This window comes from Leuresthes tenuis, unplaced genomic scaffold (assembly GCF_036924035.1).
Source record: "Leuresthes tenuis unplaced genomic scaffold, fLeuTen1.0.hap1 SCAF_8, whole genome shotgun sequence".
In the NCBI taxonomy this organism is placed as follows: domain Eukaryota; kingdom Metazoa; phylum Chordata; class Actinopteri; order Atheriniformes; family Atherinopsidae; genus Leuresthes; species Leuresthes tenuis.
The window spans coordinates 9,344,076-9,488,254 of record NW_027325362.1 but is presented as its reverse complement, the minus strand read 5'-3'; the positions used below and the strand labels follow the sequence as shown (position 1 = coordinate 9,488,254).

Here is a 144,179-nt window from a genome sequence, read left to right as displayed (position 1 = left end):
TGCTAAGAAAAAGAATCTGCAGATACAACATGATGCAACAGTTTACCCGATGAATTTAATGTTCATTAATAAAATGCTGAGCAGTGACATTTATTCAGTGGGATTCTGTGAGCCCAGCTGCTGCTGTTCTGCCTGACTGAGAGGTGAAGCTGTGGATTTGCATGGTTATTTTATATACTTTGGAGGCTGACATGGTTAAATATATGGTGCTATGGATGAGTCCAGCTGTAGTGATATAGCTGTAGTAAGCAGTGTTCCTTTGACAGATGTATTATCAACTCTGATGGGCCTCCAATATGTAGGAATCATGTTTTTTTATGTGTCAATTTCTCTCTTTTCCAAGTCACTTGGTTTGTTAAACTTTGGTGGATCTATTTTGGTTTACATACACAGTGTTTATGCATGCACAGGAAAAATCCTGCGTTTGACTTTGATCAAAATAAGACACTAACCCTAACCCTAAGCCGAGCTAGCCCACTGGCTCTTAATACTACGACCTCTGAGCTCACATTGTAATACAGTGAAAACTGCGATTGGGCAGTTTGAACAATGCAAATTTCAAAATTTTTTTCAGTTCACCAGTCATCCAAGGGCTGATGCCACTGAGGACTGATGCCATTGTCGTAACCCCTTCCCCCAAAAATGATAACACTTAAGTTTGAAGTTTTTTTTAAAAAAAATCAGTGTGGGATGACCCCTCCGGAGTTAATTCAGGGCCTGGTTGATTCCAAAAAAGCTGGGGCATCCATCCATTTTCTATACCTGCACAATCCAGTTCAGGGTCGTGGGGAGGCTGGAGCTGCCATTGGGCGAGGGGCAGGGTACACCCTGGACAGGTCACCAGTTCATCACAAACAACCATGCACTCTCATACTCACTCCTGTGGTCAATTTACAATCACCAATGAAACTAAAAATGCATGCTTTGGACAGTGGGAGAAAGCCAGTGTGCCCAGAGAGAACCCATGCATGCACAGGGAGAACATGCAAACTCCACGGAGTGAGGCCCTGGCTGGGATTCAAACCAGGAACCCTCTTGCTGTCAGGCGATAGTGTTAAAACTGAATGAGATTATTTGTAAACCTCAAAAACAACTGTTCTATTGACATTAGAACAAATAAAACATAAAATGTTGAAAGCGGGACATTCTTCTAGTTCATAAATAAAATCGTCTCATCTTGAATTTGATGGCAGGAACACATCTCAGAAAAGTTGGTACGGGGCAACAAAAAGCAAGAAAAACAGGCATCAGGTCAGTCACATATTTTGATATAAAAAGAGCACAAATTGTGGAGCATTTTCAGAATAATGTTCCTCAATGTAAAGACATTGAATATTGCATTAAAAACAGGCTTGATTCTGTCTGGCTCAAAACTTATAAGAAATCATTGTGATGCAAAGAAGAAGCCACGTGTGAACATGATCCAGAAACACTACTGTCTTCTCTGGACCAAAGCTCAGTTAAAATGGAACACTGGTTTGTGGTCAGATAAATCAAAATTTGAGATTACGCCTGGAAATCATGGATTGTCTTCCAGAATAAAGAGGTCATCAGCATTCACTTCAAAAGCTTGCATCTCTGATGGTATGGGGGTGCATTATTGCTTAAGGAACTGGCAACGTGTACATATAGAAAGGCTCCATTAATGCTGAGAAGAATATACATATATTAGAGTCGCATATGCTCCAATCGAGGCTTTTTTTTTTCAGGAAAAGCCTTTAACTTGATGTCATTGTCTTTTGGGAATATTAGACATTTTAAGCAGATTATTGTCTCTGCAAAAACAAGAATTTATGGATGATATAAGGGTTCCATACAGAGGTGAATGCTTTAAGATGCTAATTCAAAGACATAACCCTAAATATCTGCACACAGGTTTGAGGAAAATCATTGTGGCTATTTTCTGTTTAAATAATTAGTAAGGGAGGTCGATTTTCTAACCACAGGCATGACAAAGTAAAAGTGTGTTTTTCCTTCACAACAGACATTGGTGGGAAGCTACAAGGTGTGTGTGTGTGTGCGGTTGTGTGTGTATGTGTGTGTTCAGGGGGGTTATGAGAAGCAGTGAACAGGATGGAAAGGATCTTCAAAGTCTGGGGAAGAGGTCCCTTGCCCCCTACTGCAGCCTTGTTCACATGAGAATCAATCTGGTGCCAGTGTTTGATGTGAACCGCTGATAAAAGAAACTAAACAAAGAATGCCAGCGGGGAGATATGGAAAGATGGGGCACAAACAGACAGAGAGATTAATGGGATATGCAGTTAAAAAATGTTGAGGTATGACAAAGTGCAAGAGGGCAGCATTTACTGCAGCTGGAGATGGATGTGTCAAAGGAGGCGGGAAAAAAGACACTTCACTAGGGAAGAAACAAGTAGGGTGTCCAAAAATAAAGAAACAAACTGACTGACAAATACATAAGCAGGATGACGAAGTGTCAGATGGACACAACCCATCACTCAAGCAGACATAAGAGGGCAGAAGGAGGTTCAAAGCCAGCATGGTGGACACCGGTGCAGCGTCTCCTCACATAGTCTCCCTGTGACGCCAGGAACTAAAATTATCATCACAAAGCAAACTGCATTATCATCATCACCATCACTATTATCATGAAAAAATCATATTGAGTTTGGAGCAAAGCTTTCAGACGGACAGCTTTCTTTAAAGGATTCATCCCTGTGGAATGCAATGGTTTCGTCTCATTTACAGAAAACACACACAAAAAAGAAAATAATGAGAAAAATCAGAAATTTTAAAATTATCATGATTCACAACAGAAAATCATTATATAACGATCAGAAACTTGAGTTCTGCACAGCCAGAGACGAGAAGCCCCCCCCCCCCCTCCTTTGCTTCTGAGTCATCCGATTGTCATGCTCCTCATGGAACAGTGTAGGAATGTTGTTTTATTTGTACTAAGTTGAACAAAAAAGTCAGAGTGCTGTTATCATGGGCCATATGGGACAATGAGAGGCGGAGAGAGCATCTTTTGGGTCTTTTCTTGTTTTTATTTAAGTTGAAACAGGCTCTGACATTGTTGTTCTTTCTGCTAATTAAGCTGTTAGGGAGAGGGGCTGGTCTGACAGGGCCCTGCTTGGCAGGGAGGCAAAGGTTCAATGGGCCGGAGCTGAACAGGAGACATTTATGGGATGCCTTAAGCCATTGTTTCCCCCATCGAGGATCTTTTCAGGCCGGCTGCCTCTGTCTCGGTGACCTGTACAATGAGAAGAATGCCACTTCGAGATCCCAGAGTCAACCACAAAGAGCAGCCCCGTAGAATGAGGATTTCACGGCACTGGGCCGAATCCGGACGCTGCCAAGATTCCAGGGATAGTTCTCACTTCTTCGGAGCTGCTCTGTTCCTGTGGGTGTGTGTGTGTTTGTACAGAGGTGGAAGAAAATTTTGGACGTGGATGTTTTAAATAAAGCCAGTGACACAGGTAAGTTCAAGTAAACCCTAATATTTTAAAAGCATACCTTTCTAGCAAATATTCCACAACAAAAATCAGGCTGAGCTTTAATCAGTTCTCTAAGTTTGTTCAGCAGCAGTTGTTCGAGCCACCTGCTCTTGTTACAGACGCTGCGGCCCAACCTTGCAGATTAAACAGGTAGATTAAGGCAAAGCTCTGGGCAGCTTGCAGAACATCCCGTTATACAGGCTACAAGCACCCCTTCTGTGAATGTGTGTGTCTGTGCATGCCCTGGTCCATCTGATGCTCATCCAAGCATCTCTGTGTTTACTTGGACTTCGAAGCAGATCATTCCTCTCTCGCAGAGTCACGGAGCTCTGCTTGCTGGCCTGAAGATGAAACTGTGATATACTTCGTTGTCTTAGAAAACTTCAAATTGTGGTTTTCTAGCGACTTAAAACAAATCATTTCTGTGTCAACACCACCTGCTCCTGCCTTATCTGCTTGCCAGTTTTGCTCCTTTAGCAACTGCCATGTGTTGTTGTAATGTAACTCTATTTACCACAAAGTGTTGAACAGCACTTTCAGACGAGTCTGTGCCTCGCACAACAAAGCGGCCCAATTATAGAGCCATTTATGTGTTTGTCAGGGGCTTCAAATGGGCACTGGTTTCTCAGGGTAGCCATATTGGCGAGGTCAGGCGCAGCATCTAAAAAGGCAGCTTTATTACAGAGCAACCCATCCCTCGCTTAGATGAATGCCCAAGAAGAAAAAAAATGACAAAAAAAGGAAGAAATAAAAAATGACAACTTTGTTCTTTACAACAGTTTGGCTCAGCCTGTCTGTCTGGCTGCTCTGCGGAGCGCAGCAGCATGTGTTTCAGGGATTGTTCTGGAAGAGGGAGAGCAGAAACAGCAGGGAGCAGAAGACAAACAGGCAATTCGTGACTCATTAAACACTGCAACGGTGGCCAGCACTGTGGAGGGGTGTGAGGACCCGCGTTCCAACCGGGCGATAAACCCCCCTGTACCAGCTGGAGCAGGCATCTGTCAGCCGCACGCTGCACCACGCCACGCCACCGATTATAAGCAACAAGCCATATCTTAGTGACCGGCCGCCACCATTTTCAAACACCCTACACTTACATAACTAGCCTGATTGGCTCACATGGGACCTTCAGCTCCACCGCCAGACTTCGTGTTGGAAAGTTGTTGCAGTCCGTGCCTTGGAAAGTGGCAAAGCAAGTCTTTCTTACTGCAGTGTCAGAGGTCAGCGCACGTCTTTTTTTTTTTGTGTGAGTTGCAGGTTGGCAGTTTGGTTTGGAAGTCCATCTGCTAACAGTAGCCCACAACACCAAACAAAGAAATGACACTGGGGCAGGAAGAAAAAGCTATTTCAGCCCACACAGCTGAAATGTAAGGTAGATGTTTTTTTGTGTCCTGTTTGTACCTGTAAATCTGTCCATCTATCTTCAAATGGCATTAAGCAATCTTTAGCATAATATGAACAGGCTGTGTGATGTGTGACAATAAAAGAGTGCCAGTTCCAACAAGTCATCCAACTGAAACAAGCATACATGTCATATGGTCATACCCGGAAACACCACCCATAATGGTGTAGTGTAAAGTAGTGCATGCTGCAGGAGGGGAAATGATTCATATGAGCATGTTCACATCAGCACTTATGTGATTCTCGAGTCTTTTATATAACAACCCACTAAGTGCTCATAAAGCGGAAGGAGGGGGGTGGATGGCGTGTCTACAGGAAACGTTTTTAACCTTGCACTTTTGTGTCCTGTGAGATCGAGACTAACACATGACATCTCTAAAAGTACTTTACTAAAACACTTTTCTTTTAGTTTAAACAATTACATTACTTTGTTACGGTCACAAAACGAACGTGTTTCATGTCAGAACCATAACCTTTGGGAACACCATTTTTGTTCTTTACAGTTTTTGTCCAATTAGGTTTCAAGAATCAGTCTCCAGCTACACTTTATTCTCCAAAAGTGGTCCCCTCTGACTCTGAGAAAGATCAAAATGGTGGTGACAAAACAAAAAAGTTTAAAAATGGCCACTTCTTAAATAGATTTCTTAAACTGTACACAGTTTACTTGTATAAAATGGTTTGGTCTCTACGGATAATTTGTCCCTTCATGATGACTCTACATGGAGTGAATATCTATATAACTCACCTACTAAAACTGTATTAATACTTAAAGTAATAGTCATGCATTGCCTTGAACGGGGACGCTTTGAGAAGCAGGTGAGATCCCAGTGGTAAAAGCATAGTGTCCTTTGTCATAGACTGTATAAACAGATTGCCCTGGCTGCCATGATTTCAGCTGTCAGTTTGCTGGCTGAAGCCAAATGTTATCCATTTTGGCTGTTGCAATCACGTTCTTTTGAAACAACAATGTATGAGCGAGTGGTAGATATGACTGAGAGCATTAGGGCACTTCCACATTGACTTCAGTTTTGACATTGGAACCTGCTTCCATCTCTTCATAGTCTTTGTCCTTTCCACATCACTTCTGCCCACAAGAAAACAAGATGGCAACAGCCAAATGCTGAAATCAAAGCTTCAAAACATTACTCCACCATATGTCCACCTCTTATATACAGTCTGTGATTTTAAGCCATGATCTCTTTCAAAACCTTACCAAGTATTGTTGCATCTAATTAAACAACAAGTTCAAATGAAACTCAAAATTGAAACAAACTAAGTGGAATACTAATGATTTCACACATGGCTCAAACTTAAGCCTTTTGAGTGACAGATCTGTGAGTTATTGCTTCAAACTAACCTCTCAAAACAAACTTTGTGCTCTTTTTCAAACTGGAAATGCTTCTGTCATTGCAGAAATACATTTATAGAGGAGAGTGGGGTAAGATAAGCCATTTTTTTACTTATGTGGATTAAGATTAGAGAAAATGTGGCAAAAGCATCTAACCAGATTTCAGGATGTTTCCTATCATGTTTCCTATCTGTTTATTTAAATAATCAGATTTATTCAATGACAAAGACAAATATGGCCTCTAATAAAAAAAGTGTCCCCTATGTTAAATTTGCCCCAGGTCAGGAGGACCTTTGCACCATCGTAGGACTAACTGACCATCAAACTGAAAATCAAATTAAACCTGCCTATGTCATTAAAAAACTAACCACATTTCTTGTTTTAATGATAGCTTATAAGAAAACTTAACAAAAACTGGAAGACTGTAGAATAAATTTAAATAAGTAGAATGAATAAATTAGTGTTACTTAAACTAATTGACATTTTAATTGTCCATCCATCCATTTTCTATACCTGCTTAATCCAACTGTCGGGTCGCGGGGGGGCTGGAGCCTATTCCTGCGGTCATTGGGCGAGAGGCAGGGTGCACCATGGACAGGTCACATCTTAATCAATTAGTCTAAAATCGGTTTTAAAAAATGCCCAAATTAGCATTGGTGTGATACAGTATATGTCAAATTCAAAACCAGTCCCTGAAATATGAATCATGGCTCCCTCCTTGCAGTTCCTCCAAACTCAAACCTGGCTCAGTTTACCCCACAGCATTTGAGTTCCTCCAAACACAAACCTGGCTCAGTTTACCCCACAGCATTTGAGTTCCTCCAAACTCAAACCTGGCTCAGTTTACCCCACAGCATTTGAGTTCCTCCAAACTCAAACCTGGCTCAGTTTACCCCACAGCATTTGAGTTCCTCCAGACTCAAACCTGGCTCAGTTTACCCCACAGCATTTGAGTTCCTCCTAACTCAAACCTGGCTCAGTTTACCCCACAGCATTTGAGTTCCTCCAAACACAAACCTGGCTCAGTTTACCCCACAGCATTTGAGTTCCTCCAAACTCAAACCTGGCTCAGTTTACCCCACAGCATTTGAGTTCCTCCAAACACAAACCTGGCTCAGTTTACCCCACAGCATTTGAGTTCCTCCAGACTCAAACCTGGCTCAGTTTAACCCACAGCATTTGGTCGCTTTTTCCCCAGCTGGTATGTTGAAAAAAGAAAACAAACTATGTTAACTCTTTAGCTAAACTGTGAGCATGATTTCCTCCCCTGGCAAATTACCAACATGCAACATAATTATTTTAGTCTTTGATATAGAGACATTGATGTGTCATCCATTACATCTGATTTTTACATTTTTAACTGACAAGCAAAACAGTTTTTGAAGTAAATTGGTGCTTATCTCTTTTCCCATGTGCTTCCTCTTTTTACAGTCTGGCAGAAATTATTGGTGCCTTCAAAATGAATGGTCACTTGACAATAAAAAGTGTATGGTTGCCAAGATACAGCAGGTGGCTCATCTTACCCCACTTTCATCACCTCTGCAGGGCATATAATCATCTCTCAGCTTGTTGTTTTAATTTTAGGGCCCCAAAAAAATCTAAACCTGATTCAGTTTCATTGTCCTCAGATATTAATCCTCTCTACAGTGCCTATCCACCACCAAACAGGAGAAAAAGTTAGAGGCTAACTGATGAACATATGGCACATTTAGCTGCTAAAGAGCCAAACTTTCCCTCAGGAGCTCATGAAGAAGCCGAACGAGAGGGAGAAGAAATACTTTGCCTACATTTATCAGGTGGCGCTGATCGTTTAATAATGAGAAATTCCCGCCTCCTGTGAGTTGTTAACACAGAAACCAAGTGCACAAGCTTAAATATTCACATGGCAGAGAGCTTGAAAACTACAATTCCCTTTAAGTTTCTCTAAGAACTATCAATTGCCCCATCTGTCATAGTAAGAAGGAAGAAAAAGGAGAGAATATTAACAAAAAGGAATACTAAACCACAGAGACATTGTAACTCAACCATACCTTATGACACTATGAACGCAAGGTAATCAAAATCTTCCATTGCCTGGAAAAGCTCAACATCAGCACAACTTTGCAATGAGGTAAAGTTTGCTCCCAATAGAATCTAATGAGTTGCTAACTGCCCAATTAAACGCTGAGAGCAGATAAAAGCATGAAATATAGATAAGATGGAAACGCAGGCTGTACCCCCACGGTCCTCACAGAGGAAGATTGTGATGTCTCCTAAAAGCGTCAACCAGCACAGCAACTAAACTGCGCCTCCTCCTACTCTCAGCTATGAATGTTTAATAAGAAAGTAAAGCTAAACAAGTCATGAAAAATACTGAATCACCCTCCAATGGAGCAATGTTTAACAGAAAAAAGTCTGACTTTGAGAGAAAAGCCATGGCGCTCTCCGGGACTGAGGGAGTGGGGATGTAAAGGCGCTCATGGTGTGACAGAAGGGGCGTCTCCTCACCAGTGGTAGCCGGGGCTGTAATTCTGACTTCAGCTGTCTTTACGACCCCCTCTCCTCATTTCTCTGGAATATGAAAACATCAGCATATGGCTGCTGACAGCACCGAGGCTAAGGAGTCAATTTCCCCTAAGTAACATTGGGACAGGGGTGACATTCGCTTTGATACTGCCCCCCTGGCTCAGAAAGAAGACAGAGGACAGACAGAAACAGAGACTGAGACAGAGAGGAGACAGATGGTAAACTGCACAAGGACACAAGGAATCAGAGGAAAAGACAGTGAGGCTGGGACAGTTTGCCTGTCATTTTTCTGCAGCAGCAGGTCTGTCTCAGTGTGTTCATTGTGCAGTTCACGGAGTTTCATGCGGCTACCAGGAACAGAAAATCTGTCCATCAGCTGCCAAAGGTTCCAGCTCTGCTCAGCTCCTCTGAGCGCTCTTAAAAACCTGCTGTTTCACACCCATGAATTACACTATTTATGGCCTTGGGTAAAATGGGCAGTTTCTGGGCATGTGTGTGTCTCTGTTTCTGTGTGAATGTGAGTGTGCCGTGTGGCAGATGGGAAGCAATATGGCACACCTCTGCCCAGACAGATGTGGCACAGCACATCACAGCGAGCCAGGAGAGGGATCAGAAAGCTCAGGAACATCTGGACCTGTGGCAACCTTCACCCTCAGCCAACAAGCTATCTTTACCTAGGTGCTAAGGACCGGGCAGGAGAGGAGGGAGAGAGGAAAACCGACTCGTCATCAGTCCCTGAGATCCCTTACAGCGCGTCTTTATCTCCAACGGCATCTTGACTGACAGATGAAGAATCCCACCTCCCTCAGCGAGGGCTGTCAATCACTGCTCCATGGAGTGCATCACTGAGGCTTGTCCCAACATGGGCCGGTCATGGCCTGCTGCACAGGAGCATATTCCCACCATTCAGGGAGCAGCCAGGCTGGGACAGACTGGGACTTCCATGAGGGCCAGCCAGGGGAGGGTGTGAAAAGGCCACAAGAGAGGCTGATAAAGGGAAAACATTGAGTGGAATCCTGCTTATACTTGGCAAAAATGCAGTGAGAGGTAATATTACGCTACTATCTCTGTTTGTTTTATTTTGTTTATGAGGCTTAACTATAGAAAAAGATAATTCTTCATTTTTTAAGAGCTGAGATATTTCATGTTCCGGATGTATTGCATTTATATTTTAGGTATGATTTTAGAAATATCTTGTCATATTATCATACCTCAGTCTTCATTCTTGGATACACACGTGATGTGTGCACATTACACATAAAACAAGAACATGCACACTGACCAGCATGCACGGCACCATGTTTTTGTATTTTGGTTAACTCAAGGTTAATGTTTGAGGTTTTGAGCAAAATAATGACTTTTAGGTGGATTTCCATTAGATTTATGCATGAAAATACATCAATGAAAAGTAGACACTTAGGTGATCCTACAGATCATATGGAATAACATTCACATCATCATAAACTGTAAAATCTAAACTGAGACACTGAAGATGATAAACATAATGCTGGCTTAACATCAGCATGTTTTGCTCAAGGCAACACTGGCGTAACTACAGCTGCACAGAGCTGGAAAATCTTAAATTTTATTCTTGAATGTGAAACCATGTTATCTGACAGCTGAGTTTGGATTCCATCATTTCTAATCCTTTTAACTCATGTGAACAGGCTGTGCTTGAGGATAAATTTCACAATCATGACATAATAAATTTAGTCTCAATGACAGTTTTTTTTATTGAGAGCTATAACAATGGCTTGATGAAAAATGGAGAAGGGAATCATCAGTCTAAAGCTACAACTGGATGCCGTGGGCACTATGATCAGCTTCAAAGCCATTCATCTCTATGTGTTGCACAACAGATCTGCACTGTGTGTCAACTTGGGCGCAGGTTTCTGTGACCTCATGTCGATGAGTCCAATTGGAAGAAATAACAACAAATCTAAGACAGCCCAAGACAGATCGCCAGACATTTTGTGGAGTGATTGTCTGCTTAAAGTTGGTTCTCATTTTTGTGAGTCTCAGTGTGACTCTCCTCAACAGGTAGTCAAATTGCTTCTTACTCAGCCTGAAGTAACTTGATGCATTTACTGCAGGTGCAGCGCCTAAATGGCCTCAAACTCTTCAAACTCCTGTCTTGCCCTGAGGAGATTATGAACTCACACTCTTTTAGCCCCTACTCCTTTCCTCCTCATCATCAGTTAAAGTAATGCCAGGGCTTTAACAGATACACCTTACATCCACATCTGTAGCTCAAGAAACTGTCTACTTCCTTGACACCTTCCTTGCAACTGACAGTGAACATTTATGCAGTTTGCACATGTGCTCCACTCTCTCTTGCTATGGCTTTACCCTCAAAAAGAACGCAAACACTTAATTGCATTAGAATTCTAAGGAACTTGTTGAGGAAGTTAGTGGTGGGATAAATGAGGAGCAAACAAAGTTTTACAGCTGATCTAGATAACTTTCTTTAAAATGACTGAAAAATTTACCTTAGCTTATGCTTTCAGGTTCTGATTGACAGGTTCTCCTTTAAACATTGACCTTTCCCAGGACAAGCTCTGGAGTATGGGCACATCTGAAACCGCTGGCTTCATGAACAGATGTTCCAGGAAAACAGAGCTTTATACTAAAACAGTAAGAGGCAACTGATACACAACAACAACGGGATAATTATCATTGGAAAATCTCAAGATGTCTCCGGTTTGGGTTGTTCTGTTATAAAAAAGTTCTCTCACTGAAATTATCATCTATTTGCGCTGAACAAAATGTAACATGCACACTGCTTCTTCTTTGTTGGCTTGCTTTGGATGGATTTTTCCATGAATATGTCAGGTAGGAGAGCTAAAAAGGTAAAACTGGTTTTAATATTTCACTGGCTTGACTTGAATATAATCTATAGGCTGTATAGAATAGGTGAATGTTGTCACTCTCTGACAAATATGAAGGCTGCTTGACGTTGGCTTCATGACATCTTATTAAAAAAGGATCAATTCTCTCATGACATACAAAGTCATTCAAATGTTCCTACTAGTAATTCCATTGTCAGATTCACCAGCTCTGATCCATAGTGAAATATTAATTTAAAACTCTTTTACAGAATCAAGGTCCAAAAATAAAAAATAAAAAACACTACTTTAAACACACACAAAAACACATCTTAAAAAAATATGTATAAATCCGTCACCCAGACACTGATGAAGCATATACATTTATGCATTAAATTTCTTAAACCAGATTTAAAAGTGCTGGCTCCTGTAGCCACAGACATTTAACTTGCACTGGATCATCTTCGTGTATTTGATAAGCATTGTTACAGGCCACTTGAAGTCTCTACAGAGTCGCTTTCTTATATTTTTACTAAAAGCATGCGGTATAAGGTGGTGCACAATATGCCCAAAACAAAAACATCTTCACTGCAGGAGAATGTTTGTTTGTCCACACATCATGTGGCACGCCTATGGATATCCTCATCATCTGTCATTTGTTCTGTTTTAAAATGTCTGTGATATCTAGCTCTGTTGCAGACCCTAAGGATGTTACCAGATAATTTAAACCTGGGAATCGGTTCTACAAATCATGACACGCTTGCGAGCTTTGAGGAAAGCATTATTGTGTTTCAAATATCCCTCTCCGCTCTCTTGTCCAACGACGGTCACCTTCACCTCCCCACAGACAAAGATGGCGACAGACAAATGTCAAACACAAGGGTATAAAACAGCAGGTCACGAGCCAATGGTTATGTCCACTTTTTGCATCTTGTTGACCAAAGCATACTCTTAATCTTCATTCTTTGGAAAGTGTAGTTTAATGACTCCAAAAATGTTCAAATGTTTGGGAAATCTTCTGGATCTGAAACCAGTTCAAAGATTTGAAAACAAGAGTATGAAGTAAATTCTTTTTGACAATAACCTTCCCTTCTGCCAAGGCTATGATGTGTCGTTTCACTGACGATATTCGGCACAAGCTACAGTAAATCATAATAACACAGTGGAGCAGCCACTGAAGCCCAATTAAACAATCAGAGAACAATTTCACAGTAGAGCAGTCAACAGGTAATTAGCTGACTTTCCTGAGTGAGGCTGCAGCAAGCAGCTGAATTTTAGTTTATGCAAACATGCAGATCACAGACACGGGACAGCGGCGTGAGATGGCGAGCGAAGTCAAAGCTGTCTGTTTGTTTGCTTGTTTTCTGCTTGCCGTCTGCTTGTTTACGCATGCAAACAAATTCGGTCATACCGTTTCCTGGCTAATGAAACAAACTGCTACGGGAATAAAAACAGACGTTTGGTGGGCAGAGGTCATTAGAATAATATATTATCTATATTTATATCTATGTCTATAGCTATAGAGAGAGATATCAGGCAACAGCCTGATGCCTTTTCAAGTTCTGATCCAAATTTGATAACAACACCACAAAATAAGTGAATAATCTATGCAGGGTTTTTCTGAAAGTATATCCAGATGTTTGCAGCGAGAAGATTCCTACCTAAAGAACATTTTGTAACCATCACACTAGTGGGGTAAAAGCTAATCGATTAAGTAATCAAGCAATGAAAATTAAATATTAAAATTTTTCTGTCACCTGTGCCTGTATCAGTTTTGAATAAATGGATCAGACTGTACTCTGATGAAAAGTCATTTCCTTTCAGCTGTTTTTTGTAGACATGGAATCTCCTATTAGCATAATCGATGTGTCAGCCCAAAATTAAGGGCACAAGCTCCATTTTAGTATCAGAACTGTCTACATGCAAATTGTACTTACAACCAAATACCTGAAAGATTCGGCGCAATTTATTTATTTATTTATTTTTTGGACTGAACATTTTACTGGATTTGATTGTTCGGACCTTTTCCATTGCTATAAGTTTTTTCCCAGTAAAAATAATTCAGTGAATTATTAAGGGGCTTAAATTTGCGTGTGGGGGTAACAATTTTCACATATGTTTTGCATCAGTTGAATAGCACCCATTTACACACAGCAGGTAAGAAAGGGTTAACAAGGTTTTGCTTATGAACAGCACAGTTTTTAAGTCTCTGGAGCACGCTGTAGTTACAGTAAGAGCGCTTAATTTACATCTGATATAAAGACAAGCTGAGTAAACCAGGCTGAAAATGTACGTACCATTATCTAATTTAATTGTGAATAATTAATTAGGCCACATATTTGCAGCTGGAAGCCTGTTAATTGTATTTTTGTAAAATATAGTAAAACATGGCAACATTTCAACAACCTGAAATTATAATAATATTTTGACTGATTCTGAGAAAGGACTGGTGCGTTTTTTTATTTTCCATTTTTAATGTATTTGTGGCTCCTGGCAGCGTTCTACTTAGTTAAATTCCTTGTGAGAAGGTTGATAAATAAAAAAAATCAATCCATATAAAGCTACCAAACAAAACCAGACCTCTGTTAATTTGCTTCCCTCTTAGGGCTTGTTTACACAATTGTACAAAGCAATGTGTGATCTCACAATACATAGCTAAACAGGAAAAACTGACCAGTCAACGCCTTCTTCACTTCCCTTCCCTTCCCAACCCCTGACTCACACTCCCTCAGCTCTTTGAATAATTAGTGATGTGTGTCAATATTGCGGCCCATAGTAACCATATGGTGGGTGCAGGCAGACAGGCCATTGTTGGGAGCTGTGAAATATTGTGTATCCCTGCGAGGGCTGGAGCCAGCAGAGGCAGGAAGTGTTGTCGGGACTGACAGGGACATTGTCCGCTTGAATGGGCGAGTCCTCGGTGGCAGGGAGCACCACGGACCCAGACAGAAAGTCTTGACCCTAGCGAGAAAGGCTGATTAGGCATGGTGCTGCAGGCCTCTCCTTCATCCACCCCCGCCACTACCACTGCCACCCCTCTCATCCACACCCCCCTCTGGACACTGTTAGGGCCCAGGCAGAATACAACAAGGCCACTTAACTCAGAGACGCCTTTTCACTGCACACATAAAAACACTCATATATTCATGTCAGGGGTGGAGAGCCAAGAGACGGGGACTCTAGGCTGCACAGTCAGTGTGTGAACTCAGGAACGATGAGAGTATGTGTGATCTGTGGGAATGACAGTGGAACACACCGAGGATGAAGCCTTTCAACTGTTCTTTTTTCAGCATTTCCAGCTCGCATCTTAACATGCATCAGAACTTAATGATGTGATGTGTGTTAACTCGAGAACAGACTGCAAATGCTGCTGAGCTTCGGTCTTATTTGTATAATAAGATGAGCACATTACTGTGGTTCAGATGCAGTAGAAAGGGACCAGCATTATTTGCGTCATCAACAACCTGTGGGGTGCTGGAAAGCTCGTTGGCTGGTGTATTCTCACGCTCAAATGTCACACAACACTCCCGACAAACATCGAACTCTTAACACTGCAAGCATTTAGATTCAGGAGATCTTTCTTAATGTCGAGAGCAGATGGGTAATTTCTCGTTTAACTCATCATAATAGCAGTTTAACACTTAAGAACATAATTGTGTTGTAGAAGAAGAGCACTGGTGTAAGATTTCTGATTCCAATTTTAGACAAATCTGATTAGTTGGAAAGTACATTTCTTTGCAAATCAAGCTGGACATCTTCAAACAGAGAAGTGACTTCACCTGGTTGAGTTTAATTTCTGCTGATCAAATACGCCTCCACACATGGCCCCTCTCTTCCTCGTCTCTCCATCTTTCTCCTCTTTCATCTCATCCGCCTTTCCCCTCTCTGCCAATTATCTCTCCGTCAGTCTGTCACACTTTGTAGTGTCATAAAGCAGCCTAAATTGCTGCCCATCCCGCCTTTATTCCTCTGATAAAGCACGACAATTAAGGCTCATGTCTCTTTGCTCAGGGCCTTTGATGGCACACAAAGCTGCACCAAGATAGAGGGAGAGGCGGTGGAGCTGCTCTCATGTCAGCGGACAGCTCAGGGTCTGCAGTTCAGTGCAGGTATGAACACACAGAGAACAAATCTGATAGCTTTAAACTCAAATTAACCAAAATATTAAAGATTTTAACACCAGTGACTCTCCACTTTGCTTGGACTTCAGAATAACTTGATATTCTGTATTTGCTCTATTAAAATCTCTGCAGGCACTCACAAGGGACATGTTTAACTGTGACCATTTTTCTTTTACTAGGCTCTACCAGTTGGTCAAATACTGAGGATCAATATCTGTTGTTAGAAAAATCACAGGTGTGACAGCAGCCAGAGCTACATTTGATCTAAATATCTGTCTTTCCTGCTGCAGTCGAATTCTAAACTTTTCCCATAAGTTTTTCTGGCTTTAGAAATACCGACTCACTGATTTGTATATTTTGATATCTGCACAATAAAACTCAACTGTAGGGTTACATGTGCACCATTTATATGTATATGTATATATTTATATAGAAATTTTACATTCATTCGTTGAGAATCGTAAAGATCAGTCGCCAGTCCGTCAACTGGATGCTTCCATCAGTTATCATTTTATTTTGATTGTTGTGTCACTAAGGACTGAGATGATGGAGTAAAACTACACTTTTTATTCTTCTTTCCATTTCTGAAACCATTCTTGGTACACTACCTACGTATCTTCCTTTGAGATTAATATTCAACTCCACAATCTAAATGGATCATCCCCAGGGGTCTCATTTGAACTTAATTTGCTAGTAGACACATTCCCACTCTCAAGCTGTAGATTTTCGTGCTCGCTTTCTTATGCCTCTCAGGTAATTTGTTATTGTGCTATGAAATAAATGGAGGTGTAGAATTCTTTATGTGTCTTTTGTTTGAACCAGATTTCCAGTCCAATTTCGGATATCAGACATGTAACAATTGACAGTGACTGTTCATTGGATCATTTGGGCACTGATCACTTTTTATTGTTATTGTTTGCTGTGGCTTCATTCAGAAAAGAAGAATTATGAAGCATATGAAACATTTGCTTTTTGTATAAGATTGGACAGTAAATCAAGTGAGGTATAATCCAAAAGTCTTTATAGAGGGACAGTATAGAATCACCCATTAACCTAACATGCATGTTTCTGGATGGCGGGAGGAGGTTGGAGTACCCGGAGAGAACCTGTGCATGCAGGGGGAGAACATGCAAACTCTACACAAAAGGACCCCAGCTGAGATTTAAAACAGGAGTATTTCCCTGTTGAGTTACACATTCCTCATTACAACATCTACTTTTGACATAAAGATTCATATCAGCCATAGAAACAAAGTTGGAGAGCAGAAGATTCAGATGCAACTCAAACACTGTTATTTGGCTCAGATGCTGTGAAAACAACAAACTTGTGCTGCTGCTACTGAAAAGCACGGAGCTGGAGAATTTAGATGACTCTGCTATATTTTCATCTGATAACCTGATCTCTTAGAAACAGTCAAATTAAGCCCCCACACTTTGTGAGCCTCTCCTTTAAATTGAATCCGGAAGTTGTGCCATGTTGAAAGTGATATGTAAATGTTGGTCTGACCAAGTATAGTTGTCACAAAATGTCATGAAAAAGAACCGGAGTGCTCACGCACACATGCTACTGATACGTTCAGTTACCCTCGGATTGTCAAAAACCTGTTCATTTCTGAAAGGACAGAGCAGTCTGACACCAAAATGTGGAGCACACAACAAAAAACATGGCAGTTTAACAATACAGGCTTCACTTTGTGGGCTGTAAAATCATGAGATACCTACATCTGCCTTTATAGACAAAACATGAACAGGTTTTGCTTTTTGAATTTCACACACAATTACGGTGCAAAAACATTACATGACTACATTTTCCTTTGCAAATGACAGCAAGCTAATGTTTTGCTAAGAAGAAACTGCTGCAGAAGTCATATTGCAAAACTATACTATGTTCAGAAATGTGTAGTTGAAGGTGGTGTTAGACTACAGAACTAAGATTGGTTCCCAAATTGTTCAAGGATTTTTCACTTTTTACTTCACTGGCAGTGATGGCTGATAAAGCATAACAAATGCATTTATGGTAATGCTGAAGTATTAACAAACACACAGTTGCGGCTTGGCATCATGTGGCCTGAACAATACTCTGTACAAAACTAAACAACATGCAACAGTATTTGTTACACCTTCACAATTTCTGCACCTTTGTGGTGACAATATCATGTTTTGGGTATGTAGACAAATCAAATACAGGTTTTCATGTGAGACTTGGCTGATAGTTTTAAATAAGTAAAAAAGTGAACGTTGATGTTTTTCAAACCTTACTTTAGCCCTATGTCCAGAAAAAAGAGACTTTTCCCAGAATTCCCCAATGGGTCTCTTATCCATCGAGCCAAAGCCTGTTTAATTTGAGAGTTGGAAGGTTTTACTGAAAATATAGAAACATTTCAATAGAAAATATCTTTTTGCAGGCTTGAAAATGCCCTGATGCACATGACAAACTACAACACTGAATGTGGCCCGTCATCGAATGCACACATTTATTATCTGAACAATAATACTGATTAAAAAAAACATTTTCTCTGATATAGCTAAATAACACCGTAAATATTTATGGTATTTGCATTAATCATATTTCCAGCTATTTCTAGTAAGAGTAGCGGGAGAAAAAAGACAGTCGGGAACAAAAGTTTGTGTTTTTGAAGATGAGAAAATAGTCCTCGAGGAATGCAGTGAGGTATATTTATGTAAGAGCATTTCAAAGATTTGGTTGAGAAGAATTAAAGCAGAGATAATTACTGAGTTTGAGCTGAAACAAACAAAAAAAACATTTAAAAAACACAGCGTGAGTCCTGCAAAAGTGTTCAACATGCTACTTTTCTGGTTATTGCGGTTTCTTTTTTCTTCTATATGCCATGACTCCAGGGGGCATGTTGAAAATTTGAATAGTCAAAGTAAATTGAGATGTGTGAAGGAAAGCAGAAGACACAACGTTGTTAGAATCCATCTTCGGTCTGTGGAGGATTCAGATACACAAGAGTAGCTCTGTTGTTGACAAGTGAAATCAAATCTGCACCCTGTTATTATACCGCATCTTTTCACCAGATATGATCTGAGAGGCTGTAACTGCAAACTTTTCTACTTAAAGAGACACAAAGAGATAAAAGATATAGTCTTGTTTATCAGAATTAGTCAAATCTTGGACAAGAAAAACAAGTAAAACTTGTTCCTCTTGTCCTGTGGTTGACCTTATTAAAATATTATTTATCATTATTTTAGTTTGATCAGTAACATTAATGGTAATTATCAATTAGTCATTTGCTTTAAAGAAGTACCCAACATGTTGAACACAAGCTGTTTTTTTCACCAATTTCATTTGCAAGAACATAATACACTGGCAAAAAACAGATCCCAGCCTTAAATATGCAATTTAGTCGTTCATACGTTTTCATTTTTATATTTACACTACTTTATTCTTTATTTAAACTGAGAAGAGCTCATTCAACTGTTGCCGAACAGCGTCCATCATAGTTGAAATGGACATAATGTGAAATAATGTTAATTTACTGTTCAGTATGTGTGAATCATGACTGAAGAATCATCATGAACTGCACATAATCACTCAGTGAAATGTATTTTGTACCACAAAACCCATCTTAGACCCGTGGACTTGCTTCCAGATCATGTAACAGTGATGTTGCACCACGTAAGTAACATCTGAAAATAGGAAAATATGGTCATTTCACTTTTCTGTAGCCTTTATGGTAGAACTGCAACATTTTGTACTGTAGATGAATGTCATTCTGGACCATAGCACCACCTTGATTCTTTTGTCTTTCAGACATTCTGCTGCTGTGTTTGGGGTGATTGTCCTGTTGATGACCCACTTTCAGCCAAGCTTTAGCTGTCAGACAGATGGCCTCACATTTCACTCCAGAATACTTTAGTATACAGAGGAGTTTGTGGTGGGTTCAGTGACTGCAAGGTGTCCAGGTCCTGTGTCTGCAGAACAAGCTCAAATCATCAGCCTTCCACCACCGTGCTTGACAGTTGGTATGAGGTGTTTATGCTGATATGCTGTGTTTGGTTTTCTCCAAATGTGCTGCTGTGCAATATGACCAAACATCTACATCTACATCATTTTGAAAATGTTTGTGGTTTCATTAAGCATTTGTCTGAATCTTACCTTGGGTTGGACTTGCTGGAATTTCCAGCCATTTTAAATGTTTTCCAGTTGTAAACACGAGAAGAATGATGGATTCTAAATTATTTGGAAAAGGCCTCATACAGCTGTGAATATGCTTGTCACATCTCTCATTGTGCATGCGAATTGTGATGTCAACACAGTGCTATAACCATTTGTACCCGTGCTTCAGGAGCTCTGGACTAAATGTAATTTTCTTTCTAAACAGTAGCCATCAGTACTAAGTGATGTCACTTCTGAGACTTTTTAAGGATCAGATTTTTTTTTTGTCTTATTGACTGCAACTTTTATACATTCACCTGTGAATGTATAATAGTGAATTGGGTTGTAAATTAACATGAGCCACAGAAGAAGAGCTAACAGACTATAGGGTGACACAATAACATAATTATGCCTTTTGACTATCCTTTAGTCTATTCACACATAAAAATTGGGCAGCTACTCTCTTTCCTTTCAAAGCTATGTACCAGTATTGTATTTTTAACTAATCCGTGAAAATAGTATCAGTCAGAGACAGCAATGGTTGAGTCAAAAAGACTCAAGGCACACTTCAGGATGTGATGCAATCAAAGGTGATTCACTGTGTATCTCCATAAACCCCTGACCTTAGTTAACCTTATCTTAAGAGATATCTCAAAACATTTAGTTATTTGTCTCCTCTTGACCCATTTTTGCACTACACATATACACCAAAATATTATTATTATTATTACTTCTTCTTATGCTGGAATGCAAATCTCCAAAGAGGCCACAATTTCCAAGCTGTAGTTGCACCAAATTAAAGAAAGAAGTTGCAAATTAACACTAACCAGCTAACAGCTGTTCAACTGTAAAAATCCTGGAGGTTCAATGGGTGTATAAGTGTTAAAGTGTTATGACATACATTAGGGAAAGTCTTCTTTCGTTGACAGCTCCTCTGAGCGATGACATGAGGAGAAAAAAACACCTTCAATTCACAGATAATGAACAACGAGCGAGTGCTTTTGTAATGAATCTCCAGCAGTTAATGTACTCTTCTCTCTCCCTGGCTACCATTTGGTTGTTGCTGAGACCGCGCACCGACTCTCCTTCCAGCAACACAGCTCAGCAGTATATAGTTACCTGGGAAGCAGGGCCTTGTGAGTGAGCAATGTAGCTGAAACAAAAGCTCTGACAGCAGAAGTGTGGAGAGAGTGATGAGACCCCCTGCTGGTGTGTTAGCGAGCCTGGCCTCGGAGTCTCCTCTGTGGCTTTCCCTTTGAGACCTCTGCCCCTGAAGCCTCAGAGCCCTGGAGGCATCAGGGTCCCAGTTTAGCAGTGGTTACACAAATGTTGAATCTCAGTTATGCTTCATGTATCTGTTTTACAGAAAAACTGAAGCTGTTCTTAAAGTTTTGAATTATTTATTGATGCTATGTAGGCACTGAGAGATGTTGGAAAGCCTGCTTTAAGCTCCAGCAACAAAAGGTTGTACATAATCAGTGAAGTGAAGCAAATACATTAGAATTCTATTTCACTATATTACTTTTATATCCATAACAGTTTTCCTTATTGTTACGTCACTAGTTACTTTCTCCAGACTGAGATTTCAAAAGCAAAACAATATTGATCATAATGCAAAAGGATACACTTTTATGGCTAAATAATGAAAAATATAATCCGTTTATACCAGCAACATCTTCTTTACAATAACAACAACCAAAGGAGGCAAAGTGCTGCATAATAAGTACTTTGATGCAAGTATTTGGTCGCTATGACCTCTGCTAAAGAAAAACGTGGGACCTGATCTTTTTTGTCAGACATGCAGATGAATCCAGCCTTCTGGGAAGTTTTCCTGATTTTTTTTCTGGTTGCTCTGAATGAATTTATTACCAGTGTCGATTGTTGTCTAAAACTGCACTTAAACAAGTTGCTTAGAAACAAGTTGAACTGGATGTTTTTATTTGATGCTTTTTCTCAGTTTGAAGCTGAGAATTCATGACTAAACCCACACCAGGAGCTTAATGAGAAAACGTGACATGAGGTCCAGTTCAATTTTTGAAAAGAAACTTATTAATTGCCTCCAGATACAGTGGATTCAGATTAACCTGTAGTTGACAGCTTCACTTGGGAGACCTGGCTTTCTACCCAGTGCCTGTTAAACACTACGACACGAGGAGACACAACACCACCTACTGGAGGTTGGTTCTGCTGGTTTGTCTGCAGGCTCAGAGGGGACGTCCTGCCGTTATGGGGCACATGACTTGATACTCAACAATCAGACACAGTGACAACCTGGCAGCAATGCTGTTGATTCAGCAACTATACCAAACTGTATGAAGAGCTGCAAAGAGGAGACACTAAAACATAGCGTGGTATTAGAGGATCAAAGACTCATACTTGATAGGGGCTGTTTTAATTCTTTGAGAGGTGTAAAAAGTTATTCAAATTTGAAAAATGCCATCACAATGCACTTTAGTTATTTAAGCACCTTTTAGCATCTGCATGATTATGAAGTTGTTAACATTTTTCCTAAGTACACTCAAGAGATACCTGTCCTGTCAGATGAAAAATCTGCCATTGAAAGCTAAAACTGGGAAATCTCCGGATGATGATATTTAACTTGAGAGAATTAAGCCTATAAAAAAATTGCAGAAAATCAGCAAACGGACTCTCCTCTCATAACGAGTGGATGCTTACATGTGATCCTCAGAGAGTCAGCACCTACTGGATGATTATAGAGGCTCTAACTGGGCAGACTGGCTGTAGTTTGTTCTTCTAAAAATGTGTTGTCCCTTTCTTCATGAAAGCACTTAAGTACAAACCGGCATCCTTTGTCCAAAACATATCACAGTACCTCATCTTATCTGATTCGTATATAAGATCTTACATCTAAATTGTGACTTGAATAGAGTTTTTAGGTTGTGTAACAAGAGAAAAAAACAACAAAAAGAAAAGGGTAAACTGATGGTTATAATTTCAAGCTATATATTTATGTTGATGATATTTGGACCTTTGACATAAATTAAAAACTTTGGTCAGTTTTCTATGGTATGAAGTAAACTGCATTAATAGTGAAGTAAATTGTCTGAATGATTTATTCTTCTCTGAGCATCTTTTTCAGCTTCCTTCTTTTCAAATATATTAAAATATTTATATATGCATATATATATATATATATATGCATATATAAATAAATAAATAAGAGTAGTCCAAGAGTGCAGCTGCCTGCCAAGGCTGAATTAAACATCTTGGATCCAAGTCTGGATCCAGAAGACTTTTGTCCTACTTAGAAGTGGAACCTGAAAAGAAATCTGTCCATAACTTTGTTAGTAATGATGTGAAGAAAAACAGATTAAAAAAAAACAATAACACATGGTCTCCTTGGCATTGGTATTATCGAATAATTGATCATTGTGTTTAAAAACATCTAAATAAGACTCATTTGCTTGGGAAAGAAAAAGCTCAACTCTAGAGTTGGAAATGGGTTGTAAAATGACCAGCTAAAATAAACTAAATGTTTTAAAAGTTGTAGGTTATCCCAAATTAAATTGAGGAACCAGGTGCAGTAGATAAATTATTATTCATCAAGAACTCATTAAGTTCTTTTTTTATTCTACAGTTGTGGCATATTTGTGTCTGAGTGTATTTTCTTCAAGAAGGTCAAAGATGCATTTTGGCCTGAGGTTACAACACGTCGAGATGCGACCCATTAAAATCTCATAAATATTAGCTGCAGTACCGCTGGTATGAATGACTTTGTGATACCTCTAGTTCTTTGTATTGGAGATTCCAAAATGTTGTGGCTACTAAAGCTGCTGAGGCCACTAAGCCAATGCTGCCACCATGTGGTACCAGTGGAAATTTGTATGTTTTCGTACAGGAATGTTTTTGTTTTTTGTAAAAAAAAGTTACACGGCATAAAAAGTGATCTTAATCCCTAAAAGTCAGAGGGGAAACGTTTACCATGCTACTGCCACTTTTACAGAGATTGGCTCATGTTTAAAATCTTAAGTTAAGACATTTAAAAAAGGCTGTTTAGAAATTTTGGATAACTTTCAATCAACTCATAAGGACAGAACCAGTCATGCAAATCACCTAATTTTAAGACCTTGTGATAACCAGAAAATTTTATTATGTCCTGATATGTTAAACCTTAGAATCAAAAGGGTGTGTTTTTCCTTTTTACTGTGACTGACAGAAGGCAGAGGCTTCATGTGAAGGAGCAGCTCAGTGCTGCAGCTGATCAACGTAGGTATTGTCACACCCTAATGAAGTGCGGGCCCCGGTGCGGTCACAGAGTCAGGAGAACAAGAACTCTTAGTCCAAACAAAAGTTTATTGGATAACACAAAATCTCACACAGAGGAAAAACGTGGCCAGGTGAGCAGGGAAGTCGGCCTGCAGGACCGGAGCAAAAAACCAAGGTAATCCAAGAACTGAAAATAATCCACAAACCACTAAAGGTCAGGATCCAGGTCATGAACCAAACAGGCATAACAAATACATTAACACACGAGCGAAGAATGGCAGAGAAGACCAGATATTTAAACTAACAGGGCAATCAAAGGAAGATGGAACACAGGTGAGTTAAGAACCAGGCGTCACAGCTGTGGCTGTGACAGGTATGACCACGTAGGAGGAAAATTTGAACAAGCTGCATATTCATTATACAATTATATTTGATAATTGGACATCTCTAGGATTCCCCTGAACACCAGATCAAAACCCTCTGCTGTTGTGCGTCTTTATTAATGTGACCCGCAGCAGCTCAGGCTTTAAACGAAATGCTCCAGCAAACAGCTCTCATACACACTGTATGTTCATTGTTCAGAGATCAAAAATAAAGTAAACTTGTTATGCAAATGAATGCAAATAGAAAAAGGTTGTTCTAAAATGAATCAGCCAGTTTCACAGTTCTCTGACGTCTGAAACAAACAGTTTCAAAGCTGTTCAAAACTTGTTTCTCCAAAGAAAAGTTTTTCATAATGTTATTGACTTCTCCCAAATCTTCTTCTTTATGACACTTTCTCAATTAAAAGGAGCCACTTCATCTCACAGTATGTGTGGTGTTTCAGTGAGCATCTTTCTTCTTTGGAAGTTTGTGATGTTTATTTTGGGTCCCTCCAAAGGTGTTAGTGTCACCTTTTCTTTGGAAAAAAACTAACATGAATAAAGTAAGACCGCCATTCTCTCAGAGAACAATACTGAGAATGTTATTCTTTGTGATTATTTGTGCGTTAAACTGTGATCACAACTGTATTCTGATGGTTACCGCTTTTTTAAACCTTTACATTTAAATTCATGAGTGTTAGAAATACCCTGGGTTTTAAGGATGATAAGTCTATTTAACACAATGGTTATTGGTCACTGATATCAAGTTAGTGCCCTGAAATAATTAAATATCATTAATTGTATTGTGAACCTTCAAATTAAGAAACATTTATTTGGGCCTTTTTCTAGAAACTGTGTTTCAGTTTTTCTAAAAGTATTTTCTTTTTTAAAAGGAAAGATGAGGTTAAAAAGAAATTGAGGGACAACATCACACAGTTTAGCTTTTTTTATAAACTTTCTTTATTGAAACAGGCTGTATCATAAATGAAAACAGTTATAAGAAGGGCACGTGAACAACTTCAAGACAGCATGACAATTCTTATATAAAACGTTTTCATTTGAACAAGACAGAAATAAAACAATAAAATGAAACAAACAAAGGTTATTAAAAACACACTTAAACACAAACCCTGCAACTTGTGTGTGGAGTTTCATGAGCTTCACAAGATTAATTCATCTATTATCAAACTGAAAGCTTCTGGAAAACCTGCTCAACAGAATAACATTGTGGACTATTTTCTTGTATTGATGTTGCTGAAAAATGATGCGTCTGCTGATGAACACGCGATTAGTAACTGTTGGTATTGGATCAATTTATTATTGGTTTTGGTATTTTCACAGATCTGGACAGTAGAATGATAGAGAATATTATCACCATAACTGAAAACAACAAGATTGGTCAGTTTCCATTGGTCAGTTTTAATCAATGTGGACAGCAACAGTTTTTTTCTGTTGGTGATGTGTTGAAATCTGACTCCTGACAAAACCACAGGTGGAACATGCTTGATGACTGAGAACTGTCATTATTCTGTAGGGAGCCATGTCATGTCCTGCGTATCACTTTATTTTTCCTGTCTGGCGTCTGATGAAGGTTGCTTTTTGAACAACTCCTAAATTCAGTACATATATTAAATGCTAAAATAACCATATCCTTGAGACTCTGAAAAAAAGTCAGTGGGATTGACACAGGAAAGGATTTTTGCATTTTAACAGAGTTAGCTTGTTCTTCCAGCTGTGCCCATTGTAGGTGGTTAGAACTGAAGCTTTGGTTTGATGGTGAGTTAAACAATCTGGACATAACCTCTAACATTACAATGTTAGCCAACATTAGTCATATTTATCTTTTTAACTGTAAGTGCACTTTAGGATAAGGCCACTAGAGGGAGACCTCTGCTCAGTTTCTACACTTTGCGGAGCTTTAACTTAAACGTTTACAAGATGTAAAGCTTTTGTGCACTCTCTGTAAATCGTAAAGACCAAGAAACTGGCATTCAAATGGGATTTGATAGAAGACAAAAGTAAGAAAAGATAAAAAAGAGGTTGCTATCCTCAAAAAAAAACTATGAAGTAGAAGACATTCCCAGATAGCTCATCTGTGTTCTCACCCTGTAAACAGTCCACACATCTGGAGGTCAACACTGGTCAGCAGGCGTCCGTCACTGTGTTCTCTGGCCTCCTCTCTCTAAATTTATCAGAGCTTGTCGTCACGTCACGTGTGTTTCTCGTATTTCTGCTGGCCAACGGGCCTACCTAAGAATAGCACGGACACAGATTAACACGGCAAGTCCCGTTCTCACTCTTACTCTTTTAAGAAAGCAATTATTTTCCATGTGGCGCTTTTATAGTCATGAACCTCCTTCTCTGCATGCCTGGGCCTTTTTCTTGTCTTTCACTGCTGACCTCATCTATTAAAGTGTACAAGGAGGCTTGAGGGGGAAGACTTGCAGATGTGCATTTACTGTATTAGATATACAGTAAAGCACAAATGTAAGGGTTGAGAGTTTTATGAATCAGATAGATAAACATTGACTAAAGCTGGCATATAGTACATCTTTGTGCTTGCTGATTGGATGGCTGAAATCAGGTTCTTACTTTTCCAGCATGTGACAAGACTTTAAACTTGTGTTTACAACTGCCTTTAAAACAATTTAGTTTGAACAGGACGCCTACAGGAAAGACAAGTGAGTTGCCTCCAGTGACTCCTAAATGTCACATGTAATGCAGGGATGAAGCAGGATCTCCTGGATATGTGGGGTTGTCCCTCAGAAAGAAGAGGGGTGATCCAGCATCCATCAGATACCCAGTCACAGTAAGGACACTGAAACCTGACCTGCTCATCTGCAGGACTGTTCAGCGTGAGCTTTGAATCGCTCCCATCTTTCCTGTCTGATAAGCGTTGTTTGTGTATTGACAGTGCTGATACGTATATATGTTGTGAGCCTGGGTCATATCAGCCAGAGTAAAGAGTATTGGAAAGTTTCAAGAGGACGTTAGATTACTTTCTCTGAAAACCAGCTTGAATAATCTCTGAAATTAGCTGAGAGCCAGTGCAAACACGTTTGACTTTTGCAGCTAATGCAATCAGACCAAACCAAGGCTACTGACAGCAACACACCTGCTCTCATTTTATAACACAATTACTTCAGATGCTGTTGTGCAGTTTTGTTTGGTCCTTAACTGTAGGCTTATTGCTTTTTATGAACTTTTAATGACACCTTGTCCAAAATTAGCTTGATGATGTATGTGTTAAAAATCAGAAGAGCCTCTGCTTTTATACTTCCAGTCCTCTTTAAAGCCATATGTCAGGTCAGAAATGAAGCTCAGCTGACAGAACTGTGTCAGATATGTTTTACATAGAAATACAACTCCAAAGTTTCTTGAAATGTACAGATAGAGTTTATTTAGTTAAATTCAATTTACTTAAATAACTAGACAAAAAGCTTGTTGAAAGTAGCTGTGGTACAGTTTGTCACAGCACAGGCCCATTACAAACAAAACCACACAGAAACGGCATATAACATGTCATGTGATGGAATGTAAGCACATTTTCACAAATATTGTACCTAAGTAGAGATTAAAGAAACAATAAAGCTTAAACTGCACTTAAACTGCAACAGATACACTTTTCACCTTACTGATACAACAGCTTTATTTACTAGTTACTTGCTTCCCTGTTTATCTTACTATTTGGAAGAATTAAAATCAGTGTGTTTTGTTATAATTGAAGACACTAAATGGTAATTAGTGTAGCTTATTTGTCCCAGAAGGGAAATTCTTTTTCACAGATCTGTACACATGCCATATATACATTTAGAAACACCATGATACATATATACTTAGAAAGCATCACAAATATACATGTATGATATTGTACATTTGACACTTATGGTATATTTTGCCATATTATATGGCATAGGGAATCAGGCTGTCCTGTATCTCTGTCCAAAGAAAGAATTAAGAAGTATTGGTGGAGTGGATGGGTGGTGTCTCGTGATATTGTACCTGCTTTAAGGTTTTGTTCTTGGGCAGTTTGGAGGGGAGAGTCTGAGTATATTGAGGAAGCATGTGGAACAGTAGAGTATTACAGCCTGAATAATGCTTTTGTATATTAGTAGGAGGAGAGCACTGCTGAAATGATCAGTGTATAAATCATTCAGGATGATTGCTTAATAGACCTAATGCAGCCGATGCCTCTGACTTCCTCAACAGGAATTTAATACATAGTCACAGTTCTCTGCCTATCAAAATATCCAGAAAATTAAATCAGATGTTACAGAGTTTTTACACAAAGGTCTTGTATACATCACTAATACACCACTATACAGCCCTCCAGTGACACAGAAAAAGTAGATATGTAAGTTTTTAAATAATGATATAAATAGTTATAACTAATCTTGATGACTCCTTCTGAACTCAGGATGTGTACTTATTTCATATCTAATGAAGTGTCTCATCAAAATGTTGAATTACAACAGAGCTGATGCATAAGGATGGGTTGTGCCTGATCAGGCCACTGGAGCCAACCAGTCAGAGCACGCTGGACTTTTCTGGAGGCAGATCCCTGCCCCTGCTCAACTGTGTCAAAGGTTGAAGTTTCATGGGAACTTTATATGAGTAAGAGATGTAGAATCTGAGCAGTTATCACTATCAAAGGATTATTTAAAATTTAAATGTACCAAATATGACATTTTTACGTACAGAGATTTGTTTTAGGGTGCTTAATTAACACTTATTTAGTTTAAGAAACATTTTTGTGATAATAAACTTGATCCATTCTTCATTTATTTATATTTTCTTCCAAGGAGCAAGACTTTCTTGTATTTTAAAATTGTTCTTTGCGCAATTTTTTTCCAGCCTTTCTTTATTTTTTTGTGTTTTTCTACATTGGTGTGTATTTGTTAAGCCACTCTGACCTTTGATTTAATCATAAAAAAGACACCTCACTCAGGAGCTGAACTAGCTTTGTCTCCACATAGCAGACAACTTTGCAAAGAACAGAGTATTTTTAGCAATTTAGGAAGAAATGTGGAGTGGCTCAAGACTTTTGTACAGTACTGAATGTATTCATACTTTTAACTTCTGCAATGAATGTGACAACTCCCACCACATCTGTATATCAAACAGAAGTACCTCAAATCAAATATTTATTGATTTATGGGCTTGCAGAGAAAAAGTTCATCCATCCATAATTTATATCATTTCATTCTTTTTGCTTGTTTTTTGTGTCTTCTTGTGATGGTAAAATTTGAAATGATTGGCATGTTGCCAACAGCAAATAATGTAAAAACCAATTGTAAATAGTGTGCAGTGTTGTTTACTATGTACTTATTTTTTTATACAAAATAATTGGATTTTAGACCATACTATTTGTTTGGACATTTCTTTATTGTATGCACAAAGCTCTGTTTATAGAAACAATGTGTCCCGAGTGTAACCTTTCATTAGAGCCCAAGATCATGACTGTATGTTGAGGTGTTCAAGAATAGTCTTTTTTCCCATGGTTTCCGAGTGTCTCCGAATGGCACACTTTAGCACAGTTTTGGCACACCTGGTCCTATATTTAGAAAAACCCGAACAAAAAACTTGTTTTTTGTTGTATTACAGTCAAATTTGAAGTGGGCCTAGGTAAGACTTCATGCTGTAGTCCTGTTGTGTTTTCCAGTCCGCAGCCCTATGCTAAAGTCACTTTTAAGGCACATATTTGGGAAGAAAAATTAGGCGGACATAGAAATCCATCTTTTTCAGTGTATTCAAACTCATATTTCTCTGTGACAGTAGCACTTACCGAGATTCTGACTGTTGTGGGTGAATATTCAGATAAGTAACACATAAATAATCTTATAATGAAATAAGTTAGTTCTATTTCTGATTTTTTTTTTTTTTCAAGCATGTTCATTGGTTTTAAACCCATAACGTTATCATCCAACAGTTAACTGACCACCAGGCCGACCCCACAGAGTGGCATCTGACACAAGATTACGTGGCCTGAAGAAAAGCTGCGCTCCTATTTCTGCATCTGTGTCAGCAGCCAGCCTTTCCACCATGTCAGTCTATAAGACCGGACATGAACAGCTGTGTAAACACATGAGATGATTATCTCCAATGAGAAGAGCTTTATGGCTGTTTGTTCGGTATGACTGAGAGCAGTGAAAATACCATTAAACTAGAAAGAGGAGAGCCGCATTTCTCTGCTGCCTCATACAGTTAATATCTGACCAAACACAGGCTTATCTTTACTGCCTGCAGCCTGCTTGTGATAACAGAATTAGTCTTTGTCAATGTAATAAGCTGGAGGGTTGTTCGTTGCTAATGGCCATAAGAGGAGGACTAGGAGGTAATAAAGAGTAAGTAAATATAGTGAAGTAAATAACATATATTTTATAATTCATTCTGAAAAAATTGTCAATCTTGAAATGAAGCAGTTATAAAACTACTAAAGTCAAGGAATCGCTGAAATTATTAGACTTTTTCCTCTGGCTATCTTGAGTGTAAATTGTTACTGGTGATCCATATGCTTGATATATTTGATTTGATACTGAAAGTAAAGTACACACACAGTGTATACATGAGCTGCTGCTTGTGAGGTGAAAAGTAAAGGGCCTCTCAAAGTGGTCGGGACTAAATTTTGATTCTGTCATTGCTGATATATTCCAGAAAATGTTAAAGCTTAATACAAAGTGCTACTCAGAGGACTGAAGAGATAACAAGTCACAACATTTCAGCCAAGGCCAACCATGGAGACCCTCTGATTTCATTTATCATTGTTTATGTTACTGAGTAATAATTCAACTTTACCTTGTTTTCTAAGACTATTGCTGCTGGGGATTATTTTTTGATGTTACACAGTGATCCACAGACAAGAAAAAAACAAGAAGAGATTCAATAAAGAAATAGAATGAAATGAATGTAGGCAGGATACGCAGAATCATTCAGGAAATATTGCCAATTTCCCCAAAGATTCTGATCTCACATTCTTTCAAAGGAACACAATGTTGACCATGATAACATGAGCGGATGGGTTCTCTGCAGACAAAGGAAACATGATCATGTGGGTGAGTAATGTTAACAACGAGGAAATGGTATGAAATGGTAATATTGTGGTCAAAAAAGTTAAGCTGTAGCTTGCCCCAGGTTTCCTGACACTTTTTTTCAAGCAAAATAAAGTCAAATATTCAGTTTAAGAGGATTTGAATACAGCCTCATTTGCTGAAGTCACTGCAGCTATATCAGTTTTCAAACATGTGGGAAATTTACGCTGTTGGTGTTTGATATTTGTGTTTATCAGAAAATGTAGAGCACGAACCAGGTCACTGTTGTGCATTTCAGGGACTATTATATGGACATTTTCAGACCAACCGGCCTTGTTCTGATAAGCTAAAGTCTATTAAAGACCATATTAATGAACAATACTTTTCTTCTTAGAAGCAGTAAAACTTCTCAGTTAAACCTTTACTTGACACTAAAGACTCTGAAAACTCTTCTTTAACCCTCTTACTATCATAAGTGGTAATGACTACTCATAATCTTTCATAAAACGAACACTACAAATTCCAATCTGACTTCATCTTGATGTGCCCAACCCAACAGAGTGGTGGTTTTAACTTTGTGGGTGATTGGTTAAGGGCGAGGGTTGAGATTCAGCAAATAGTAAGTCTCGTTCTGGTTTGTTTAGCTCTGCAAAAAATGCATGTAAGTCAATTAAATTACCTCTGAGGTGACAGAAAAAGGACCATGTGGGGATAGCAGGTGCCATTTAATATATTACACTTTAAAAATCTTTTATTTTCTCCTAAATTCATATGCAAATGATTTTTTCATATGAAGTTGAGTTTTTTTTATTTTTTAATGGAAAAATTACACTATTGACATTTTGTGTGACACCTGGGTGGAGCAAAACAAGCCAATTCACTTCCTAATCCATTTCTATTTATCTGTAAATATATTCGTTTATTTTGTCTGAGCCGTGAACTGAGTCGACAAAGTAGGCTACTGTGTAGTTAATGTGTATTTGTAGACTGTAAACTTTTCCCAAGGTCACTATAAAAACCTGCACGATTACAAAAGAACACAAACACTGAGGCCATGGTCCATTTAATGCCTAATATTTCTCTGGGAGTCCATTATTCTTCGCCACAGTGAATTAAACAGACCTTTTACGTTTTACTTTAGTAGTGGTTGAATATTTAAGAAGAATAAACGCTTGCATACGTCTTGGACAAATACAAGGCAACAGCGCAGTGTACTTGACCCAGCTGCGGCAGCCGCGGGGCGTGCACACTTCTGCAGGCAGCGCGAGAAGGAAGGGGGGAAAAAGCCTCTTTGACGTCAGACACGTCAGATTTCAGTATTCCAAGATGGCGGATGTGAGCGGGCTGAGGAGCAGAAATCACTTCGAGCCTAACTGCAAAAGCCGTGTCGTAGACGAAGGTAACATGTTGTTTGCTATGTTGATTGATTATTTAAACCGAGCTGATGCGGATTAGTTGATTGGATCAGGATACAATCTGAAAGTGTTGGTGTTTCCGTTGTTTGCTTTCTGTCGCTTTTCCGTTAGCCGTACGCTTCTGTTTTCAGTTGGTGACCCGCGGTGTCCGAGCAAGTGTGGTAGCCCAGCCAGAATATCCTGTGGCTCGCCAGCATATATATTAAATATTGTCGAAACAATTAGCTGCAACGCGACAAATTTAGCCAGCCTTTGTTGTGGCTCTTTTAAATGTTTTCCCATGGTAATTTGAACAGAATAACTATTGTCTAGACCAAATTCTGACCCGGATACAAAATATACTTGCGACACCTGTCGGCTTATTTGTCCTGGCCGTCACTTTCACCTGGCTGCATCGTGGTGAACCGGTTGTTTGTCCGTGTTTCTTTGTCTCTAAACCTGCATATTGTGGCGCAGTCAGCCAGAATATACATCAAGTGCAGTTTTTTTTTCTTAACTTGGAAAAACAGTAATCTTGAGCGGCTCTTCGGTCTATGTAAACCGTGCAACGATACGCTAATCTCATCCCACTAATGACTCGGATATTTTTAAATACCCTATTATTAGTTTAGTTTGTCAGCAGACCTAATCACGTAATTGGGAGGCATTGTTTTAAACAGGTGTGTGTATTTTAAACTTAACACAAAAGATTGCCAATAAGACAAATATAAATAAGTAAACCATTGGTATTAAACAGTGAGCTGATGCAGATATTCACCGGCTTTGCATACTTAGAGAGGTGTCTAATTCTGCTTCATGAATGTGGGTATTTTTAATTTCTATTTTGTGAAAACGACCCTCTGGCAGCTTGAGTGTGAGAGTGGTATGTTTCTAACCACTAAATATAGTGTACTTGCATATTAACTTATTGTAAGACTGGCTTAGATGACAACAGTGCTGTTCTTGAGGAGGACTTAAAGTTTTCAACATAACATTAAATGGAATTATTTATATTTTTAAAGCGATTAGACATTCGAGTTGTTTTCAACACATGTAGTGAAGGTTGTAGGACAAATTGAAAGATTGGGCTTGAGGACACTGACTTACAGTTTTTAGTGTTTTCCTTTATTTCGTCGAGCAGTTACCATCTAACTTAAAGAACATTCGGATACATTTTCTAATATACTAACTGTTGCACTCCCTTTATTTGTTGTTAAACTACTTTCAAAAATGGAAGACGTGATAAATTATGTCTGAACACTGCTTTTCTGTACAGGTGACACTTGCTAAAGCTCATGAGGACTTGTTCGCAATACACTGCGTGGCTTATTGCGGGCATGCTTAGGAATCCGTTATCGTAATTACCCTTATGTTTACTTTCAAACAGCATAGATGTTCCTACAGAATGGATTCTGTGGGAACAAGGTTCACAAACTGTAACGGCTCTTAATCTGCACTTTGTCCTCACAGCCTCCTGGTTGGTTTGCCTGCAGCAGCTGAACATTTGGCCTTCTTGACTCCTATCCAGAGGCTGAGTCATGTTGTGTTATGGTACTGGAGTACGGGGAAGTTAGTGTATCCGCATCCTAATAGCCAATTAGGATGGGTATCTATCTATCTAACGATGCAACTTTACTCCATTGCTGTTGTTCTTCTATGTGCCGTTATAGTGCGTCTCTACGGAAATAAAATCTCCATTATTTAGACAGATGATCATGTAAAATGGATCATGTTTAAGTCAAAAGAGTGCCTTGGATATAGTCCAGGAGTCGAGGGAGGTGAGTGCTCATTTTGCTGATATGTAGGCTGGATTGCATAGAAACTCGCCATCCTTGCAATGTTTATTTAAAGACGGATGCAGTCTGGAGCAGAGAGTACAACTTTCTGAGTGCATGGTGGGGGAAACTTAAAGCCCAAGTAGCATATGCTTAGTGCAGCCATAAGATAAGAAATAAAATGGCTAATTTTAGCTCTGCCCTCATTTTATTGAAGCTGAGGAGCAGGACAGTGCATTAGTCACTCAACATGAAGTGTGGCTGCGATGCTTTTATCTCTGGCTCTTATGCTTCCTTCTGATCTTATTGTGTTTGTCTTTTTTTCTTCTCACTTACATTCTGCTGCAATACAGACTCCTCGCAGCCCCAGCAGAATAGTGTCTTTGTGTGAGTCTCCTCTGTGGATGCAGTCTGTGCCACTTCATTTTGCTGAGTGCTGTGCTGGACTTGATGGGAACCTGCAAGGCCACAGACTGAGGAACTGTTCAGGGCTCATTTGTGTGCAGAGCAGATTACAGTAACCGCCTTGTGCCTAGCGTTGCTGCTGCCCTTTGCAACACCATCAGGTTGATCTCTGGTTGTCCCACTTACACTTGTTTTTCTTGAGCAAAATATGGCTTGGCACTCTGAAACCTGACCTTTAACTACCTTTTTAAATGGGATTTGGTTGTGATTTTCTTCAATTCTGAATGAATTTGCTGGTTACCTTGAAGATAAATTTGGTATTGACCTGACTTTTAGGAAGTTTAGAATATTCTTTAAACATTAGATACTGAAATTTGTCTTAAAGCATCATTATAAACCTAATCTAAATCTTCACCGTATTTTACTTGACACACTTTCCCCCAACTCACTGAACCAGTTTGTTGACCCCGTGAGCTGCTTTCTTTGTTTGTTCTTTGCCAGATATCTGTTTTATTAAGCCTATAATATAACACAAAGTGTCAAACCTGGCTTCAGTCAGCTGACTGAAAATGCCCACTTTATGTCATGATGTACCACAGTAGGTGTACATAGAAGGGATTATTCCTTAAATCAGATCTGATTTTACTTCTAAAAATCCTCCTGGTGCTGCCTGAGGTAACCCATGGAAGATACTTTAAATGAACTTTACAGTGTAAACTGCTCTCTTCCCGTTACCATCACTCATGCAGTGTTTCAGTATCCAGGTACAAAGTCATAACAGTGTTCAGGTCTGTTTTGGATGTGTTTCATCACTTTTAAGGTACTTTCGGGTTGGAAATTGTACCACTTTTATTTAAAACCTCACAATTACCAACTCTTGTTTCTGAAAACTCTCATGTTGTGATAATTACCAGCAGCTTATTCAGTTTAATGATTTATTCCAATGATAGCAACCTGAACATCTTTTTGATTTGGTTATTGGCCAGACTAAATAAGATATTTGAACATGTCATCTTGGGCTTTTAAGTCATTTTGATGAACCTCTTCATCAAAATAATCCCTCACCACCCTTGGAATAATGCTACTGTGACTCCGGAGGAGGTCTAGCAGTTTAGAGGAAACCTGCTTTAGATTTCAGGGACAGACTTTCATGGAAACATCAATGTGTCTGAGAGGAAAACGTAAAAAATGTTGTCCTGGTGACATACTTTACTCGTGTCCTTTTTTCTGGCCCTTTGTGATTTTCATGGCAAGCTATTTTCGACTTTGACCTAGATGGGAAGTCCAGAGTGGATAACGGTATTTAGCCCAGCACAGAAAGCTGGAAAGATTCCCATCTTCAGTTTGCTCCATGTAGGGCATTTCATTTTCCTCTTAACTTCCCCCAACAAGTCAGTTTCCTATGCAGATAAACTTGTGACAGCCTCTTCATACATAAAGCTGCCCCCATATTATGACCAGTGTAACGTTATCTTTTCCTACTTTGTGCTGTTATCTATAGGCTCGAGCAGCGTGCAAGATGTCCCCATTTTTAGGCCTATGAAGAGGCCTCCCAAAGACCTGGAGGATGAGTTGCTTCCACACGCCATGACTTCAAACTTTGGCAATAGTGACAGCCTCACCCCATCACCAGATGAAGGAATTGAGGAAGAAGAGGTGAAGTTTTCTCCAGTTTTCTTTTGGTCTTCCATTCCACCGATAAATGTCTGCGATTTTACACCGAACTGAGTTTTATATAGAAGAAAAAATGTTTTTCAACAGCAGCTGGCTGAAAAAAAGGTATTTGGAAGAAGAAAAAGGATTGTAAAAGTGTTAAAGTAAGGAAAAGACAAAAATTTATAAATTCCAGATAAATGTCTCCTTTTTTTTTTTAATTCTTATGCTTCATTTTTTATATTGATATGCAAATGACAACAGTAAAAATGCCTGGTTCATATATATATATTAGGGCCGGGACTTTGACGCGTTAATTAAGAGATGGATGGATGGAAGCGTCGATAAGAGCACGGTTGGTTAGGTACCACCTTGAAAAAAAAAATAAACAATGAGAAAAAAAATGCTTCTCACTGTTCTCAGGTCAAATATACATATATATGTGATTAAAATGTGATTCATTTCAATTAATACATTACAAAGCTTCTAATTAATTAGATAAATTTTTTAATCGAGTCCCGCTCCTATATATATATATATATATATATATATATATATATATATATATATATATATATACCATCGTTTCAAAGAAGGAAGAAGCAGCAAATCCATTGTTTTTGACACCAGCAGTTACCAATTATTAAGATTGTTGCAGATTAATTTGATTAACAGACTTTTTTTTATTAGCTCTAATGGGGATGGTAATCATATCCAGTCTGAAGACTTTGCAAAAAAATGAATATTTTTAATGCTGAGAGAAATAGAAAATTGGTAGATGGGTAAAAAAAAACTCCAGCAGAGAAAATGGATTTATTTAGCAGGCATTTGAGTTGTCACTACAGAAAATCCAGCGTTTTGTCACTCGCTGTATCTTCCAGGAGCCAGTGTTGCTGTCTTTGCTTCATGCCAACCCTCCCCCCTCCCGCACTGTGTTACTGTGATGCTTTGTTGGCTTGTATCAGCCTTGTAATTTTCACTTCCTGCTGCGCACTGAAAGCTGCTCCGTCAGCAGCACACCACTCGAGCCTCGCTCGATGCCAAGGAGAAAGCCCCCGATTGATTGCAAACTCGTGTCTTCAGGTTTTGTTGGAGGAGAATAAGGCCCGGCCCATCCAGATTGTCCTGGCCAGAGAAGATGAACACCGCTTTGAGCTGGACGCTGACGCACTGGAGAAGATCCTGCTGCAGGATCACGTGAAGGACCTGAATGTGGTGGTTGTGTCTGTGGCTGGGGCTTTTCGCAAGGGCAAGTCCTTCCTGCTGGACTTCATGCTGCGCTTCATGCAATGTCAGGTGGGGTGAACCTGTTGAATTTATCTGGTACCCCTGTACCATTTAATCCTGTCCAATATAAGAGGCAGGACATAGAATCTTCTCCTAAAGCACATGATGACATTAAGTACTGAACATTGTCCTTAAAGGAATCTCTAAATCTTTAGTAGACTGCTACAACCAATTCTTTCAAACTGTCTTGAAAATAAATCATTGACTTTTTTTCTGAATCCAAAAGCCCCATCTGAGGGTGTGTTTACACTTGCTGAGTTAACACAGGACAGTTCATCCTTCCTCTGGGTTTTTCTGTTGTGTAACGCTCGCTGTCAGCAGACACCGTAAAAACAGGTGATGAGATTACAGCTCGTTCTCGTGTGTGAAGCTGGCGAGCAGAGGACAAGCACTTCCAGTTTGGTCTTGGATGAGATTCTTGCTGAACTTGAAGAGTGAGATGTGAATCCAGGTGGATGGTTAAGAGCGTGATGTAACCGGTATCGACCTTCTGGGGGAAAAAAATAGATCATAATTATAAAAATAAGTGCTCTGGACTTAATGAGTAAATACACTAAAGTTCACTGCAAGGGTAGTGAGCTTTTATTGTATTAAAAACCCAAACGGGCGCCACACAAACAAACATTCTTGTTAATTTCTACTGAATAACAGTCCTTCAGACCCTCTGACAGAAGCTGGACACATGGAGGCCGCCAGGATCACCTTTCACTCAAATACAAATACTCTTTATAACACATACACTGGAGGAAAATCTTAGGAATGTTATGAGCCTTTCTCACAAACCTTTACACGTGTTCACACTGATGCTGTCTGCTCTGTCATTAATAATTAATGTCGCAAGCAATATTGGTAAGTGTACAACTTATTATTTATTTATTTATTTATTATCGTAGTCGGTCATCAGGTCGTAGTTCAAGCAGAGCTGCGCTGTTTTGTTGCACTAATGAGGATTCAGTGCCTCCTCATACTCTGACTTGCAAATCAGGTATTTGTTTAGAAAGCTGCGTTTTCTATTTGTTGTCAGCAGCTTACATCACACGTCACTGGGACAAACGCACAAGGTCACAGTCTGTTGCTCTCACTAGAATTATGTTCGCACTTGCAGGAAGAAAAAAAAAAAGTTTCTCCCTTGCAGCACTCTGGTCACTGGTCGCTTTAAATCTGCTTTATAAATAAAGTTTATTTGATTTATATGACTCCAACTAAACTGGAGTCTTAGTTGTTTGTGGGGTTTTTTGTTATTAATGTGAGGATTGACTTTCGCTTCAGTATGGATGCAGGATTTTAGGAAGTTTAAGTTAATTGAACTAGTTTAGAATCGGATAACTTAATGTATTATTCATCACAAATACTTGAATCTCGTGGGTGCTAATCTGTGCTAAATGCTGATTTCACTGAACCGTATCATTTTTCACTCCCCCTTGCTTTCTTATCTCTACACCTTCCCTCTTGTGCCCTTTATCCTCCCACTAATCTGAATTTTCTTATCTGTTTCTGTTATTTAATCTCCTCTTCTGACCCCATCCCTGTTCCCTCTGTCTTTGCTCCGCAGCAAGGCAGCAGCAAGGCGTGGATGGGAGGTGACGACGAGCCCCTGACTGGTTTTACTTGGCGGGGAGGCTGCGAGAGGGAGACCACTGGAATTCAGGTCTGGAACGAAGTGTTTGTGGTCGACAAACCCGATGGCAGCAAGGTAGACTGTTCCCAGATGTAACCGAACACTGAACTTCCTTTTTGTTAGGGAGTTTTCACAAATCTCAACCTCGCTCTGCTTGCTGTTTGTAGGTTGCCGTTCTCCTCGTTGACACTCAGGGGGCATTTGACAGCCAGTCCACCATAAAGGACTGTGCTACCGTGTTCGCCCTCAGCACGATGACCAGCTCTGTACAGGTGACACTTGAACATGTCTCGCCTTGCTGAAACTTTGTCTTTTACTTTTTGAAAACCTTCACACTCGTGTTGTGCTTGTCTTGGTTTTCAGGTGTACAATCTTTCCCAAAACATCCAGGAGGACGACCTGCAGCATCTGCAGGTTTGTGTTATTTCTTCTTCGAGGAAAAAGAAGCATCCAGCTGCTGCGTTTTCTACTGTTTTCTGATCATTATTTGTCTGTTTTTCATATGAAGCTCTTCACAGAATATGGCCGCCTGGCAATGGAAGAGGTCTACTCGAAGCCTTTCCAGGTAGTGGCTTTTTTCAGATGACACATGAATGTGTTGTGCGGTTATATAGCTGTAGCAATGTATTTCGTACCTTTTCTTCCCTTAAATCTTAGAATTAATCAGAGAAGAGATTATTGTGGAGCCACATAATGCATATTATTGTCTCATTTGTAGCACATTCCTCACATTGTGCTTCTGCCATGTCTGTTGTGTATTTTAGTCCTTGATGTTCCTGATTCGGGACTGGAGTTATCCCTATGAGCATGATTATGGACTGAAAGGAGGAAACTCCTTTCTGGAGAGAAGACTCCAGGTGAGAACCAGTTGGTTTTAGATTGAAAATGCGCATTTGCTTTTCAGTGGTGCAGCAGATGTGCAACGCACTGCGTCTCGGTGGTAAAGAAAAGCATACAGTTGAACTGTGCTGCTGACGCAGGTCAAACCGAATCAACATGAAGAGCTGCAGAATGTGAGGAAGCACATCCACTCCTGCTTCTCCAGCATCGGCTGCTTCCTGCTTCCACATCCGGGCCTCAAGGTGGCCACCAACCGGGACTTTGACGGCAGACTGAAAGGTGAAAACAAAACAACACAAACATGCTCTCACAACGCAGAGTAGCCGCTTAACCAGCTGAGCTGAAATGCTTATTGTACTAATTACTTAATCAGTGACTTTGTTTGTTTCAGACATTGATGATGATTTTAAACTGGAGCTGGCCAAACTCGTGCCTCTCCTGCTCGCTCCAGAACAACTGGTAGAAAAGGAGATTGGCGGAAGCAAAGTCACCTGCAGAGATCTTCTGGAGTACTTCAAGGTCCTGCAGGATTTTAGTAAATTCTAGTGCTTTTCACACTAAGTTGGGTATTTGTCCCCAACAGATTCCAAGAAATGTTTCTGCTCCAACCAGAGAGCATTCTGTTGTTTGATGTCCAGTTATGTTTTACAAAATCTGCTTTTCAACTTCCTACTTAGTTTGTGAGGCGCATGCAGGATTTTAAAAGGAGACACCAGACTTATGCCTTAGGTTTGTAACACCTGCATTATTTTTAATTTCTACAGGCCTACATAAAGATCTACCAAGGTGAGGAGCTCCCTCACCCAAAGTCCATGCTGCAGGTCAGTTACTGTCTACATGAGTTTTGCATCTCGTATCTCATTGCCAGATTATCTTGAATTGTCTTCCTGTTTGTCAGGCAACAGCAGAGGCCAACAACCTGACTGCTGTGGCAGGAGCCAAAGACATGTACAGCAAGAGCATGGAGCAGGCAAGGACGCTTCCTTTTCAGTCCAACAGGACTGCCAAAGTTTAGAGATCACCGGGTTTCATTGTGAAGGAGGGCAGCACAGTAACAGAACAGATCATGCTAAATGAGGCCCAGTGGACGTCTAACCATGCAAACCAGCTCTCATTACGTCTCTTATCTCCACAGATTTGTGGAGGGGACAAGCCCTACATCGCTCCGGCTGACCTGGAGCGCTGCCACGGGGAGTTCCGCGAGCACTCGGTGCGTTACTTCTGCTCTGTGAAGAAAATGGGCGGCAATGAGTTTTGTCAGCGCTACCAGAACCAGCTCGAGTCTGAGCTGGACGAGGCCTTCACCAACTTTTCCAAACACAACGACAGCAAAAACATCTTCTACGCAGCGCGCACGCCCGCCACGCTCTTCGCTGTCATGTTTGTCACTTACGTGGTGTCTGGGGTGACGGGCTTCATCGGCGTCAGCTCCATAGCCGTGCTGGCGAACCTGATCATGGGTGTGGCGCTGCTGTCACTCTGCGTCTGGGCGTATGTGAAGTATTCGGGAGAGTTTCGGGAGGTGGGAACGGTGATAGACCAGGTGGCTGACCTGCTCTGGGAACAGGTGAGAGTGTGTGTGTGTGTGTGTGTGTTTACAGATCATGTGGCAGGAAATTGATTATTTTTAAAGATTTAAGTTGCTTTTAGTACATAATAATATCTAAATTTATGATGGCAGTTGGATGAAACTAGAAAATATTGTAGGTATTTGGTCTCATCAAAGACTAATACGTCTAAAAATATAAAGAGATATAAAATAATTTGTCCCCAGTATTTATAGTTTGAGAGAGCAAAGAATAGTAACAGATTTTTTTACCACAACCTGTGCTGTAACCTCTTATGCTGCACGTTTTTTGTTTGTGGTTTGAAGGATTTGCAGACAGATGCAGGATTTTTGTTGAATACGACTTTGAAAGAAAACTGAGGCTTCATCTGTGAGGTTATAACTTACATTTCAGTCTGCGATAAATAGCTGCCGTTGTTGTTTTATTTCCTGTTTGTTGTGGTTCTGAGAGTTAAAGTTATTGAGTGTGTAACTAGTTTAGCTGTTTAAGATAAACCTCTGATTCAGCCTCCTCTGACTCACAACCAGTGCAGAGAAGAGGGACGAATCATCTTAATCTTTTCATAATTATTAACCCGATTGGCTCCCGTCAGAGCCAAGCAAGGCTAATTGGTTCAGACAAAACTCCCACCTGTGTAATGTCTCTTAAATTATTCCAGTCTCTGTCATCTCTGTTTTATTTAATTAATTCTGAGCTGACAACTATCCCATCCTGTGGGGCATAAGAAACAAAAGTTGAAACATCTGTGGTCACCGATGCTGTTTGATTGAGAACATCTGCGATTTCTCTAACTGCGCAAACATGATCACAAAGTGACAGAACTTTGGGTACATCTGCATCCTGCATCCACACAAAGAGGAGTCACAAATGATGTGAAACAGCACAGTGAGGCTAAAACCAACAAAACCCCATCAGAGGAAACCTGCTGCAGCCGTGTTCAGGGGGTACAGAGTGAGCCATAGTTCCACACATCCTGAAATTACACCACAGACAGGAAAAGCTCTGACTTGGCAGAGCAGTTATCTGTGGAAATCTGCGTTTCTGTGCCTGCTCAGATAGTGAGGAATGTTGTGCAACCAACCAACCTCTGAGCAATAGCACAAAAACACATTAAACTGCTGAAGGACAAGAAGCCGAGTCGGTTGAGACGAAGACGCTTTGTTTGGCTGAGATGGGTCCAGCATGTTTGAGCTGTGCAGGTGGACCTGCTGACGGAGGATAACACGTGATCACATGGATGCATGAGTGTCTCACAGTGGTATGCTCTGATCTGTTGTCACCGGGTGCTTTTATTTTATTAGGTTCTTCTTGTCGCCTTTTGTTGCCTTTTTCCATCACTTTCTCCTTCTCTCCGCTGCCTGTCCTTGGCTTTGAGCCCGGCCTTGACTTCACATCCATTCGTCCATCTCACAGTCCAAAGAACTGCGGTTTCATGTCTCTCTGTTGTCGCTCCACTCTGACGTTACTCTGGAGAACAAATATGAAGTTGGAGTGTTTTCTGTTTCCCTCACATGTTGCTTCTCCCTCCCTCCTGTTTGTGTGCCCCCCCCCCCTGCTTTACAGAGGACTGTCAGAAAGGTGAGACGTGTTGGTTCCTGTTCTCTGATCTTCCGCCTGCCTGCCGTTCAACACATCCAGTCTGATTTACTTTCCCCCTTCTTTCTCTTGTATTTTCTTTTGGATGCGTTTTGTACGACACCCTTCATACCCCCAGACTTCCACATCACACTTTCTTGTGCCGCCCACCCCCCCGCTCCAGTGTACGTCTGCCTGTCAGTCTGATCCTAGCTTAACTGTCCTGTTCCCCCCTGCTGTCCTCTCAGGTGTTTTCCAAACTTTCGGAGCCTGTCAGGAGCCGCCTGGCGTGGCCCATCTCTCTCCTCCCTTCCCTCCCATCAGGAGCGACACTTGGACTCAGAGCTCTGACTCCTCTCAACAACAACTACAAGAAGACCAACTAGCCGCCGGCCGGCTGGTTTATTTACAAACTGTTAAATTTACGTCTCCTATAGAAACTTTTGCAGTTTGCTGGCTTCCTTATTTATTGACTTTCAGTCCAGTGATGCTGGATTCTTGTACTTTATCGCTGCGTGTGGACACCTGCAGAACTACAACCATCTGTGGATGTTGATGACACGAAGCCAAACGGTTTATAATCATCTTCTTCTAATAAATGTGGACAGTTTTTTTTTTTTTGTTACAGCTGTTTTGTTGTGAATCTTGTGTCTGAGAGTTTATGTTCAGCATGTTGGAGTTCTGTTTTTTTTTTTGTTTTGTTCTCCTCCTTTTCTGTGACCGCTGTGGACAGTTTTGATTTCACACAAACTCTTTTCTTTTGTCTCCTGCAGGTTTTGAAGCCACTAAGTGAACATTATATGGAGGACAACGTCAGACAGACGGTGGTTAACTCCATCAAAGCCAGCTTGACAGAACAGGCCTCGCAGCACACCAAGTTAAAGACTCACTGACGCTCTTCCTCCCCATCTCCCCCGACATGTCAATCATCCTCCTGCCCACTCGCTGTCCAATCCTAGAACTGTGGAACTAGTTCAACACCAAAGCTGACCTTCTTTTTATTTTTACTTTTCTCCCACCCGTCATCACTCTGCTGCCCCGTCTGTCGTGGACCCGTAGGCTGCTCCGCTCTTCATCGCCCCCCAGTGCCTCATCACATACTACACGCTCATGAGAGGACCGAGCAGAGAAACCAGCGGCGTCGCCTCTTGCCAAACGCACGACCTGCAGGGATCCCCTGCGGCGTGCCCTGCTCTCGCTTCAGGACTGAGCTGCGATTCAGGGAAACGCGGCACCGCTGCGGGCAGCTGATGACGCCATCGGACGAGACTGATGCCCTTCACAGTGCATGCGACCATTTTGTCTTACTTCCTCTTCTTCCTCTTTGGATTGATAAGAGCATTTCCAATGAGCACAGCTGACACTTAGAGAACTATTGATGAGGTGATTCTCAGTTCTGGTTTCGCTGAAGTAAAAGTAAATGAACACAGCTGGAGAGACATGTATCTGTAACTCTGAATTTATTAGCAGGAAATGAAGCAAAGCTGTATTTTTCTTTGTTCTTTCTCTTCTGTTTGCTGCCATTTGGGTCACATTTCCAGGTGACATTTATATAATCAAACTCTGGGCTCAGGTTGCTTCTAGATCAGATGTCTGCACGTCTCTGTCCCTTTAATCTTTGTGATGACTGAAGTGCTGGAGGGAGCCTTCATTTTTCTCAGCTCTTTCTCTCCTCTCGGTCTGTTTTTTTTTTTTTTATATGGTAGAAATTTGAGGCTTTTGAGATGACCTTTGGCGTCTCGTTAGTAGCATTTGGCTGCCAGCGTTCGGCTCTCTGCATGCTGTTAAGAGCTTTTAGAGCCCAGCTATAGACAAGTTGTTTGTTTTAAACGTTTTATTTTCATCCACTGCCTTCCATTGAAGCTGCAGCAGCACTGACTGGCTGCAGTTTTAGAAGCTGTAAGTTTGACTGTTTCGTTGGGAGCTCCAGCTCAGATGTGTGGGTCATTCATGGCTTCAATTGTTGCTCTGTAAAGATGGAATCAGGGGGACAGAACAGAACCAGCCTCATCCCTGCCTCTGAAGCTCCGTTTTTGAGTTTTCCCTCTGTTTAAACCAAGCTGACCAGATGTTTTTTGTAGCTTTAACTGACAGACATGAAACTCTCAATAATGCGTCATTTCTTTCACGTGTAATTCAACCTGCTGACAATTGCCCCGCCGTTAGAGCTGGATCTCCCCGAAGCAGCTGAATAAAATGTACTTTACAACACAGCAGAAATTGGACTGAAGAAATCGTTTCGTTTTAGCTCGTCACACTAACGACTGAATCTGAGCTCTTTCGCATTTATTCCATCCACGATTTCTCACCTCAAGCGCTGGTCTCGTACTGTACAGACTCTGTGCTCACATTACAAATGAAGCATGTATGTTGATTTAAGTATTTAAATAAACTTTGTACACTTTTTTTTTTTAGAGAATCAGCTAACGATGGTTGTTTGTCCTCTTCTCTCGCTTAACTTACCAATTGGTGGTTTGTTACAGAATAAGTTGCTGCTGTAGGTTTATATTAGTTCCTCCTCGACAACAGACGCATGGTGTGAATAGTCGTATCCTGATGGGTTTTTCTTCGGGGTTGGAGACGACGATGACGTCCGTCTGTCTGCCTTTTAAAGATATCTCTGGTAATTTATTTTTGAATAAAATGTTTACCTTAAAGAATAAACGATCACCACAGCTCTCTAGGCTCCTTTTTCATGTGATTTCTTCCATTTTAAAGAAGCAGTCTTTACAACCAGCTGCCCAGACACGCAAGATTCTTTCATTTAAATTAATTCAACAGCACACAGTCAGGACACTTCTTTTTTTTCTGGTTTCAGAACTTTACAGCACCTCCAGGAGACTGTTTCACTTCTGTAGTGAAACATTTTCCTTTGAAGCACTCTGGAATTAAATTAAAGTAGTTTCCTGATGCTCTCCCTCCACAATCTGAGTTCACTGAGCTTTGTTTTCATTAGATTGACCGCATGATGCTTAGAAACTATATTGAAATGTGTTATAAGGTAGTTGTGATTAAGTGTGATTAAGGATTCTAGGAGACTATATTACAGCACAAACCTTACGGGGCGACAGCAGAAACAGCAGCCTTGTTTTGTAAAGATGAAAAGCTGTGATTGTTGAGATTTGAGGTGTTTCCATGTGTACGTCTCTTTATTCAGTCACACGCAGCTCGTGGAAAAACCTCAGCAGCTGACGGACGCAGTTAGTTTGTTAAATACCATAAGTTGCTGCCTGAAGAGTTTCTGTGTGCGTATTTAAATGATTTGTTAGTTTAATGTTCTGCAGACAAAAGATTAAACTTTTTCATCAGCTTGACTGACCACTGATCCATTGCTCAGTGTTAAAACAATAAAATGAGCTGTAACAAAGGAGTCATTTCCCCTGATTTACCTGCTTTTATTGGAGGTAGAACTTTAAATTCAGAACTTTGACCTGTAAAGGAGTGTTGTTATATTTATGTTACGACTTAACTACAATGTTGAGTGCTGTAAGTTCCAGGAATGACCAGCAGGGGGAGCCACAGTCTTAAAAATACACATTTATTTTTTTCACATAACAGTTTTGAGCTAAACTATGAGCAGCACTGTAATGGTCATTATCTTTGGGACTCTCATACCAAAACAATCGCAAAGACCAGCGCTGTGCTCTTAAACAAGCAGGTTTGTTAGGATGTATACACTTAAAGCAGACTTCAAAAGCATAAAAAGGCCCCCAAAAAATGCAAAGTAAACCACTGACATACTTTTAATCCCAAAGTAAAAGCCTAAAACGCAACTACTCCTGGTAAAAAACTCATTTTCAATGAGAAAATAACTTCATGAGAAATGGCTCACACTTACAGAAGAGGCCAGAGGGAGATTTTAAGTGTCTCCTAATCATATTCACAATTTCATTTCACACCACTGACGGCTGCGTAGCTTTTGTATAACAATGCTGTGTTCAAAACCTCAGTAACGGTACACAAAGAAACCAGAACGTTAACTAAAAATCTTGTGTTAAATGACAAATGTTCGCTGAAGGGCTCGTACACGCCAAACTGACATGAAGAAACAGCAAAAACACCACCTTCAAGTACCAGATTAGCCTCAAAAACCTGTTGAGTTAAAATTAACATAGCATGGATTGCTTTGTTCGTTTAAGCTCCTCTTAAAGCCAGCGTGATGTAGAAGCTTCTGATGAGTAAACTTGATGATCACAGCTTACAAGTTAAACGGGTCGAAAAGCAGCATCACACGGTCTCGTTCAGAAGCCGAGGTCAGACTTTATTTACACGACATCTAAATGTTTTCTGTCATTTCTAAGAAGGAGACTGCTCTGCACGGACTAAAGAAGTTTTACACAGAACCATTGACAGTTTTTGTTCCACGTGTTGAATGAGGCTGAGGGATACTTGAGGGGCAGGGCTTTAAATACACCTGAAAGCTCCAACAACAGCTAATTTTTAACACTTTGGTTTTGATTCACACGCAGAAACTTGTTTGATCAGTGGTATCAGTTTAAAAAAAATGTCCATGAAGAACCTGAAACACAAGTAAACGCGATGTGCTGCTGAGTTTGGAGAAAACGCACAATAAAAAAAACAATATTCAGTAACGTGATTCAGCTGCTGGTGGCTGAACGAGTCTCTGCTGTAGCACATGTGGAAGACCGAGATCCTCTAGTCCTCCGGTGTGTTGTGCCGTGTCCTCCCAGATAGAGTAAAGACGGGAGATTTATGAGAACAAGGTGGTTTTAGACCAAAGCCCGGATCGCGAAGGACACTCCAGCGCCCAGTGCCAAGCCGAGGGACAAGAAGAAGGCCATGATGGCGCCCGCCGTCTCTGCCTCGTGCTGCGCCACCTTCCTGCACAAAGACAACAGAGGGACAAAAGCCATCAGAAATGAGCGCAGCAGACGCGGTGGCTGTGATCAGACTGCAGATCGGATGACGGACTGTGTGAGCTGTTGTTTGCTCACACAGTCCATCCTGATCAGATTTGTGTGTCTGAACGTCTCCTACTGATGTGTTGCTGTGGTAGCGATGTGAGCATCTGATAGGACACAGCGTAACAAGCGACGCAGATCTGATGTTTATCACGTTGTGAATGACACGAGGAGGCATTTCTGGAACCTCACTCGAGTCGAGGCACGTCTGCAGGAATCACGTTTCAAACCAACCCAAAATCAGACTTTTTGCTTTATTCTCCGTGGTGATTTAAGTCTGACACCACGACCTGGAGCCGGTTAGCTTAGCCGAGGATAAAAACTGGAAGCGTGTTAACAAAATCTGCCCAGCAGCTTCCACAGCTAACCTACTCAGGTTTCATCTCATCCGTCTAATTTGCAGACAAACGTTAAAGCATCAGTTTGTAGTTTTGCACAAAAAGTTTTTATTTGTGCACATATTTTGCTTCGGAGTTCATCTAAGACTTCATATGAGTAGCATATTAGTTCATCTCTGCCATAGTTACACATCAGCGTGCACTTGGAGTCCAACAGATACGTAGATACCAAGTGGCTGTTTGGGAGAATTTGGATCTGAGTGACTCATTTAAAATTGTTTCTTTCTCATCAAAAACTCTGCAGCCTCTTCTTCTACCTTAAGATGGGAGTGTTCTACATCTTCTGATCTTACTCATGGACGGACAACAATGACGGCCCGTATCCCACACGTGTGCAGTGCTTACTTGGGTCCGAAGCACATGCAGAGGCTGGCCAGGTATCCGTTGGAGAAGGAGAAGAGGATCATGAAGATGATGTACCAGGCGTCGTGAGAAAACAGCACAGGGAGGTAGTGGCGAGGTTTGACGTTGCACAGCATGAAGAGCGGGATGAAGACGACCCGTACGCCAACCAGGATAGGAAGCCACATGCTGTCTTTACCCGGCTGGACAGAGAGACACACAGTTACCACGGAGACAGGCACCAACTCACAACTCCAAACAAAAAAAGTGTTTTTATGCCCACAGATGGCGTGCATACACTCAGACACACCGTACATGTGCATGTACACATGACTGCAGTGATATTATGAACCAACTAACTAAATTATATTTACAGACCAGTTTAAAAACTAACTTCAATATTTTGTGGCTCTGAAATGTTGGTGAGAAGAAGCTATTTGAAGCCATTATCTTTTATCCACCTGTTGTCAACTTACGCTGAACAGGAAAAATAACTTCCTGTGGTGAGATTTTTGACCTGGAAACTATTGCTCTGTGTGATATTTGAAAAAAATGGACATAAAGTCATAGGAAGACACGACTGCCCGAAGAACCTGGAGTCACAGAGCACCTCAGAAACTCCTGATCACTCAGTGGGTCTACATGATGAGATTAACTCGATTATAGTTGGGTTATGCTCCTTATCTGAGAGTAATTATCCTTTGTTACATGGCGGTGAATGAATCGAATCACTGGCACAAAGCATGTAATACCACAGTTCATAGGTAGCGCTGTACCCATTTCAACTATCGCTAATACAGCCACGATGCACTACGGCGCATTCTCCATCGCGTTGTTTATTTCTTTCCAACGGCGGCAACAACAACAGTAACATCGTCTCCTTCGACTTCCGGGTGACGATCGCGGAAAAAAATCTTGAGCATTACGCAGAACACTCGATCCGATCCACTGTCGTCTCCAGGCACGTTAAGTGGGCATTTGGATTAAGTTATCCTGGGTCTTAATCCCATCACGAGTAACCCGATCTGATCCGTTTTTTTGTCAGATTAAGCTGTCTACATGAACTGAATAACTCAGTCTTGTATTTTAGCCATTAATCCGATCCGATGGCACTCATGTAACCGCAGTGTCGTTTGATGATAATAAATAAGATCACATGCTCCTGCAGCGGCTGACTGCTGTTATCTGCATTCCACTGCAGGTCAGCCTGCGTCCGCTAACTGTACTCAGTTTGTTATATTAGATTCCATCCTCTCAATCACAGGAAATTGAACCTCTTCATTAATTTGTTATTCTATGAAAAAAAAAAAGTTTTAAAGGAGCTTGAAGCATGTTGTGCTGGGAGAGAAGCCAATGTCTTTCTAACAAAGAGAAACATTAGTACAACGTTTAATGTGTTAGCAAATGAAAACCAACAAAAGCTCAATCCTTTGAGTTTTCACTCAGTGTGGATGATTAAATCTGATTGAGGTCATAAACTTCTGACCAGGGGAGTCCCACCAGGGCCAAATAGGACATAAGTAATGAACCAACGGCCCCAAAATGCAATGAATGCAAAATACTCCATTAAAGCTGGTTGGAGAAGTTACTCAGAAATGTTTCCAGGCCCCTCAACACACACACACACCGAGCTCAGACATTAAGCTGCCCTGAGGTCATCGCAGCTCATCAGTTACCTCCCTCCTGCCATTGTTCGTGCAGATCCCCACCGTCACTTTTCCCTGACCCTAAAAGAAACGCACACCCTCAAGCACATCCTGAAAAAACAAACTCCTGATCTCAGTAACTAAACTCTTGTCCTTTACTTTCACTGTAAACTCTGAGTGACTGTTGTTTTCTGCCGCTCCTCACATGACAGGGATTTACTCATGGGTAAACATTTGATGCAGCCAGAGGCCTTCGTTAAACTCTCAACAAGTGCGTCTGTTGTTCGCAGCGCCACATGCCCACTGGTCATTTTAAAATGTAGTCTATAAGTCAGAAGTGTTTAGAAACAAGAGACTAATGTTTGGTTTGATTTAAGGAAAGTGGTGACTGTCATAAGTACATATTTGTTCTTCTTAAATATCTTCTTTTACAGTACAGACACGCCGGCTGTAGCTGGATCATAACCAGATCCACAAAGACCAAAACCCAGGATTTTTGGTTTCACGTTGCTTCAGAGTTGGTACTGACCCACATGCAGACGGCTGTCAGGCTCCTGCCAGCCCAGTCCATCACGTTAAAGAGGAGGAAACACGACACGGGGATGAAGTAAGTCACTGAAAAAGGATCAAAACAAGCTGCCGTTAACAGCCACACTCACATCAAATCAAACTGCTTTGGCAAGAGAGGCCGACTCAAAGAGTTTGCTGCCCTCAGAGCAAGCTTTTCTTTAAATATGTGGGGCATACTAGGGGCAATCAATCCAATCTTTCCACTGCATCTTTCTAACACCAGTTGCCCCTTTCTTTTGTCAGTTTATCGGAGTTGCTGGCTCACTTCCACAAACAGTTCGTAGCTGGACAAAAAGGAGAAATGCAAACTCACTCCAGGCGCCTCCATCTGCTACAGTTGTTTTGACGTCAACGGTCACAGATGGGAAAGTTCCTATGGTGACGGTGAAGATGAAACACACCGACAGAGCCATCACCCAGATCTGACGGGAGAGAACAAGGAGAGAATTATCAGTACAATTCAACCTGCTGAATCTCAGTCAGACATTTAAAAGTAGAACGTTTTAAACTTGACCTCAAAGGTATATTTCATATAACGAGGCTGCGTTTTTTTTTTTAAATCAGGATTTAATCGGTGCAGAGCTGAGGTCTGGAACTTGCCATCACCTCACACTTGACTTCTCCTGGAGGGTGAACAAAGCTTTCTTATGCAGGTAAGACACCAGCTGTGGACAGGAACCTCACACTAAAAACAACACTGAAGCCTCTTGTGTTTGCTTTTGTAGACTACTGAACATTTCGCAAAATTTACCAGCAGTTTAGACATTTTAGCATTAGCATCATCGTGGCTACACTGCCTTATATTTCTGTGGCTCTTCCCACGCAGAAGCTGCCAGCGAGGGGGGGGGGGCTTAACAAACTAAGCTTTTCACCTGTTGATTATCAATTTGTAAAGGAATGGATGAAATTCTTCCTGGACTTAGGGAGGAATGGGAATATTTAAACAGTCCTCCTTTCACATGTTTGTTTCATGGCCCAGAGTTTACAGAAACCATTACAAAATGTTATCACTGCGGTTACTGCATGTACACCGCTTCTATCTGAAATAAAGACAGGACTGCTGATTGCTCTGCTAGGAAGAAAGTGGTCATTTCAACCTGTTTGAAGATGTTAAACACGGAAACACTGGGTTTGGTCTCATCCTCCATCAGATTCACCACCGGTCGCTTCTCTGCTGGACTCTCTGAGAAACAAACAAACAACTCTTTAACGGTTTAGCGACACCTGGAGCAGCATTACCACTGTTGGGTGGGTGTGCTCTTTCACATAATGACACCAATAAATCAAAGCGAGCAGTTCAGTTAGTCGACAAAACAAACTTAAAGAAAGACTTTCAGAAATCCTTTGGGCACAAAACAGTCAACCAGAAACACTCCAGACGACACTCCTTACACAGAGTTGAGTTAAATATTAAGATGTTTTTTTTAATTATTCTACATGAACAGTGTTGACACGAGCTGTTGCAAATCTTTTGTGGAGATCTAAGTCCCCTAGAATAATGAAAATCAGAGTCACATAAACCTCAGCCCAAACCTAAGCCTCTGCAGACAAAGGAAACTCCAATTCCCAAAGAGGATTTCAATAAGAAACCTGGTCAATAAGTTCCTGCTGCTAACCCTGAGTATAAAACTTTATGAAAAAAAAGTCTGGAACAGTCTAAACTGGGGTATATGTTGGTGGGTTTCCCTAGTTAAAGCAAGAAGAGACACATGTATGGATCTAAGTTCTAGGGGAAAAAAAACGCTGACAAACATCACAATGATGTGCTTACTGTAACTGTGTGAGTAGCTCAGTTTCAAAAAAGTGACAGACATCATCTGTGATGTTCAGTGTTTCAATAAATCTACTTGAAACTACTTCCTCAACCTCACAGATCAGGCCCATGAAAGTCCTTTAGGTACCTTTTTTGAGTAAATCCATCTTGTTCTCCTCATCTGCAGATTTCCGAGAGCCGTTGCTCTCGATGTAGTACTGAAAGAACTCCTGTTGGAGAGAACAATGACCATAATGAGCCACTTCCACAGAGGCAGGAAAACACAGACACAAGGATAACAATGGTTCCCTGAGATGCTGTGAATCACAAAAACATCCACTTTCTAAAGCACAAAGAGCTTTTCAAAAGGGAGTTTTAACAGCACAAGAAAACCTGATGCTTAACAAAAGTCTGTAAATGGAACTGTGGGGTTTTACCATTTTAGGCAGAGTGAGGTAGGACAATATGGCCAGAAGAATAACAACACAGGCTGTGATGAAGTATCCAAAAGCACTGTCCTGCAGTTCTGATCCAGCTGAAGACAAACGACACACACAACCGTTAATGCTTTGTGTTCTCAAGTAAAAATGATTATCAAGAGTTGCCTCATCTGCCAAAATCTTAATAAATCAACTGAATATTCAGTCTACAACCTGTGAGAAAATGGTGAATAATGGCTTTCTGAATCATTCTGCACTGCTGGGACAGGTAAAGCCAACAATACTTTTAATGATTCATCCATCTGTTGGAGCTCAGAAGCCACATATAAGTGAACCAAACAACAGAAAGCACATACGACACATGTCACTGCTGCAGGACAGAGTTCTTATGGATGTACTGGAAAGCCAGATCTGATAAACAGATTATTTATTCAGCTGAGGAAGAGTTTGTGTGTGACTGTGCTTCTTAAACTGAAAGCAGACAAACTGAGTACAACGGTTACCACTGAAGTGGTAATAGGAAATACGTCCACAGCAGCTGACATTAGCCCTGCCGGGAACTGTAGTTGTGTGAAGCAGCAGAGGTGGAGGACTGCAGATGAGAACATCACTTCACTCTGCATATTTCAGCTTTTTTAAGATCTGGCTGGCTTCTCACCCGCCAGGTTTTTAATCAAACTTACAGGTTCTGTCAACTGTAGAAAAACACAATCGTTATCTTCGTCACCAGAGCAGAGAACATTTAGCACTTTTTATCTTTTTTATTTGGTTTGGCTCAAGTGTTGTGATCACTCAGCCCTTAAATCAGACTTGAAAGTGACAAATAAGTCCTGCTCTGCCCGACCTTTGGGCCACTGTTTCAACAGAGAAGCACAGAGCTCTTTCACACACAGTCACAGATAAAAAATAGGTTAGTTTATTTTCCCATTTTCCCCACCACCTGTCCATCAGCTGCTTTTATAACCAGAGGAGGCATACGTGAGGTTTGTGACTTACTGGCCAGAGCGCAGATCATGGAGAAAGCAGCGAAGGTGCCAGCCAGCCCCTGTCCGCTCATGATGGGAGTCGTGTAGGAGGCAGGCAGGATCCCTGCAAGCCCGAACAGGCTGCTCTGAAGAATCGCCCCGAACGCTGGTGAGGGACAGAAACAGTCAAGAAAGAAACAGTTCAGAGACTCACTGTGGCACCGAGAGGCAGCAGGAAGAATCCCAGGAAGAAGAAGCAACTATCACACAGAGAAATGGCACCTTTTCTTAAAACAATATGAATCAAATCAACTCTTTTTTTTAATGTTGCATATCTCATTAAGTCAACGTTGAGGCCAGTAATGCTCTTTCATACAAACACACTGCACAACGACTGTGGGGCTCGCTGCAGAATTTTGTGAAAGAACCTGTAGGAGGGAAGCGCTGATGTAAAAATCAAAGCTTTAGGGTCATCCTGTGCAGAACAAATCATGATGGGCTTTTAGACATGAGAATCTGGGGGTCAGAACTGGCCTGCTGGGGTTAAGGGGGGGTGAGCTTATTCCTGCTGGACCTGGACCAGTTCGATACATGACTCATGACGCCATTGTGCCAAAGAGGGAGCGGTACCAACTGTCTGCAGACAAGGATAATGTAGGTCATTAATATAATCTAGCTTTGTGATTCTTTGGCTGTTAGCGAAGTTAGGGTGTCATAACTTACAATGCGTTGATGTTGAAATGAAACCTTGGGGAAAACGTTTCAGAGATGCAGTCGTGAATTAAACTGCCAGTGAAGTATTTTTCTGTCAGTCTGGTGTGAGGTAGTGGCAGCTTCTAACCTCTGAGCTGTACTCTCCCTCATACTTTAATATTTGATGTATGTTAAGTGTAATTTGTGTCCAAAGATTGCCATGTTAGCACAAAGCTGTGAAACGTTCTCAAAAGAAGCCTGATAATGAAAAGAGGTTCACTCCAACCCTCAAAAACCAGCTGATCAGAAGTGTAAAGACGGGGCTGAGAAGGGCTCCATTGTTTCTCATGTTTGTGAAATTATGACCGAAGCACATTTCATTTAGACCTCAGGAAACCACGTCAACTGTGAAAAAAGGGCATAGTGTGTCTTCTTTAAATTAAAAGATATTTTGTTTACTATTGAGTCTAACTGTATCAAGTGGATAGTTCAGGATGACAAGTTCACCATTTCTCTGCTTTGTTCTGCGACTGTTGGGTTCATCTATGCACAGCAGCTCGTTCTCATTTGAGACATTTAAAGTTGTGACTTTTGAGCTTTGAAAGATTTCTCTGCACTTTTTAAACGGTGGTCGTAAAGAAAACTATTCTTTTAAGATATTCTTTGTATAATGGCATAAAGAGACGTTTGTCTGTTCAAACCCAACACAGAACAGATCTGAGAGGGTGTCAAGACTTTATTGGTTCAATGCAGCATCAGTGCACACACACACATGAACCTTGACTCACTGCATCAAACCAGTTGGTATAAAAAAAATTTTTTTTAAAAACAGCTTTATTCATGCTGTAAATACTTATTTTTTACTAATATATTTTCATAAAACCACAAAACTCACAGTTTATGCAAACAATCTTGATCATAGTGAGGGTGAAGAAGGTAACAGGGGCCATTTCCACCTTGACAAGCACCGCCGTGAGCATGAAAACCACCAGGATGACCGTCAAGCTGCCTGAGATCCGCAGCTTCTGAGGAATCCTGAAAAATAGACACATAAATGTAGAAGATCCAATACTGCAGAGCATCAGTTTCTGCACAAGCACTGACCAACATCAGCCATGACCAGTTAAAAACATTACGCAGGAGAAAAAGAGTTGCACAATAAAGCAAAAGGTGGGAATAAAAGAGTGGTAGTTATCCTGACTTTTAGAGAGAATTAAATCCTTTCCATGAACAATGTCAAGTTAGTGGAAAATAAGGCTGATGAGTTAGTTCCAATGAGGAAGCATTTGCTCTGGAAAAAAAAAAGAAACTAAAACAAAGTGTTGTGAGAAAGAACCAGCAGGACAAAGAAGGTCAGGAGGAAGAAGACCGGGGTAGGTGGAGAACATAAACAGCAATATTTAGGTTGTTGTTAGGTGTGTTTTTGACCCCAATCCTGAACTCTCAGTCCAAGTCTAATTAAAGCAAACACGGCAAAGGTATAAAGTCATGACAGGGGTCATGTTACATAAAGGGGGTCACAGGGTAACAGGAGGAAATGCCTTGAAGAAAGTTGATTGTGTGCATTGTATGAAATATCCTGGGTAACATAAAAATCAGTCGCTGTGTTACAAAAAGAAATCATTAAACCGTTAATGAACGCTAAAACGAGTCTCACGCTCTTTCAGTTGAACTTTTGACTGCACAAATTTTTGTTTATTCTCGTTTAACATCTTTGTACGTAATGCATGTGTAACAGTCAGCGACTGATACGGCCATCTCACTTATCAAAAAATAACCAGGAGCTTTCCATGTGTGTTCTTTATCTGCATCAGAAACTGCAGCCTCCCGCATCTTTCCACTGGTGGGTTTACTTCCCTCACAGTAAATCCCGAGGTCTGGAAGAGCCCATGTGTTTTCAATAGCATTTACATCTTGTGAGAAGGGAGTTGGGTTGTTATTGGCTCAACTTTGAGGAGTTTGCGTGTTATCCAAACAGGAGATTATTTCCATGCACTTGATGAAATGCTGACCAGCAAACAGGTCATCAATTAATGCTGCAGACTTCTTTCTGTGTGCTTGCTGCAGGAAGATACCTTGTAGAAAGCTAAAGAAACATTGTTTAATAATTATCTGTGTTTTTCAGTTGTGTCTTGAGAGGATGAACTTGATATGCCGACCTGATAAAAGATTTAATCAGTGTGCCTCCATGGATTAGAACAAAAATTAAACTGCAAAACTAAGAATAAACAGACAAATAAAATCCTCAGTGGGCCTGACTCAGCTGACATTTTGGACCAAAAGGGACATGACTGAACTCTGGCAACTCAAGTTCTCTTCTAAACAAAACAATGGCTCAGTTTGAGCTGAACACGAGGGGAGGACTTTTCACCTTTAACTGGTAAACTTTCTACAGGACTCATCTGCTCACTGTGCAAAGGACAAAACTCCAGCAGATTTACTTGGGTTTTTATTTATCTTGTAAACTAATACTTTACTCTGTGACATTTTTATAACTTATAACTGTATTTTTTGTGTTTATGACCAAATAATTAATTAATAATACAGTCATGATTTAACAAATATAAAAGCCTGACATCAGAAGTTGATTTAGGCAGCTGCTTTTCAGTATCAAGTTTAAAAGTTTAGTACCACAAATTAGTTCATTACATAAAAAGATACACAACCATATTGCCAGATAAGTATAATCCCTTACGAGCACTCATTAGGTACCTTGAACAAATAAAGAACTGACAAAACAGAGGCAACTGTCTTTGGAAAGAAGAATGATTAAAAACGCCTGTGCTTTATTTTAGTCTGTAAAGCTAAAAACCACAAACCAAGCCAGATATCCGAGTTCCAGTCTGGACTCGGACCTGAACTTCAACAGCAATATGAAATGGATTAAATGACTAATGTCTCAAATGATTCATATTATTTGGGATTACTTGCTTGATTTAATTTCAAAAGCTGGTCCGTGCATCAGTAGACTTGATTACTGTAACAGTGTTGGCAGCAGCTGACGCTCGAGTCCTCACTTAGACCAGAGATAGACCAGAACACACAAGGAAACACGAATCTATGGGATCGGTTTCTTTTCTTTTGGTCGGAGTGTGTCAGTGAGCAGAAACACGAGTACCTCTGGTGTATGAAGGAGTTGAGGCAGGTGAAAATGAGCAGGGGCACCATGGCACACAGCGTCATCACGTTGTTAAACTTTGACTGCAGCACGTTGGGAGTATCTACAAAGGTCTTGTTGACCGTCAGATTGGTTGAGAAGCCAGTTGGTGTGTCCTTCAGTCTGCTGGTGAAGTACTGAAAAAACATGGAGCAACACACATTCATTACACTTGTCCTCTTGCTACTCAACAGTTAAACTTTTTTAAGAAAGACCTGAATAGACCTCTCTTCCTCGTGACAGTAGGAGTTTTGCATTAATCCACATCAGTTTGAACTATAAACTGTGTATGTTCAACAAGAAAAAGGTTAGAGTTATGCTAGACGACACAAATAACCATCTTTATGGTCCAGGTCTTATAAGTGAATCTGTTTTTCTTTTTTTAAACTTTCATTTCCTCCATCATAACAACGATACAGTTTAAGCGTGACCTTTAAGGTAAACCCACATAATATTGCACATAACAAAACCTACATTCCACATTTAACTCCAAGTTAACCCTCTGAAGCTCAAGAAGAATTTCTGGGATTAGAGACTAAACCACAGCAACAGAAATGCACCTGGCTGCAGTCATTTCAGCCGTCCTGAGTGAAAGGTAAACAAATAACCTTTGTTTCCTTTGAGATAGGTGACCTTCCTCCAAGCAGAGCCTAACCTTTCAATTAACTAACCGAAACGGGCTGGTCTCCTACTCCAAGGATTCACATTCAGGGGATTAAAAGCATTCTTAAACCTACCATTGCTGCAGTCATGAAGAAATTCCACGGTAGGAGAGTTCCCAGACCCAGGATGAAGAAAATGATCCACACTGCATTGTATCTGGGAAAGCAGCAAAAGGAAATCTACATGAAAGTGCATCAATCAAGTCATTCATCTTTGTATCAACAATCTCCAACTACTTATTCTCTGGCTCTCATCCAAGCCTCATTTTGAGCATGCAGTTGTGAAACTAAAAGAACACAGAAAAACAGCCTTTCTTCCATTTTTGAATAGCTTCTCTTACTTGTCTCGAGGTGCGTTGATGGCCGTCATGATTCACAGGCTGTTGAGGCTTCAGTGCTTGATTGAGGCAAAACAGGGTCTGCAATGATCAGAAAGACACAATTGTTTCCAAAACCTGCCAGCACAGACATTTTCTGTATAAGCAGCTACCTACGTATTCCTCCTATATGCAGATATTTACACAGCAATTTAATAATGAGCTGTTTCCAGGGGTTATTGTGTAAACCACACACTCCGTGTTCGCCACTCCTCTGAATTGCATTTGTTTGAGGCATGTTTAGACATTGTTTTCCACTGTTAACTTCTTGTATTTATAAAGTTGGTAACAAACTAATGCTGTGAGTTAATTAATTCAACTTGTTATGTTATTTTGCAGAGAAGGTTAAGACACTGTTTATAAAAGCAGGAGCTGAAACTTGGAGCCTGTGCTGCAGAGCAAGATGGCACAAAGGCCGTGGCTTTGCACCACCAACAACCCCAACTGGAAGAGGTCTGTAGTCACTTGCATGTTTTTCTTTATCTCTGGTGAGTCTTAAGCTTGAAAACCTAGTAAAACCCAAACTTTACAACTTTAAGACACCCTTTACCGTCCTCCAGACAACCTGACAGACTTTAAAATGTGATTTCACAGAAACCAAACAACAGACTGATTCAAACAAAGCTACAAGACTCAGTTTAAAGTTTAAAGAACCCCTAAAACTGCAAGACACAAGTTCCACTTCCTAAATTATGTTTGTTCACAAACTTCTCAGCTATTACAGAGCAAGAAAATCCAGCCACAAGAGCATTAAGTGGTCAAACATCCGCCAAACAAGAGATTTCGAAAATGAATCTTGCCGTTTCTGTGGTGAAGTTATGCAGTGGTTGTGAAGCTGAGACAAACTACAGGCCAAAAACACATCTTCGCACCCATACAGCATTCCTCTCACATGTGGTAAATCAAATATGACAAACAGGAAAAAATGCCAATGATCGGTCCATATTAACCTTACAAACAAACTTACTTAGAGAAGATATCGAGCACAGACGGAGAGTTCTTCCTTCCACTCAGCAGATGCACAGCGAGGAAAAGCTGAACAGCCTCCGAATGCTTGATTTTATACCATACAGAGGTTTAGTGGGTTGACACCCAGTTTTCAGCTCATTGGAACTGCCCCTCTCTACATCTCAGTGTCCATCTCTCTCTCTCTCTCTCTTGTCTCTTGACCCTGTTCTCCTCGACTCCACCCTTCCTGTACTTCTTTATATTTACATTCCTTGTATGCATGTGTAACACTTCTTGGCATCCAGATGTCAGCTCCTAGATTAATAGTAATAAGTAATAGGAGCAATAGTTGTTTCTTACCTCTCACACTGTTAGTCTCACCACCTCTAATGCATCTACCTTCCCAGCTGTTGTTCTCTTTTGTTCAGTTCATATTCTATTGTCCTCTCTTTCGGGCACATCAAGTCTCAGACTAAATCCCCCCTTTTGATCTCATCATCTTAACACATCTGACACTGTAATGCGCCTTATAATGCCCTCCCTCAGAGAAAGTTTCCTCCTGAATCTAATAGGGTACTCATGTTCAGATAGTTGTGAAACTCCTTCACCAAACAGAATGAGCTCATTTGAAGACAGGAGAAATATGGGAATGAGAGCAGCTTTGTTAGTTATTCCCTTGTATCCATAGAAGCTTAACTTTGACTTGTCTTGGTGAGCATATTCATGCAGGAGTGATTTAGTGACAGCCAGATTATCTGGTTGTGCGTTAGTCCATTACTGAGAAGCTCGATTTTGGTTTAGACTCGCATGTTTGCGTGCATTTTCGCTGTCCCAAAAAAGGAAATGCATTCAGTATATTAGCAGCAACTACACGTAAGCCAGGTTTCAAAGTTTCACCTGCATATATTTACAGTCTAATAATATTCAGCCAACAAGAAAGCAATGTCAAAAAATGCAAAGAAACTCAAAAGACGGAGTGACTTTCATTCTGGAGAGCACGTCTGGGACGTCCACTCTTCCTGTCTGAACAGTGCTGCGAGCCCCCGCCTCACAGTAACATTTAGACAGACAAGTTTGACTGATATAAATGTGAAGACGAAGGTGTTGTTCGGCCTCCATACAAGCGACAAACTTCTCACTACTGCGAACCACAGACTCACTATGACGCTAGCAGAGAGAGAGCAAAAACGTGGGCATTGTTGGCATCGAGTAGCTGCTGTAGCTCAGCTGTGTTGTGGATATAAAGGCAACAAGTTGCCAGTGAGGCAAGACAAGTTGTATCCTGTCGCAGCATATAAGACCCGACTGAACTGCTGCTTCAGCTATAAGCTCAGTTACTTTTTCTTGATGACAATGTGCACCTTTATTGAAGGCAGTATTTCAAGTATTTCCTGTATTTCCAAGTATTTCCAAAGGCCACCGTTATAATAGAGTAATGCAGAGCATTTATTTCAAATTGGGAAAACTGTTGTTTCAGGAGATAAATAGATAAACTAAATATGACAAAGAAAAAAACCTTCAAAATGGTTAAACAGATTAAAGAGATGTCGAGCTTACACAGCAGAAATCATGAATAATACACACTTCTAGTGTGTTGAAATAAATGATTAAACGTACCACAGAAAGGGGAGAAAAGGGAGCCTCAAACACTGTATACAGTCAAATTAAACCCTGAAGTTAAAAGACAGGAGAAAATACAATCCAAAGAAAGATTAGGGTGGCATGAGTAGTTAAGCTCACCAGTAGTTTCCTCCTAATGTAAAGCAGGTAAGGAGGACCTCTCCTTTTGTTGTTATGGATGAAGCTGAATTCCAGATAAGCTCAAATGTGTTTGGGACCGCATTAGTTACACCTATTAGATTTAATGAGCAACACTGAAGGAAAACATAACATGTATGACAACTACTTAGATAACTCAAAACAATCTAATCTAAAAGTTAGATTACGCTGAACTCACTCAGGGAGTCACAGACCTCAGTATTTGCAAGGCATACGTTCTTGTTGCTTATAGACACGATGAATCGATTGGTTGATATGGCTGGTCATGAGTATGCCATGAGTGAGCACAGACAGTCCTCTATATGAAGGAGGCCAACACACGATAACTCATTAGGTATCACGCATCGCAACAACACGGGACTGCTATGGCAGACATTAACTGAGAGACCACTGTCTGAGAGAGGTCTGTGTGGAATGCAGGATGGGAAAAGGGTTCACCTTTAGGATAACAAGACATGAAAACTGTGGACAGAATGGCAGGTCAGGAGCTCCCATCCCCTGCTGAACTCTTTGATTCCTCAAACTCTCCCAATCGCCTCTAGAAGATTTTTATTTATTTTTTTACGTTTTTTTTTGGTGGCTTTCTCCACAGAAGAAAGACCTTATTTGACCTGGAGGCTTCAGTCATTTTCAATCTTGAACTAGCTTAACCCAGACCAAAGCACCTGCTTCACAATTTCTCAATCTTCTGCCACCTCTCTCCTCTGGTTGCCATAGAAAATTTGCATGTAATCTCACTGCTCGGCTCAGTGAAGCCAAACATTATTCATAGGGAGCGGCATTACAGAACCCCAGTAAGTTGCAGTTTAAAGTATACAGACCGAGTCGTGTCCCAAATCCTTGTAGGACAAACCATTTCAAAGCGGGTCTCAGAGGAGCCTCAGTGAATGGAGAAGAAACATTAGCCATGAGAGGAATAGCTCAGATATATGTGACGTGATTAAGGAGTTCAGATACACGGGTTCTGGGGAAATGTGAGTGTCAGAGAGTCATAAATACCTTACAATAGTTTTTAGTGTGGTGTGGACATGTCAGATGTGCACAGGATTAAAAAAAAATAATAATAATAATTATGGTTATTGTGATTTTTATGGTTCTATAGGTATCGAGACATTTAACTAAAGCAAGTGATATGGTAGAGAAGGGAAGGCTTACTGTTTGAGACTTTGAAAATCAAGTATGCCTCTCTCAACCTCCTCATCAGCATGAGCCAGCTGGCAAAGATCGCTGAAACGATGCCCGCCGCGCACACACACACCTACACCCACACACACACACGCACACACCTACACCCACACACACACTCACACCCACTTTACAGTATGTGCAGTGGTACACTTTCCCATTTTCATTGGCTGGCCTCTCGGTGAAAGTCAACAAACAGCGCCCTTAAGAACAAAGATTTAACTTGCTGTGACTGGAAGTTACCTTTTTCATTATCTTATAACAAGGCACAATTTTTTTTTTTTTTCTAAATCTTCTAATCCTCTCAAACCCAATCTGATGGCAGCTGCGTCCAAACTTTCAGTGTTGCAACACAAACCGGATCTTTTTGGTTTCATGCAATGTTACAAGAAAAAGTAAATAATCTTGATTATCGATTTGATTGATTTGCAAACGAATGTCTCCCCTATAAATGAAACTACTGGATACAGTTACGAGTAGAAGAATTGAACAAAATAGCAGAGAATTTTCTAAAGGAAATGAGCTTCTCTGGTGCAAATAGTGCAGGACTGATGCAGTTCCACAGGTCTGCTGGAGCACTTCGATTAACTTCAGCCCCTGGCAGAAAAGATGGAATCACCGTACTTGGAAGATGTTTGTTCAGCTTTTTTATTCTGTAAAGGAATAAATAAAGCACAGATAGGGCTCTAAATATTATATTTGATAGCTGGACAATCTTGAGTTTGTGCGACATACCTCAGCATTTTTTGTAAAACCATAATTTTTTTGCATTTTTTTTTCAGATGAAACAGAGGACATTCATATGGAATCCCCTTTTAAAATAAACAGCTGAACAAATCTAAATATACAATTAAACCTGGAGGTAAAGCAAGGTGCTCGTGGAACTTTGTGAGCCTTACATTTAGCTGATTGGCAGGAAACATGTTTCATTGAAAGGATTATAAAACTCAACTGAACTGTGGTAGAAGTTGTTTGTTGTTCTCAATCAGCTGTTTGTGAAATCTGTAGCAACATGCGGGTCTACTAATGAAGTGTCGGGACAGAAAACTAATGCAGACTACCTACAATGCAGAAAATGCACAACTAATTATATGAAAAAACAAATGCTAAGAAACAGGAGTCAATGTTTGTGACCGTATTATAAGAAACTGGGGGAAGGAAATGGGACTTACAACCAGAAAAGCCAAATATAAACCATCATAAACACCTAAAAAAAAAAAGGACTGAAGTTCAAATGTTGTCACAGTATAAAGCTCTTACAGGGTCACCTTTATTCCTGAGCTGAGATGTGGAATAGTTTGATGTTGGTCATATCAGAATCACTTTTATTGCCAGGTATGTAAACACACACAAGGAATTTGACTCCGGTTTCACTTTGCTCTCTTGGTACAAACAGATAAAGCAGAGACATAAACAAAAACTATGTACATGTAAAAAAGCTAAGAAGGAGCACAAAAGACACAAACAGAGGACACATTTCGTATGTATAAATCTGATCTCTCTGGTTTTACACCAGAAGTAGTGACATAATACATTTAACAAGATTTACAGAAGCTACACAAGATTGCCGAAACCAATTCAATAGGATTTAATGGCCATTTAATTAAAGCAAACTTCACACTAGAGACACATCGTGAGTGCAGAAAACTCAATGAACTTGCTAACAGCAGGACAGAAATCTGCACCAACGCATTGATTTCTCACGCCATTGATTTCGACACTCAACCATCGTCCAACGTGTGCTTTTAATGCAGGAGAAACGAGACAAAAGGGATGTTGTGCACAATGTCCCCTTCTGTGTTTAGAGGCCACACAGAAACCGGATGTGCTTTTCCAGCGTAAACAACAGCAGACAAGACATTGATCGGTGTGTAGTGGACTGATCGCTCTCTGAGTAGTTTCAAGTCTCTACAAGTTATCTGGACACGAGTTGATAAAAACTGTAATTCGTACCATATAACTTAAGAGTCCAGAAAGATATAGACTGTACAGTTCAATCTAATTATCACAACAACATCTGTCACTTTTAGCACGATACAGTGATCATTGTTCCATTGTTTCTACATGGCCAACGCACACAAAGATACGCAGTTACATAACCCGCAGCTTGCTCAACAGCCCAAGTCAAGAACATCGAGGAACACATTACAGCTCTGTTGCGCTGCACTAACTTTACATCCCTTGTTTTTCTCCTTCTCTTCTCTCAAAGGACAATACAACCGACAGTCGTAACTCTGAGGAGAACACCTGCAGAGTCTCCAAAGTCTGACCAGAAATCAATGAAGAACATGTGGCTTCAGGTTACCCAACCCTGAAAATGTACCGTAAGCTTCCTTCAACTATTCCCTCATAGAGAAAACTGACCATGTTTAAGAAGGCCTGGTCTCTTATATGACTAATGATGACAGTATATTATCAAAGTAATCATGATGGCATAAAATGACTGAACTGAAACTGTACAAGTTCACATGCGAAGACGGCCTCTTGTAAATGTTTGACTCTACCACAGCAGCCACAACAGTCAACAGTCTGATAACAGGTCTGTTCCAATGTGCTTGCATCCAGAAATGCTTTGATAAAAATGCACCCTGTGTACTCTCCATGTACTCTTGATAACGTAGGTGCAAGAGAAGGAATGTTAGCAATCTCAACAGACTTTAGGACAGGATCAAATGTATCTGACAAATCATAAACAGAGAAACAAGGAAAATGCTCATATTTGGCTGCCACAAGAGAATGTTTGAGTATTTCCGTTTGAGGCATAACTGCCCAATTCTCATTATTATGAAACAGTGTTATTCGGTACTCAGAAAGCTCCCAACAGCGAGTATCGATGCATCTCCGACGGCTGTGGTGCAGTAGAAGTCGAGCTCTGACCTACAGTCACTTTATTTAGAAGGTGCACTCATTCCAACCCCTCGTCTGCATCATAATTGAGTTTTTAAATCTGGAGGTTGATCCGACAGGCCGTGGCAGCTTCCATGTCAGCGACTGATTGAAATACTACTGTCAGATTAAAATAAATCAAATCTGAGCAAAAGCTCCTGCGTAATACTGTCAGGCTCCTCTGAAAAACAGAGAAATAAACACAGAAAACAGGAAAAACAGACTGGCCTGAAGTGAAGGGGGCAGAACTCCAAACAAAACACAAACTTTAGTTTTCCACACGCTGCTCGTCTCAAGCAAGTCACAACAAGAACATTCAAAAATCAAACACGTACCTAAACACCATCTCAATCACTGTTATCACGCTTTGTAAGTAATGCTTTGTCAGATGGAGATGCAATAAGGAAACACACAAAAGATGAGGAAACAATAGCCTGAGAGAGGGAATTGGTATTTGATAAGAGACTACTTCTAGTAATCCATGCCAAAAGTAGGGCAGACGATAAAAGTCTGCGAAAGCATCGCCTTCACCATGATTCACCCCTCCCTCCTTGACTCACCAAATCCCTTCCCGCCACTCTGGCAGAGAACAAACAAAGCCCAGCACCAGCCGCACGTCTTTATCGTTGGTTCAAGTGATCTGGCTCATAAACCGGCAGCTTCACACATCACCATTCGTTTCCTTTGAGGAGTCTGCTCAGCCAAAAAAAAGTAACACTTTGTTCTGCTTGCATGAGCAATAAAGAACAACTCGAAGGCTGACTCATGAAACAGGTGAAGAAACTTAACTCCCACTCCAACTGTAAGGCAGATGTGCTGGGTCAGTGGTGCCGTCCCATCTGCTGTTCAGTGAAAAACAAAGCCACCACTCTTCTCCTTGCCTCAGGGTCAGCAGAGTCACAAATATAGCACACACACGTGTGACGTGGAGCCAGGCCAGGGAACACATTACCATTCAATCAGAGGGCGACCTCTACTCTCTACTCATTCAGACAACCCTAAAACCTCAAGTACTTAGCTCGTCATTCAACCACATGCTACAAAAACACTACACCTGACATTTAAAGCAGCTGCAGGTATACGACCTGCACCATCACTGACCTACTAACAGACAGATCTGACACATATTTGTCATTATTTAATCACGCTGCAGCAGGAATGTTGAAGCTTCTTGTTAAAACCTCACTTGGGTTTCAAATCATCGCCGACATGCTGATAAACCCTGAATGGTCTCCCCTCTTATCTCTGCGACTGTTGTGTCCTGTGATGCAGTAAGCTTTAGGACCGCGTGCAACCATTCAAAACGTCATTAAAAAACGCACGTGCTGTCAGACAGCCATGCGACCCGTGATTCACCACACGCTTCGGTTCGGATTCACACCTTTTGGGTTTGAAGACTACATCTTTACGTTTGTAACGGTGTAACAACACCGTTTGTAACATTTAACTCAAAAGGCAGAAAAGGTTCAAATCAAACGGTACAGTATGAAGCGTTACAACGAGCACCTGAGACAACGCTTCTACTTCAGCACCGCTTTAGTGCTCTAACTTAATCATTGCGCTTGGGTCTCCAGATGTGTTTTACTTCAGCACTGAATTTGACAGGTCACAGAATTTGTTGTTACACCGGCTCGCTACATCGGCGGTTAAGCTAACGCTAACAAAACCCGGCAAAATTAACCACGTTGGCGCTAAATTCAAGATAATCGGAAGAGGAAGACAGGCATCGAGCACAAAAAATAAATAAACTAGGCGCCACTGCCTTCATGTCTGTCTCTTCGAGACAGTTACAGATGCTAAAACAAGTCATCCAATGTAAAAATGACACAGAAAGGCAGATGATGTTATATTTTCAGTTAATTCGTCAGTACAGGACAGTTTTTGAGCTCAATACAAAATTCGAATCACCCCCGTTCCTTCAGGAAAACGGATAAATCTAGGCTGAGAGCAGCTTTTAGTCAGTTAAGGTTACATTTTATTAACCACAGAGAAACCACTTCTTACCTTGTTAGAGTCAGCGCGTGCTTGCTGAGTTTGACGCGGAATAAACATCCACGAAAAAAAAGAGAGATTCACACTCCTTCGTAAAATTGAGCTCCTCCTAGCAGCCGCTGCTCCTTGAGCTCTTCACATCATCAGTAATGAGTCTCTAAAGCTTTTATGCGCAACATTTCAACAAAAAACAGCACTGCAGAGACAGTTACTTTTAATTTCCTCATATGCTACATTTAAAAACAGTTTTGTTGTACTTTTCTGCTACTTTGTGTCAGATCCATTTGGCAACACATGGTTTAAACATTGTACTTGTTATTCGACAGCATTTTTTGATAACCTTAATTTATCAGAAGATTAAGATTAATAATACAAACTACAATAAATAGCTAAAATATAATAGAATATTAACAAACTAATAAAGTTGTTAACATAAGCCCAAACTTCTGAAATCAATAATTTGGTTACTTTAGTTTAATTTTAATGCTCGCCAATTACGCTTATCTTATACTAAATCATAATGTAATATTTTCTTCTTGTTACAGAATACATTGTTTCAGCGCTCTGGTTAAGCTCTGGTTTTTCTATAATCTAAGACGTAAGAACTGCTTGGAAGGGGTAATAGTTCACTTTCCGAGTTTCCATGAAGTACCCCCAACACTTGAGACAGAGAAGGGGGGATTTTGTAGTACAATTATTTTAATGTGGGCTGACATGTGTCATTCACTGCTCAGCACTTTCCAAATCTGTGCTCCTTCAAAACATGCTTTACACCAAAAATACAAATGAAGCATTGACGGTGCAGCTTCATGACACCTTTGATGTAACAGACTCCACTGCCTTTGAACTTTTAAAACAAAGGTTTTACAAGGTGGTGTTATTGAGGCCTTGTTAAATGATTAAATGCAGGGATTTTATGGAGAATAAAGCCAATGAAAAGTCTGAGAACCTTTTCATGCTGTGGTTTTTGTGGTCCTTGAATTTGGTAACAACTTTTCAGGAGATCAGGCAGAATGGTTTTCCAAAATTCTTGAAAGAGTTTATTTATGGGCTAAAAAGTATGTGTTGGCTGCTGAATCTTTATTCTGCCGTCCATATTTACACATCTGAAATGGGTTTATATGGAGTGTGAAGGCCAAGCATTTGAGGCAGTGTGTTTTCACTCTACTTCATGGCAAAATGACACAACCGAGCACAATGGGTGTGTTTTGGCTCACTGTCCTGTTGAGAAACAAATGATGGCCTCAATTAGCTTAATCCGGACGGGATGGCAGGTATCTGGTTTACTGTTGCCTTTAGTTAAGAACAGAAACGGCACTACCTGCAAAGCCCCTCAACATCTTCATGCCCTGCTGGACGGAGCCAAACATGCAGATACCAGCATTTATCTCCACTGGAAACTTGAAAAAACATTTATTTCTCCCAACACATCACATTTGAAATGCACATTTGAACCCTTCTGTGTCGTTTTTTGGTCAGCCAGTATTGTAAAAGGAGGTGTTTTGAGATAAATGATGATATTTTCCATACCCTAAGTAGCTTTTGTCCCGAAACCTAACCAAATAAACTAAATTAAACTAACTGGCAAGGCTCAAGGCTCTCAAGGAAGGAAAGCTAAGTGAAAATCCAGTCCTCCTCCTCATGGAGGCTTTTGACACTCTTTCAGAAGCAAACATGTCACATGTCAAGTGCACGTTGGAGTCAAATGTCACAGGACACCAAGTGTGAATGCTATAGAGGCTTGTTTAGAACCAGCAATCTCATATTTGGATGTGGAAATCATAATAAAACAGAAAGAAATAACACAAAGTCTACCATTTGGAAGCTGCAATCAAGGCCGATTTCAACCTTGAGGAATTTGAAATATGAGATTTGTCATTGTTGTCTTCAGTATTGTTCTACAACAGCGGAAAATAAAGAAAAAGCCTTAGAATGAGTGGTTGTGTCCAGATGTTTGCCTTGTCTTATAGGTGTATATATAAAACACTTAATCGTATAAGTCAATTTTATAAAAATGTGGATGTTTTTACAATATTTTGGCATTTTACAAAAAAACTTAAAATCTATTCATAGATTAAATGAGCAAAATTATTTTGGTTGAATAAATGAATAAATGTAAAAAGTCAATCTATGTGATCACATGATGATAAATCATCTAAAAATTCAATATTTTCACAGAGAATTCGTGATCATTGGTCAGTGGAAGCAATAAATAAACCAATGTTTCATTTAAGAAGACAGAGTCCTGGTTGCTTGGCTTTTCTTCTTTGTGTGACGCAGACAGAGAAGAAGTAATTTCCTGTAGCAGCAACACGTTGTTCTGATGTAAGATAAAAGCCACAACCCCAAAACCCAGCAGCACATGGAATTTAAGTGCCCCATATACTTTTATATCGTACTTATGTTCAACTTGTTGACATCCCCAAAGCTTCATGATCCAATAAGTGATGAGTAGCTGCCAGTTGATGGAGAGAAAATACACAGACATTACTGTTCGCATGAATACAAATAAAACATGTTTGAGAAGGCGTGGAGGAAGTCAGTCATGTAATGTATCCATTAGTTACACATTAGAATAGCTGAACAAATGCATGTCAGTACAGGCAGAAGGATAAGTGTGGTCTGAGGATGAGTAAGGACAATGAAGCAGAAGACAGAGAGCCCCTGAGGGGGTTTGTATCCATGTGATAGGAGAAAATTGGTAGGAAAATCTTGATATTATAAGAAACAAATGTCTTATTAAATGAAAAAGTACAATCAGTCAGTTTCTGTTATGCAAGACGTTGAAGTAAACATGCTACAGATCTCTATTTTCTTTCAGGGAACAGCTTGTTTTCCCAAGTGTGTGCAAGAAGTCACACCAATGTATCATCTCATCTCAACACGTGCATCTGTCCAACTGCCGTGCCAAGACATTGTTTGGAGACGTGAGTCTGAACACACTAAGAGCTGCTCTCTGCTGTTTACTCATATAGTCGTGGTAGATATTTAGTCACCCACACCCTGTCTCCCTCCTGCCTAAAAAAAGCTTTCTGAGGTTTTGGACAGACACCATCTATGAGAGAGAGTGAGAGCAGTCTGCCTGCGCCCCCGCAAACCCAGAACCCAACGAGGAGGGGTCCAGCTGCATAGAACTGACGAACTTCTGTCTGTCTCTGCTGGCGTGAAAACACAAGACGCATAAGGAGGGCATTCAAATAAGTTACTGTGATGTAGATAAATATGCCTGTCTCCACTCTTTCAGTTCCTCTGAGTCTTGTTTACAAGGTTGTGAGGCTAAAAGGGAAAGTCAGTGAGCAGCCGTCAGTAGAGCACGGCCCAACTGTTACTGGGTTTTTCCATGAAGACGGTGGAGACAGAAAATTAAAGAGAAAACAAGAAAGGAATCAAAACAGAGAAATGGAAAAAGAAAGTTTGCCATCTCAAGAAAACACAGTCTTTATCAGACATCCTGCCACATTTCTGGAAATGTGAATTCCCACATCATGCCACATCATGCTACAGCCACAAAAAGTTAAGTCTGGTTATGCCTCATAGTCACAGTTAATCTTAGTTTTGTTTTTTCTCACAGTGCCATAGTCTTGTTAAGTTTGCTATAGTTAAGTGTTTTGGATATCCGGCCCTGTCGCGCTTTCTGTTTTTTGCCTAGCTCCCTGTTTTTTTTTTTTGTTTTTTTGGAAATATACCTTTTCGAACTTAAAGAACTGCATCTGGGTCCTACCTTCCACCGATCCTGACGCATGAAAATGTGAATTTGGACAGGAACTGTATAAAACCCTGTTTACACAAGGTTTTGGATGTTCTTTGAAATGTAAATAAACACAGAATAAATAACGGTTTTTTTTTTTTATCAATTTCACAGAACTAAATAAAAAAATATGTATAGTTTAACCATGTTCCTTTATGACCCATTTTCAGACAAGCTTTAGCTGTCGGACAGATGGCCTCACGTTTGACTCTAGAATACTTTGGTAAAAAGAGGAGTTCATGTTGGACTCAATGGCCGCAACGTGTCCAGGTCCTGTAGCTGTAAAACTGGCCCAAATCAACATTCAAATCTTGAATGTTTTCTACTGGTGAATAAAAGTTCTCTCTGTAGAATGATGGACTCCAAATAGTGGAAACATTCTTCCAGTCCTGCCCCAGATTGATGGGCAGCGATAGTTACTTCTCTAAGATCATTGCTGATGTCTTTCCTCCTTGGCATTGTGTTAACACACAACTGAATGCTCCAGACCAGCAAACTGACAAAACTTCTGCTTTAATAGAGGTGCTCACACTTGCTGACGATCAATTATTCAAGTACATTTGATCAACAACACCAAGTTTCAAGAGTATACTTTGTTTTTCACAGTGCTTCTGCATTATATCTGCTCAGTTTTGTATTTACCTAAACTCCTAGTTATACCCTAGTGTTTATTTCTGGAAAACCGCCCTTTGTCAGTGTTGTGATCAATGGTAAAGGAGATATTGGTCAGAGCCAAACTAGTAATAAACCAAAAAGTCTTCAAATCAAAAAAAGGGCGCTGTTAAACAGGCAATCCTAAATTAGCAAAAACTTTTAAAAAAGCACAACAAAGACAGGTTTCTGGAAAACGGTGGAGGAAGAGGAAAAGATGCACTGGCAAATGGCTGAGGAGACAGGAGAGTTTCATTCCCCTCAGTGTAGACCTTAGAGGGATGAAGGGGAGGGAGAGCTGGGAGGGTTAATGCCAACAGGTGAGCAATTAATAAGAGACAGGTGTGAATTGGGATCAAAGACCAAGAAAACTGAGTATATCTACAGGTAATAATAAGAACAGAAGGAAATTAAATTAAACCAAAGACTAAGAAACTAAGCAAATAACAAAGAAAAAAAATTAATTAAACACATAATGACACTAAACTAGACAAAACAGTGCACAAACACAGTACAAACTCTAACAGAATCTAATAAAGAGGACTGAAAACTACAAAACTCAAACAGAGACGAACCCAAGGTACTAAGAATAAATAAATCGGGGCATAGAACAAAAAACAAAGCAAAGACAACATAGGAAACCAAGAGACCTAAAGGGGAAATAATAAACTAGAATACCAAAAATCTGCAAACTAAAACCTCCTAAATATAACAAAACTGTCCATTAACCTAATTAATGTTGAGATTTTATTCCAAGTGTTTTTAAAAATATCTTATAAATTTATAAATTTAGCAAAATTCTGATAGATTTTTCTCAGTTTTCACATTCAATACCTTACAAGATTTTCTATCAAATAGGGTTGTTTGTATTGTAACTATTTGTAACATTTTGAGTCTGTTTTTATTCAACAACATCCAACCTTTTTGGATTAAAGACAGATAACTGCAGGTTATGAACAGCAGTGAAAATAGCTTCAACTGCAGCTGAGCGGTTGTTCGTATCTTTACCTCTAACTGACTTTTGTACAGCACCTGGTAAACAGCACATCTGCACATGAGTCTGTTTAGGCCTGCCAAAACTGAAGAGCAGCCAAAAACATTCTGTTATTCAAAGCCACTTTTTCATATTAACAGGAAGAAAAACAATCAATTGGTCTTCTTTTTTTTTGTAAGCATGTGTATTGTCAGATGAAAAACTTAACTCCTTCACTTCCTGCTGACCCAGACAGGTCCCTGTTATTCCATTTTTAGAACACAAGATGAACAAATAAACATCACACATGTCTAATCTGAGAATATCCGGTGAAATTTGTGGTATAAAAGGCACACTGAAGGAGAGGAGGAGGAGGGCATGATGTGAATGGGCTGGAAGTGGCTTTCTGACCGCATACTGAGATTTAAGAGAACCACGGTAGAAAGGGCATTCCAGTGGATGGCCTCCTCAGCTAAATGACTCATGAGGCTCAAAGAGAGGGAAGTAAACTAATTTTAGGATTAAGATTTTTTGGGCTCTCTTTGGGAAAGTAAAGGCTGAACTAAAGTGATAAAGACAAGTAAACAAAGAAAATCTCCAGAAGGAATTTTGTAGGTTAACTGGCTCCTCATAATTACCCAAGTAGCCTATTAGAAATCCCACCAACGCTTGAGGGTCTGCAAGATTCATGAACTAGCATGAAATCCCTGTCATGATGGATTTTGCACCAATCTGGTTCTAAGCACACAATGATTTCAGCTCATGGACAAGTCCTCTTAATTGTGGGTTTCTCCTCTTCAGTTGAGATTCAGCAGCTATGAGACCAACATCAGTCACATAAATCTGCACCCACATTCTTCTGTGCAACCACCCAAAATCCTCTGTAAACATCGGAACTGCTCAATTCATTTTGTTCACTCCTCCAACACAAACAAATCTCCTTTATCATTAACTTGGAATGGGCTAAGTGTTGACTTACAGTTTGGGCGCATCTAAAAAATGTAATGTCCCTGCCAAATGTAATATATCTCAGATTTAGTTACCTATAAACTATGAAATCTTTCATTTTTTATGTTCTTTCTTATAAGATAAAGCTCAATAACACCTGTCGTCTTTTCCATCTATCAAAAGACCTTTCGATCATTGATATGAGAGAAATAAGAGACAGTGTCAGTCACGAGTCAATTCCTGATCCCCTTCTTCATAAATCTCGTGAAATTTATGAAATGTACAACACAAGGTCAGATTATGTTGTGAATCTTCAGGGGGAGGACTGTGTGCATTCCTGTAGTTTCTGAATTCCCATGCTCCTCTGCTTGGAGTCACTATGTGTTGCAACAGTGTTGTCCTGAAGGCTGGATTGATTCCATTTGTGCAGAGCGAGTAGTTGTAATGCCTGGGCCAGAGTGCAAAATGTTGGCATGAAAGAAACCAGAACAGAAAGATGAAAACCAGAACTCAGAAGCTGAGTGTCAGGACTGCCAACTTATGTGTGAAAAGAGGTTGCATAAGTCCACACAGTCTTATTTAAAGTTGAATTACACATTATTTTGTAAAAAAAAAAGACTGATAAAAATAGAGCTGGGAGGGTTAATGCCAACAGGTGAGCAATTAATAAGAGACAAGTGTGAATTAGGATCAAAGACCAAGAAAACTGAGGATACCAAAGACTGAAAATAACGAGAAACTAAGCAAATAACAAGAAAAAAACTGAACTAAACACATAATGACACTAAACTAGACAAAACAGTGCACAAACACAGTACAAACTCTAAAAGAATCTAATAAAGAGGACTGGAAACTAGGAAAGGGGAAAGACTGAAGGGGAAAGAATAAACTAGAATACCAAAAATCTGTAAACTAAAACCTCCTAAATATAACAAAACTGTCAATTAACCTAATTAATGTTGAGATTTTATTCCAAGTGTTTTTAAAAATATCTTGACCTGAACTCAAATTAAGCATAAATTTAGCAAAATTCTGATAGATTTTTCTCAGTTTTCACATTCAATATGTTACAAGATTTTCTATCAAATAGGGTTTAAACTATTTGCAACATTTTGAGTCTGTTTTTATTCAACAACATCCAACCTTTTTGGATTAAAGACAGATAACTGCAGGTTATGAACAGCAGTGAAAATAGCTTCAACTGCTCAAGTTATTTTGTTCACTCCTCCAACACAAACAAATCTCCTTTATCATTAACTTGGAATGGGCTAAGTGTTGACTTACAGTTTGGGCGCATCTAAAAAATGTAATGTCCCTGCCAAATGTAATATATCTCAGATTTAGTTACCTATAAACTATGAAATCTCTCATTTTTTATGTTCTTACTTGTAAGATAAAGCTCAATAACACCTGTCGTCTTTTCCATCTATCAAAAGACCTTTCGATCATTGATATGAGAGAAATAAGAGACAGTGTCAGTCACGAGTCAATTCCTGATCCCCTTCTTCAGAAAGCTCGTGAAATTTATGAAATGTACAACACAAGGTCAGATTCTGTTGTGAATCTTCAGGGGGAGGACTGTGTGCATTCCTGTAGTTTCTGCATTCCCATGCTCCTCTGCTTGGAGAGCAGAACAGAAAGATGAAAACCAGAACTCAGAAGCTGAGTGTCAGGACTGCCAACTTCTGTGTGAAAAGAGGTTGCATAAGTCCACACAGTCTTAAAGTTGAATTACATATTATTTTGTAAAAAAAAATTTTAAAAAAAGACTGATAAAAATAAAGTACTTTTACACTTCTCTGGACTTTTAACTTTTTTACTCAAGTAAAACTAAAAATTAACCTTTTAAAGAACATTTCCACCAGCTGTTTTAAAGAAAAACTGGCTGAGCTTTACATCATAATATAATCTGATGAATCATTCTTACAGACAACAACAGCTCTGAATTTGCTCCATCTGGAAGTGGAAAGTCGGAATCACATCATTTTCCACCTCTGCATGTTTAAAGTGGAAAAAGAAGTATGGCTGCCTCAGTTTTAGGGTAAGAAATTAAAAGCTAACAACATCTCAGTAGGCTGTTGTTTTGGGTACAACAGTTTAGTGTCCAGTCACGTGACGGGAGCCGCAACCACTGAGAATTAAACTGTGGAGTCCTCCACAATGTATAGCTTTCTAACCCCAACCACGTGTCTTTCACTTCTAAACCTCATGACTTTTGGGTGGGAGCAAAGTAGAAAAGTAAGCACTGGTGAAGTAGAAAAATGAAAGGTATGTGCAAAATAAAATGCAGGATTTGAACTTGCAATCTTTTGCATAAGAGTCATGAGGTTAACCTTTTTTTAAGGCTTTACGGTGAAGCTACAATGAATCGTACTGCAGACCAAAGCAGGTATAGCACAGTTTGTCATGAGGACATGTTAGATCAATGTTTTAGCCGACAAAGAACAACAAATGACAGATGTGTACTTTATAAGGTAACTCTCCTTGGAGTGAGGAAACTCAAGGTCCCGACCAGAAAGTCTGACTCTCGGCGGTCTGTTCTTTTACTTTTTCCCAGCCAGAGTCCCCAGTTGTTATCAGATGCAGTGTTACACTTGAGTCTCCCAGTTATCTGTCATGTCACATTATTACATTTGTCATGGATACACCAGAGGATCCCTGTTTGTAAATGTTACTGTCACATTTATGTAGGCTGGAATAATAATGCATAAAAATTCATTAGAACAAACATAACAAGCCTCTTTTGAACATATAAGGAGTAGAAAGTATAGATGATTTTGACTTTACAGTCCAGGTTAGTCTCACAGAAAAACCTTAAAATTGGTAATGTAACATAAAACTACATATTTGTAAAGATCTCATGAGTATTTTTTTCTTTCGTGTCATATAATATGTATTTCAGTTGGATGTCTGGATTTTGTGTCCCATTTTGAGTTGAACCGAGTGGGCAGGACTCTGACTGAAATATGTAAAACACCAATGAAACAGCGAGTGAAAGCGCACGAAAACAGTGAAATGCAAGAACAACATGTAAAAAATAACGTTCCTTCAGTGCACTACTGGGCAGGACAGGACTCTATCTTCACTCGCCTACTTAGTAGATAGTTGTGTAGTGCAATCCTCCAACCCCTCTCACCTCCAAATGTGAACTTTTTCACCTATTAAATGTTTGTTGAGGAAATGCTGTGACACTGTGTCACTGAGTTATTTACGTTTGCTGCAGCATTGACACAAAACAGGAGAATTGAGTCCATGGACATGATAGATGTAGAGTTAATAGATTAGATCAATAGATTATAATTACACTGCTATTTCACGTTTGAAAACCGTAAGACTGACTCTGGCTTCACAAGTCGTTTTCATTCATTTTTGCCACATTGAAAATGGTTTTAAAAGGAAAAACTTACATATACAGATGTAAGGGGGGGGGGGGGGGGGGGGGGGGGGGGGGGCTGAAAAGCTCAGAGAAAAAAAAGAACGAAGTGTGTTTGAGGAAGATACAGCAAAATGTGTGAAACTATAGATGATTTCATAGAAACACTGAAGATCTTGAGATAAATTGTGGGCGTTTTATCACGCAGTTGCTGTTCGTTAATGTGTTACACATAGGAGATGTTCTGCTGGAGATGTGCTCTCATAGCTGGAAATATCAAGGGTTGAGATGAGGGAGAACGTCTCATGAGAGGGAGGCAGGACCTGATGCAGAAATTAGGAAGTTTTCTTTACAACTAATTGAGAATAGTAACTGAGGCTCTTTGCTGTGTAGATATCAATACTGCATGTATGTATAAGCATGCTCAATAACAAGGAGTGCATACAGCTGACTCATAGCAGCACATGCTCAGTCACACGCAGGCAGTAAGTGCTTCAGAGTAGGAACTATGTCTTTATGTCACTTTGATGCCATTTTTACACCAAAAGTTGCATATTTAAACAGATTTTTCAAATACTGGAGCTTTCATTAAAATAAGCTGATTAAATTTCCTGTTGCTACTGAGGCACTGTAAGGCTGCAGTGTATTCAGAAACTACCACAAACTCCCAGGCATTGAGCCTGGTTGTTGTGCTGTTGCTTATAATAGTGTGCGTTATAGCATGCACATGTGTGGTGGGGTTGTAGGGTTTCATGTTTATCAGCTCATTCCTTCACAGCACGCATCATTTGTACACTACATACAGTACAAACATGTTGTCCCTGGTGTGTTTGTTTGCTGTCTGATATGTTTTCTTTGTTCTTTGTCCGAGGTGAAAAACATCACCTGTTAAACCTTTTCTGGAAATGTGAATTCCCTGCTGACAGTCTCAGCTGTTTAGATTTTTTTGTCCACTGTAAATTATGCTGTCAGCCCTTGGCCAGCTAAAGATGGACCCTTCTCTTCAGTGATCTCTTTGACTCTCTTTTATGAATGAGATCCTTATCAGAGTACATCCACGGCCATCCTTTATCTTAATGAAGGCGAACAGCCATCCTGTTGGCCTGTCCAGATGGGTAAAGTAACCTTACTTACCCCAAACCAGTAACTAAGGGCAAGGTCTTATTTTTTTTGTTTGCTGTGGTGTTTTTGAGCATTTAACATCCTGTTTACCCAGCTGAAAAACATTACTCAATTGTTCTTCCTTTCTTGCTGCGTGAGAATGCTGCAGTCGTGCTTTCCAGTCTCTGCAGTATCAGTGCATTAAACCCTAACTGTTTTCAAAGAGCTCCACTAAACATGAAGACCATTTGTGGGAGCCATGAGATCCACAAAGACACGTTCACAAGTAAATTGCTCAGGAAGCTATCACGATGAGAATGTGGGGAACAATACAGTGACAGCTATACTGAAGTACAGGTGTCATAGCACAGTATGTTGGAAAGACAGGGCATTGATGCCACCAGAGGCATCATTTTTCAGTGGGTTTGCCTTTTTAATTGGCAAAGTATGATTACCAAAGCATTTATAGTGTTAACTTCCTCAAGTGTAAGCTATTGTAAGTCTGTCCACAGATCTGAGATGAGCTTTGTGTGGGTGAAATAAGGTTGTGCAGGGCTTTTAAACAACTAATCCAGTAGTAAAGAGTTAAGTGACAAGAACACACAGATTATCCACGGGCCTATTTTAACATCAATCTGTTCCAAAAGCTGCCTGATTTATCACAGGCTGAGATAAAGTCATTTCCAAGGCTGACACCAGACCCCTTTAAGCTGCTCATGAGCCGCATGGTAGTGTGACACTCACATGATTAAGGAGCGAAGCATCTGCCGCATGCATGTCCCAAAGGCTGCATGTGAAATGAAACGTACAGATCAGGGAAGAGTTAAGTTCTCTCGCTCTGGCTGTGGAACTTCCAACAGTAACATTACACCACTACTATGGTATCATCTATTGCATACTTTAGGATTCTTGTTCACAAAAATCAAATAAATCTACTGATCACAAATCTGTTTTTCAGAGTCAGTTGCATAAACAGCCAAGCAACTGTTACAGCTCAACTGTGCCATTTAACTAGACTCGTTCTAGTACACATGCACACCAGGGGAATGTTATTAACTGAAGTACGTCTGCCACTGCAATGTTTGGCCTGTGTGAGACAGTGCTTTCAAGATTCTGCTGGTTCTAACTTTCTCTACAAGAGATAATCTTACATGTATAGCCAAATTCACTCCACAGGCGCCAATAAATTACTTCAGTGGGGATTTTTTTTTTTTAAATGACGCTGGGAATGTAAAGTCAGGATTTTATTAGAGCAGAGCTTAAATCCTTCAGCTGAATGGACAGAAAAATATGTGAAGGAGAGCAACCTCTCTGTTGTGTCAACATGCACTTCAACTTTAATATTTTTTAAAAGGTGGACCTTTGGAGCATCAGCAGAACACCTAATCTCATTTGAGTCTGCTTGAGTGTCAAAACCCTGACAGAGGTTAGTATTTACTTGTTATAATAAATAAAGCAGAAATGTTTTAAATGTTTAATTTAAGAAGGTACATGTATATTCATATAAAGTTAGAATAAACAAGATGTCACAGTTTATTTCTGTCTATTGACTCATTAATTCATTTGTTATGGTTCCAGCACTGTGGTGGTTTTACAAAAGAAATAATGAATAAAACAATTCTCTCTCCACAAGAGGATAACGAGATCTTAATTTAATATTGTAGCATTATCTCACACGAAAGACTAAAAACTACTATTTTTATACTAGATTTGTAGTCGTGTTTATTTAACAAATTTTTGAGTCCTGTCAGGAGACAGCGTGATGAAGTTGGTTGACAAGATGCTGAAGTTGTGGTCATCTAGAAAAAAAAAGCAGTCTAGCCAGGTTGAGAAATGCTACATGAGTAAAGAAAACCACAAACCTCATAAATATGTTGATGCACACTTGTGTTTGTTCTTAAAATGTCTTCTTTCAGTTTAATCATCATGTTCGGACATGACAGTATTACTCTTTGCTGTGCATGTCAAGAGCGTTAATATTGATGTGGAAAAATATATATCTTTCACTGCTGCACTCCTCAATTTCATTGATCTGTGGGCAGATTTTAGCTTTAAGAAAATTGGTCAAACCCTAATTTCCAAAATAGGGAAGTACGATCAACTTCTGGGTAAGTTTGTGACTTCTGAGCTCTTTGCAACACATCCTGTATCAAAATAATTTCTGCTCATTATTTTCTTTGTGAGAGAATCTCTCCAAGCTGGAGCCAAGCTGGAGCCAGTTCAGACTACATGTCTGAACTGGATAAAAGATCACAACAGACGTCATTCTGATTAAAAAGCAGCACCATCAACCTCTCCACTGCTTGTTCTCCAATCGAAACAAGCACATAGATCTCTTGTTAGTTTCTTAAATTCAACCAGGAGTGGCATCCTGTAAAGTACCTCCCCTACAAGCAACAGGAGGGAAATTAGACTGGTTGAACATACGACACATGGGGGAGGACAAGCTCCCACCTTCACCTTGTTGATTGCAACCTGAGGTACACCTGAACAATCACAGCATCCTGATCTCACAAGAAAACGTGTAATAGGTACATTTATCCATTCAAAAATAGTGCTTTTTGTGCAGGCCAGCCTCAAAGTTACTTGACAATAACGTCATTACTCGAAATATTAAAACATGTTAATATGACTTGCATATTTTTCTGTCTCTAATCATTCATGAGTGAGAGCAGAGAAAGAAAGTAAAAGGGTTGTGTCAAATGGGTCTCAGGGAAAGCCAAATAAAAGTTGTGCAACATGTTTTCATATCGGAGGATGCTGCAGGTGAAGGATGACATCATCCAGTGATACATAGCGAAAATGTGGGTGGAGGTCAAACCTGTGTGTAATGAGGTCAGATATACAAATATTGTGAATGGCGATGTTTTGCACTGTGGACCAACTTTGCTATAGCATTTTCTGTTAAGAGAGAGTTGATCCCTGAAGTCATTCAAACTGCATGGCTGTACAAAGATTGAGTTTTATAAAGCTTTGATAGTAAAGTTTAGAAATCAGAGATGCTTTTCTTGCTGTTAATTTGTTCTTTAATTAAACTAGTACACAAAGACCCCTGTTTAAGTTTGGATTGTTCGCTTTGGTCAAACTGTAGTGCTCTGTTTGTTACCAGCAGAGCTCTAGACTGCTGGTAACAAAGGGGGCCTCCTTAGCAACGTGCAGGTAGTAAATCAGTGGGTTTTTAACTGTGACGTTAACCACTCGTAGCACAAGTCTGGAAAAATTTGCTGTTTAGATCAATTTATCAATCCACAAGGGCTTCAGAACTTCAAATATTAAAGAGAATTTAGCATTGGAGCTTAAACCACAAGTCGGCAAGCAGCTCCTTTACTGCTATTAGCTGCGACTGTGAGCTGCTGAGTCTCCATCTGCCATTACACAAGATAAAAGAAGACTTTAGAAGTTATTCAGCCTAAGCAAAAGCTGTTTGCTATTTTCATTTTTCTGAAACATATTTACATTGACGACACTTGAAGAAACTGAATTATTGTGTTTAGTCTGACGAAAATTGGACTTTTTGAAAAGGATTATGTGGTTGGGGATTGAATCGCTTCTGCTTCTTTTGGGGTTTTTTTGCATCTTTTTGTGTAAACAATAAAGTGCAAGCATATATAAATATATACAGAAGAATACCCAATTAAGCTGCTCTCATTCATTATAATCAAATCCAAGTTATTAATCTGACAAAATCCCCTTTCAAGTAACTGACAGACTTCTGTGCAGAGAATTTGGCCATACTTAGGGCTCCGATGCACCAAGCGATACACACAGAAAAGGCTTTAATAAAAGCATACAAGTACAAAACAATCCATACGATATGTTAGTTTGAATTTGTCAAAACACTTAACACAAAATAGCCTATAACTGAGCTAGAACTATGTTGGATGATAAAAACTGAACTAATGACCTGACATTACCTGACATTGAGCTGAAACCATAGCTCCACTCAGCTGTGTATATAAACCTGCTGGGTGGGGCGTTTAGTTAACCTGCAATTACCCCTGAGAAGAAATACCACACAAGTTTTAATCAGCTCTGACATTAATCGCCCTTTATCCAAATGGATTGGGGAGTGTCTGATGACTCTTTTAGGGCCTTACAAAGGCTAAACAGAACACCAGGGACACAATTTACCCCCTAAAACTGTCCCAGTCTTGAAGTTATTTTAGTACTGCATTGAAGATTTCTGATTGGTTGCATATTCCAAGTTTCTTCCTCACTGTTATTTTCTGTCTCATTCATCTCAGTCAGTCTCTGGTACAACTCTTGTAAATCTGTTGAATTTGTAAGGCAGAAGTCATTGTTCCTGTTTGTAAATATTTGTTAATAAAATTATGCCCCGTTCAATCAGCTGGGGGAGACCAAGTGTGCAATGCAAGCTGAGCTTGAGGAAGAACACGGGTAGAGAGGGGATCATGAGAACAAAGCAGTGGAACTGAAAAATGAATCACTGATTTGTGATTGTCTCAACACAGTTAGGCTGGATTCTCAATACACATTTCAGGTGTCATCTGTGTCACTTTTCGCTCACTTTGAATGGGGTGATGTCATACGTCAACAAAGTGAATGAGGCACCAATTAATCAGATCACCTGACCAATCGTTTCTGATCTCATGACTGATCGTTGCTACACTTCAAAGCATCAGGCCTGCCCAGTGATGAGCGTTAAATATACCCTCTGCTATGTTCTGCCCTACATGAAAAGCACAAAAAACCCCAAACATCAGCAGAAGCGTGTAGCATTTCCATATTTCCAACGAATGAAGCTGGAATGCACTTCCTCCTTTTGAACAGTAGTCAGAACAGCAGCTCTGACACAGCAGGAGCCCCAAATCTGGAGGAATTTTATAGATCCTTGATTAAAGTTCCTTGGACCTAAAGTAACACATAGACAAAGACTGGTCCAAAACTAACTTTAGAGACTATGAGCAGAAGCTCCAGTGGCACTTTTTTAAGACAAATCCTTTGTAACTTTCATTCTAAATGTATGTATGTATTTGGAACTGGATAGTGTAGTGTAGCTGTCTTTCATGTGGCTGATTGTGGTTTGAATCTGTTATCCACTTTGTAGAATAATATCAAAATGTGCCAAACAAGTGGAAACCATCTAGCACCAAAAATTTCAAGCCTCTGGCACTCTTACAATGTTCCGATATTATTTGACAGGTTAAAATGGCAAACATATGTTTCTGATTATTTCTAGGAGTTTCCCTGAAACAACATACGAGGTTATGTAACCATAACTTTCATTCCCTGCTTTCTAACCCTTTCGGCCTTCAAACAAAAACATTACAAGACTGGTCCATTTTCTTTATGAAATATACATAAAAAGTGTTGATTACAAATCAGTGTGAATATTTGTTGATAGAAGCCAACCTGACCCCAATCTGCCCCCTCTACACTTAACAAGCTCATAGGTGATGTTTTATTCAAGATGTAAAAACAAACCTGAGATCATTTACTAATGAAACTTAACGAGATAACATTCCAGTGGGTTTAAACTAAACGGACCTGTAACACAACTTATTTTCTGAGGAAATATGCTTGAATACTTTTCTGTATCCTTTCTGTAAAGGTCCTCCTTTTTATTATATACCATTCATCCTCCAAGACCTCACCTTGGTTATCATTCAGAACATGACACTGCAATCAAACATCTGAAAAGACTGCACACACACTTTTATGTGAGCAACAAATACATGAATTTTCCCTGGAATATAACCATCATAATCTGCAGGCTTGGGTGTGTTTTTACTGTCTTTGGAGTCTATCCCTGCTGACATTGGGCAATAAAACAAGGTACACCCTGGACAGGCTGCCAACCATCACAGGACATGCATCCTTCAGTTATTACAAATATGAACCTGTAGGTGCCACTTGAGATCAGTCTTAAGTCTTAAGAGGCCGTCTGTCGAATCCATTTTAAAATGACTAAGGGGGTGGAGAGGAACATTTCCACAATTCTGATACTCCAAACAAAGACACCTAAAATAAAAAACCAAACTGGTGTGACCTTATAGAATTAGGTCTGCTCTTGTGTGTGTGCCTGCTCACGCCAGCTCTGGTGATTCACCAGTATCAATGACCTTGCAGGCTGACAGGTACTTGGCTGCAAACACAGTGACACATTTAATGACCCAGTTTTGATCAACCACTTTTCTCTCTCCTGCATCATATTACACTGCTGCATATGTACTTTGCACCATGTGTCGCTGCCCCTGCCTGCTTATCACAGTATCTAATTAGAGCAGTTTAATTGTCTCAGGAACACAAGGTGCCGGTGGAACATCAAGTGTTTGAGAGAGCTGCAAAAAAGGAAGTTGCAACTGTGTTACGGTAAAAACAGTGCTGAAGGCTGATTACAGAGCTATCAGCGGGGCTGTCATCTGAATTTACATATGGCATTTTATGCTTTAAGATTGTAACATCTATGGATTGTAACCTTTTTCTAGGCACTTTAGTTCTCATTAAATACCCTGTAATATAAATGTACTCTTATTTCTGGTAAAAACCCTTAGACACAAATAGAATACAGATATAGTCATTGTCACATCATTTTCTGGTTTGTGAACTGCCATTTTTGAAGATTTCAGTTTAGCATTTTGCCGTCCCAATCCAGAGCCCAGATACATAAGTAATTGGTGCAATGTCTACCTTTTCGTACACACAAATTGGTATTTATGGGTGCATCTCACTAATTTTTCAGACCACGCATATGTTTAACTGCAGAGCAAGTAAAGCCTGATTAGATGAAGTGAAAATGTAATTTTCTCTTCAATTTCACCAGAAGAATATGGCAGATTTTTTATCTGGGTTTGTTGCCTTTGATTAGTTTTTTATCATATATACTCTCTTATCTAATTGTGGTTGCCATAAATAGCTGCAGCTATGTGTCACGGTTGTGTCTCAGTTTTACATTCAGAGAGTGGGCCTATAGTGACAACTAAAAGTTAGGATAGCTAGTCACCCTTTCTGCTATGATTGTGCCTACTTTTTAGTCTATAAAATGTTAGGCAAAAGAGCCAATTCTGACTTTCTCAAGGCCCAAATTTGTCAGTACAGAATTTCTAACCAAGATGGAAACAAAGCAATATTAGATTAGTTTGTGAACCTTAAAACAATTTGCTTCTGACTCGTTTTGCAGGCCACTGACTTTGGCCATTGCACATTCTTTGGCCTGAAACTGCCCTTGGGATACAAAAGTTTAAGACTTTAGTTTCCAGCCCCCTCACTACACTGTTTTGCTTTCTGGTAGCTTGACATTTTTGTGGGCTTTCGATGGTGTCTTTATGGCCTCTTCAACTTGAAAATAAATGTATGCGTACAGCCGTACATTTGCAGGGCTCACACAGAGATTTTTTTTTTTTAATCAGCAGTGTTATATCCTACAACTGTAGGGAGATACATTCCAAACTGTTAAAGTTGAAAATCCTCTCAATCAATTGTTCTATTGATTAACTAACTGAGCTTTTAGCCACATCAGCTTGTTGATCCTGAGCTGAGCATCTTAAACTCTCCTGTTTTCAAGCCCAGCAGCGTTCACAGCAGGTGAAAACTGACATCAACAGAACATCTAACCACAGCCAGAACAACAGCTTTCTCAAAGCCACATGCCCGACTTCAAAAGTTATCTCACTCCACCAACATTACATAAAGCATTTTCTGCAAAGAGTAGTTTGAAACACTGTTTGTGTGCATTGACAACATGCTGTTTGGTGTTTACATGATACAGTAGTAGTTTTAGCTCAGTGGGGTCTATTCTTGGAGCTCTTTCATGTTATCTGCTGCTGTGCAGTGTGTGCGCAGCGGATCTATATTCTCACACTGTTGCCCGCTGTGATGCCCCAGCTCAAACTGTGTTTAGGGCTCAACCTCTGGCCAGCAACTTTGAGTCCAAAACCATCTCTTCTTTCAACTTCCTCTGCAGCTATCACAACATGGATGCAGGAGATATGCTAAAAGCAGCTGCATTCAGACTGTATCGTATAACAAGTCAAGAATAGCTCTCAGCAGATGCCCTCTGTCACACATCATCTGGCGCACTTTCAGCGCATTGAGGACATGACGCGCCAGTCACGTCTAAGCAGCGCAGCGCAGTGCGAATTTGTGACCATTTGACCTTGTCACCGTTTCTAAAGCAGGAGCTCCACCGGCTCTACATAATCTCCTCTAAACTAAATATCTGCATTTTCTGAGTTTGCAAACACATGACAATGACACTCACTTTGTGGTCATCCCATGCACTCCACGCGCCTCACCCCCCGAGCTCTTTTTGACAGGCTGTGTCAGCAGTCTGCGCACCGTTCTTTACTCACACTGACGGTACGTTGCCGACGCACGAGAAACGCACACTTACCCTCGGACAAACCGGTCTGCAACACTCTCACATGTGAGCACGTCGGTTAGTGGGCTGAAACGTTGATGCATGCATTCGTCTGCTTTCCTCTCGCCTCGTTCAGCTGCAAAACTCAACGCTCCGTAATCATGCAGCTGGCACACACACAGGCTGCAAGGCTGTGGGGTGGGGTGGGGGGTCTCTCACTGGACCAGATTCCGACAAATAGCAGGCCAGCTGGTTACTTTGGATTTTTACCAGTAAACCACCAGATTATGATTGTTGTAAAACATGCGTCAGAGGAAGGGGGTGAAATAATGTCACAAGCTCTTTATTCTTAAAACAAACCAGTAACTGCTTCTAGTAACTCCGCCACTCTGCTCCAGTTTACAAGATAATCCATTACAAACAACTGTGGCCACGTATTCATGTATTGATTTTATTGATCAGCTGTCAGGTCAGGAGTATAAAACAGTCAGAGGAAGCCAGTGTCCTATGGATTACATTCCAATGCTAAAAGCTTGTTTTGCTCCATGCATTTTGATGAAAAACTGCTTGTTGACTCTTCTTTAATTGTTATTTTTTTTGAGTCATTAGTAAGAAGTCAGTGTGAGTATCATCTTAAGCAGTGGCGTGCACAGGGGGGGCCTTCAAAAAGTCTGTACACGCCACTGAATCTTAAGAGACACTGTGGTTCAAATATCGCTAAAGAAAAAAAGCATCCAGAAGACATTACAGAAAGCTTATTTGCTGTTACATAGCTTTTTTCCTCTTCATAAACATGTGATTAAAATGTTTTGAGGGTTAAAATGAACCAATCTTCAAAGTGCAGTTGGATTCTTCCCTGATGTTAAAATCTGGAGGAGACTGAATAACACTCTTGTGAGAGCAATCTGATGATCATCGAAGGTAATGAAGAAGGAAGTGAGTTTATGACATTAGATTTGGGCTAATTGCAGACACGACTACTGATCATGTGCATATTTTTTTACCTAGTGGGAAAGAGTAAGAGGTCCTTCCTGTATGTGATTAACACATTATCATAATGGGTCTCTGTCAGATGTTGACATTAATTAAAAGGCATGTAAAAATGTGCCATTCTCATTTTCATACTAAAGTTTAAACTAAGGATATTGGAATTTTCCTGACATTAGATATGCCACCTATCAGTCCATTTATTCTCTAAACCACATAGTCTATTTCAGGCAGCGGTAGGAATGGGGAACAGACCTGGTCCCTTCCTGCTCTTTCTGTCTCATCAGCTGCTCCCAAGCCCAGTAGGGGGTGAGTGCTGGGTCATTCTTGGGTACATCCCTTTTCTGACTGTGCCTCTAAAACCTCTAAAGGCGCAGAGGAGGCCTATCCGTATCAGGTGCCTGAACCACCATAACTGGCTCTTTCTCAGTATGAGGAGCAGCAGCTCTACTCTAAGCCTATCTTAGACTATACTGTTTTCACTCACACCAGAAGTGATGTGCTTAATTCTAAATGTGGGAACACCTGATAAAACAGGTCGATTACATCCTTACAATACATTTTCAGCAGTGGTTTATCCTCAGTGCTCCGGAGGCTATTAATCTTTCAGTAACCGGACTGGTAATTACCACTACCTCCCAAGGGAAAACTGCCACAAAATGAAGGGATGGCATTACATTGTATCCTGCAGGGTGTGTTTGACCACAGTTTCTGATAATCATGACTAATTAGACTTGTTTATTCCTTTTGACCGGACTATGGCAGTCAGCATCAAACAGTAGGACCAAGACTGAGCTGCCTGTTGTCTTGACGGCAGGTAAAATTGATCCGTCTTGTCTATTTATGTCCACGAGTTGTTCCTGTCAGTGTCAGAGCCTCCATGTGAGACATTGCAGTCGGTAAATGTGTGCTTCTTTAAAGAAAACTTGAGCTGTGCAAAATCTTGTGGCCTGCAGCACTCTCATTGAAAGTCAGCATGTGAGCTCAGGTGTTTTGTTCCTCTCTATGCTTGTCTGACCTGATAAAAACCTGTGAGACAACTGCACTTTGATGTCTGATTAAATGGCAAATAACTAATTTCCCATTGCACTCAACAGCCTAATGTTAATGGGTGATAGAGGGGTTTTTTGACCAGCATAAAAAAAGGCTTTACTGAACATCTCATTCAACATCTGAAAGGAAGCGCAGGCACGCTGCAGAGAAAACTCAGCTGTTGTTCTTTGTGGTTATTATGCCACATTCAGTGCCATGACTGAGGGTAGAGACACAAGCTTATTGGTAAACTGAGAGCTTTGCCAACCTACAGTCAATCTGATGGTCCTTTTCCCCTTCATACCCAAGTTACTAAATCTTGAGAAAACTCTCTCACTTCACCTGAGGAGAGCATCTTTTTCAACTAGAGATACATGGCCTCTAATTCAGAGGTGCCGAGCCAAATTCCAGATGCATCAGCCACTCGTATACCACTCAAGTGATTATGCAGTGCCAAAGTCCCACACCCACAATGAGCACGTCTGAATTGGTGTCGAACACAGATGTTACTCAGGTGGTACAGGGTACCCACGATGGCCCACGGTAGTGGCATTGGCCTCTCGTATTTCCTGAGGTACATCTACAGACTCCCTCAGGAAACTCAGTCGTAAGCTTTTTCGAAGTTAGCAAAACACGTTGGATGTCAAACTTCGGAGACCTCACAAGTATTTGCCCTTCTTATATTTAATCTCAAAGCTTTTCATTACTAATACAAATCCCATGCCACAGACATCGGGCATCCATGCATTTCATTATTGACTCAAAAGAATGCAGGACTAAATATCACATCCATTTTTGGTAATAAATATGGTCTTCTTTACAAAGTGCTCTGCAGTAGAGTGGGTACACACTGTTAAGTTGTTTTTGTTCCACTGTCCATGATTTATTTGGTAGATTACAAGTTAGCTTCTGCATGATGCAGTCATCACATTTGGAAGCCTGAACAGGGGCATGTAAGGAAACAGCAGCACCACTCACTCTCTCTGCTTTTAATAGACGAGCTCCTCGTGCCACAAAAGGTCCTGCATGTGATTTGTACACACTAGGATCAGCAATAGACAGTAAACAATAAGATCAACGTATCATCTGGCCTTGCTCAAGATTTTTTTCCAAGAAAACAAACTGCCCTCGAGTTTACACCATGGATCTAACACAATCCACAGCCCAGTCAAATAAAATAAAGCTGTTTGTGCACAAGTATCTCCTCCCATTTACTGCCACATTTAAACAAATGTGGGACAGCAATCCCTTGCCAGACTTCCTGCCAGTTGATGAGTTTGATGTACATGTATTCCATGTCTGCCAGATGTTTGCTGTCCTCCTTCGCACAAAACCCAACCCTGAGGGAGGACTCTCTCCTCCATCCACATCTGTATTGCCCCCTCAAATACTCTGGCCTCACTCGGTACTGTGCAGAGACTTTGCTGGGTGGGTTGTTGAGTAACTCTGTGACCCAATTATGCAGGCAGATGGATTGTGGAATTCCTGATGGTGGCTGAGTTCCATCGAAATTCTTTATGGGTTCAAAATGTCACTTTTCACATAGACTACAAATAAAAGCTGTCAAGGCAACTCCTCTTCTCGTGCGTTCAAGGGAGACACACTCTGACCTACATAAAGAAAATCCCTTCAGTTCTTTTGAGTTTTACATCATTTAAATCACAGAAGATTAACCTCTTGACCAGATTTTTTCCAGAAAAATATGAGATAATTTTCTCAAATAGCCATAAACTAGGTTAAACACTGTTATGGTACAGTAGTCTGATGCCACACTGTATATCAGACCTGTTTTGTCAATTATTTAGTGACTTTAAAAAGGCCAGACCAGTTTTTCTTTAAATAAATCATCTGATTAGGTTTGAGTCATTTACTCCTCATTAGTGCTAGACATGACCTGACATGTGGGAAATTCTTCCCAAGAATTCAGGGGCATTTACTGGTTATCCTGGGTCTTTGGGAGTGTTTGCATAAACAGATTAGGGTAGTTAGTTTTAGGCTTGAGGGTCACAGAGGCCTGATTAGCTCTTTAGCTCCACTATCTGAAAATCTGGATCGCCTGAAGCAGTTCGCCAAACAGAGGTCCCTATTTCAGCTCTGCTCTGGATGAGATTTTGAGGCCACCTGAAAGCACTCCAACTTGAGCTTTTTGGGGTCTTTACGGCAATTTGATTTAAGCACAAAGTCATGGATTGATGGCTCAGATCTGCTGACTTTTTTTGTTGTCTTTTTTAATTTTGCTGGACTGGAGACGGGGGCAAAGAAAGAGGGGACGACCTGCAGAGAAGAGCCCAAACCGGGACTCAAACCTGGGCCAGCTGCTTCGAAGAGCCTTTTGCTTCTGTACATGGAGCGTCATAAATCTGGTGACTGTTCAAATAGGCAGCTGCTGTTTTTTTATACAGAAAAATGGCATTTGAAGTAAAACCTTTGCACAACGCAATGAGGAATGAACACTTTGCACAAAACAGAACACTTGTAATTAAACTTTTGCAGGAGGTGCTTTGTTTAAATAAAAGTTTGATGATATTAAAAGATACTTTTGAGTTTAGATAATAAAGTTGTTCTTTTGTGAGACAATTTTGAACAATGATGTGCTCAAAAACACAGTCAAACGGTAGAAATCTCTTCTGTATTAGACGCCACAAAGTTAAAGGTTCCTGCAGTGCCCCCTACTGGTGTATTTTATTCCTTACAAATTAGTAACATCTTCAACACTCATTTAAACACTAAATAAATGTATATAACACTCTGAAATGTAATTTTATCAGATATGTGCAAATTTATGTATTTGTCTACAACATTTCTGAAAAAACTCATCTAAAATAGTGTGAGCAGTTCTGAATATTCAGAAGTATTCTTTGGTTTGCCACTAAAATTGACATTCAAAACAGGTTTAAAAACACCATCAAACACGGTGAGGAGAATGTTTGGAGGTGGGCTTTATTTTTCCACCAGAAAACTGCATCCATCTATAAAATGAACATGAGTGAGAGAATATGGGTTTTACACTTGTTGCATGTGGACAATTTAATCTTCTTCATGGACACCATCATCTCACACGACATCAGAAGCTCCAAAAATGTTGGACTTGTAGTGTTTGATCCTGTCTTCAATCCTTCATCATCCATTTTTAACTGGGATTGAAGCAACTTATCTGTGCTGATTCATAAAGAACAACTAAAGTCCGACATGGCAGCAAAGTAAGCATGAAACTTTGGTCCATCAGTATTCAGTGGCAGGCATTTTTAAAATTGGAGACATTATTGAAGCAGCTGGATTTATTCTGAAGTGTATAGATGTAACGTCTTCTTAGATGCAGCAAAAAAAAATTGTCAAAGTACAAACGACGACTCAAAGAAAACTGTGTAACCCAGGAGTTTTTGAGGGTAAGAAAGTGCATTATTCTGCAGCTGTGAGTGAATCACTTGACTTGAACTTGAATCAATCCCTCACATTCATTGAAGAAGATGAAACTAAAGACAAAAAGATCCACAGCTGCTGTAAAAGTCTGGCATCACAAGGAAAGAAACACATGTACAAGGTCCTCGTGGAGCTTAAATTGATCACATACCTGTGCCTTGAACATATTTTAATAAATAGCTAAAATAATGTCAGTGTCCAAATATTTCCAGTAAATAAAAATATTGCTTGGAGCAAAAACTTTAAGAACAAAAAAAACAGAAAAGAAGACAAAACTTTCTGCTAATTCGCCTCAAATTGGATAATTGTTTAGTTCTTTAAAACAGGAAGCTTCCAAACAGGTAACATAAACCTTCAGAACGGAAACCATTGGGGCTTTTGGCAGTTGCTCCTGATGGCTGGTGAGCAGCTCCACCACCTCGTGAGAGTAACTACAACACCGTGAAGCAGGGTCCGGGGTTAAAATAAGATAAGTGCCGACCATTTACTGCTGTCTTTAGAAAGCCGTTAATAAGTAGCTGTTTTTGAAAAAAAAAAAAAGTTCTATGATAACACAAGACGCTGCTGTGGGAGAGAGGAGCAGTTCCTCGTGTTCATGTTCAGATTCGTCCTGAATGTGCAGCAGTTTGGACTAAAGCAGCAAAAAAAAAATCTAATTCTGTAATATAAAAGCAGTTATAACAAAGAGAGTCTTTATTTTCTTGATGTCAGCAGACGTGTTAACTGAAAAGCTTCCAGAACACCGGCCGTGTCAACAGTGATGATCACTGTGAGTTCATCACATTATTCAATTTCACGTTCAGAAAGAAGTAAAAATATTCCAAAGCAAACCTTAAAGTTTTTACTACGGAGTCTTAAATTAAAGAAAGAAAAGCCTGCCATTGGTTTTATTTAGCGTACTCATTTATGTTTCTCTGGTTTGGACGTGTAAGAAATTAGTTTTTGTTAAAGCAGCTGTAGAATCCAAATTTGACTTCATTTGTGTTTCCAGCCCATTTACGAACATTCTTTAAATTCAGACCTCAATCTCATCTTTCAGACACTTTCTTTAAAAGACGGCACAGGTGAGTTATTGCAGCTGATAGTCATGTCACATCCTGCGAGGGAGGCTCTCAAATGCTCCCATTCTACTTCTTTCACCAAAGCTCTCTCTTTAGAACATTTCAGTTCTTTAGAACGTCCGTCAGTATTTCTGAGTGTGAGTTCTTAGGTGGTATTTCAGGTGTGCGCTCTGTTGGAAGCCTCTGCCGCAGACCTCACACCTGTGCGGCCTCTCTCCCGTGTGGCTTCTCATGTGCTTCCTCAGGTGTCCGCTGTGGGTGAAACGTTTGCAGCAGAAAGAGCAGCAGAAAGGCTTCTCGCCCGTGTGAATCCTCATGTGTATCTTTAAATCCCCCTTGCGGCTGCACTCTTTCCCACACACGTGGCAGCGGTGCAGTTTCACCCCTGCGTGGCCGGCCATGTGTTCAGTCAGCGCAGTCGTGCTGTTGCAGTGTTTACCGCACATGTGGCAACATTTTGAGCTCCTGTGGGAGTTGAGGTGCACGTCAAAACTTTCGGTGGACTCAAAGATTCGTCCACACACTGCACATGTGACACCGGCATCCTTTGAATGAAAGCGGAAAGCATGAATTATCAAGCGATGATTGGAGGCGAAATATTTAAAGCACAGATAGCACCGGTGGTCAAGTGCACCTGAGTTTAATTTGGATAACTCGGCGGATTCTCTGGAGGTGAAGAAGGGAGTTTGGTCTTGCTCCATCTGTGTTTGGTCTGGTGTGAAACTTGCAGCACTTCTTTCATGATCCCCTCCATTTTGGACTCCTTCGTTATGTGAAGACAGACTTGAGGCGAGAGGTGACGGGAACTGTTCTGTCCGTTTCCCATCTCTCTGCGTCTCCTTAAATTCATCCTCGGATTCACAGTTTTGTTTCTGGGGCTGCAGAAGCGGTTTCGTGTCCTCCTGCTTGTTTCCCTCCCAGACAAAAGAATGGGGTGGGAATAAAGCAGCCTCAACCTCTGCCTCTCTTTTGTCCTGCTGCTCAGTGGACCAGAGTTCGTGATCTTCCTCTTTAATGTGGAGCAGCTCGGGGCCCCCCTGGTGAAAGTTGATCGGCTCCTGGTCACAGTCCTGCTGTTCACAGGACTCACGTACAGCTTTGTCTTTACAGACAGGTGACTGTGCGACGTCTGAAAAAAAGAGAAAATGCACCTTTCAGTTAATGAGCTTAATGCCTAAACATAAAGAACAAGATTGTCTGGTAGAAACTCAATATATTAATGTCACTTTTATTATGTAATTATATGTGATAAGGTTTTTTTTAGAGCAGCATAAAATGTGTTCAGAGGAGAAATTATTACAAATTCTGTGCAGAAATAAACATCTAGAAATCACAAATGTATTTTTATGAGCACAGCCGCATTACAGCGTATAGTTAACAAATTGCTTACTCGGGTTAAAGTTAACACTCATTCACTGAAACTGAAATAATTTGGGCTATTTGCTGTTTCTCTGACATATAAGTGATAGAAATGTTCAAAGTGTTGAATAAGATCCAACGAAAAGAGATTAAATTAAGTAAATCGGAAAATATGACACTTAAGTTTAGTTCATCCAATAAGCAGAAAACATACCTGTCCTCACAAACTCCAGCAGCAGACCTCTGAGCCGCTCGATCTCCTGCTTTGAGCTGGAAGCTTCTTCTTCATATTTTGCAATTGTTCTTTCAAAAACCTGAAATATTTCCTCGGCTGCCGCTGTCAGCCGCTCGTTCACAAAAGCCCTGAGAAGCAGAGGAGACATTTTAACGAGGATGTTTCGGAAGAGGAAGCGAATGACCCCGGCAGGAGGAGATTTAACTGCAGCTACGGGAGGTTAGCCGTCGCGCTACGGAAGTAACGGTAAACGAAGATACACAGTGCGCATGTGCTGCCCCCTGCAGGTCAAAGTGGTCCTTACACCTCCCCATCCGTTCCTTCTCTGAATGATCTATTATATTTGTAGATGATGTATTATATATCATATCTACGTTAATATGCTATAGTGTCTGTTAAATACTATTTCCCAGAACTGCGCTACAGTTTACTCTTTTACTCCACAACATTTGGGATTTCCTCTTGCAGGACAAATGTAATTCTAAATTCCACATTTATTTTATGTATACCTTCCTCACTCGCCTAGGTTAAATCTCTTAATAAGAAATTAAAATGTAAAGACCCTTAGCTTTCTGTTTTACAACAAATAGCTACACTACTGTGTTTTTTGTGCATGCATTTATATCTGTGTTTTTTATTTTGAATGTTATATCTGTCTTAAAACAAGTAAAAATCAGCAGAGGACTGTTTGAAAAAAGACAATTATAATTGTATAACCCCAGAATCAGAATCAGAATTTATTGAAGTTCATCGCCAAGTAGGTGTGCACTTATAAGGAATTTGACTTGGTGTAGTTGGTGCAGAGTATTAAGTATAGACAATATAGATATATATACATAATCTAGATATATATACAGACTCTCGAAAATTAAGGAGCTGTAATGCAAGCTGAATGCTATAAAAACTATAAATGTGCAGATATAAAACAGGATGAAGTGGTCCCAAATAAATAGAGACCTGGGAACAAGGTCTGAAATGCCACAGTCAGCTGCCACAAAGACAGCCCAAAGCAATAACTGTACACAAAGACTTTATTATTTTTTAGTTCAACTGATTTTCTTTCTTTACAATGGCAAACAACTGTTTTGATTCTTTACGATTCAAAATAATCAGCTATTGTGGACTTAATAAAATCTAATTGAAGGACATACCAAAGTTCTTCTTTGGATGTTAGCTGCCCTACAAGACTTTGGGATCAAACGATGAGGAAATGAATCAGAAATTGAAACAGAAAATGAACTGAGGTACACATAGATAGAGGTAATATTAAAAAGCTAATTCAGATTTTAAACATAAATTAGCCTGATAAGAGCCTGTCCTCATTGTGACACATAGATGCTTAATTCATTGTGACAAACAGGCCTCAGAGGAACAATAAAATCCCTGAAAAGATTTAAACTAAAATAAAGCTGAAGATGCTCAGAATTTCTTCCTTCGCTGGCGAGCAGGACATCTATTTCTACTGACATTTAGATCCACATGCAGTCAGTAAGAACACTGTTAGGTGTCTTTGAGAGTACTTTGAACCTCTCCCCTTATATTTGAGTTTTGTTTCTATGAGGACAGATTCAGATAACTCTGTTCCAAACTCTGCTGCCAGTTGCAGCGGAAGTAATAATATTTGGAATAATTATGGGATTAATATAGGATGGGAGGAGAAAATTAAACGGAGATGCAAAAGCAAACATGACAACGATTCTCACCCTCCAGTTTCCTTTGATATGATCTGTTGGAAACAGATGACTGTGAAGAACTCCAGCAGTATGCGCTGATTGAGCCAAGTCTGATTGTTTTTATACAGTGAGGTCGCTGTGGAAATGACTGCATAACATTAGTTTGTTAATGTAAGGCTCAGTCACGACCCGCTACCCAGTGTTCCCACTGCTTCCTCTCATCCACCCAGCTGACCATCTGTCCCACGCTGAGCTCAAAGGAGATGAAAGGACAGTCGTGATGCGAGGCACGGCTGATTTCCATCTGCAGCAGTTAAAAAAGAGAAAGAGAGAGATTAGATAGATAGATAGATAGATAGATAGATAGATAGATAGATAGATAGATAGATAGATAGATAGATAGATAGATAGATAGATAGATAGATAGATAGATAGATAGATAGATAGATAGATAGATAGATAGATAGATAGATAGATAGATAGATAGATAGATAGATAGATAGATAGATAGATAGATAGATAGATAGATAGATAGATAGATAGATAGATAGATAGATAGATAGAACTTGCATGTATTAATAAACACCGCTAGAGGGAGCTAAATAACTCAAAATGGAACTGACAACAACAGTCTCGCACATCGGTGAAGGAGATTCAAGAAGACTATTTCAGTTAAATTCCTGCTGCCTGCATAGGAGAACAAAGCGGTTCTGTTGAGTTATGTGTAACGGGTGATTGATGCTACTGTCTGACTTTAAAATGTAAATGTGAACTGTAAGTATGGAAATTTAAGTTGCAACATCCCGCTGCTGTTCCCAGATGTCATCTTCACATATTCAAATAAGGACTGCTGACCATTTTGAAAATATTTTCTCACTTATTTTCTCGTGTTTTCCTTTCCTTGTTTGTATAGCCATTGAACTTCACATCAGGCACTCTACAGTACATGTGGAGGTTAATGGGGATTCGGTAAAAGACACTGAATTTTTCCATTTGTTGCTACTTTAAACTTTTACTGTATTTTTTTTACACCTTTAACACGCATATATTTAACAGTCCGATTTCACAGTCTATAAAGTCCCACATAAATCACCTGCAAAAATTATTGTTAATACGATTATTAATCAGCTACAGTTTATTTGGGCTGCGTGATAAAGGCTTTTCAGTTTTTTTTTATTTTTTTTATTTCGACTTCTGATATATTCTGCACATGTTTCTGGTATATGCTTTTCCTCAAGTATAGTTTTAAGTACAGGATTTTAATTTTGACCAAGAATTTCTACACTATGGCACTGCTAAAATAGCTGAATATTGAATACTACTACAGGTGACAAGTGTATGCTACATTATCATGAATGTGCAGCCTCTGAGCTGTTGAAACTGTGAAGTTATTGGACAAATTTATCTGCTTTTCCAAACTTTTCTTAATTTAATTTCTGAAATGGGATTGTGTGTTTTTTAATTAATTCAACCTGATTAACTTTTTCTTGTCACATAATCGTGACACAATTATTGCACTATACTGTGTTTTAATGTGGACATATTTGTATAAAGACTGACTACTAATGCAACACACATTAAATCTGAGGCATTGAAAGTTCTCATTCTGGGTGCTGATTCCTACAAAAAGTAGATTTGGATGAATAATTTCATTTTATTTTGGCCAATATTGTATTTATCAAACCCTATATCCCGCAACACAAGTAAAATCTAAAACTATAACTACTGGAGTTGCTTACACGGCAAGCATGAAAGCTACTAAACATGACAGAGTTTGTTAAACTGTATATACTTTAAATGCGGGGTCATACTGCTCTTGTAAAAGGGTACTTTTAACACCATTACTTACCCGCCGTAACACACCTCCAGCTGGGGGAGTGTCATCTGAGATTTTAACAGTATGAAGATGATTCACTTCCAATAGGACTCAGACAACTATGTTTGTCAAAGTGCACCACATATGACACTGGCTTTAAGCTTTAATCAAATGAAAACGATCAGTGATGTATTTCACTGAGCTGCAGTTGTGAAGGTTTTCCGTTTTTGTTCATGTTTTAGGTTTTTTCAGCTGTCAGTCCCGACACGTCTGCGCATGTGCAGTGTGTTACTTCCTCGCTTCTAACGTTGCTGTGGAGTGAGCTCCTTCAGTTGTTGTTTCTATCTTTGGTGTTAGAAGCATCACGGTGCGGCAGAGCGCACGAGTGTAGTCACCCAGGGACCCAGCTGAAATGTCGGAAAGTGGGAGCCAGGAAGCCGCCGGGGCCTCGAACGGCAGCGACAGCCCGACGAAACGGGCTCATAGACCGTCCGTTGGCAACACAGTGACCGTGGTGCTCGGGGCTCAATGGGGCGACGAGGGAAAAGGGAAAGTTGTGGATCTGTTGGCACAAGACGCGGATATGGTGTGCAGATGTCAGGTATGTGATCCCTCACCACCCCACCTCCTCTCGCATCACTACCTACTTAGTATGCGTCTGTTACCGGGTTAAGGTAATTACCGGAAATACCGCAGGTAACCGTTATGAGCTAGCTACCAAACACCGCTCCTCCGCGCTGTCACGCTGCATTCATGTCACACCGTTTAATTGCCAGCAGTCAAGCGGGAAAAAACGTTTTTGACAGTTCCGGACCCAGAGTGTGGGAGTTTGTGGCAACAACAATACCCTTTTAGTGAAACAACACCAGACATCTCGATGAAATGATGGCAGAATTGTTATATTCATTGATATTAATCAGCTGTAATAACAAGGTTAGCAGTAATGCCAACCGCTCTGAAAGTCGGAAAAAAAATGTTTAGTATTTTTCCTATTCTGCCGACATTGCTTGAATGCAGCATTGTTTCCTTTCCAGCTAACAGCGACTTTTTGCTAGCTAATGTTCATGTTTTGCTAAAGTCACCTTGAATTTCTGCTAGCTGCTTAGCTCTTCAAACACCTGTAATACTGTGATCAATTGTCTCCTGTCGTGTGCACACAACGTGATAGCTGAAGGTAAATAGTAGCCAGGTGCATCACTTAAGAGTGGGCTTTTTTGTGTGTTAAAGTCAGTCAGTGTCGTCAATGGAGTCTCCTGATGTTGGCGGTGTGATGTACGAAATCATGTGCCGCAGACACTTGTGGAATTACTATTTTAGCAACGATTTGTGAAGGCGCCATACTGTTCCCATGCCGAAATCTGAACCTCTAAGCCTCCAAATTTTAAACGCTATGACATCACAAACATTTATACATAGCGCTTTAAGTCAGAATCTGATGAGCGTATACCCTCTATAGCATATCGTATGTTTATTTTAGTAAATTTATCTAGTAACAGTAATGGAGTTTTACCTGTATAGCTTGATGTGCAGATGTTACAGAGGCTGTTAAGGTCTATGCTTCTTACAGGAAGACGGTAAGAATGGAAGAATTTGCAGTGCAACAAACTTTTACGAATCCCATTTACTTGCAAAAGGTAAACTGTTGTCATGGCGGATCCTTTAGTCACATTCTATCTGACGTTAAATACAGTCTATGTCTGTTTTTTAACCACAAGAAATAAGACTGTTTGAACGAACATTTTGTAGAAATACTGTCGTGTTTACTGTTTTGACTTGACTGCTTGGCTTGTTTCAAACGCCTCAACCTTGCGAGCAATCACGTGCTCACATAACCCCGACACGTACCACATCACTTCGACATCATCGGACTGAGTTTGTGTACATTCTCATCAAAATTCGAGACTTTTCTTTTCTCCTTAAAATCCAGCAGCCAATTTCAACGTACCGTCTTTCTCTCTGATTGGGAGAGGATCAAACTGAGCATGTGCAGTATGACCGTCATCTCTCCAGCATTATCTCTGATTGGAGAAAAAACGACTCCCAGTCTGCTGTGAAACATGATCATTATACACTGGAGTCCTCAAGCATGCTATTTGAAATATTGTAGGAATACACCAAAACGTCACCTCGGGTTGGTGGAGTTTTTCTCAACAAATTGTTAAATTTGAGGTGATTAGTTTGTCCCGAAGCTTCACTTAGACATATCTATACATGCACCCCACACATACCAAATATAAACCACCTTATCTTTTCAGACAGCATGGGAGTGGCTGCAATGCAAAAGCAAAGCAAGAGAGAAGAGTAAAGATGTGTGTTGATACATGCGTGTCTCAACGTGTAAACAGATGCTGGTTTCTTCTCAAAGTCAGAAACCAACATCTGGTTTCACATGTGTTGGGTATAAAGACGTGGATGTGATTGTGCAGTTAATGGAGACTTTTTCCACCTGACCCCTTCACTTATTCTCCGTCGGCATGTTGACTCAGTGGTTTAGTCCTCAGGATCTGGGATGAATTTTCATCCGCTCTGGTTTCCTCACTCAAATCAGTGGATTTGACTTTGTACTGTGCTGGGACGATTGCTGTGCTTGAACTCTGTGACAAAGGGTAGGCGGGACACTTTGAATCACCTTGTTGTTGAAATGTGCTATATAAATACATTTGTCTCGCCTGGGGAGTAACAGCAACAGAGGGAGGGCCTGAAATGCTTGAAAAGCCTCTGCCGTGATGGCGCACAGCCACGTATTTAATCAAAGATGAGAGCAGCGGTCTGGCTGACCCGTAAGAGACTGGTCATATTTGGTCTCTCTGGGCTGTGTAACCATGCAGTCATTCCACTTTTAACCTTGTGTTTTGAACCGGGCTAGTTATTGTCAAGACAACGAAACATTTGGAAACACCTCAGCTGGGTTTTGTTCACCTGTCAGTGTTATATATGCAGTATTTATTATTTTTGTTCCTTCGCGTTCAGTTACGTCCCACACATTCAAAAGATCTTTATCGTGGGACACAAACTGCATACATTTGCAAGTTTGAACCTTTTCATCTCAAGTTAAGTTGTTAACAGGTACTGTTACTATATTACCAGTATAGTTGAGATGAATAGTGAGCATTCAGTGTAGTTCAGTTAGAAAATGTATAGGCTTAAAGCTGGTTTTATACTTCTGATTATTATTGGGGTGACTTTACGGTAAGTGAGAGCTGAGTCTTAGTTTGTCTTTAACTGAAATAGATACGAATTGATCATCTTCTTAAATTAAGCATTAAATGCACCTGGTGTGGTTACATAAGATTTATACAGTATATTTTTTAACTTTGCAACAAGATATGACTTAAACCAGACGTTTTTCTCTGTGGTAACGACTGTTGCATTGAGCAGTAATATACATGAATGTGAGGCATATTTTCACTGCCGTTGTTGATGTTAATATTTCCACCTTGTTTTTTTCTAATTAGGACAGTCCGTCCACCTCTTAGCATCACGCCATGTTTCCCAGCCTCAATAATGAAACATCCTCATTGATCTTTTGACAGCTCGGAATGACTGTGGCGTTCAGGGAACCATTAGTTTTCTCTGTTGATAAGAAGTTGACATAACATGGATTCTCCTGAGTGTTGGAGCTTCCTTTTTCCTGCTGTCCTGCCAAGACTGGAACTGCGCTTTTGAATAAGAAAAAGTGATCGGCCTGCACAGCGTCCACTCCATACATCATCACATGTGCATCTGTGTTTATTGTGGGCTCGCTGATATGCGAGTGTGCAGTGAAGAGGCCGAGCAGATAGCGCTGATCTTTTTATAAAACAGGGTTTGTCAGCAGTTTGCTCGGTATTCCTTACAGTCCAGGGTCTTATGATCTGAGCAGTGTGTCGATGATGGCGTAAAACATATTTCGGGATGTTAAGGGCACGTCTCTGTTGTTAATTATCATGTGTTCATGCAGTTATTACTGCAGGGTCATACCTTTAGTCTTAAACACTCAGCCCAAGATTTTTGAGAGCTGTTTGGACAAATAAAGCAGTTATGTCGCCTTGGACTCTGAGAGTTTATCGTTAAAACACGCTGTTGATTGTCTCCTTGGAGATTTTGAGAATTAGATGAAAGAGCTGTGAAACAAGTTCATCAAGTGGAAGTGGTCTCGTTTGATTCCAGATAGGCTGAGTCATGATTATTCTGTGGATTTAGCCTTCTGGGTTTGCCTTGCCAGAGCTCACTTTATCTGCTGTGGTCTGTGTCATAATGATGTATGATTTCAGTTTTAAGGACGTGCGCCTCTCACGGTATTAATGCTCCAGACTTTGTTACTATGGAAACACTTGGTTTGGTTGCCCTGCTAGTCTTTTCACTGGACTTTTTTGTAAACAGAGGCTGTGGACGTTCGGTCGTTGGAGACTTATTGTGTATGTCACGGCAGAATTCACACGCACCCATTAGAAATATGTACATGCTTGTTCCCACAAAGCCAAGCTGCAGTAACTGTGTTTGTTTTCTGATTCATGGACTTTGTCTCCAAGTCACCTATCAACTTTGATGTTATAATTTTTTTAATTATTATTTGAAATAAGTCAATTAATAACTGAATCTAATCATGAGCATCCTGCTCAGCTCTTTCTAGCTTAGATTTCTTTTAGAGTTTGCAAACACAGTCTGTATTATAGTGTGCATCTAGTTTATTTAGCTTTGCATCTTGTAAAGCTCCAGGGCTCGAGCTGAGGAGCCTTTTCTTCACCGCTGTTAGGGCCCGTCTGCCTTTGCAGTTGGGTAAAGATTATAACTGCCGCTTAATGTCAAACTATAATCGAAAAGGGCAAGTGTCTGCCAAGATCAGGGCTTGAGACGGTGACGGTGCTCCACGTGACGTCCTGGCTGCATGCTTTTACACAGCCTGTGTGTTAACTGAAAACTGCGTAATAACCGAAGGTGAACAGAACAAATAAAAAGCTCCTGTTTCATTTCTAGGCAGAGGATTCAGTGTGACAGCATGCACACAGTGTGGTGAAACACCTTCCCCATTAGAAATGTGTGTGTTCTTTATTTTGTTTGTTCAGTCTCATTTTGTTGAGTTTGTGCAAGAGCTGAGACTTTAAAAGGAATCAGACAGTCAAAAACATGGCTGATGCAACACTGGATTAATCTTCAATATCTTTGTACAGATACTGACTATGATATTTACATTTCCTGTTAAGAAATGGCACATTTTACGACATACTATAATAAATAAAAAATCAACCTGACTTACATTTGATTGGTCCCCCACGGTGGCATTTGCAATACCAGCAGCAGCTACATGAAGTTCAGCCATCAGTAGCTTAATCGGGTACATCTGTGATAAAAAAACAAATGTAATAAGACGAGTTCTGCTCAAGCTCTTAAAAAAAGATGTATAGTGACATCTGCTGATCTGGTTTTCAGTTTTACTGCGCCTTTTGTAACACGTGTTGCAAACTGTGGGGGAGATTTGTGTTTAGAGAAAATGTTTAACATGCAGTGAGGGATTTAGACTGTTAAGTTGCAAAGCTGCATTGTGGGAGTAGTTTGATTAGAGGTTTTTTTTGGGGGGGGGGGGGATTAGCGTAGGGGGTAGTCAGTGGCGTAGTGGGTTGTGCAGGTGCCTGCATTCTCATACTGTTCTATCCATTAAAGGCATAAAAAAACAAAAAGAAATAGCGTAGACGGTTTAAATCCACTCAGCAGGCAGAAAGGTGGCAGAGATTTGGAAGGAAGTGTCTGATCATCTGCAAAAACTCCAACATATTCTTTTTTTTCTCTTTAACTGCCGTGAAGAATCAGGCTCTTTAGATGCTTCATAGTTTAAAACCACATTTCCAAAAAAGTTGTGACACTGTAAAATGACATTTTTCAATCCATCCATCTTTTCCATATTTAATTCATGCTCGTGGGGGGGCTGGAGTCTATTCCAGCTGTCGTCGGGCAAGAGGCAGAGTCCACCCTGAACGGGTCGCCACTCCATCAGCTTGTCTCCAACAGAGACAAACGAGATGAACAACCACGCTCACTCCTAAGGTTTCCACACAGAAAGCCACCTGCTGGGATTTAAACCAGTATGAACTAATATTAAACTAATATTTCATTCACAATAATACATAGAAAATATATCAAATGTTGAAATAAAAGTGAGACGTTTTCACCTTGAATTCGTTGGAAGTAACTTTTGTTTATTTTGCACAGACGGCGAGCATAAGATTTGTAAATCTTTTCCACTTAAAAGCTATTTAATTTATTTCAAAGATTGCAATAAAGGATGAACTAATGAACTCGTTCTAACGACTGAGATGTGCTCCACGCTTATGGTAAGCCACTTTGTGTACCAAAGCAAGGCCTGAGACGTGTGTTTATCTCACGTTTTTGAGTCCACAGTTGAGATCTTTTTCATATCAAACCTTTCAGGTGTGTCTTTGTCTGCTCGCCGCAGCGCACAGGGAACAGCACAGTAGCAGGTGAGCAGTAAAAGGGTTTGTCTCTCACGATGGGAATGAGACTCCGATCATGGGACTGTAGGAAGACTGTACTTCTTTGGTTCTGTGGGGGACGGGGGCGGATCGTAAAAGCAGTATCTAAAAAGGAGAGGCATCTGCCCCCCTACCCCTTTGGTGTGTTACCCATCACCACCTTAAGGGAACCGCTATGGCCAGGAATAACTTCATGTGGCCAAAGCACATGCTGAGCTTGATTTATAACCACGGGCTACAGAGTTGGGAACACAGGATGGACAAAGACGGTAGACACAAGCTGCAGGGGCAAGAATGGATCTGCAGTTATGAATAAAACTGTTGTCTTCGCTTATTTGTCCCTTTGTTTCCCAAGCTGTTTTTTTCTGCTTATCTTCTTAGAGTTTCACTGCTTATGTTTAAGCTCTGGGTGTGAAACATATCGCAGGGAGGAACAAAGCTGGTCGGTTTGTGTGTCCTGTTCCAAGAACTGGCTGTTCCCCTTCCCTGTAGTTCCCACTTCTTTGTGCTTTCTTCTGTGCAGTCAGCTGTGCTCGATCATGTGAATGCAGCCTGAATGCTGCATCCAGATGGACATTTGGCAAGTTAATATCTGCTCGTATTAAAACATTGTCTCTTTTGACCAGCGGATGTGTTTGCCCGTTGCCATCAGAGAGTTATGGTCAGTACAGTTACAGAGGATGGATATGTGATTGTTTTTGGGGAAGGAATGAATGAATGAATACATCTTGTTGATTGTGAAACAGGGTGTTTGTAATGTTTAGCTTTTGTTTTAGCCAATTAAAGCATTGCTTATTATCACTTGTGTCCTCATCACATCCTCAGGCTGGATGCTGGGGGCTAACAGTCAGGCCAACAAAGTGCAAGCCGCTCCTTTTTTCATTACTGCAGAGCAAATAATTAAAACAGACAGAATTTTAACGCAGATGTAAACTGGACCTACAACACATCTCACACAGATCATGGATTCAGTGCGTGTTCTGAAAACAACTCGAGCAGAAAACTAAAAGAGCAACAGCTCAAAGATAATATCTCTGCTTCTCAAGTTCTGTTTTTTAAAGTTTTTTCATTTCTGTGCACGTTGGGAGCAGCAGTCTTGTCAGAACCTGTTCGAGCGGTTATGTTTCGAAAGACTTGAAGACCTTTCAGCTGTTTAACATCTAATACCAGCGATATTTGAACTTGACACGTTTGTCAGTAAGTTTACATTGTTCCAAGATGTTTATTTGAGGTCTGAGTGCACACTACTGAGCAGGAGCGTCTCAGCAACAGCACAGCGTAACAACACTAACAGACCAGGGGTTTGTGCTCGTTGCTACTCGCCAAACTATTCAGCCTGTCCTCACTCTCTGTAAAACAGTTTAGGCCTCCATTAGGCCTCTGTTTGCCTCACCTCATCAGCCATGTTGTTTCTCTGCAGGGCGGCAACAACGCGGGACACACTGTGGTGGTGGACTCGGTGGAGTATGACTTCCACCTCCTACCCAGCGGAATCATCAACCCCAAGGTCACTGCCTTCATCGGTGTGTAATACACAACAGTACACCCTCACTTTTATGCAATCTGCTCACACAGGTAGGCACACTCCCAAGGTCATCCTTTCTCACTCATTTTCTTGGTGACTTGATCAGAATCACATTTATTCAAGCGCTCGTCATCACTGTTTCAGACTCTGCTTTCAAGGCTGCTCCTCTTAGTGTGATCAGCTTGACTCAGCGCCAGTCTCCAGGCTGCATCACATCCACTCATCTGCAGTAACTTCATTAGCTAATGGAGTCTTAACTCTTTCTGCAAGGCTTCCAACCCTCCACGCATCTGCACTTTAGCATACGGCCGTTGATGCTGCAGTAATCATATCTCTGCATTATTTTATTTGTGTGTGACATATTAGTGCTCCGCTGCAGGCTGAAATGCTCCGTGTCACATTTAATTGCGCACAGTGTGTTCAGAAAATGACTTAAACATCGGAGCTTATTGCGTGGTTTGTGGTGAATCTCCACCTGTGCCTTCCAAATACGGTTGAGTAGTTCACATAAGGGACAAGAGTCATGGCAGAGTCACATACTGAGGACAAGATGACGCAGATCCAGTGATTGTATTGACAACATCTCGGACTCACTTGCTCTTTCTAAAGTGGGAGATTATGCCTTGTAAACCTATATCTTCCCACCTGGTGGTGATCCACCGTGGCCCGTGGCTCAGTATGTAAGGTACTGTCCTTGTCCTGTTGTGGTGGGAACCTCTTGGCATCTCGATCCGATTATGATTCATAGAGCTGTGATGTGATTATAAAACAGCTGCCAATGCACCTTGATGCGTCTTTTCTTTTTCTTTTCAGGACTTCTTTGTACGTTCAAAGCAAAGTGTTTGTAACGATTCCTCATGAATTTACCTCCATTTACCTCATGGTAATGAAACAATTAGAGGAGATGTGGCCAGTTAACTGGAACCATACTTTGCCGACATATTATCTTTAGCACCGAAAAAGAATGAACAGGTAAAGGAACTTCATATCTGATTAGCAATATAATCACTCGGCTGTTAGAGCACACGAGACTGTCTGATAATCATCTTTTATGGAGTCGACGGTTTCTGTCACATCAAATGTGGCACGCACCACAGGTCTGACCAGATTTTTTAATTCTTTTCTTGACTTTGGTTTTGATCTAAATTTTTGAGCGTGTGAGTCACTGTGTTAATAAAGTTGGCATGTTGTTTCTCAGCTCCAAAGTACACAACGCAGTGCCTAAACCCTGCTTCAAAGAAGCTTTCCGAGCCAGGTTGAAGCTTCGACTTGAGCTGTGAACATGTGGTTTCTCAAGTGGCTCATCAGATCTGTGATTCCAGCCTAATGCAGGGAGTACCACTCAGATTTCCCACAAGCTCCACATTGTTCCGCGTTCGACTTCAGCTTTTCCGAGTAACTCGTATTGCATTCCGTCAACATCATCTTATCGGTTAACATGTAGAAAATAGTTTTTTGACATTTGTAAATCAGAATCTTCCGTCCCCGCATCTTGATGCATCTAAGATCTGATGTGCTTTTTTGATATGTTCATTAAATGTATTTTTTAGTATTGTTTGATTATTTCCATCCATTCGTTTCACATTAAGTGCAATAAACAGATGTGAAGTCAGTCGGCCTTCGTCGTTCAGGCACAGGTCCGTGCAGTGGTTTCACACTTTCAGGATGCCCATTGATAACTTGCCCCGAGTCAGATTACAGAGAGACCTCAAAACAAATCGAGAAGGTTTTTTACATCCATCACACTGTGAGCTGTACGTGTTTTGATCTCCTGTTAGTCATTTTGCAGGTTAAAGCCAGGTTTGTTACTAGGTTTTTTTTAACTGAAAGTGTCTTTAAACGTGTTTATCCGGGAAATGCTGGTCATTTGTTCTCACACCGTTTCCCTCTTGGTGTCATTTTGCATCGCATTCTTCATTTCTTACATTTAATTTGGTCAAAGTAATTACCTTGCCTTCTCCACTTAATGCTGCTCAATTAAAAGATAATTAGAGCCAGCTGTTGGAATACTCATGAGAGCTGGTGACAGAGTTTCACATCACAGTCAGGCTGGCAGTGGCACACTCTGACTTTAGCTGAGATTCAACTTAAGATTAGATTTTTCCGTGAAGGGAAGCTCCAATTCTTACTTAGTTATCGTCTTTATTCACCAGAGAGAAAGGAGGTTCTTCCGTCCCGCAATTCCTTGCTAAATATGAGGTCAGAAGGACGAGCAGCCTGTCACAACACTATATTTAACAGTTAGAATCTTTCATAATGAAATTATATTCTATATTACATGGTATATATGCCTGATAGGATTGCAATAGATTAAGTATCTAAAGCACCTTTTGTAAAATATTGATTAAACAGTTGTAGTTTTAGTGCTTAAGACTTTCTTTCCTGCCGCTTTTTCTTAACCTCTTGACGATTTCCATTGAGGTCAAGGAAAAGAGCCGAGGAAAAGACGATAAGAGGTCATTTTGTTGACTATTTGACAGGACCCCAGGTTCCCGATCAGTCCTCTGGTGTGTTTGCAGGTTGTACCAGGGGACACTTTCTGACTTCTACTTTTAAGTCTGATTCCAAACTAGCTTTATAAGCTTAAATTATTGATATAGTATTAAGATTTATCTGCAAACCTGACATGATGTGACTATATGTAGCTGTTACCGAGTAACCTGAGCACAAACTCATGCTTCAGAGGGACAGTCCCATGAATATGCTCACATGATGAGCTTTAATTAACAACCACAGATATGGCCTGCTGCTGGTAACGTTTCTTATTTGAATAGCATTGCTTTAGAGTTTTTAGTGTCTGGATGTCAGAAATCATACTAGCTTTGGTGCACCCTCAATTTCCATTGTCATATAGAGCAAAATGTTCCTTTTGTTGAGGACGGCTGTGGCAACGATGCAGCACCGTGATACTAGCAGCTCATACTGATTCATCAAATTAAGCCTGGATTGGCCTCGATATCGATCCTCGGAGCTGCTCAACACCTGTCTGCTCACAGCATCAGAAACTGCAGCCTTTAAAATGACAAAACTGAACTCTTATTCCTTCTCTATGGTTTTTCAAGAAAAAAACCCTCTAAGGCGTCATTAGATACACCTGACAAATTAAAACAGGATAAGAAACAAGGGAAACGCCATTTATTTGACCCACAGTGACATTATTTTTCATTTGCTAGAATTCTGTTGTAACTCAAACGTCGTTTAATTTCTTTTCTCCCTCAGGCAATGGTGTCGTGATCCACCTTCCAGGCCTGTTTGAAGAGGCTGAAAAAAACGAACGGAAAGGAAAAGGTGAGTGGTTAATGGGAATCATATCCATGATATCTGTTATCCTTAATCAACCATGGAGACTTAAAGTGTATCTGTGTGTGTGTTCAGGCCTAAAAGACTGGGAGAAAAGGTTGATCATCTCAGACCGAGCACACATTGGTAAGTTCTTCCACGTCCGCCTCTGGACTCTTTTATTTTAATCTGTGTGTGTGAAAGTTCGAATGGAGGCATGGAGAAATGTGTGCGTGTGTGCGGGCGGGTGCTGGGGGGTGTGTGAGCCCTGCTTTCTCTGAGGTGTGTGAGAGTGTGTGTCCCCTCTCTCCCTCCTCCGCAGTGTTTGACTTCCACCAAGCGGTCGATGGCGTTCAGGAACAGCAGAGGCAAGAGCAAGCAGGCAAGAAGTAAGGAACCTGTTGCTTAAAAATGGCTGCAACACTCACATCCTCACACGACACGCACCATGATCACAAACGTGGAAGGACAGGGATCAGTTTGGAGATTTATCTTGACGTCACAAAGCTCACCACTGATCCACATGCTGTATTACACAACTTGCAGCTTTCAGTCAAGTGAAAACTATTCTTACACTTCCGTGCCGAACTGCAGCATGTCGTATCCTTACTCCCAACTTTGCTTGAACGCTCTTTCTTTCGTTGTTTTTCTGAAAGGGGCTGAAGAAAAGTCGATTACTGTGGGCGCTGTTCTCGTAAAAAGTCTGCAACGTTACATGCCAAATAGCAGTTATTCATCTCTCATAAAACTGCTCCACAACAGCCAGGAATGCCTTAGCGGTTCTGTCTTGTCTTCATTTAGCTTGGCACACCCTCATGTAAAGGTAATTTGGGCAGAGTAAATTCATGAGGAATCGTTACAAATACTTTGCTTTGAACGTACCAAGAAGTCCTGAAAAGAAAAAGAAAAGACGCATCAAGGTGCATTGACAGCTGTTTTATAATCACATGGCACAACGGATCGAGATGTTCCCACCACAAAACCTTGGTTGAGTGCATCACTTTGTTAAGGAGACGCTGATTGCGTCAGTGCAAATGTAATTATTGTAATTATCCTTTGTATGAAACCTGTTATCAGAACATTTTATTGGGTTCCCTCCATTTTCTGGAGGACTGCTTGATCAGGGGCCTTGAAGGGACTCCGGGGTGAACTCCGGTGCTGCAGGAATGTTTTTATGTTTATCAATACCTGTTTTTTTTCAGCTGAGAAGCACCTGATTCAATTGCAAACTGTTGGAAGATATGCAGGAATTTCTGTTTGCAACAGTTAATCTTAAGGCATTTTACTTCGGGGGTGGGAGTGGAATTCCAGGTAGAAACCCAAAGCAAATTGCTGTAGACATTGCATTCTCAGATTTCAGGACATCTTTAGAATATTTTAGGACTGCAGTGCTTGGGTCAAAATGGTTGCTTTCACATACATGTCTCTTCACTTTCCACACAAGCTTCAACTTTATTTTAGAGTAGCGTCCATGAGCTTGATTAGCTTTGTCCGGAGGGGTCAAAGAGCAGCAGGTCTCCCAGTGACCGAGTAAACCAGAAGGTTCCTGCTTTTTCACTCAGTGGGGTTACATGGCACGATAAAGAATCAAATTAATGGCGTTATTAAGTTCATGTATACACCTTAGTCTGACTAAAAATGGACCGGATCGGGTTCCTCGCAGTCGGATTAAGACCCCAAGATAACTCGGTTGATAGTCGCACTAAACATGCTTGTATACGGTGAATTGGACTTTGTGTTCTGCGCATGTTCGAGATTTTTTCCCGGGGTGGTGACTCGGAGGTCGAAGGAGACGATCAGCGCTGGCGTCTTTCCTCCATAATCATCGCAACCATGAGCGCTGTTGTGCATTGCATTGTGCAAACGAAACGTAGAGGGACGTAGCTTAATCTTGCTCTTCGTTCGCCATCTTTCTCGAATGCCTGAGTTTGTGGTTGTTGTTGGTAGTGAAATGGGTACAGCGCCACCTATTGTACCGGGTATGACATGCTTTGTGCCAGTGATTCGATTTATTCACCGCCATATATATTTGGATAATTGCCCTTTCCCAAATAAGGAGCATAGTCCAACTATAGCTTGAATTAATTGAATTGAATTAATCTTATCATGTAGACCCACTGACTGGCTTTAAAGTGCAAACACACTGCTCTGGCATGCTGTAAATCCAGTTATTCAGCTCTCTGTTTTTCTAATTATGTTTTTCTCATTCATTATTTACCCTGGCAGTAAACTACCGGAAACTTTGTGAGAAAATGTTTTGACAAACCTGAGGAACAGGCAGCTCAGCAGCCAAAGCCCCAAACTTAAAGCGAGAGTGTGTGTTAGACAGAGAAAGAGTAAATGTTCACCGGGGTGCCTTAACGACACAGTCATTACAAGCTGTGGATTCCCATTAGCGACAGTCATGCTGCAGTACGAGCCCTGCTGCAACCCCTTTGCATTTAAATGCAAAAACTACCAAAAGATCTGAAGATGTGCAAAGACGATAAAAGCTCTTTAACGGATACAGTTTAACAAATCTGTATTTTAGAAAAAAACGACAAGTATGAGAAGTGGAATTAGTCACAATTTAGTCTAAATTCAAGTTTCCGGTTTAGGTTTCCTAAAGTTAGTAAAAGCAAGTCTAGAGTCTGAAGTTTGAATAAGAGACTCTCAGTTCTGTAGTTACTCTAAGACGCTACAAGCACACAACACAAACACTTTGTGGTGACATTTGTTGTGATTTACAGCTTTACAAATAGAACTGAAAGGAAGAAATATAAGAAACCATTCAATCAGGTGAATTATTATGGATGTGTGTTCTGACGCAGTCTGATGGTGCCTTTAAATGTTCTCTCTACATTTTTAAGTTGAAAAGTGTTGTAATGTACTCAAAAACATTCAAGGTGATGAAATGCAATGCAAACGTCTTCTTACAAAAGAACTCGCACACATTTCTCATTAGCTCACGAGTTTGTCCATCATTCTGAGGCTAAATTGTCCCGTATTTCATAAAAAAGTGATTACAGTTGAACTTTTCTGTCTGACTTTCTAACCACTGGTGAAAACATGTCGGCCTCACACTCACGCACTTTTGCACACATGGTGACCGGATACCTCATGTTTTACTCCGACCGGCTGCTATTAGTGAAACTCAATAACCGCCAAGGACCTTTGTCTATTTCTGTTCTGTAGTTTGCATGGTGGGTAAGCAAATTTTGCTGTGCCAAGCCTTCCTTTTAATAGACAGAGTATTCTGATGTTGACGCGCTGTCCTATGGAAATGTGTGTTTGGTTTACTTTGTTTCAGTCATTTTCCCCTGACAGTGTGTCGTGTATAAAACGACCTTACAGAGTTTCAGCTGGTACAGTAGTGTGACGGGATGATCTGTGTCTGTCTTTCACCTGAGAATGAAATGATCACCAGTGGAATATTCAAATAGTTTCCACATCACGTGCTGGCACCTACCCCCCAGTTAATAGCCATTTTACCAAGCTGCAGTTGTTGCAGACATGTTGGTTCTAGAGTCTGTTTTGCATGTTTTTCTTTCATTTTAAGTCTCATAAACAGTCATATGGACTTTAGATCCAGTCATACTCGGGGATTTTCCTTCGAGTTAAACCCACTGGGTCAGGAGGTGTTAAGAATTTCCAGGAACCGTGTGACTAACATGAACTTTGAAACGGTAAAAAGGCATGTCGTGGACTGAGGTCATGTTAATGTGTTTTCTGTGTTTTGTTTTGTTTTTTTCCCCCACTCTGTTTTGGCCCGGCCCAGCCTCGGGACGACGAAGAAGGGCATTGGTCCGGTGTACTCCGCCAAAGCAGCTCGTAGCGGTCTCAGGATATGCGATTTGCTGGCAGACTTCACTCAGTTCTCTGAAAGGTCGGTTCCAGCAGACATACCTGTCTTTGGCTCTACTTAACAAGCGTTCAGAGTCAGCACAGCTAAGATTTAACATTTCAAACTAATCTACAAAGAAAGTATGTTTGTCACAGGGCTCTTTGCTTTGACCCGACTGGCCTCATTATTATGTTTTGCCACGTAGGCCTAGAGTAATGCTCCCTTATGCCCCAAACTGCTCACGTTTTCAAACATAGCGTCACGTAATGTAAGGAAAGAAATGTTTGCAGATATGTAAACATGAGGGAAAGGTGGGACTTCTCTATCCCACTGCATCACATTGCTGATAAGAGTCATATCACATGACGAGAGCCACAGTGTGAAAGGTAACTAACCAAAGCTGACCACTGCTGTATGTTACAGGTATAAAGTATTGGCCCGGCAGTATAAGTCTATGTACCCAACACTGGAGATTGACATAGAGGGAGAGCTGCTGAAATTAAAGGTAAGTATTAAAAAAAAAAAAGTTATTAAAAGAGAAAAGGCCTGTCTTTACAGATTTAAAAGTTCTTTTCTTTCTGTAATATAATGAATTTCTTCGTTGTAGGACTACGTGGATCGGATCAAGCCCATGGTGAGGGACGGCGTGCACTACATGTACGAGGCTCTTCATGGTTCTCCGAAGAAGATCCTCGTGGAAGGAGCCAACGCAGCGCTACTCGACATTGACTTCGGTCAGTAAATCCCAGCGGGCGCCACAGATGACCGTGCCTCACTTTAATTTGCTTCTGTAAATTTGGACTGAATACAAACGTTTGGATACTTTTAAGTTTGCAATGCTCTTTACAAAAGCCTGCTTGGAGGCCAGACTAGAGACAACGGTGAGTCGAACTGTTTTCTGACGTGCCCACAGTGTTCAGGTTCATCTTCCACGCTCACAAGTTAAAACCACTCGTTGTCACCGGACTGTGCATGAGAACGAAGATGACCGCTGTATTTTTCCTCTCAGATAATAATATACTGATCTCAACACTAACGCGTTGCTGTAACAGAACAGACATGTAGTCATTGAGAGCAGTGACACCAATCAACACTATTATTTTAACTCTGCACTCTGATAGCCAAACATTCCCTCTCTCTGACTGACTGTCTGTACTTGATTAGGAAACATCTCTGAAGCAACAAATTTTGATTCATCTCTAGATTTTAAGCCTCACAAAACTCTCATGAAGGCTTGTTTGGAATTTGGGAGCATGTATGGCGCCAGCATTTATGTAACGAGCACTTTGACGGGACATGTTAGAGCTGATGAACGCGCTGTTGTAGACATCTGAACTGTGTCTGAACGCTGGGTCGATCTCCATGAGAGCAGCCTCCAGCATCTGGGTCTGAAAACACAAACCTTGATCTGTTTTACATCAGTTTATTATTCTCTGAGGTCTTATTTATGTTTTCCATGTCGAAGACACGACTGATTCACTGAGTTTGTCACATTAGCAGCAGACAGATGCACGTTTTACTGCCGGTTTCTACTGTATAGATGTCGAGCAGGATGAGTTCACTGCTGATGTCGTTGCAGGGACATATCCGTTTGTGACATCATCCAACTGCACGGTGGGCGGGGTGTGCACTGGCCTCGGCATGCCTCCTCAGAATGTGGGCGAGGTTTATGGGGTCGTGAAGGCGTACACCACCAGAGTGGGCATCGGTGCTTTCCCCTCAGAGCAGAGCAACGTAAGAGGACACACAACATGCCTCAAGCACAGCCATTTTTAACTTTCAAGTTGCGTTTTTGTCACAGGAAAAACGAGCAGTTTAGAGCAAGCCTCAAGTTTTACAGACACAATGAAGCATAAAACCCAAGTGTCACAGAAGCTGAGCAAAAACAGAACGCTTCCGATCATTATACTTACAATTTGTGGGGTTGTGGCTTGATATGATTGTCAAACGGCACCACCTGGAGGACGTCTGCTTACATTGCACTCAACTGTAGTTTTCGGTATTTGTTAAGGTCAGTTAATCAGCCAGCGACACCTGCTCGTGACTTTAACCACTGGTTGCCTTATTTCCGTTTCTGTAACTGCAGGATGATACGAATTTCAACAGCTCTCTAAATACTGTGTGTGCTCACATTGTGGTTTTTTAGGAGGTCGGAGAGCTGCTCCAGACTCGAGGGAAGGAGGTTGGTGTGACCACCGGCAGGAAAAGACGGTGTGGTTGGCTCGATCTGGTGCTCATCAAATATGCACACATGATTAATGGCTTCACTGCGTAAGGCTTCATTGGTTTTCTTTCATTAATACATTTATTTCATTCATTCATTCATGTACTCTTCATTTGAAATTGATACAAAAGATTTGTGCTTTTCTATTAATATTATTAATAGTAATATTATTATTGTACAGCTCACTTGAATATTACCTTTCATTTGATTTGAATACATCTGAGCTCTGCTTTTTAACTAAACATACTTAAAAACATTCCTGCTTAAAAACATACCGACGGCTGCTGTGGTGAAAGTTCATGTGTATCCAGTATGGGTTAAAAACATTGATGCAAAGTATTTTTAAAGGTCACTTTTAAAAAGGCAGGGCTTGTTGGTTTTTATGTAAAGTTGTCCCTTTTTTCTTGCAGTTTAGCCCTCACCAAACTTGACATACTTGACGTGTTCCCAGAGATCAAAGTGGGCGTAGCGTACAAAGTCAACGACCAAACTATACCTCACTTTCCAGGTGGGTCTATGTTTGAACGATGACGTGTTCAGTGGCAGTGAATAAGACTGAATCTCAGGCTATCGGGTTCAGTAGTTTGGATGCAGCCTTTTCCAACTGAGTCACATTTTTGGCTTTTAACATCAAGATCAAAGAGTGGATTAGATGCCTTTCTGCTTTCAGTGGATATCGCCAAATCTCTTTTCTTCTTCTTCTAATCTATACGCCTATTTATAGAGAGCGGCACTTCTAGGCCGAGACATATCGATCTGTTGTGATACAGCCGTTGCTCTACTGTAAGGTTAATGGTGTGATCTCATCCTGACCAGTCTCTATTGTCATTGATTTGTGCCAGCCAATCAGGAGCTGTTGCAGCGCGTCGAGGTTGAGTACGAGGCGCTACCCGGCTGGAACAGCGACACCTCGGCGGCTCGAAGCTTCAAGGAGCTGCCTGAGAACGCCCAGAAATACGTTCGCTTCATTGAGGAGCATGTGGGAGTGCCTGGTACGCTTAACACACACAAACAGAACTAAACTCTCTTCCTCTGTAGTATTTTTGGAGCAACATCTGACACTTTTCTCTTTTAACGGGTCCCATTCTGCCCAGATGCCAACACATTTACTCCCACTGGCATTTTTCCCCCTTTTGATAACTTTGCACTTGATGTTTTTTTTTGGTCATCCTTGATTATTCAGCTGACCATTTTCATTAGATTAAGACTAATTACTTTGAACCATCCCTAAAGCCCTAACTGAATTGGGGGGGTATTTTGAACTCTCTGCTTGGAGTTGGCTGTGGGAGCTGGTTTCATTGAACACCTTCAAAGAAGCTGTTAACAGTTTAGAGGCAGGACCTTCAGGCTGCAAGTTTGACCTGCGACGACTACTTATGACCTTATGTTGAATCCTCACAGTTTTGGATTTAGAGTTGGGTTAATTACGAACCTGTCAGGGGAAACAAAGCAAAATGTAACAAAATAACAAAAAAAATGAACCAAGCTTGAGTCAAAAGATAAACGACAGCCAAACCCTTTAAGAGATTCTGTGGTGAAAAGAATTTTCTTTTGTGTTCAGATCAGTACAAGAGGGGGGTTGAAAGTCTAGATTGACGCTGACACCCCTGTTGTAGGCAGGCAAAGGGCTGTGAAAGGAAGTGATATTTGAATTAACCATGTCTACCGTCAAACTTGGAGCCTAAGTTTTTCTATTTGTCATATTTACACCATTTACTTTCACTGCACAAACACACACCAAATCAACAAGAAAACACAAAAAGCAGATTTACATTAACCAGGTTATTATAGGGCAGGTAAACGCAGTCTTTTCAAGTTGAATGTTTTTAGTTGTCAGACATAGAAGCGCCGTGTGAGAACGCAAAAGATTCACATCAGTTGGGCCCGACATTAAGTCGTCACGCCAGCTCCCGAAGGCCTCGTTTCTGTTAGAGAATGCGTCTGACGCAGACAATGCCCCGTTGCGTGTGACGCGTGGAGGAAAAAACTCATTTCAGGGTTTTGACCACATCTCCAAACTTTGCCCAAACTATTTATAAGAAATTAAAGTATCGTTTTCCTGCTCCCTGTTTCCTCAGTCAAATGGATCGGAGTGGGCAAGTCTCGGGAGTCCATGATCCAGCTGTTCTAGACGCAGGAGGAGAAACACTAGTGAAGATGACGCGCAGCAGCGAATCAACTGTACCCTGCCCCCCCAGCCCCGCCCCGCCCTGCCCCCCTCCCCTACACACACACACACACACACACACACACACACACAGCCTACCTACCTGTCTCAACTCTCCGGCAGAGACACGATCACGTCTGTTTGTAATGTTTTACCTCTGTAGCGTCAAACTGTCCCATGTTACAGACCGGACCGGACCTCTCCAGAAGAGACTCGCATCAGACTGACCACTGTGTTTGAAAAGTTTCCAACGTCTCCATCTTTTTAACAGTTTTAAACTCCAGGATAACAGCGTCCCTTCTTCATTTGTCCGTTTTGATGTCGTAGTCGTTTATTTCAAGCAAACAAAATAGCTGGCAACACCAGCCGCCATCGGCTCTGAGCGCAACGCCAGGAAACGACACGGGAGACTGTCCGAAGGAACTGCGCTCGTGTCCGGCTGCTTAAACTCTCGATAAGTGTATTTTTGTTGATTAATGCTGTGATTGAAACGCGCAGTGCCACTTCGGTGTAAATCATTTTTTTAACCTCAGCACTTTAGATGCTTTGGACAATATCTGCTTTGTTTTATTCTGCCGGGTGTGCAGCACATCCTGACTCGATAAAGGGATCTGTTCGTTTTTAAATCTGTCTTCTTGTGCTTTTGTTGTCAGACAGATGTTCGCACTCATTATTGCCTTGTCATTCAACCAAAAAAAAGAGCTTTTAATTGTCTTTTAGTCAATGAAAACTTCCATTGGATGATGATGAAAAGTTGCCCATACTGTAAGAAGGCTCGTGTTTTAGGATTTAATCTTAGCTGGTGAGTTTTCCATGAAACTTTACAGAGAATCTATTGTAACGAACTCTTTTTCAAATGAAAATCAGTTCAGTAGGCCAGCATCCTTCTACTCATGTGATTGTTTCTTTTTACCTTTTATTTCTTTGCACTTTTAGCACAATGTTCCTTTAATGTGGGAGAAAGGTAATGGTAACTTATGAATTGATAAATATAAATTATGATATTTTGTTGTCATTTCCTTTGTTATAACGTGTGTCTTTGTATCAGAAAAACAAGCCTGGTTTAATCCTAAACTGGACATCCTAAATCCTAAACTGTGGTACCGGTCTGTTTTTATTCACTTTGCTTTGCCATTTGCTGAATCTTTATACGGGAGGTTTGAACTCAAAATGTTCAAATTTTTTTTACTTTTTAAGTCGTTCACTAAGTGAACTGAAGCGAAAGACGATCAGAAAAAACATCCAAACAATAGATTTTTTGTTCTGTTACAAACAGGAATGTGTCATCGTCTGGAAAAGTGAGGAATGACCAAATACAGTCAAAGTTGGGATTAGAAAACCCCAGTTACCACATTTTAAATCTGACTTGTGGTGATTCCAAGTTGAGAACCAGAAACTTTTCACAGTTACCAATGAATGAAGCATCCATCAGAATGATACGTTTGCACAGACCATTGCATCATTGGTTAAGCTTTTTTCAAAACAGACAAGTCATTTGGAAGTTGAGTTAGTAAATGTAGAGAGAAGACCAGAGCCTTGGAGTCGAGACGCTGGTGTTGGATGAGCTGAAATAAAGAAGAAGGGGCTTCCCACGAGGCATCAGATGGAAGTAGAGATAGGGAGAAGGTCGGATCCGTGAAAGTCTGTCCTGTCCTGAGAGAACGTCGGAGCAGGAGTGTAAAGAACATGGTGCTTAATGATTGGCTCAAGAAAACTGCAGGCAAGGAGATCATTGGACCAAACAGTGACGCCAAATTAGGAATGAGGTGAATTTTGACAGCGTGGAAAGTGCAGAAGTGACAGAGGTAACAGGGAATCCCTAACGCCAGGGATTAAGAGCGGGTGAGAGGAAAGAGCGTCATTGTTTAACCTTCACCAAAGCTACATTTAAAAGGTATAACAATGAAAAGGGAAGAATGAGTCATCAGTGTCAAAACATTTTTAAAATGTGCTCTAATGTTGAGTCATAATCAAGACAAACAGGAAATTCCCCAGATAAAGAAACGACAAACTGAATTTCCTGTCTGTCTTTTGACTGTTTTGAGTTAAAATATTGTCCTTAATCCAGTTCGATTAACAGATTCAACATTTCCAGGATTAATCTACTGTACGCCATCTTAACCCTCGAGCAGCTGTGAAAGAACTGATCAGAGCTGATACTGAGGATTTACTTCAGTAAACGGAACAATGCAACGCTCTAATTTAATTCATGACAAATTAAAGTCGATTTTCCTGCAGCCCAGACCCACAACAGAATGTATAACAGGTATGTTTGGCCACACGTCCAAAAGAACTAATACAGGTGCAAAAATATACCACTGATGTTTTACAAAGTATGTTGTTTTGTAAAAGGAAATCCTAGGACCATGAATAAAGGAAACTGTACTTTATTTGGTTCTATGCTCAGCCTAAGAGCAGAAAATATCCACAAGATGTGTGGTTTGAAGGAAGGGTTATTTGATAAAACAACATTAAACAGAAGAGGCGGCCTCGGGTATCACCTGCCGAACACTTGCAGTGCAGCTTTGACTCTCCTCCTCAGGCGGTTTCACAACCTTTCACACCTCGGATCTTGTGACCAAATCGTGTCAGCGGTGCAGGTAAACAACTCACAGGTGAGAGTGACCTAAATGACCCACATTATGGTCCGGTGAGTCAGCGACACACATGTGACCTCAACAACTCTCTAAGTGTGAACAGTCTTTAAACAGCTTATAAACCTGCAGCACCCCATCAGCTGGTTAGAACTGAAGGAGCCTTTTGGATGATGTGAAAAGTCCATTTTCCTTTATTCAAGCTCCTGTGATTACTATGGCCTATGACGCACTCCTGTAACTATGTATTTATTAATATCTAACCCTAACCCTGTATTTGTTATGCCTAGTAAAAACAGTAGGGTTAAAAGCTGTTTGACAATATTGGGTCAGATTGAGCTCAAACTTGATTCTCTCTTGTGGAAGTTCACAGTTTAAGGCCACCATTGCCTGCCTCCCCTGACAAGTGTTTTCAAACTAGTGTAAGAGTTTCACATAATGAATAAAAGTAAGCATTTTGTGATTTGAAAAGGCAGATTTAAGCATTCAACAATTTCAGGGCCCACAAAGCGTTGCAGTTTTACCATATCGAGCAAATATTGTGAAAAGCACCTAACTCAAGTGATGAACCGGTGTTGTGTCTACAGATAACTAATAAGCCCTTTTAAATAGCATCTTGTTACTGGCAGCTTGTCACAACGACGCATCATTTGTTCCCATTTCTTTAGTTGCGTTTCTTTCCGTACCAGGAACTATTTTCTGAAAACTCAACATGGTGTGCAGTCTGTATTTAAAAAAAACGAGGAAACTGGACAACTGGAGGGCAAAAGAAAAAGCAGCAGGCTTAAAAAAGATCTGACACAGGACCTGAGAGATGCATCTGGACCTTCAGTTCATCTACTGTTCACAGAAGCCTCATCAGAAATGGGCTCCATGGAAGGGTGGCTGTCAAAAAGTCGTTCTTAAGGAAGGGAAACAAGAAGAAAAGGCTGAGGTATGCCAAATGACACAAGGAGTGGACTGAAATTCAGTGGGGTTAGGATACTATTACTTCCAAGAGCTTTGGAAAGTCCTTCAAAAACCCTGGATTATCAAATACTGTATTTCCGTTTATGTTTGCAAACGTTTCAGCAACACGTTTTGTTGCAGTGGTTCAGTAAACCACTGCAACAATTTCTGTGTTCCTGGAAATGTATAAAGAAACCAGGGTTGGCTGAAGACTTCTACTCAGCACATTATGCAATAATTATGTTGTAACAGTAAATGTTGGTTGATGTAATAAGCGTTAGTTAGCCACAGATTTACATAAGAGTTTGCATTACACAATGTTAACTGCAAGGGTTTTACACCATGTGTACTCAATGTTAATCTAAAAAAAAAAAAGCAAAAGAAACTGCTCTTTTTTTGTTGCCTTTTAAATGTATGTAAATGAGCCCAGATTATTTAATTAGTTTATTATTTGATCCTCAGTTTCTATGAAAGCTGAAACATGAATTAAAGAGTTTTATTCATGAGCACTAGAGGGAGCTATTTGACTGCAAATATCTGCTTTACACTTGTTAATGAACTGATTGTCTCCTCTGGGATTATTGTAAACAATTAAGAGGGTATAAATGATTTTGTATTCTGTTCCACTTGAATTCAAACAAACCATACATGCAGCTGAAACCAGGTGTCATCATCAGTCTCTCTCTGTTAGTGTTTGCTCGCTGTGACCACAGGTTGGCTTTGACCTCACCTCCAACTCATTTCCCTGCATTGCCAAGCTTCCTCTTATTATTTGACTGCATCTGAATGTACAAACAACCTCTGAAGCCCCACAAACACTCCAGATGCGTCCATCTTTCAGAGCAGACTGAGTGTAGAAAAACAAGTTGCTTGGGCCTTCATCGCCATACGTACCAGTGCAGCTGCCCCAAATGAGGTTGTGTTGTTGAATAAAGTGTGTCACCTTGAAGCACAGTGAAACACTCGCGCAGTGGCATCTGGCATCAAGCCTGTCCTTCTTCTGTATTGTGTCACTGTGTTGATGGGAGGCTGGACATTGTCACAGCGGGGCGGGGAGCACGGCTGCACCACGGTTTGGGTCGGGGCTACGCTAACTTTGTGACCCGCTGCCCCTCCTTCCTTTTTCACCCCTCAACATCTATCGCCTCCCCCCTTCTTGTTCGACTCATTCGGTCCCTTCTATGCACGAACTCAACCTCTGTACCCCTTTCAATGCACTGCCCCCCCCCTCATTTGAATCCCACAGTGAGGCCTCTTTGTGCGGTAGCTACCACTGCATTGTGCTGAAAAAGGAAGCAGAGTAAATAGACAAGCAAATTAGTTTTCTCTTACAGACCACTGCAGTGTGTGGACACAACATGCACAAACATACATGCAAAGACACACCTATTCAGGAAGCTTTCAACGTGTTCTTGAACTGAAGATGTGTTTTTGGCGTGCCGCAGACCTTTGACCTAGAAACAAATCCCTCTTTAGAAAAGCCGAGGCTGAAAACCGAGAGCATATCTCATCATCGCCATCGTGCTCTTCTTCAGTCTGTGAGTGCCTATGATGTGTTTTCTAGTTTGTTTCATGTTCTGTGCTGCTTGTCTTTACACAACAATAACCCCAAATTTGATTAAACTTGATGAAGATGTGGAGCATAAATCAGAGCACTGGCCACAGCAGAGGATTTACTCTCTGAATGACTTTTTATTTCCATTCCATTAAACTCACAAACATTTCCTCTGTTTCACTCCACTGTTTAGTCCCTAACTTCTCCTGTCTGCCATTTGGTGCTGGGCAGGTAGAGCACAATTAAGTTTATCTTCTCTGAAAACAGCTCCCTGCTGCAGCTGGAAATGTGAAGAGAGTTGAGAGAGGGCACCAAAGAAGGAAAGCAGAGGACTGTAAAACTAAAACAAAGAGCTGAAAGATGGTAAAATGCTCCATAAAGGAGCTACAAAACGAGTTTGTCACTGCAAGTAAATTGTGTATATAGATATTTATACATAGAGCTTTTACATAGATATATGTATCTATGTAAAATATATTTGATATAGATACATACATCTATGTATGTATATATTGCACAGATGAATTCTCTTTTTTTTTATTATTTCAAAATTTACATGTGGAGCCATGTGCATATTTTACTTTTGAGAGTCCTTTTTGACATCTAATAAGCTGAAAAGTTAAAATAGAAGTTTCAAATTTAAAAGATTAATTAATATTACTCAAAAACGCCAACATACTGAACAAAATCCTGCTTTTAATTGCAAATATATTATCTTACCTTGCCTCTGTCTGACAATATCATTGAAAATGAAAATGTCCTTACCGAGATGGACGGATATGAAAGCCTCTCCACACACGTCTGTGAACATATTTAAGTCATCCGGCACTCTATTCCCACAGAAATCTCCAATAAGATCCTCCTTTTGTTTTTACTCTGGAAATTGCTTCTGAAAAATTAAAAGCGGTGACTGTATTGGAGTTTGAAAGCAAATAGCTGTTTAATTAAATCAGTATTTATTAAATGAGATAATAAAAGTGGATTACATTTGAGACTACCACTGAACAAAGCCAGGCTACACTTGCTGGTTTCTACAGGATCTATGCCATCACCTGGCTCTTGTTCTGATCGTTCATCTTAAATAAATGTCTCACTTCTGGAAATGTTTCACTTTTCCTTTAATTAGTAGAGATGATTGTTTTCCAGAAGTGATGGTGGAAATTTGCACTTGGCTGGTGAGTTTACCCCCAGCTAATTTTATCATCTCTGTCTCTCTCTTAAGGTGGTCTGACTCCTGTGCAAAGGTCAACAGCCAGCAGCATTTAGGTCACATATGCGTTTTTGTTCAGGCAGAGGGTCAGCCACATTTTCCTACATTCTTGCATTCAAAAGGGTTGTTGCACCCCAAAGCTAGTTGGAAATAGAACTTTAGCATTTGTAACATTCTCAGACACTCTCTAGAAGAGAAAAGTTTAAGTTTTTATAATAAAATGCAGCACCTCAGTCTTTTATCTCCCATTTCTCTGTGGTATTTGATAGTTCAGCACGGCCGCTGCAGTGCTCTTGAGCAACTTGACAACCCTCAACCTGATCCTTTCTGACCTCCCCTTGGAATGCGCGGCTGTAAAAGCCCATAAAGTTGCTTTTATTCTCTATCTCCTTTGACCCTCCTTCACCTGCTTCAGTTCTTCTCTCCTCGTTTTTCCAGCCCCTCCTTCCTCCCACCCTCAACTGTGGCCACTCTGTAAAACAGCCCAAATGCAGCAGATGTGTGACGGCCGACGCCGTTAACAGCTGTCAGCTCTTATATCAGCTCCTGTTCAGCCTTTAACCCCACACACTAACCTACAGTGTGTCGTCTCCCAACAGTGACCACCAACAGTTGTGCTACAAACATCAGGGTGAAATCCAACCCACCTTTTTAGGCCTCACCACACACAGGATTACCTGAACTTTCACTCAGTAGCACACAGGAGAAAAGAGCACAGGGGTTATCTTTTATTTTGTCAAAGACTAAAAGTTTCCCTGTGTGAGAGAGCAGATTTTTCAAAAACGGCCGCTACTGTAGTTGTACCTCTTGACAGTTGTAATAACAGACCGTGAAACCAATTCAGGGCGATGCTCTCCATCCGGGTGATTAGGATTCTCTTAGGAGAGAAGAGGCACAGAGCATTAAACTAAATATCCTCTTGATTGTCCCATGACAGCCATGTGGAGTACTCTTTAATTCCTGCTTTACTAAATACACTTCAGCTCATCTGTCTTAATTTAACCTCAATTATGTTGATATTTCCATGTATTTGGATCTGGGGAATAACAGTTATGAGCCACATTTCCCTTGTGCACATGCATGACAATACACTCGCGGGCTCTGGTGTTTGCTGTCACTCTCAAATCTGAGATTTCTGTTAGAGCTTATACTTTATTTCTACACAACTGCTCTGGGTCTGAGAGTGAGAAAGTTGCTTTTTCTGTATTTAATTTGGTGACATTGTTGCACCTGAACATTGCGTTTTATTTCTATTGTTTTACTCTGAATCAGTTCATTCTCTTTATGTTATTTTTCTATATGTTTTATGGCATCATAATGCTTCATATGAGTGTGTCAAAAAAGATGAGTATTATTTGTACTTGAATGTGTCTCAGCAGCACTTTAGTACTTCTCAGTTTTAGACGCTCTAATGTCACTACATAAGAACAAGTTTGTTTCAATCACACCTCAGCTTAAACTTGATCTAACCTCTTTGTTTCTTCCTGGCATCAATCCCCCTTCTCAGCATCTGGCTGCTGTCCAAAGCTTTGCTGCTCATCCCTGGCAGCTCTATATCTCGCCTGTTGCCCCAACTGCTCCCCTCCCTTTAGCTTAAAACTCACTCCTGTCTGGCCTTTTCTGCATCCCAAGCCCCAGCTTTAACCCTGTTCTGAGTCCCGTCCTGTAAGTTTTGACCCCCAGCCCCGACCTGGACTGCAATGACGGGTTACTGCTTCTGGCTCTGAGCTTTTTACCTTTTCTCTGAGCCAGCTGCTGTCGCCTTCCCAGCCATCTAACCCAGCATGAGAAGCCTAGCAGCTGTTGATCAATGGGCAGCCGGGGCCAACGCCTGCTTGTCCCCTCCCCTGACCTCCTACCCTCACATACACAAATACACAGATGCACGCACACACTCCCCAGGGAGGCAACAGATGGGGGTCAGCCAGAGGAAAAGGGTGCAGTGGGCTACAAAGGGCTGGGTTAGGTGAGTGTACATGTGTAACCCTTTCTGTTATTTGATTTATTCTTTTTTTGTTTTGTTTTATCAAATAGCTGTTTCTACAACAACTGCAAGAATCACACATTTTTTGTGTGTGCATGTATGTGTTTTTGAGTGCTTGTGGCTGGACATTTGCTCGCAGTGTGTCTCCAGTATGGACAGGTGTTAGCGTCAGCAGTGTCCAGACTCGTTTCAGCAGCTGCTGCCACCCCTCTTCTCCCCCAGTTTGCTGCTCTCATCTCTCGCTCGCTCCCCCCTGACAGATGTAGCCACACCACCGCTTCTCAGCCTTTTATGGGCCCAGCCTGTTTAGACTTTAAATATTTGCCCAGGAGGCGCTTGTCCTCTTAGGGCACAGAAGGGGTTGAAGAGGATTCACACAAACACACCCACCATGTATGAATATGTACCACCTATTTGTTTCACACAACTGTATGAGGAGATTTTTGGATCAAATTTATTACAGAGAAATAAAAGTTGGTGATCTGTGGCCCTGATGGTGGGGATCAGTTTGCAACTAGGAAACCATCACAATTTAAGAGCTGGTGGCAAATGGAGCCTTAGAGATCTAGTGTTTGTGTTATACATAAAAAAAATACAAGATCCAACTTTTCCTGGTGAAGTCCATCCTTTCAGTATGTAAAATGACTGATTGTTTTGTTTTCTGTCGCACAGGTTACAGAGACGGTAAACACACAGTACCTGTAATTTCCTGAGATAGAGATTGTGAACCCTTTGGAAAAACTGATTTTCATCTAAGTCTCAATGACAGACCAACACAATCTAAACAAACTTAATGCAACTCTGGTAAAAAGTCACAATTTTCCATCTCTACAAACCAGGGATGGATGTAATGTCATTGTTTCTGATCACGAGATATACACAGAAAGAGTGTCCTGCTATGTGGGCCTTGATCCATCATCAAGTCAATAGTTGATGCAGACAGCAAATTGTGTGAGTATGGGCCTGAAAAATAATCCACATTGGAGGCTTGAAGGAGTGGCAATGGATTAAGTAACAGGACCTTTGTTTGGGAGCCCTGGATACAATCCAAAGCAAACCCCTTGTTTTTCACTTAGTTTCATTTTGGATATCTCGTTTCTACTCTACTGTTCTACTGTTGTGAGTCCAGTGTGAGACTGTTTTATCATCTCTTGCTGTGTTGTTAGGTTTAGGCACTGAAACTAGCATGGATATGGTACTAAAACAACTTACTTAGGGTTTGGAAAAGATCATGATTTGGTGTAGAGTACAGCCTGTTGCATCCCTTTCATCTGTGATAGAGCACCAGTATATGATGAGTTGTGGGTGACACTGTGCTTTCTTGATACAGAAACATTGAGCTTATCTCTAATTTGCAGAAATGTAAAATGCCAGCATTTAGTTTTTACACACAGAGCTGAGCAACTTCTGCAGCCAGATATTTCCTTCCGAGAGATGAGATTTTCAAATGTGGATTGTAGCAGCCTACAAAGTGTAGTTGCTAACAATGTGGTCTCTTCTCAACAAGAGTGGTTGGTGGGAACCAAACCACAAGACATTTTTTGTAGAAGTTAAAGGCTCTAAAAGATTTTCAAAAGACCCAGATGATCATCAATACAAAACTGTCTCTAAATTCTGTGATATTGCTGCTCTCTGTGGGAGTGGAGGACCTGCCAAGAGCTCAAGGGTTAAAAAAAGAAACCAAAATGAGACAGAAGTCAAACTACCTCATGCAAAACCTCATGCCAGTTGTGGAGCATGGCAGTGGGAGCATCATGGTTTATGACTGTTTTGCTACCTCAGTGCCTGGACTACTTGCAGTACATGATATAACCATGATTTCAGATTATGTCAAGACCTTTTACAGGACTTGAGGAGAGGTTAGGCAATGCAACAATGATCCAAAGAACACAACTAAATCAACAACAGAGGGGTTGTAAATCACAGTGCAGGACTACTCTGTAATATGAAGAGTACTGTTCTGTTCTCTCCAACCCAGTCATCAGAGTAAAAGGTTACCCTTTTATGTCTCCAGCAAACATTAATGTTGTGTATAATCTCAGTGTTGATCGGAAAACGCTTGAGAAAAATGAGTAAGTGCATACCTCATAATCCAGCAAACAAGCCTGCCTTCACAGGTCGGAGAGGTGGCCGTGGAGTAGATAGTGGGATAATTGTCCAGTTGGCACCGCAGTTGGAGCTATGAGCAGTTTGTGAGATGCATGTGAAACCAAGCTTTGTTACTTTTGTTCTTACCTGCCGCTTGGTTGGTTTTGACAACACAGTGACTTGTCTTAAATTGCATGTTCTCAACAAAATGTCAATATAAATTTTTAACACTGGTCAAAAAAACAGCAAACATCTGGCATCTGAACTGCCATTCAGTCCTGCTTCAAATAGATACAGTAGGATATTTACAGACTCTGGGGCTGAGCAGTAGTAATGAGCAACACAAGTTACACCCTGGTCATTTTTAAGGAGGGTGCTGCACTCAAGGCTGTAATAGTGTCACGGCTTAGTTTTTCTTAAAAAAAAACACATTTAATGACTATAACATCTCAAAGAAACAAGTCGCACAAAACTGATCGATTTTACCTGTCTACGAGACAGCTGGCAGCTCACTTTCAGTCCAGCTGTGTGTGTGGGCTGACTTCCACCATCCAATCAAAAACAATAAACTAGCCTAATTATCTCTATGTTGGATTATCTCAGACAGAGACATTTACCATAACAGCCAACAGGTTACAGTATAATGCCATCCCTTCATGTTGCAGCAGCCTGCAGGCTCGTTCCTTCTGATGGAATGGTTCTGTGGTCCAGTTCTGTATGTTGTCGCTATCAGAGCATTGAGGGTAAACACATAACTGCTTACAGTTGGAGGAAATCAAATGGACTCATTTTGATTGGTTAAGAGGTTACTTCTAATGTAAAAATTAGGAGTGATGCTGCACTTTTTTGACTCAAAGTATTGTGATTACAGAGTATATTTGCAATGATCCTGTCTCCTATGCGCCACCAACAACAACAAAAAAACACATTTCAAAGTCCCTTGGTTTTTCTCTTCTTCATAGTACAAAATTTAAGGTCTCTTAGACACTAAGCAGATAATGAGCTGGACTCAACTTGAAAAATCGCCATCATGGTTGTCCACGAAAGAGCTCACTCTGATTGGCTGTTTAGTGCGGCGAATGAGTGCAACTGTGACGACAGAAAGCAAACGGCTGACTTTAATGTATCGCACACAGTTTCCTCATTTGTCATTACTTATTTCATCAAGCAACACCTTCGCAGAAAAGGAAACATGTGGAGAGGAGAACCTGAAGACAAGACTGAATCAAGAGAGACTAGCTCTGTTTGGCCGAGCAGCAAAACACAAAGTGCACGCTGCTATGTTTACATTTATTTATTTTTCTTTGCACAGATCGTCATCCTGGTCAGCAGTTGGAAGTCTTCTTTGCAGTGTGCTGTTTTGTTTGGTGATGTGAGGACACCCAGCAGCCTCTTGTCGAGGATAGTTCTTCTTGTTGGTTTGGTGTAAAAATGCACTAAGATCAGCTGGTCCTGCTCAGCATTTCAGAGGATAAATGGAGGTTAATTGCTAAATTGTCCCATGCAGACCATCTGTGTGGAAGCATTTACGATTGTAGATGTGAAACTGTTCCTCCACTTGTTTCTCCACTGTTTTTCTGAACCTCCTGATTTGACAAACTTAAGTCTGCTTGCTATTTCTTGGAAAATGTACCACAGTAATCTGATATCAGAGTAGAGTTGGCTCAGTTGTAAAGTCAGTGTTGAGCTTCAGACATGAGGAATTCTTTAGTGTACCGTCTAAAAACATTAGATGATATGTTGGCCTGTCTGTGTGCACATTTTCACCTTTTCAGTATCTAGTCAAAGGGAATTTACAATTCTCTTTGATCCTGTTGAGTATCGTTCTGGAAGACCATCCAAATAATTCCTCGAAAATATGTTTTCATTAACTGCACAGCACATGTTCAGCAAATGGCTTTAGAGAGGAGAAATAAATCATAGTGAATGTGAACAACTACAAGAGAAACACCGAGTGGGTAAAACTATACATCGGGAAAAGCTTACTGAAAAGGTGGTACATAGATAGTTACAAGGGTTTTTAAAAAGATCGCTAGAACTTTTGCTTGTGATCGATTGAGATGGAAGGAAAGAAGTTGGAAGAAAATGTGGATATAAAAGAATGACATACAGTCGGGGTTTGGAGTTTGAACGCTAATTCGAACAGCAGTGTGAGGATTCTGTTACTGATCCCAGAAAAAACACCTCCGCCAGCTGGGTTCAACGTCCAGGAAGAGAGAAGACAGAGAGAGAAAGACAGAGAAGGCCACAGGAAGACAGAGATTTAAAGATCTAGCGGAAGAGTGGTGGAGCGCACCTTGTTGTGCCATCTGGGCCGACTCCCCCACAACAAATACACACATATTTCTCCTTTCCCATTTCCTCCTCCTTCGTTTCTCAGCCCATTAGGGAGGAGGATTAAGGTGGTGGCAATTACAAGTTGCAGTCGACAGGAGCGTACACAGCAATTCATTCAACTGTCCAGGGAGGAAAACAGGAGAGTGAGATAGGGGAGAAGGGGAGGTAGTAAAGGAGGAGATGGGTGGAAAGTGGAGATAATTGCCAAAAGGACACACATCAGGATTGTTGTGATCGCAGCAAAAAACAAACTTTCTCCATCGCCCGCTCAGCAGACTCATCTTCAAAAGTGGCAGAGTGAGTAAGTGAGCGCCAAACAGATGCTGGTACAGTCACAGCCACCCCACCCTGCACTTCCTCCATCCAACACACCCCCTCCACCCACCTATCCAGCCACGAGGGGTGGGGTGGAGGGGGCTGGAGCTATGGATGGCGCACATATGGCTGCAGCTGATGGGGGTGATTGTCGGTATTGTTCACTTTGTCAGCGATCCTGGGGATGCTGGAGAGAGCTAATGATAATGCAGAGTGCAGATGTGCTCCGGAGCAGCCCAGTCGTTAAGCAACAACAGCTTGTGTGTGTGTGTGTGTTTGTGTGTGTGAAGGAGAGTTACAACCGCAGCTGCTTGCCAGCTTGTCTGCCTTCTTGTGAAGACCTCCTGTAAGAGCCATTTTATGCACTCACACAAACTCACAACAATACATGTCACATGAACGCGCGCACACAGCTGTTTTGATCTTTAATGTTGAGCCGCCTGTTTGCTCATCCAAAGTGCTTCCTGTGCAAGAAAAGCTTGAGCTTTGAGGTGATTGTTAGTTTCATAGAAATTTAAACTTTCTGAAGCGATTTGCAGACTTTTGGAAACGAAAACACGAAAATCTCCCACTTTCTTCTACAGTCTGTCTTCACCCTGTCATTATAAAGTTTTATGTTTCGGGCAAACATTTGACCTTTTTTTCCTCCCATTCTGCTCTACAAGTGAAACACTGATTAATCCTGCTCTTCTCTTTCCTAATCTACCAAAAATCCTTCCATTTAGCATTATGACGGTATCATGTCAAACCAACCAATGATCGTCCAGCGTGCAGACCTCATGCTTTTTGAACGTCATTGGAATCTTGTCAGACTGTCAGTCTTCACACGTCCTGAACCACTTCTCCTATCTTTATATGGCGCACTCGAGCCTACGGCCAAAATCTTCCATTGGTGAAATGTCAATAAATACTCATATGCAAACATATTTGTACTGACATATATATGAATGCACCACTTTGATAACTGACTGTTTTCATAACAAAAGAAGATTTCTTTTTAACATAGCATTGTACTATTACTAAGAAAACAATATTCATGTTTGTTGTTTAAAGTTACCACAAAACAGCTTGCAAGGTACTGATATCAAGTACCTTCAAGTATCCCCCAAAAATACATGCATGTGTATATATGTCCAAAATGTAGCAGACAATGTAGCACACTACTCTGATGATTTCAAAGGTAATTGGACTAATTTGGAATTTAATTAATCTGGATTTAATTGGATCATGTTTCTGTACATGTGAATTGGACATTAATTGTCTTGAATTGGATTGTATCTTTGAAGTGCCCTGAGATGAGATTTGTTGTGATATGGCGCTATATAAGTAAAACTGAACTGAATTGAAAAGTGCCTGGCTGAGGTCTGGTAATAACTATACCTGGTTAAGTTTAGGCATCAAAAGTATATAGTTAATGTTAGACATCATTGATACTTGGTTACTGATGCAGTGAAATCCTGACTGAGAGTCGGCATGCGATGAGTTGTAAGTAAACATTCTTTGACTAAAACAGAAGCTGAAAATAAGGGCCAGATGCATCTCTCAGGTCCTGTGTTGAGTACTAGCTGTAACCTGCTGGAAAGTAGAGTTGGACCATTCATCCCCGCCCCCATCCAAGTTGGCCATCGTGTTATGCATGAAGCTACCCCACACCCAAGATATTGTTCCAGAAAAAGTCAATTAGGAAGAAGAAAAAGAAGTTTGAAGCCATCCCTGCTTGCCATGTTGCTGAGTCTTTCCTTTGTAACCTGATCTTATGAGTGTTTTTTATAGATTTTAAGGCCCTCCATGAATATGAAAATAATTGTTTTGCTACTTGGGTTATTAGCGAACTGCTTATTTGACCACTTAAAGTATTAATCTCACAACCTAACTTTGGCAAAGTCAAATATGCTTGGTTTTAATCCAAAATTCATAAAACCAACAAATGTGTAACTTTAGGAACATTATGCATCATCAAAGATCGCTTTGTGGATTCAGACCATATGTTGTCATCCTGTTGGTTTCCTAACTCAACAGAGATCTGTTAAGTAGCAAATTTATCACAAACATATCTCTATTCACTAAGGGCCTTAAAATCTATCAACACACTGATTAAAAGATAAAATTGTGTTTCAAATGAAAGATTAGTCCCAGTCATCAACTCTTTATAATCACATTATTTTGATTATTGATGAGGATTAACAAAATGATGTGTTCTCTTTGTATGATCATAGTTTGTTCAGGTAGGTTGCCCTGATATGATATTGTTAATACATATACTGAAGGAAGAGAGCACGGAAGGCAGTTGCTAAGTTACCTATGAAATGTATGTCTTTTGTATTGTTTAATAAAGTTCTAAGTAAACAAGGGAAATACTTGAATCATCCAGTTTGGATAGTAAAAAAGAGAAGTTTGTCAATTATCATCTTATCACATATATTTAGCTCTCCAAAATGTATAATTAAAATGACAAAAACAAACGTAGAAAACATGTACGACATAAATCAAAGCTTGGCCACAGAAAGATTCCTCAAAATGTTAGTTTTGTGGTATTTCTTGGATGAGTTGCTACAAAATAGCTGACTTAGATATGGGCAGGGTTTGTTATCCATCCACATGAGACATTTCAACATGGCCAACTGAATTAGATGTAGGCAGAGTTGGATGGTCCAACCGTGAGATGCAGTGAGACACATTCACCCATGTCAGATTTTTTTCCTATTTCTTCAGGACAGCACTTTCAGATAATGTTAATTTGCTTTAGCCCTTTCACTTCTTCTTTTGTTCTCCACTCATGCAGATTTATCAGATTATCATGCTGAGATATGCCAAGTTTTCAGCCGCTTGCTTTTGGGGAATCCCCTTGTTGGTGCAAAAATGCTACTTTACATTTTCAAACTGTGTTATCTTTGGCATTTTTTGTGGATACAACTAAATAAATGGGAACAAGTTATGTGTCTTTGTGACCGGCAGCTAGAAACAAAGTGTCTAAAGAGAAAATCTATTAATCTAAAAATGGTACAGGTACAACATTAACAGTGTTAAAAAACAACTAACTTCGAAGGCCCTCACAAAACCATTTGAAAAGATTATGAACAATGTCTGGTTGCGTGAAAGCAAAACATACAAAAGTAAGGAGTGGCTCAGATCCTTGCACAGAGCTGTAGAATAGTATGTAGTGAAGCAGATTAATCTTTTTCCTCCTTGGTCTCTCTTTGAAGGTTCCTGAACCCTCATATGGAACCGCTGTCCGACATAAAAAAAGCATCCCTACTGATATACAGTAATGAATCTGAGGCTGAATTGAGTTCTTCTGAACTTGTTTGCTCAGAAGTGATGTCATGTAAAAAGAAAGAAAACATCTTTTCTGACAGTTCCTTCTCTTTGGTTCAGATCTCTTCTTCTCTTCTCTCCTTCTTCTCTTCTTCTTCCCTACCACCATGCAGATGGTCCCAAGCTGCCTTCAATAATCCAATGCACAGCCATGCCAGTACACCCCAGGCTACACCCCTGATGCTACACTACTCACACACAGAGACAGTGCCAGTTCCCTAGGCAGGACCCCTGTCTCTCTGGCCCAGATTGGATCACTGTGGTTCAGCATGGAGCAGTAACACTGGGCCTCAGGGCTCAACATGAGCCTGCAGGGTCCCACATTGGCCTCAAGTAGCTGAGGCTAGAATGGAAAAAACCTCTGAGGCTTGTATTTGTTATCTTTTGATGATGAGTATTATTATTATTGCACAAGCTGGAGCGGCCACATGTTGTTATTAGTTTAAGCCTGGACATGTACGGGCACTCAGGAGCTGACACAGACAATAAAGACAGAGAGCCGGGGGAAGAAGAGCAGTGAGAGATGAGAAAGGAAACTTCTTTAGAGGAAAAAAAAAGAGATGGAGAACAGAGATGAGGGGTTTGCAGGAAGGAGCATAATGAGGGAGAGGGTGGATGGAAAGATGGAGGTAAATAAAGAAACAGGAGGGATGGAAAAGGAGGATGGATGCTCAGAGGGAGGGATGGACAGAGTGTGGCGGATGGGGGAGGGATGGAAGAAGGGATGGAAGGAGGAATGCGACAGATGGGTCGTGCCTGGCCAGAGCTGGGAGGGAGCGGAGAGGTTGGCATCACAGGGTGACAGAACACACACACAAACACACAATACACACAATAACTGCACGCATACATTCATGTGCGCCACTTAGCTCCTCTCATGTACACTCTCCGCTGTCAGGAGTGTTTTCGGTGTCTTTCTGTGTGTCAAGAAAACGTCCGGCATATGATAAATAGACAAATAAACGGCACATTAGACATATTTTGACATACTGTTTGCATACATTTATTTCCTGCTCATGCAGTCATTTTGCCTGTTGCTGAGATGATAGTTCAACATGCTGACTGTAAATCTCCACATCATGTCAGAATTTCCTGAAGTTCTTCATGAAGTCAAGATTTTTCCAGTGAGGAGGATCAGCAGGTTGCTTTCAGAGTGTCAACTGGGTATTTATTCAAACCTGTAATGCTAATATCACCCATGTATTTTTATTCTTAAGAGTTTGCTTAGCTACAATTTTTATTTTTAAACTTACAGCTGCAGAGTTAAAATGAGGCTAAGTCATATGCAAAAATGAGTCAGTTGTTCTCAAAGGCATGGCAGTGGGTTTTAGGTTGAAAAAATTACACAAAACAAGACTAAATATCAGATAAACATCCATCTGAGGCTGGACATCAAGAAAATTAAAGTCCTCGGACATGAAAAATACCAACTCATCCTCAAGTACAAGAAAGGTGACAGCCTCATTATGCGGTGTTCATAAAGAATGTGAAGATAACTATAAAACAGATCAGTAAAATACTACAAATGGAGCCAGTCAGTGAACAGGAGTGGCTATTGTTGACTAAAGTCCCACCTTAGATATGCACACATCTGCCAGTATAATATTTTATATGTTATAAAATAAACTTTCCTATTTTGGAAGCTGGAAAGATGGATACTCTGTGACCTCAGAGTGTGATCCTGTGAGCCTGTAATTCTTGTGAGAATCCAGGCAAATTGCAGGGTTAGCATTTCATTCAGGTGATCTGCAATTAAAAATAATCTTGTTTGTATGGGAACAGTCCAAGCACCCAGTTTTAAAAGAAGAAACTCAAAGTAAATTTCAAACATGTTTCTTTTTACTTTGAGTTGTGTACATTTAAAAAAAAAATTCTTACAATTTCACCGGAGTAAACTTTTGCCTTTAAAAAAGCTTAAAAAACAGCTGTTTTGTCAACACATCTTCATATATACATTTATTGACTATACCTGCTTTTTATTGTGCTACGATATCATTGTAGAATCACTATTGACCTTTATTGCAGATCTTTGGATTGTGAGGGGAAGGTTGAGCCCTCAGGAAAAACCCTTGCAGGCAGGTGGAGAACACAGACACTCCATTCTATAATATTTAGATTTCATTTCATTACTTTAATATCAATGCATCATGACAGCCCAGTTCAAACCCAGAACCTCGTATGAGTGCCACCATCACTGGACCTCTGTAGCTTCAAATATTAAACATTCAGCTATCAGGTCTAACAGCTGGATGTGAAACACACACAGCGTCTGATCTGAAAATGCATCACATCTTCACAGAGCTGCGCCACATCACACCGGACTGTGAATCCCGTGATTTGCTCGATGATATACAGAACCGTTACCCAGAATACTGTGTGTGTGTGTGCTTTTCATCACATCTCCTCTGTGCTTCAGCAGGAGGAAAACATGACAGGGATAATGAACTTGACTCTTCCACAACAGCACAGCTGGCTGACTGCTGCTCGCTTGTCGTGTGTGTGTGCGTGTGTGTGTGTGTGTGTGTGTGTGTGTGTGTCTGTGTACAACACAGCAGGCAGGTGCACCAGATGTCCGCACACACACACAGCTCACACAGCACAGTAACATTGTTAGCACAGGAGACAGCAGCCCGACAGGTTGAGTTAGTGACACTAAAGGACCCCTCCCTGCGTGACCCCGTCAGGTCACTGTGGTGATGATAAAGTGCTGAGTTGTGCACATGTGTCCCGATGCCAGCAGTTTCCAACAACACCCTGAACACACCCTGTTAATGCCCCTTATCTGGCACACACACACACACACAGCTGGGAGAGGATGGCACAAGCAGAGAGGAAGCTTTCATGTCTTTCTGCAGGGCTTCATTGTTGCTGTAACCTTAAATCCAGTTAATCCGAGTATTTATCTGAACTTTCTTCAAATGCACCCTCCCGACTGAAATATTTGTCTTCCCGTCCTCTTGTCTCTCGGTTTCTCTTCAGTCAAGAGTTTGTAACTGCTCTCGTTCCATGCAAGAACAACACAAAGGACAAGTGCTGTTTAATCCCATCGTAGCCCAGCCCTAAAGACAGAGCAACTGGAGGCCTTTGTGTGTGTGTGTAGCTAGATGACTGGTTATATAAACCTATGCTACTCCTCTGTGCATGTGCACACTTGGTGAAAATGGCTTATTAATTCTCTTATGCAAGTTTTTTTTTACACTATGAGTTTATGTAAATTTGTAGATGTGTGCTTAGAGGGAGTGCAGGGGGTGGGGGGTCATGGTTGAGTACTATTTTGGGGCCCCCTCTCACAGAGACACAGATATTCAAGTTCGAGTTGCGGCGTCTTTTGTTTCCAGGAAGGGGGGAGGGGGTAAAGGGTGCAGTGGGTCGCTGGATGGATGGGTGGCTTGCTGGGACACTGTGTCCCCTGATTTTCCCAAAAAAAAAAATTCCACCCCACCCCACCCCAACCCAACCAGTGCAGTGCCACTGTATTGTCTGCTTGCAGGCGGGCTGCTTGTTGCTTGCCTTCTGTCCTGCTGTGCTGAGTGCTTGACAAAGCAGCTCTTTTAAATATGTAGACAATCCTGGATCACTTGCACACACGCACACTCACACATGCACATGTTTGTCCGTGCTTTCCTCTTTCTCTCTCCGTCAATTCTTCCATGGCTAGACCTGGCCTGGGAATGTTTCCCTTTTCATGGAGAATCAACAAGTCTCAGACATGAAAAGGATACAGGCGGCTTTTCTCCCCGTTTGTGCGGCACAGGCTTTGAATGAATGCTTTTGTGGCGTGGCCATCTTGTTAAGGCTAAAAGCTGGAATCCTGTTTGTTATGCTGCTTTGTTCTTACAGTACATTTAACCAGCTTTATTTTAACACACGGGAAAATCCATATGATTAGATTAATAAAAAAGAAAGAAGAAAAAGAAAACCCACGCGCAACAAACAGGTATTCTTTTCTGAGAAAAGAAACAGCCACCTTTGATTATTTGTTCATGTACAAAAACGCAGATAGACAAAGCAGCATTTGTTACAAACACATTTATATTTACACATCTGTCTTGGGAAGATTCCACGTAGAAATTTCAACATAAAGAGGTTGAACTGCTGTCATCACCTCAGAGACGAGCTGAAAAACTGGTTTACAAATGCAAACATCAGGACTCTTCCACATGTCCACATGACACTCTCCTCTTTATATACTCCTCCCTCCTCCCTGCCTGTGGTATGGGAGCCCTCCCTGGCAGCTTGGCAGAGTCGGTTCCCTCACGCGATGTGGCAGAGTGCTGGGGCCCGGGCCCCAGACAGGAGCCCAAGCTGGTCTCAGCCTCCCAACATGTTGAGCTGGCCCGCCTTGGGCACAGCCAAATGGTTCTGCAGCTGCCCCTTTGTCCCCCTTCCTTAAGTAAACAAAGGATAGAAACAAATTAATGACCTACATTCACAGCAAACCTCCTCTCAGAGACGGAGGGAGAGCAGTTGTCTACAAGCAGATGTTCACTTACAACGCTGCAGTCTGCAATTAATGATCAAGCAGCGCAGAATCAAAGGAGAGGGTTTGTGTATTTTCTGCATCTGAAGTGACAACTTGAAGCAGCGCTGAGAACAGGTAGCTCAAAGAACTTAACTTTTTAACAAAATTTGGGCGCTTCAACTGGAACCAGCTTTCACAGCCAAATCTGTTGAATGATGAAATAATGGAGTTGCTCAACTTTATTTCTAACATAAATCTCAATGGGCTGAAGGCTTATTTTTTTTTAAACTAATAACTGTCCTTGAGACACCAGCCTGAAATCTTTTTACCTCCTTTAAGTTTCTTAAACCAATATTAGACATTCATCACTCAGAGGACAATGTCATAAAGATTAGGAGTGAGCTTATCGCATGAGTGTGCGTTGGGGGCTTACCGAAGAGACCATCTGTGGCCTAATGAACGCTGCTCCTTGGCCTCTGAGTGCAGGGGCTTTTAATGCATCTGTAAGAGCAGGTTTACTGAGCAGCAAGACATTAGCTAAAGCTGATTTCTTTACTGGAAACCGTGCTTGAGGACCATTGGAAGGAGGTTGTGTGTATGTGTGTGTGTGTGTGTGTTGCAGGGGATTGGATCTTAACATGCTGCTGCACAATTTCTTCTAAAACGCAGCCAACGCCACAGCCAGTGCCGCACATATATCACACTCAGCGTGTTGCAGGCCATCATTCTGTGTCCAAGCACGACTCACTAGAGCTTCCCAAACACACAACCGTGTACACGCACATATACGTAACTTCCACCCACATCACAAGTGACGGAGGAACAGGATGCCAAGATCCTCCTGCACCGTCCCTTCTGCAACGCGACGCCCCACGAACCGACGCGCTGCACAGGATACAGCTGAGCTTTGGGTTATCTTTCAGGGTAAAGCAAATTAAATACAAAAACTACTTCACACAACAGTTGAATTTCAAGATTCTTATAATTTATTGCAGTTTGCACACAATTTAAAAATGTCAACAACAGCACACCAGAAAATTACAAAACTAAAGACAATTAAAATTTACTCCCCTTGAGAAAAAAAGAAAAAGAAAAGAAAAATCAACCCAACTATGATTGTCAAAGCTAAAATGACTAAATCTGAAAAGGAACATAAAGGAAAAGCAAAGAAATATTGTAATCTCAACAGGGAGTAAATATATCTCAATCGAAATCTGCTTGCCCCCCCCCTCCCCCCAAGACAGTGATTGTCCTTTTTCAAGAGACTCAGTCATTTCAACACCCCCCACCTCCCCGCCCCACCCTCCAAACCCTTCATGTTTTCCCATAAACTGTCTAAGACATTTTTTTTTTTTTTTTAAACCTTGCTTTAGAAAAAGTCCCCCCCACCCCATCCCACCCCTTTTGTTTTCAAGTAAGCACAGCAAAAGATGGAGATGTCACTGCAGGGCGGTTACTTCACAGAGCGGTGGACATCAGTCCCGCAACTCCACCTTAAATAAAAAAGAAAAAAAAACAAAATAGCCCGGACTACAGCAGTTTAAGGCGGTCAAGTACAACCAGAGGAAAAGAACGGAAAAAAAAATAATAAAAAGAAAACCAAATCAGCAGTAGTGATGAAAACAACAGCAGGATGAAGAGAGCCCATATGCAGAAACGCTGCCGGTGAAGAAATAACATTTCAAGACAAAAATGAGACGATATGGTGCAAACTGCCGCAATGTCACCCACACTGTTGCGTTGGCAAAGCCTGCAGGTGCCACCAGATGACGGGGCACGCACACACACGAGCGCACACACACACACATCTGAGTGAGGAGGAGATGCGGAGCGTCCGTTTCTCTGCCAAATGTGTTTGGATTGCATCAACGCTTGACCATCTTTTTAAAACCTTAAAACTCTTTTTTTTTTGAGACACAGATGTGAAAAACAAAACCAATTGTTAAACTGATGTAGCCCCAAACCCAAACACAACATTCACAAACAAAAGATTTCCAATCACGTGATCAAAATAGAAGCAGACATTATTAGAAATGATGAATTCATGAATTTACACGTTCTCCATCAACCATTTCTCGATGCTCTACAGTATCAGATACTTCAACAGAGTCAGAAATGGCTTTTTTTTCTTTCAGTAAAGGCATCTTTTCAGCAAAAAATCTGATTTCATGTCTTTTAGCTTAAAAAGGTGCTATCAAGGAGGCCAATTCTCTCCCATCTATCACAAAGCGAAACCACTCGGATATCTCGTGACGTCTACTGCGTGATGTGCTGCACTGAGCTATGTCGCCCAGCTCGGCTCAATGTGAAGCAACAGCCCGACAGAGATATCTGACCCTTCCACTTCCAGCAGGCGGGCTCAGGTTTAGCCTCTCTCCTTCTCTCTTCCCCTCTCTGTATCCTTCACACCTCAGCCAAGCCAAAAAACTGCACTCAGCAGACCTGAAATAAGAGGCCAGATCCGCAGAGATAATAAAGAAAATGACTCGACCGCGTTTAGAACTGTAGAGGACGGACACGTGAGAGATGGAACGCAAAGTAGTGGGAACATTTAACGCCTGAGGAGGAGCAGAGGAGGAAGTGCTGGGTGGACGTAGATCTTCAGTAGGTTCAACTGACTTGTAGTAACCAAGTCACACACTCATAAACACACACACACACACACGCGCACACACGCACAGCAGAGAAATCAGTGCATAAAGACTTAAAATGCTTCATCATATCGCTTCAACATCCGACAGAAACACATTCGGTAACATTCCTCTAAGAGCCCAGCGAGAGACCTACAGCGAGCAGGAAAAAAACCCCAAAAACTTTTCACTGTCAAAGTGTTCGGTTCGAATGTTTCCCCCTCAAATGCAAAAAAAAAAAAAAAGAAATTAAAAAACACAACTTAAAAGTTTAAGACGAAATAAAAATGTCCATGCATTTTTTTTCCATAGTCGTGAGAATAATTTTCATTTTTTCCAACAGACCGCACCCTGGAGTAGTATTCACAAAGAAAAGGAAAAGAAAAGCCTGTTGTCAAATATTTGATCAATTACAATGTGTACAGTAATACAGCAAATTCACATTTTTATTTCAAAATATACAGGTTTGGACGTCATGCAACAACAGCAGGTCCCATTACAAAAAAAGTAACAAAATAATAATAATAATAATAATAATCATCATTAAGTTAAAAAATGTGAAGGATTAAAGTTTTAAAACTATAGCAGAACAATATACAACAACCTTAAATTAAATACCTTTTCAACAAGAGATGTTTTAAAGACTGCCAGCTAGATTTAAGAAAAATTATATCAATAACAATAATAATTATTATTTGTAAAGGTCTTCTCATATTTAGAAAATACTTCAGATTGATTGGAAGTGAAAAAAGGAGGCTGTGCATTGCATGAGTGCCATCAGTTTGTCTGTCAGTCAGTCAGCTTTCCCCTGAACACACAACAGCAAAGAGCTTAACAAGAGGAGCGGGGAGCGCCTCGCCAACGACACCTTCATGCCAGTCGAAAATAAAAACACGAAACACACTCATACACACTTACGCACGTTAGGTGAGATTTTTGCCAGAGTAGTGCAGTATCACACACACGCGCACACGTCTTCAAACTGTGCGCGCGGTGGCGTGGACTTGTGGTGATCACAGTACCCGTTTAGTGTATTGTAATGCTTTTTCACTTCAGTGTGTTCGACCTGAACTCCTGCAGTGGTGTTTGCTGTCTGTGGAACTGGGAGCGACGCGCCGGCCAGCGTCGGGGAGTGTTTTGTCTGGATATGAAACACAAACAGAGTGAAAACTCTACGAAAAAGGTGAGACATTCTCACGGGGACCCATGTCCTCAGACGCAAAGAAAACCACAAACAGAAAAAGAACTAACGTCGGATAATGATAAGAGTTCAGAATAAAATAGAAGAAAACAAAATGACCCCAAATAGCAACAACAAAATAACTCAGTAGTAACATTTTCATGTGCTATTAAAGTGCAGTTGGATGAGATGTTGCAACAAACAAGGACATGACTCACTTAAACCCCCAAAAATCAAACTTTGCCGCCTCCTTTCATCTCCCCAAACTTCTCCTTCACTCTCCGTCTCTTTCCCTTTATTCAACCCAGCAGTCTGGTTCTACTTCCACAGTTCCTGGGAGCTGTCCTCGATCGCCCAATCCCTGACATTGGGCAGCGCCAGCGGTTCGCTCTTCACTGACAGCGAGTTGACAAGTTCGCAATGGAACTTACGGATATGTCGGTAGAGGTCCCCGGATTGCGTGAAGCGCCGCTCGCACCACTTGCAAGCGTGCGGCTTCTCGCGCGTGTGCACCACAGCGTGGCGGCTGAGGTTGTGTGAGTACTGGAAGCTCTTGCCGCAGGTGGTGCAGGTGTAGGGTTTTTCACCGGAGTGTGTCCGCTCGTGGCGCTTCAGCGTGTACATGCAGGAGAAGGTCTTGCTGCAGATGGTGCACGTGGGCACGTTGACGTCTCCGGCGGGCTTGGAGCGGATGCCCTCCTGCTCCCTGAAGTGGGAGCTGAGGTGAAGCTGGAGGATGTGTGGGGAGGGGAAAACCTTGTTGCACAGCGGGCACATGAAGATCTGGGTGTGCTGAGCTGACAGCATGTTGGACACGTAAGGCAGCAGCGAGCTGTCCATGCTGGCCGCCTCAGCCTGGGCGCGCTCGCTTTCTCCCCCCAGTATGTCCTCATCGTCTGCTGAGGCCGGAGGCTTCTCCTCCCGCTCCAGCTCTGAGGCCAAAGACGCCTCTCGCAGAGCAGACAGGTGTGCCTCCAGCCCGAGCCTCCGCTGGGCCGAGAGAGGGCCCCCGACCCCGAGGTGGGCCAGGCCCCCATTTGTGGTGGGAACCGTGGCCTTGGTGAGGCCGCTGTGCTCCATGTCATAGTCCCCACGTCCCAGCTCCTCTTCCTCATCTGAAGCCACACCCCTCTCCACCTTTACCCTCACAGCCAACGG

At 40.8% G+C, this 144,179-nt stretch overlaps 5 protein-coding genes across 12 annotated transcripts in view; 2 read left to right on the top strand and 3 right to left on the bottom strand.

The window, feature by feature from the left end:
• Positions 1–32,680: 32,680 nt before the first annotated feature.
• atl2 (atlastin GTPase 2) lies at positions 32,681–46,185 on the top strand. Of its 2 annotated transcripts, none has more exons than XM_072390743.1 (14): positions 32,681–32,790; positions 36,467–36,621; positions 37,702–37,914; positions 39,458–39,598; positions 39,691–39,795; positions 39,887–39,937; positions 40,032–40,088; positions 40,288–40,380; positions 40,504–40,642; positions 40,755–40,882; positions 41,128–41,184; positions 41,262–41,333; positions 41,499–41,930; positions 44,280–46,185. In XM_072390743.1, the coding sequence occupies exons 1-14, from the start codon at positions 32,718–32,720 to the stop codon at positions 44,397–44,399; spliced, it is 1,836 nt and encodes a 611-aa protein (XP_072246844.1). In that variant the 5' UTR covers positions 32,681–32,717; the 3' UTR covers positions 44,400–46,185. The 2 variants fall into 2 exon arrangements, with proteins under 2 accessions (XP_072246844.1, XP_072246845.1); XM_072390744.1 differs by having other exon boundaries at positions 32,683–32,790; positions 37,702–37,919; positions 39,469–39,598.
• An 852-nt stretch (positions 46,186–47,037) lies between these two features.
• On the bottom strand, positions 47,038–87,459 carry LOC140312878 (equilibrative nucleoside transporter 1-like). 3 transcript variants are annotated; one of them, XM_072390746.1, is made up of 13 exons: positions 87,369–87,459; positions 59,396–59,473; positions 59,130–59,211; positions 58,354–58,529; positions 56,131–56,270; positions 54,574–54,708; positions 53,575–53,672; positions 53,286–53,367; positions 52,482–52,567; positions 51,698–51,806; positions 51,344–51,429; positions 49,172–49,371; positions 47,038–48,348 (listed from the first exon to the last, which is right to left on the bottom strand). In XM_072390746.1, exons 2-13 carry the CDS (start codon positions 59,422–59,424, stop codon positions 48,237–48,239), a joined length of 1,335 nt encoding a protein of 444 aa, XP_072246847.1. In that variant the 5' UTR covers positions 59,425–59,473; positions 87,369–87,459; the 3' UTR covers positions 47,038–48,236. The 3 variants fall into 3 exon arrangements, with proteins under 3 accessions (XP_072246847.1, XP_072246848.1, XP_072246846.1); XM_072390747.1 differs by lacking the exon at positions 87,369–87,459 and adding an exon at positions 68,234–68,272; XM_072390745.1 differs by lacking the exon at positions 87,369–87,459 and adding an exon at positions 60,399–60,480.
• Positions 87,460–93,157: 5,698 nt separating this feature from the next.
• Positions 93,158–95,657, bottom strand: LOC140312557 (uncharacterized). The gene is made up of 2 exons (XM_072390340.1): positions 95,409–95,657; positions 93,158–94,964 (listed from the first exon to the last, which is right to left on the bottom strand). The coding sequence occupies exons 1-2, from the start codon at positions 95,575–95,577 to the stop codon at positions 93,958–93,960; spliced, it is 1,176 nt and encodes a 391-aa protein (XP_072246441.1). The 5' UTR covers positions 95,578–95,657; the 3' UTR covers positions 93,158–93,957.
• Positions 95,658–99,207: 3,550 nt separating this feature from the next.
• adss2 (adenylosuccinate synthase 2) lies at positions 99,208–118,405 on the top strand. The gene is made up of 13 exons (XM_072390742.1): positions 99,208–99,519; positions 106,806–106,908; positions 110,130–110,198; positions 110,286–110,336; positions 110,512–110,578; positions 113,947–114,054; positions 114,436–114,517; positions 114,620–114,746; positions 115,592–115,746; positions 116,159–116,283; positions 116,647–116,744; positions 117,079–117,228; positions 118,315–118,405. The coding sequence occupies exons 1-13, from the start codon at positions 99,331–99,333 to the stop codon at positions 118,365–118,367; spliced, it is 1,377 nt and encodes a 458-aa protein (XP_072246843.1). The 5' UTR covers positions 99,208–99,330; the 3' UTR covers positions 118,368–118,405.
• A 21,769-nt stretch (positions 118,406–140,174) lies between these two features.
• Positions 140,175–144,179, bottom strand: part of zbtb18 (zinc finger and BTB domain containing 18) — a 9,895-nt gene continuing 5,890 nt past the window's right edge. For all 5 annotated transcript variants that reach the window (XM_072390740.1, XM_072390739.1, XM_072390738.1 and 2 more), the window contains exon 2: positions 140,175–144,179. This exon is cut by the window's right edge and continues 869 nt beyond it. In XM_072390740.1, coding sequence (XP_072246841.1) covers positions 143,340–144,179 — 840 coding nt within the window. In that variant the 3' untranslated portion in view covers positions 140,175–143,339.

Excerpts from the sequence above, each read along its gene's own strand:
- atl2 (XM_072390743.1), top strand. The coding sequence starts at position 32,718 with ATGGCGGATGTGAGCGGGCTGAGGAGCAGAAATCACTTCGAGCCTAAC. Across the intron at positions 39,938-40,031 it reads ACGACCTGCAGCATCTGCAG|CTCTTCACAGAATATGGCCG; the intron begins GTTTGTGTTATT and ends TTTCATATGAAG. Across the intron at positions 40,381-40,503 it reads TTCTGGAGAGAAGACTCCAG|GTCAAACCGAATCAACATGA; the intron begins GTGAGAACCAGT and ends CTGCTGACGCAG.
- LOC140312878 (XM_072390746.1), bottom strand. The coding sequence starts at position 59,424 with ATGACGGCCATCAACGCACCTCGAGACAA. Across the intron at positions 58,530-59,129 it reads TCTTCATGACTGCAGCAATG|TACTTCACCAGCAGACTGAA; the intron begins GTAGGTTTAAGA and ends ATGTTTTTTCAG. Across the intron at positions 56,271-58,353 it reads AACTCCTTCATACACCAGAG|GATTCCTCAGAAGCTGCGGA; the intron begins GTACTCGTGTTT and ends TCTATTTTTCAG.
- LOC140312557 (XM_072390340.1), bottom strand. The coding sequence starts at position 95,577 with ATGTCTCCTCTGCTTCTCAGGGCTTTTGTGAACGAGCGGCTGACAGCG. Across the intron at positions 94,965-95,408 it reads GCTGGAGTTTGTGAGGACAG|ACGTCGCACAGTCACCTGTC; the intron begins GTATGTTTTCTG and ends TCTTTTTTTCAG.
- adss2 (XM_072390742.1), top strand. The coding sequence starts at position 99,331 with ATGTCGGAAAGTGGGAGCCAGGAAGCCGCCGGGGCCTCGAACGGCAGC. Across the intron at positions 114,747-115,591 it reads GCTACTCGACATTGACTTCG|GGACATATCCGTTTGTGACA; the intron begins GTCAGTAAATCC and ends ATGTCGTTGCAG. Across the intron at positions 117,229-118,314 it reads GGAGCATGTGGGAGTGCCTG|TCAAATGGATCGGAGTGGGC; the intron begins GTACGCTTAACA and ends CTGTTTCCTCAG.